General features: G+C 60.5%; 3 protein-coding genes across 4 annotated transcripts; 2 read left to right on the top strand and 1 right to left on the bottom strand.

The window, feature by feature from the left end:
- The first annotated feature begins 3,837 nt into the window (after window positions 1-3,837).
- Window positions 3,838-8,239, top strand: TPRG1L (tumor protein p63 regulated 1 like). 2 transcript variants are annotated; one of them, XM_060013235.1, is made up of 5 exons: window positions 3,838-4,141; window positions 4,243-4,337; window positions 4,414-4,590; window positions 5,418-5,571; window positions 6,922-8,239. In XM_060013235.1, exons 1-5 carry the CDS (start codon window positions 3,929-3,931, stop codon window positions 7,114-7,116), a joined length of 834 nt encoding a protein of 277 aa, XP_059869218.1. In that variant the 5' UTR covers window positions 3,838-3,928; the 3' UTR covers window positions 7,117-8,239. The 2 variants fall into 2 exon arrangements, with proteins under 2 accessions (XP_059869218.1, XP_059869227.1); XM_060013244.1 differs by having other exon boundaries at window positions 4,246-4,337.
- A 607-nt stretch (window positions 8,240-8,846) lies between these two features.
- On the bottom strand, window positions 8,847-25,235 carry WRAP73 (WD repeat containing, antisense to TP73). The gene is made up of 12 exons (XM_060013254.1): window positions 25,100-25,235; window positions 21,662-21,814; window positions 21,047-21,163; window positions 14,606-14,678; window positions 13,262-13,365; window positions 12,452-12,538; window positions 12,043-12,177; window positions 11,881-11,958; window positions 10,751-10,856; window positions 9,997-10,122; window positions 9,436-9,627; window positions 8,847-9,201 (listed from the first exon to the last, which is right to left on the bottom strand). The coding sequence occupies exons 1-12, from the start codon at window positions 25,166-25,168 to the stop codon at window positions 9,059-9,061; spliced, it is 1,383 nt and encodes a 460-aa protein (XP_059869237.1). The 5' UTR covers window positions 25,169-25,235; the 3' UTR covers window positions 8,847-9,058.
- A 2,533-nt stretch (window positions 25,236-27,768) lies between these two features.
- On the top strand, window positions 27,769-97,454 carry TP73 (tumor protein p73). The gene is made up of 14 exons (XM_060013271.1): window positions 27,769-27,852; window positions 50,171-50,259; window positions 50,682-50,802; window positions 76,996-77,244; window positions 89,583-89,769; window positions 90,120-90,235; window positions 91,768-91,877; window positions 92,185-92,327; window positions 92,681-92,769; window positions 93,535-93,656; window positions 94,098-94,246; window positions 94,511-94,649; window positions 95,018-95,111; window positions 96,463-97,454. Exons 2-14 carry the CDS (start codon window positions 50,201-50,203, stop codon window positions 96,799-96,801), a joined length of 1,917 nt encoding a protein of 638 aa, XP_059869254.1. The 5' UTR covers window positions 27,769-27,852; window positions 50,171-50,200; the 3' UTR covers window positions 96,802-97,454.
- Window positions 97,455-106,266: the final 8,812 nt, after the last annotated feature.

A 106,266-nucleotide genomic window follows, 5' to 3' on the forward strand; every position in this document is an offset into this window, starting at 1 on the left:
CCGGGCACGCCAGGAGCAGGCACCAGACCCTGACCGCCTTTCCCGGGGCCGTTGGTCAGAGAGGGACCTGGAGGGGCGAGGACCAAGCTTGTTCACAGGCCCCCGGTTCCCCTCTTGTGATGCGGCCACCGTGGGTAGCATCCTCCAGACACCCGCTGGCACCCTGGACGTTGCTTCCCTGTGAACAGCAGTCCTCTGCCTCTGACCTGGGCTCGCGTGTCTTCTGCAGCATCCCTGAAACCGTGGCGGGCTAGCCCGTTAGTTCCCAAGTGGGGCAACATCTGTGACCCCCATAAATACTCCCTTGTGGGATCTTGGCCTCCCCTTTCCCCCTTGCCTCTGACCACAGCTACCCGGCAAACCCCCAGTCTTGACCAGTCTAGCTACTGGTTTCTCCCACTCCCACCAGCTGCCAGGTGGAAGGCTCCACTGTGAACGTGCCTGAGGTCTCCCTGCAGCCCAGTGGTCCCCACACCGGCCCTCATCAGCTTCTTTGCTCATCACTGCTACTCTGAACCAAGCGTCCTCACCCAAATTCCCGGCTCCATCTTCCCAGCCCCCCTGAAGAGAGCGGATGTCCCAGAACCTCTCAGTACCCCCTCCTCCCCCACTGCATCCGCATCCCACACCGACCTGTCCATAACTGTCCTCAGCTCTCTCCATCTGTCCCTGAGCAGATGGTGTCCTCCTGCCCTAAGCGAGCCCCGACCCCTGGGCTCCAGGTTCCAGCCCCTCATCTTCTGCCAGGAGCCAGGTCCATTCATGGGCCCTCGTCCCATTTCTCACTCCCATCCTTGACTCCACGGACACCCACGGGGCACCTGGAGCCAGGGCTGCACAGGGCACGAGGTAGTCCTCTTGGCACATGTGAGCTGGTCAGAGGCTTGTGACAGCCTGGGAGCCACGTTTCATCATCCCCGCCCTCCAGATGAGGAAAGAGAAGCAGGAAGGTTAAGTACCGGATTCAGGGCCCTCGGGGGCTGGCCATCCCGCCAAAATGACCAGGCCTCTTCCATCCCCACACCGCTGCCACCTGCCAGCATCACTGCTGTCCCCTTTGTACCCTCCCCACTCTCAGCCTTCAGCCTCAACCCCTGTGGCCCCCTTGTGCCAGTGGCCCCTTGTGCCAGTGGCCCCCTTCTCATCTCCGCTGAGATGACCCTGATCAAGGTCGCTGTGAAGTTGTGCCGTCACTGCGTCTGAGCATGAGTGAGCACCACGTGGGCTCCCGGCGAATCCGGTGGAGGACGGCTCTCCTCTGTCTGCCCCCAGGAGCCACTGGCACAAGGGCGAGGGTGGGCGCTGGGGCACAGGCTCTGGAATCCAGGGCCCCTGCTCTCTGTAGCTGTGTGACCTTCGCAAAGTGACAAGCTCTCTAGGACTGTTTTCTCTTCGGTTGAAGGGGGTAATACGGCGCCTCATGCACGAGCACAGGCAGTATTTGCAATATACCTGGCCCTCAGCAGAGCCTCAGTGAACAGCATGACCACAGTTAGCAACCGACACTGAGGTGGCACGGGCTGTGCAGGGCGCTGTGCACAACCCAGGTCTTAACTCACTGACTCCTCCCGACAGCCATGGGGGAGCAGGAACTATTATCATCCCTACTCAGTAAAAAAAGGAAACTGAGGCAGACATAGCATGAGTGTCCAAGTCCAGTGGACAGAAGTAGGGGAGCCAGGATTCAAGCCCCTGCCGTGAGTCCACATGCCCAGCTGCCGTTGCTGAGCCCCTATAATAAGGGGACTCAGGAGAGGGGTCAGTGGGCACCCCAAGCCCAAATGGCTTAGACTGCCTTTCAGGGGCCCGACTCAGGCCCACCCTGTGGGAACCAGCAGAACAGACTCAGCCAGGGGCTGTGGCTACCAGAGAAGGGGGCTCCCTCTCCCCACAGGGCAGGGCCCCAGGTGGGTGTGACCTGGCCCCTGGTCCCCAGGGGGAGGCAGCAGCTGTCCCCACCCCACCTCAGCAGGCCAGGGGGCTAGAAGCAGGCTGCTGCCTCTTTTTGCACACCCAGCCCTCTCTGAGACCTTAGTCTTTCCAGGAAGCAAAGTACCAAAGCTATTTCGGTATCTGTGGTATTTTCGTCCCTCCTGTTTCTATGGCTGCTGACGTCCAGGTAGAGGAGCGAGGGGGAGGCTGAGGACCTGCTGTGTGCAGAGCTCAGCACCCTCCCTCGAGGGACGTCCTGGGAAGGAAGGCCAGCCACCCTGCAATTGTTCACAGACCGGGATGGCATCCAAGTCTGCACAAGCCAGGAGGGCTTTGGCTAATCAGCACGGCCGCACCAGCTGGCGGCCTCGGGCACCTGGGCAGAACTCTCCAGACCTGTTTCTGCAACTGTAGCATGTATACAAGAGAGCATTTACAGCCCTGGGCTCTCGTGAAATTCAAAGAATTAAGAAAGGGGTTATAAACTCCAAAGCGCAGTCATACGCCAGGAGCTGGCTTCTCGAAATTGCCTAACAGGGCACAGAAACACACACAGACACACACACAGACATACACACACACACACAGAGCAGGTTGCCCGGCACGCGTGGAGCCGACGATTATATGAAACAGCAAAGAACTAGCAGTGAGGGTAGTTAATGGCAGTGTCTCCTGGGGACAGGGCTCTAAACTGAGTATTGGAGGATGGATACAGTAGGGGTGAGTCGAGAAGCCTTTCTGGTGGGGGGAGTAATCTGGGGTGTGACTAGAGGCAGCGGAAGGCCAAAGTGACCAACCGGGTGAAGATAACAGGTGCTGACATTTGTAAATTGTCATGGATACAGCCCTTGTGTCTCCAAGACAACGGGTCAAGGTGGATGAAGATGAGGTTGCCCTGGAGTCTGTGGGTGCCAAGACCAGGGAGCTGAGGTCCCTGGCAGGGCCTGCAGCTGCCCAGGGTGCCGCTAGCTGCAGGCAAGATCACTCAGAGCAAGAAAAGATCCAATTCTAGTGCCGGGAGAAGAAGAGCAGAGGCAGCAACAAGGAATCCTGGTTCGGCCCTTGATGGAGTGACGAGGCCCCGTGCCTCGGTGTCCCCTTCCGTGGAGCAGGGTCGGGAGCGCTGCTCCCTAGGCGCGGGGAGCACGTCTGCATTTAGCACAGCCCTGGGCCCATGTCCCCGTCGCTCCATCCATGAACCCGCGGTCAGAAAGGCGGGGGTGCTCAGGAAAGAGCTCTGCTCCGCGGGCCGCCGCTCCTCCAGTCCCCGAAGCCCGCGCTGCCCCTGCTGTGCAATGTTGACACTCTGGGGGGAGTGCTAGTCCGGGTGGTGGTCACACCGGGCAGGAGGTGCGTCCAGGGAAGTGGTCTCCCCCGGCAGGGGTCGGCATCCAGGGGGCGATCACCCTGGGCGGAAAGAGTCCCAGTCCAGGGGGCGGTCACTCTGGGTAGGAGCCGGGGTCCCATCCCGGAGGTCCGCTGCACTTCAGCCGAAGCTGAATATAGGGGCGTGGACGTCGTGCCTCAGGTCTGGGATCCAGAACGTCCCCAGCAGCCCGCCGCACCCTGCGGGGTGGGGGCGCGTGAGCACCCGATTTACTGTGGGAGGAGCGGTCGGCACATGACTCCCGTCTCCCCCGGGCCTTCCGCGTCGCCTTGGCAACCTGCCTGGGCCCCGCCCTTCCCCGACGCGTAAACAGGAAGTGGGCGTGAGCGCGGCGCGCTCTTCCGGCGCAGCGAAGGGCGGGAGCGATTGTGAACGGCGGCGGGCAGGACCAATCGCGGAAGACAGCTGGGGACGATCCAATAGCGAGGGCCGGAGGGGGGAGGGAGGAGGCGGAGCCTGAGGCGGGGCTGGCGAGGCGGAGCCAATCGCGGCGGGCCTCATCGCGGAGCGGGCCCGGGGGCGGGGGCCGAGGGCCCGACTCAGGCGGCAGCGGCGGCGGCGGCGGCCGAGTCGGGTCCGGTCCGGGTTCGCTCGGTGGCGGGCGCGGCGATGCTGCAGCTGCGGGACTCGGTGGACTCGGCGGGCACGAGCCCCACGGCGCTGCTGGCGGCTGACGAGGAAGTCGGGCCGGGCGGCAGCGTCGGTGGTGGCGGCGGCGGGGGGCGGCTGGGGACGGGCACTCCGCTGCGACAGACGCTGTGGCCGCTCAATGTCCACGACCCCACGCGGCGCGCCCGCGTCAAGGAGTATTTCGTGTTCCGGGTGAGGCTGGGAGCGGGGGCGGGACAGGGCGTGGGTGGGCGGAGCGGGCGAGCGGGCGTGACCTGTGACTTCCGCCCCCGGCCCGCCCCGCACGCTCCCAGCAGCCTGGCACCATCGAGCAGGCGGTGGAGGAGATCCGCATGGTGGTCCGGCCCGTGGAGGACGGCGACATCCAGGGGGTGTGGCTGCTGACCGAGTAAGGGGGCGCGCGCTGGGGAGGGGCCCGGGCGCCTGTGCGCCCCGGGCGCCGAAGTAACCGCTGCCGCCCGCAGGGTCGATCACTGGAACAACGAAAAGGAGCGGCTGGTGCTCATCACCGACCAGGCGCTGCTCATCTGTAAATACGACTTCATCAGCCTGCAGTGCCAGCAGGTGGTCAGGGTAGCCTTAAACGCGGTGGACACCATCTCCTACGGAGAATTCCAGTTTCCCCCGAAATCGCTCAATAAGTAAGTGTGTTGAACAGAGAGCCCGCCACCAAGGCCTCCCAGTCAGCGCTTCCGAAACCAGCCTCCAGTGAATGTCTTGCTTCAACAGCAACAGAGTGTAGAGACAGGTGACTTGTGCCCCACAGGGTGCGTTAGAAGGAATTCTGGCACAAGAGACAGTTATTAGGCTTGTAGTAAAATGAACTCAGGGTACGTTAAAATAGGCCCGACGTGGGTATTCTTCAGATAAGAGCCACACTCAGCATTTTACTCCCGCCAAGAAAGGATTACACCTATCACCTCAAGCTCTGTTGTGGTTAATTTTTAAAAGAAAAAGGTAGTGTGTCGCTTTGATTTGCAGATATTACTGAAGATTAAATTTGGAAACGTTTGATGGCCAGTTTTCAAGAGCTGATCTTCATCTGTTAGGGAGGTTTCTGAAACATGAGAAACCTGGCCATCAGTATACTCAGTTGAATTAAACGGTATATTTCAGAGTTTTGATGAAGAGATTTGGGGAGGGAATTCAGGAAGCTAAGATAAGCTCAAAATTTTGGCCAACAATAAGATGCTCAGGGAAAAGGATTTAAACTTGAAAAACATTACTCGTTTAGTTAGCACAACTAAGACAGTGCTTTCAGTTTGTCACACTTTAAAGTGCTGAAAGCTGTCGTTATTAGACACGCCATTCCCGTCAAACCCCACGGGCCCTTCACTGTTGTGAAATGTCATCGGTCTTATCTTTACCGGTGGCACAGCTTTTTAATCTCACACCCACGACTGAGCAGGTGCTCGGGGGCGCCATGGCCTGCTGTGTGAGGTCTGGTCCCTTTCTTCCCACTCGGTAGGCGAGAAGGTTTTGGGATTCGCATCCAGTGGGACAAGCAGAGCCGCCCGTCCTTCATAAGCAGATGGAACCCCTGGTCCACCAATGTGCCGTACACCACGTTCATAGAGCACCCGATGGCTGGCATGGACGAGAAGACGGCCTCTCTGTGCCAAGTAAGAACACACACAGCAACAGCAGCACTGCCCAGTGGGACGGGAACGTTCCAGGCCTGTGCTGCCCAGGACGGTGGCCACACGGGGCTGCTGAGCACTTGAACAGTGGCTAAACAGAGAAAATAAACTTTTTTTTTTCCCATAAATTTATTTATTTAGTTTTTCTTTTTTTGGCTGTATTGCTGTGTGCGGGCTTTCTCTAGTTGCCGTGAGCCGGGGCTACTCTTTTTTTTTAGAAGATGTTGGGGGTAGGAGTTTATTAATTAATTAATTTATTTTTGCTGTTCTGGGTCTTCTTTTCTGTGCGAGGGCTTTCTCTAGTTGTGGCGAGCGGGGGCCACGCTTCATCGCGGTGCGCGGGCCTCTCACTATCGCGGCCTCTCGTTGCGGAGCACAGGCGCCAGACGCACAGGCTCAGTAGTTGTGACTCATGGGCCTAGTTGCTCCGCGGCATGTGGGATCCTCCCAGACCAGGACTCGAACCCATGTCCCCTGCATTAGCAGGCAGATTCTCAACCACTGCGCCCCCAGGGAAGCCCCCGGGGCTACTCTTTACTGTGGTGCATGAGCTTCTCATTGTGGTGGCTTCTCTTGTTGCAGAGCACGGGCTCTTGGCACGCAGGCTTCAGTAGTTGTGGCACGTGGGCTCAGTAGTCGTGGCTTGCAGGCTCTAGAGCACAGGCTCAGTAGTTGTGGTGCATGGGCTTAGTTGCTCCGCGGCATGTGGGATCTTCCCGGACCAGGGCTCGAACCTGTGTCCCCTGCACTGGCAGGCGGATTCTTAACCACTGCGCCATTGGGGAAGCCCCAAATAAACTTTTGGTTTTTAAAAGTTTGTTAACTTACGTCTAAATAGCCCCGTGTAGTTAGCAGCTGCTGGTCAGCGTAGCTCTACGATGGGGTCCTCTGTGGCTGTGGTCGTCTTGGAGAAGGGCCCAGAAGGGCTTCGGGGTGTGGCAGGTGACCCCCGCCCATGGTAGAGCTGGGCAGTGTGCGTGCTCAGCAGGAGAGGAGGCCTTGGGGTGGTGAGAGCCGGGTCCAGGACTGGCGACAGGCCCCCACTTGCCAGCTGTGCACCTTGGCCTGCTCACCGCCTGGTGGGTGGTGGGGAGGAGTAGGTGGGTCACTACGGCAAAGCCACGTCGACCGGCAGAGTGAGGCCCGTGAGGACTGGCTGTAGCCAGTCACAGGTGAGCGCAGAGGTGAGGTGTGACACTTGGAGGGTGACGCGGAGGAGATGAGCCCAAGGGCTGCTGGATGCGTCTGGGCAGGCGTCTCTCCAGGGTGGGGACGGGCTGACACAGACGCGTGGGGGATCATCTGATCAAGCTCCCTGTCTTCTCTTTACAGCTGGATGGCTTCAAAGCTCTGTTAATCCAAGCTGTCAAAAAAGCCCAGAAGGAGAGTCCTCTGCCGGGCCAGGCTGGCGGCGTGCTGGTCTTGGAGTGCCCCCTCCTGATCGAGACCTATGTGGGGCTGATGTCCTTCATCAACAACGAGGCTAAGCTGGGCTATTCCATGACCAGAGGCAAAATCGGCTTCTAGGCACCGCACGCGCACGCGGGTCCCTTCCCTGGGAGAGCCAGGCCGATGGGACCCTGGGGGCGTCAGGCCTCTGGCCAGCCCCACTGCCGCTGGCAGGGTCCGAGCCCCTTACCTGTAGGGGTCTGGGCACGATTAGCATAGTCAGATGGACCACATACTTCAGCTGGATACTGGGCGTCTGGTCACGTGAGCTCCAGACAAAGCAGAATGAATGTTGCTGTCACCGTCCTGGCCGGTATCTGCTTCCTAGAACCTCAGTTTCCGTGCCCCCCACCGCTGGGGTCTCCATCTGGCTTCCCGTGGTCCCTCCCACCCCAGCCCTGGAGCATGTTAATAATAAACGTTGCGTGATTCCAGTGCAATAGCCCTGTCAGCACCGCAGCTACATAGATCGCTACATCCAGGGAGGTACCTGAGACTCAGTGCCTGTGGTGGTTTACAGTTGGTGTCCAAATCTGTATTTGGAGATTGAATCCACTTTCTTAAAGCTAATTTGAAAGAAGCCAGCAGGCACGAGCTCATCAAGAGACGGTCTGCCTTGTCAGCTCCTGAACGGACGGACACTGGCTTTTGTGGAAATACGTGTTCGGCCTAAAGTCACCCTTTTTCTAAAATTAACCTATATTGTGTTAATACTACTAATGGCATCTTTCCCAGGCCCAAAAAGGTTTACAGGAAATCATTTTAAGACAAGTCATTAGTCTGAGAAAGTCACATTGATGAGTTCTTTGCACACAATTTTGTCAACTCGGTTTAGTTTGTATTGTCATATTCGTATTTAAAAAGGGAATTGCTTAGTTTGCTTGTAAAGAATGCACTTCTGAAAAGGAACCACATCAGAGTCTCCTGACGCAGCTCGCCCCTAGACACCAGCCCGGGGGAGTCGTCGTTCCGTCCACGGCTGAGCCGTCTGCCTGGGAGCGCCTGTTGAGGATTTAGCTGCTGGCCCGCCGGTTCCTCCTCATTATTTCTGACTCTGGCGTAGCTGTGGTCAGCATGGCCGTGATTCGGATGCAGGGTCCCGTCCACATCGAAAGGCTGCCTCACAGCTCCGCCTGGGTCCTGAGCCTTTGCTTTCGGTCTTGTAGTAAAGACATTTAAAATCTGAGTTGAAACATGAAAACAGTGGGTGTCATTCCTTTCTTAAAGTTATTAAAATAGGTGCAACCGCCAAGCAAGTGTCCTGTTAAGTGAGAGGATCTTAGAGCATGAGCTGTTCTGTGCGCTGGTCTTGAGCCCTTTGCTGTGTGCACAGTGAGGGTTCTGTGCCACTCGCTCCCCTCATGGCCACCAGGGAGTGGTGTGCACTGCCCAGCCTCTACCTAGGGTGACAAACCCTCCTTCCCCCACCAGCCTTCTCAGCCCTGGCCGCCTTCCTGAAGCACCCGGATTGTTCCAGGTGGACAGCCAGAGCGGACGGTCCCTGCGGGGAGCCGACCTTGACCCAGCCGCCCCAGGGCCTGCAGCTCCAGCCTCCCTTGGAGGTACAACCCCACCCCGGGTGCTCAGGGCTCCCCTCCTCTCCGGAACAGGCCCCATGGGACCCACAGGCCGCTCTCCAAAGCGTTCAGTGACAGAATGGAGGCTCCGAGCAGAACGGGTCTTGTGTGAGGGGGACTGGCCACTTGGGGCACAGTTTCCCTAAGACAGTGAACCCCAAACTTAAAACTGACCTAGAAAACTTTCCCGTGACCTAAACCTTTGAAGAAAGTAAGCACGAGACATTTTATGAATTAGCAAATATTTATTTTAAGTAACAAAAATTAGTTTTATACCATACGTATTAACAAAAATGGCTTGCTATAGAAAAACAGAAGCAAAACGCTTCCTCCGGGCCACCCCAGTGGGAGACGCAGCACCAAGAAGCTCTGCTCCTTTCCCACGGCCAACACAAGCCAAGGTCTCCCACCTTGAGCCACGTGGGCCTGATCGTGCACGGGTCCTACGTGTGGTCACCCCTCTGCCCGAATGCTGTGCCGACCCCCTGCTCCGTCTCCAGGAAGCACAGGCAGAAGTGGTCCTTGCTGAGGAGGGCCAGGGAGTCCCCGCTCAGGTGCCAGCACACGGAGAGCACCTGGAAGTCACCTGGAGGAAGCAAGGAGGTTAGAGCAGGATAGACCAGCGTTCCAGGGTGACCCAGCTGGAGCGCCAGAGTTCAGCGGGTGGGAAGGCTCCCCCTGGCCTGGGACGCTAAACGCCGCGGGCCCCAGTCAAGTGCGCACACCCGGCGGCCCTGAGGTTTATGCGAAGGTGCCTCCTGAGAAGGGCTTTCACCTTCTGCTCGAGGCCGCGTTTGCTCGCGTCCCCGCTTGCGCTCACCTTCCCCGGGTACCTGCACCGACACGCAGCCCGCCGGCGACCACAGGTACACCTTGCCGCCCCCCGTGCAGATGGCCAGCCGGGCCTGCCGCGGGTCCCACTGGAAGCAGCGCACGGCGGACAGCTGCTCCAGCACCGCGAGCAGCCTCAGCTTCTGGATGTCCCAGATCCAGACGGCGGTGGGGACGCTGTCTAAGGAAGGAAGACATGAACAGGCCCGCTTGAGTCCCCGAGCCGCTCACGCCTGAGGACGGATGCTGCCTGGGGTCTCAGTGGCGGGGGGCCCTCCCCGGGGCTGCCTGGCACACACGGGAGTCCTGTCGGCCTGAGCCCTGCTCCTTCCCAAAGAGGGACGTAGAGGGAGCAGAGGCCAGGGCCGGAGGCGCAGCGGCTGAGCGGCTGCTGCTCCGATGGGCCCAGTGACCCGAGACGCTTCTGCAGCAGGACAGGGGGAAGCACGTGCGGGAGACCCGCACCCCGACTCTCCTTTCAAGCCATTCGACTGCCCGGCCCCGAGGGAGCGGTGAGGGGACAGCACACACACGTGGACGGGCCACTGACCACTCCTCGTCGCCAGGAAGCAGTTGTCGGGACTGAAGGCCAGCGCCCCGATGCCGATCCTGGGGTTGGCTCTGTCGGCGGCAGGCTTCAGCGTCTGTAAGGAGACCGGCACCGAGGCAACCTCGTCTGGGCGTCAAAAGAGAGAGCACCCTGAGCCTCCCCGCGGGGCGAGGGCCTGCGGTCCTGCCCACAACCCCCTGCGGGGCGAGAAGCAAACACAGGGCAGGGTCTTACGGAAAACAGGGCTCGGTGGGAAACTGGCCGCGGCGCACAAGGCCTGTCCTCGCGCCCTCCCATGCGAGGCCGTGTTTCTGGAGCTGCGACGGGCCAGGTACCACTGCAGGGCCTGGTGGCCGTCCCAGTGGCTCCTCTGACGCCCTAATTATGCCATTTTACAGACGAGTAACGTCCCAGGTCCCCGACACAGCTGCGGTGTCTCCCTGAGCCCTTTGAGGGCCCTGCTCACCCAAGGAAGTCAGTGTTCATTAAAAAGTCGCCCTCAGAGGACCAGCCGTCAAATGAGGATTCCCAGGGCTTGTATTCAGTCAACAGAGCCAGTGGCCAGGTGGCCTGCTGGCTCACAGCTAAGAGAGACGCTGGGTACCAGGCATCGCAGGAAAGGAGAGGATTCGAAACAACAACAAGGAGCGTCTGGAATCTACCTGGACCCAGAGAACTCTTTTTTCCATAATAAAAGAAAAGGAAAGGAAAGGGGAGGAAGAGAAAGGCCCCCACCCCGGGCCCAGCTGCTCACATTCGCTCTCCGTGGAGGACAGGGGTCCAGCCGCTGCTCTGGGCGGAGGGAAGGCCAGGCGGCCCAGCACCAGTGGCGGGCTCTTCTCGGCCTCCTTGTACACCACCTGGAAGACAGACGGCCCGGGCAGGATGTGCAGCCGCGGCCCCGCTCACCGCGCCCTCCTGGGCACTCTCCACGAGGTCTCACCCCCGGGCCAGCACTTCAGTGGGGACGGGTGACAGACGGGCCAGGAGCGAGGCGGCGTGCGTCACCGGAGGCCTGACGGAAAGGACGAGCGGCCCGACACCTTCAGACCGCACCGGCCGCGGGGTGGAAGGACCTCCGGCGAACCCTGTGAGGCCTGGGGCGGCGCCACCCGACCCGGCCGCCTTCCAGTCCTGTTTCTGCAGCTCCAGCAGGTCCTCCAGTCCCTGCCGGCGTCAGAGCTGCTTCTCTCCTCACCACTCACCCATCTTAGGTCCCTCACCAGCAGACAACTCACTAGGGTGTCTGTCCCCATCCCTGCTGTCCCCCCCGAGGCGGGGTGTCTCTCCGGGTCCCAAGGTCTCCGAGCACCCAGACCGGCGCCTGCTGAATAAACGGATGCTTGTTCCCACCTCAGGGCCTCTGCACTCCTGTGCCTGTTCCTACTGCCGGAATTGCTCCTCCCCAAACCCTGCGTCACCTCCTCCCTGTGTCTGCCCCAGGACCCCTCGGCAGGCAGCCTTCCTACCCACCCGGGGGAGACACCAGCCCTCCCAGCCCTGGCCCAGACTCCATGGGGCAAGGGTCTGCCTGCTCTTCTCCGACTGGCCCAGAGCACAGTGGGTGCAGATGCTTGGCGCCTGCAGGCAGGGGACCCTGTTCACAGCGCAGAGCAGGAGCTGGTCCCAGAGCGAGCCGCAGGGCTGGGGGCTGGGGGCTGGGGAGGGGAAGGACACCACTTTGGACCCCCTGGGAACGTGGCAGGAGAAACAAAGGCCACTGGGCAAGTCTGACGATTGAAATGTTACAGTATCAGAAGGTTATGGGGATGTAAGGACCCATAAGTAACAGACGTAAGCACCATAAGTAACAGAAAGTGAGAGAGCAGTTTTCGACCCCCTTCCCCAAATACTGTTCACACGGAAACGTGCTTCCAGACTTACTATTTTGGGATTATTAATGGTCGCGGGATGCCCGAATTCTGTGATCATTTTCCACGTCACGTGGTTAAGAATCCGCACCTGTGGCGGGGGGCGGGTGGAAACCACGTGGTCAGAGCCGCTGGGGCACTGGCCGTGGGCTTCACCCCGAGGACGCCCTCCCACCTTTCCGTCGTAGCTCCCGACTGCCAGGAACTGACTGCTGGGGCTCCAGGCCACGGACTTGATGCCCAGGGACCACTCGTAAGCACAGAACGCAGACAGCAGCCGGCCGTCCAGGGAGTAGAGCAGGATCTTGTACTGCCGAGACATTGAAATTGTTACTGAACCCAGAGCGGAGGCAGTGAGACTCGGGGCGGGGACACTGCCCTCCCCGACGGCGGTGGGAAACGGGGACGTGGGACCACAACTAGGGGAGCCAAGCGGTAACACGGTGGGAGGGGGAACCGGGTGCTAACAAGCTCCTCGGCTCGACGTCTGAAAGACGCAGTTAATGCGCTCGGCGTTCGGAGGCCGTGAGAGAAATACTGGCGTCGGCGCTTAGAGCAGAAAGGGTCCCGAGTGGGCTGTCTACCTCCAGGCAGGAGTCCCAGGCGGCCAGCACGCAGCCGTTGGGGGCCCACTCGATCCCGGCCAGGTCCTGCGTGTCCGTGTCAAAGTGCTTGCCGAGGCGGGCGGGGGAGAGATGAAATTGAAAATGTTTTCAACAGATACACGAACGTTTATTTTGTAACTGATGTGTTAACACATTCAGTATTTAATATCCTCATCTGGACACGGACAGAAACGTGTACAGCCGTGTCCTTCTGCTGTGCCGTCCGGCCTGAGCGCTGGGGAGGTTGCAGGCCGGGCACACGGGGCTGCGACGTGGCTCAGGCCTCCGTCCGCCCCGCACCTGTACCTGCTTCTTGCCTGGCTGAGTCTTGTGCCTTTAAGACCAGCCCAGGCAAGACCCTCCCAGGACATCCCTGCCCCGTCGAGGAGGCCTCTGTCTGGTGGCATCCGGGGGTCCTGCCCGGCCCTGTGCGTCTGTGTCCATGGCCTCCTGCCCCACGCAGGAACGTGCTCAGTGTTAAACTCCGGCTCACTCTTCCGCCTGATGCAGCCACACGTATGCAAATACCACGGAACCAACAGGAAGGGAGGCGGCACCAACCTGGTGGCCTGTTAACTGTGAACACACCGCAAGCACGCGTCATCTCAACACATCCTACGAACGCCTGCCGGTGTGCGTGCCACGTGGTTACAGGCAGCACCGGCCTTTGGGAATGTGGAATCACATCGCTCCATACCACGGAAGATGCCCTGGAACCTCAGACAATGCACTCCTCCCCTCCCCCCACGCCCCAGGGCCACTCGGCTCCCAGGTGGGGACAAGTCTCACCCGCAGAAGCTGCCAGTCGCTGCAGACCAAGATGCTCACGTAGTCTTTGCAGTCCCGTCTCTCGGCCAGCGCCAGGTAGCGGCCGTCCCTGGTAAAGGTTATTCCTGCCGAGAAGAGTGAAAGGTCCCGGGATCGAGAAGCAGATTGCAGCAGTGGTTTTCAAGTTAGAACGAGAAAGAGAAAGCAGAGGTCTGAAGAGGGGGACGTGGCACACAGAGCCCGGCGTCTGTAGCAGGGAGTGTGTGTCTACAAAGGGCGGGGTCTCCACACCCTTGCTCAGACTTCTGACCTGCAGTGAACCTGCGAGAAATACAGTGACCTGAGCCCCGACGAGCCCCAATCCATTACTGGGAAGTGCGGTGCCCTACGGAGTGTTGTGTTCTTAGGAAATTAACCGCAGGAAACTCAGCTGGTTCGGAGCAGGCTTGTCATGACATTTCCTATTTTTATTTTTGAATTTAAATTTGGAAGAAGTCAATTCAAGGTAAGAATCTGGCTGCAACCAGACTGTACTTTCTCGGTCCGTATTAGTGAACCGAGCCTGTGGCCACATTTCATACCTCATGGGTCAAAAGAACACCTAAATGACAGAGCTGTCATTTCCACCAAGAAGGGTGTGTGTCATCTGGAGAGACACTGATATTCAAACTATAAAAATAAAAAATAAGTGTACAATTGCACACCATTCACATGTGAGGTTCAAACTGCTGACGGCAAGAGAAAAAAATGGAAAAATCATTCAAACTATGTACTGCTTCTTTCTGTTTCTTAACTGAAATACCGCCATGTAACTTCAGGACTCAAGACAGTGGGGCACCCGACTGGCCCAGCTAAACCCGCGGGGGCGGGCTCCCCGCCGGCACAGAGGACACATGCCTCTGGCCCTCGTCGGTGATGTCCAGGTGGGACAGGTCGCCACTTCCCCACTCCAGGCCTCGCAGAGTTAAGTCAATGGAGGATTCGGTTCAGAATCCGGTGTGTGAGGTGGGGGTGCGAGACTGACGTGAACTGGAGGGACCTGAGCGGGTACCCAGTCAGGCAGCAGATGTAAGGGGTTTACGTGTAAGTCCTTCTTCTTTGACGTCCTAAAGGACAATATACCCTCCTTAGTCACTGGCGTCGCGTACAGGAGAAGCCCTAGAGACACAGGTGGGAATGGTCACAGATGAAGTACTCACTAGGAGGTCTGGGGCGGGGGGCGGGTACAGAGGAAAAACACTGGCTATGAGCTGACACACGGCCGAGGCAGCTCTTGCCTGTGTTTGAAATTTTCCAAGGTAAAAAGGTCCCCAAGCCCCAAACTACGACAGAGGAATGGCTTCTGAGTACCTCTGGCCGACTCACCCTGCTGACAAGCCTTAGGGTACTTGATGTAGGACACGGACTTTGTGCACAAGGACCAGACAGTTATCCGCAGCTGCCAGGGGCAAAGGGAGGGAAAAGAGAAAGGAAACAGCATATATTTAGCATCTTTGGAGAGTCCATTCCAAGTCTTACACCAGATCGTCAGCGCCCAAGCGAGAGATTCCCGCAGCAGTTCCCGCGTCAGCGGTCCCGTGGTGTTTTCTGCCTGAAGACGGGTGTCAAACTCACATCTTATGATTGTTACATTTAAATTTTTTTTGGCTGCGCCAGGCGGCTTGTGGGATCTTAGTTCCCTGACCAGGGATGGAACCCGGGCCACGGCAGTGAGAGCGCAGAGTCCTAACCACCACTGGACTGCCAGGGAAGTCCCATGTTTGTTAAATTTAACGCTCCTGGTCCTTGGTTTTCATTTTGTGACAACATTATCTGAGTGACACAAAGTTAAATACAAGTTCATTGTAGTTCAAAGTACTGTCATCCCTCCTTCTCGGCCTCATTTATGTTGTATCACAGGCACGTCTGTACAGGAAACAGCAGCATATAGAGGGTCCAGCACTGCAGGGGTTTCAGGTATCCACGGGGTCCTGGAAGGCATCCCCTGCGGATAAGGGTGGGGGATGCCGTAGTCACAGTTCTCACATAATAATAACCCTAAACACGCTGCTTAGAGAAACACGTCTAGGAGGGAAGCCACACGGGACGCTCCTCAGTCCTCTGAAGCAGATGAAGGGCGAGCAGCTCTGCCTCACCGGGCAGCCCCAGGCTGGCAGGGACGGGAAGTGGCCCGACTCCGCGCATGGAGGCCTCTGCGGGAGATTTCTGGGGGACCCACCGTGGGCACATCGCGCAGGTAGCGACAGCTGCCCGGGCTGTTGCAAACGGCAGGAAGCAGACATGTCAGTGAGGGACCGGCGAGTGCGCCAGGGATGGACGCCTGGGCTCGGGGAGCTGCGCTCGGGGTCGGTGGAGGGGGACGCACTGTCACCCCGGCCCTGTGAGCAGGCAAGGCCCCCGCACCCAGGCATGGGGAGGGCTGCTGGAGCCGCCCCAGACCCCCTCGGAGCCTCAACGTGAACAGTCACCCTGGACCGGAGTTTCCAAATGTCTGTTTCGGAAAAGCATGTCCACACCATTCCCATCGGCCGTCAGGGAAGGTAAGTGGGTGCCCTGCCACCTCCAGCTCCCGCAGCCCCCAGGCCAGTGGACACGGACGAAGCTGTGTTTACCAGGCGTGGTTGTGAGGTAAGGAACACGGGCTGGAAAACTGCTTTCATCAAATAAGCATAGCTTTAAAAACTGTGGGACTTCACATGAAGTAAAACGCAGGGCCCCGCGTTTCTGTACCAGTGTGATTCCTGCAAGCTAGGCCCTTTTTCTTTTTTAGCTTAGGAGGTTTAAAAAATGAATTAACTGCATTTTCTCCACATTGTCTCTTAGGAAAGAAAAGAATCTGATGGAAGAATCTGATGGAAGAATCTGATGTCCTGAACTGCCTCTGTGAAAAGCTCACGCGGCATTTGGGGACACGAGGGATGCAGACAAGCTGCAGGGTTGGCAGCACTTTGGGCTGTACTCAAGGTAAAGCGCTTGTCCATCTAAGGCAAAGGCACCAGGGCGCGCAGACGCGGCACGGCCCAGGAGCGAGGCCCACCCTGACGACAGGCTTGTTCCCTGTAAAACCTGCTCTCGGAGCCCAGGGAGGGTGGAAAGGCACACGCTTCCCAGCCCAGCAGGTCTGGGTGTTAAATCCACCTGGACACGCACAGCCGGCGCCATCTGGCCTGGAACACCTGTCCTCCAGGTGAGCGAGGGAGAGGAGGGAAGGCCCAGGGCGCTCCTGACTGGGAGCCCCCCACCCCCTGCCCCATCCACACTTCTCTGTTAAAGGCAGAAAAGACACAAAGCACCTAAGCCTGATTTTTACCCGCCATCCCCCGTCAAAAGCCATCCCCCATCAAAAGCCGTTAAAAGAAACCCAACTGTGTGTAACCTTAACAAATGCAGTGAGAAAGAGGCAGATAAACACCCGCCTCCCCTCCGTGAGCTCGAGGAGGTGGCAGCACCACAGGAGGGGAGAGCGCAGGAGGACAGGCCAGAGGTGGCCGAAGGGCAGGCTCCCGGAGGGCCGCCGACCAGGCCCGCTTCTGTGCTCACCCGCACACCCTGCGGCGGGAAAGCGGAGGCCAGGGGGCCTTGACCTGGGATTTCAGGTCTGGTCCCACGGCATCACCGTCACCACCAAGGGTCCTTCCAAGGTGTCGGCCCTTCAGCAGGACCCCCCTCTGGGCTGGGCTGTGCTTTCAGGCGTTGCCACATTTAAGGGTGAACTGAAACGCTAATCTCGCCAGAGAACAGTCACTTTTGAGAAAGAGTTCCTTGGCTCATCTCCTTTCCCACAACACTTTCTAGCTGTCTTGACGTAAAAAAGAAGTACATTTTTATTACTTGATCACTGCTGCCGGTGACCTGGAAAATTCCAGTACTTAAGCAAAAATACTTAAAATGACGTTTTCCAACTCAGAGATTGTTTGGAAAATTAACTCAAGAAACACAGCAGGGCTTCCCTGGTGGCACAGTGGTTGAGAGTCGCCTGCCGATGCAGGGGACGCGGGTTCGTGCCCCGGTCCGGGAAGATCCCACATGCCGCAGAGCGGCTGGGCCCGTGAGCCATGTCCGCTGAGCCTGCGCGTCCGGAGCCTGTGCTCTGCAACGGGAGAGGCCACGACAGTGAGAGGCCCGCGTACCACAAAAAAAAAAAAAGGAACACAGCAAACTGAGAGCAGCCCACTGAGTTCTTTATCAGTATGGATGTGCGTGGCTTCCCTCTCTTGTTAGAAGTGGGAATGCATTCAGAGGTCCAGTTCCTCCCGGTTTACACACGTACACCTGCGTGAACACCCTTGGCCCTTCCCCTGGACTGAAGCAGAGTCAAGAGCTGATACAACAAAATGGAAAACTTTGGAATAAATTCTATAAAGTATGTACAAGATCTATCCAATGAAAATACCGCTTAGAAAAATAATTTAAAGACTTAAGAAAACGAAAAGTATCCTATGTTCATGGATCCAAAGACTCAGTACTGTTAAGATGGCCGTTATCCCCAATTGCTCTACAGGTTCAACGCAATCTCAACTTTAAAATTCTGGCACAATTTCTTTTTTTTTTTTAGAAATTGACTAATTTATTCCAAAATGGATACGGAAATACTAAAGACCCAGAATGGCCAAAACGACTTTGAAGAAGGACAAAACTGGAAAACACACTGATTTGGGTTTCCAGACCTACTATTAAGCTTTAGTGATCCGGAGCACGTGGTATTGGCACAAAGACAGACTAAGAGATCGATGTAACAACACAGAGTCCAGAAACAGCCCCACATACCTACGGGCAGCTGATTTCTGACAAAGGTGCAAAGTGGGGAAAGGACAGAAATTCAAGACAAATCCCACATCTGCACTTAGCAGCTGACATCATAGAAACTCTAAAAGAAAACAGAAGAAACTGTGATCTTGGGCTGGGCAGGGATTTCTTTAGACACAAAGTGCACAAATGATAAAAGAAAAAATTGACCCATTAGACCCCGTCAAAATGAAAGACTGCTCTTTAAAAGAAACTGTTAACAAAATGTAAAAACAAGCCAGAGACCAGGAGAGAATATTTACTAAACATGTATCTGACAAAGAACTTGTAACCAGAACCTTACAGCTCAACAAAAGGACAAACGGACAAACGGCCTAATAAAGAAACGGACGGATGATACGAACAGACAAGAGTTATAGGATGATGGGCACACAAAAGACGCTTAGTATTATCAGTCATATGGAAATCACCAAGAAAACCCACAATGAGACACCAGCACACATCAGACTGCCTAACAGAAGGGGCTGTGATGAGCAGCGTTGGTGAGACTATGGAACAAACTCCTGCCCTGTTGGGGGGAAGGCTAAACGGCACAGCTACTGCGGAAAAGAGTCTGCGGTTTCTTAAGCTGTAAACATACACCTCCCGGCACCCCCCACTCCAGGTTTTTACCTGAGAGAAAGAAAAACCCGCGTCCGCAGACAGCCCTGTGAGGATATTCACGACAGCTCCATCGGCCAGTGGGTGATACACACACAGGGTGGGGAATCCACACGGGGACACCACTCAGCTCCGAGAAACCGGAGCTGATGCCCACAGACGCGGACGGATTTCAAGAAGAGCATGAGGCCGAGCGATGGGAGCCAAACACAAAAGTCTGCAAGCCACGTGGCCCCTCCCACATGGGATCTGAACCGCAAACCAAGAGCGCCAGGAAGCAGGCCGGAGGGGGGCAGCAGGATGCCTGGAGGGCGGGAGGTGCCCACTGGGTGGTGTCAGCACGCTCCATGCCCACCGGGGCGGCAGCTACGTGTCCCAGCTCACGGTCCACACGCTTAAAGCGGGTGAATGTTGCTGTTCATAAGTAGCTCCAATTGGCTTTATTGAGATAGAAGAAAAGGTTTTCCGGTCGGGGTTTATTTTTTTTAAGACAACTACAGGCTATTTACAACATACATACTAAAATTTAAGGATACGGAAAGGCTGAAAGTCAAAGGATGAAAATGATATACCCTGAAAGGCCAAACCACGGAAGGATGGCGTTTGACGCCATCATCTGACAAAACACGCTGCAGAACAGAAGAAACTATGAGACGCGAAGAACCGTTTATAATAATAAAAGGCTCAGTTCACCATGAAACCTGGAACAGCTCTAGTAACAGAGCCTCAAAAACACACGAGGAAACCTGGCAGAGCAGAGGCAGCGAGGAGGGCACAGCCCTGTTACACGTTAACATCCTGTAACACAGGAGGGAGACGGGCCGACGACGGCACAGAATGGAAAATCGGGACCGATCGCGTCGGTGTAAAGAAATTCAGTTCTCGAGACAGGTGGTAAAGACGGACTTCTTAACAAATCCTGTTGGGAACAGATAAAAATGGATACACTCCTGACACGACCACTATAAACTCCACGTGAACCTGAAATACATATTTAAATTAAGTGTGTGCGTGGGTGTGTATAAAATAAGATATGGAAACTCGACGTCACCAATACTTAGAGAAATGAAAATGCAAACCACAGTGCAGTACCACTGCAGTTCTACTGGACTGGCATCCATTTCACATCCTGATCAAACCGCATCTCCCACAACCAGGCGACCTCCCCTCCCCAAACGTCCGAGAGAGAACGCCTGGATACGGGCTGGAGCAGACGCCCACAGTCCATTCCCTGCAGCATGGACCGCAACAGCTCCAATGCCCAGCACCAGCAGGGTGGCTGCATAAACCGTGGCATGACTTTCCCTACAAGGACTGAAAGAAGCAGTCAAACCCTCGACGTGGATGAATCTCAAAAACGATATCGAGGGGGAAGAAAGAACCACAACAGAACACAGAGTATGAATTCATTTAAGCAAACTTTAGACAAATGCACACCATAGTGTACGGTGTCTGCACACACACGCGCACACACAGATAAGACCTTGAGGTAAGTAAGGATGTGCTTAATGCAAAATGCAGAGCGAGGAGCCCCGCGGGCTGAGGTGGGGCCCACAGACACCCTGCAGTCCTGAGCGCTCTGTTCTCAGGCCTCACGGCAGCGCGCAGGCTGCCTGTCGGTGAACCTTGTCCAAAGAGCACGGTTTCTCTTTCACACTGACAGGTGCCTGTCTGGGGGCTGGATTTGGGCCTGAAGAATTATAAGCATGAAGCCTTTTAGATGAGGCTATATGAACAGCTCAAGTTCTCTCCAACAGCCCTGTAAAATGTCAACGTGTGTAACGTGGAGAAACCAGGCGCCCTTCACTTGCTGTCTCCCTCCCCAATGGCCTAAACTGGCAGACATCAAACTCAATATAATGACGAGATGTGTTCACACCACCCCAGCCTTCCCTGATCCCCTAATGTGACACGCTGACGAGATGTGTTCACACCACCCCAGCCTTCCCTGATCCCCTAATGTGACACGCTGACGAGATGAGCTCACACCACCCGAGCTATCTCTGATTTACTGTCAGACTTCAAATGTTCTTCGCGCTCAGAGCTCCTGCCCAGGGCCCCATGTCCCAAGTAAGTCCAAGGCTTGAAGAGGAAATGAATGAAGAGGTTAGAAACACACAGATCAGATGTCTTGAGGGAAAGATGTAAATTTGTTCATCCTGAAGTTCATTTTCAATTGTTGAATCAAAGAACCTGTTTAAATCCTTAAAAATATAATTTAAGCTGTTCTTTTAAAAAAATCTTTTCTTTTCATTAAAACTGGGCAAAAAGATTATACAACAACACTCATGGGCTTATAATGCTCTGACCACTTACGACGTATACCCTTCCCCCCAAACCACCCACTCTAACGCTCCCAAGCAATTCAGGAGGAGGGGGCCTTCGGGGCGTCCCACTCACGTGGAATTCCGTCGTGTTGAGGATGTGGCGCCCATCGGGGCTCCAGCAGGAAGCCACCAGCCCTGCCGAACCCTCGTCTATTTTGCAGTGCCACTCTGGCTGCTCCAAAGACCACACCTACAGTCACAAGAGAGGGACGAGTCAGTGCGCTACGCAGGCTTGAAGCCAACCGGCCAAGAGCTGCGTGGCGGCGAACATGGGCGAGCCCTCGGAACCTTCCAGCACAAAGGGCTGGGCCCGGGTTGCACCGCAGAGGTAAGGCGCGCTACTCGGTGACAGCGTGTTGTCGTGCTTCGAAGGGGGCACCCCTCTGCTGTCCCTGAGACCTCACTTAGTTAGGTGCGGGGTCTACAACAAGACACATCTCAGCGCTCCCACACAGGACGAGCGAGTTGCCGGGCTGCCCTCTGAACACTGCCTGTTACTGAGTTAACTTGGTTACAGATCAAGGACACTTAAGTGTCTTCTTATCTTAAACTATCTTAAACTATGAGCGAACTATTAACGGCCTTTGAGCTGTGCTGCCTCTTCTTCCAGACCGGCAGGGCACAGGACAAGGCCCTTCGCGGGGGCTACGCTCCGGGACGGGGGGCGTCCGAGCGTCGGGCCGCAAACCTGCACCAGCCCCCGCTTGTAGAGGGCACACAGGATGAAGAGCGAGTCGGCCGACCACTCGATGTGCTGGATCTGGTCCAGGCACGTGTACAGCTGGCAGATCTGGAGGGTGTTGGCATCCCGGACCACTAACCGGTACTGGACGCAGGAAGCCTGGAGAGGGAGGAGAGAGGCGGGCGGTGTGGGCTCTGCAGGAGGGTGCTCTCGGCGCGGCCCTCCAACCAGGGGCTGCCTCCTTCTCTCCCTGCACACACGCCGCCTGCCTAGATGGCCTCGTGCTCATCACGTGGACAGCCTGTTCTCAACAAAGAGGAGTTAATGGAAGATAAAACTGAAATGTACAAACCAGGTGCCCAAACTGTTGAATCCCCGGAGAAAGTATTATTTGCAAACTCTCTACTGGAGTCAGGTTCTACTTTCTTCACTGTGTGACTAACCCTGAAGCAGGAAACGGCACTGCGGAGAGGCCCATCTGTGAACAACCCAATCCTCTCTGCTTCCATCACCTGCAGACAAGCTGTAAGGAGTGAGCAGGGAGGTGCAGGGCTGCGGGGGAGAACGACCCCAGAGGCGCAGTTCCCTTCTGTTCAATGTCTGACTTGGAGCCTAAGCAACAGAAAGGCAACATACAGGTTTGAAATTCTGCAGGTGTAAGGACGCTTCATAAATGCTCATTGACCTGTGATGAGAGAACAGAAGAGACATGTTGGTCTCTGCCCTCAGGTCCTGACACAGGGCTCCTGAACGAAACCTGTGCAATTTCCTGGGTGACAGGAGCGTCTTTTGTTCTAGAGCGGCAACTCTGGGTGGGCTCCTGGATGGGGCTGTCACCCGGAAGACCAAGCCAAGATTAGAAGCTTGGAAATGTCAGCCCCACCCCCCCTTTCTCTTCGGCAAAAAGGACTAAAAATGGAGTTAATGATGGCTCAGGCCCATGCGATGAAGGCCCCGTAAAATCCCAATAATACGGGGTTCGGAGCTTCCAGGGGGGTGAGCACAACCAGACACGGAGGGTGACGCACCCCAGATTCACAGGGACAGACGCTCCTGCACTCAGGGCCCCCCGGGCCTCACCCTGTGTGCCTCTTCATCTGGCTGCTCATGCGTGTCCTTCACCATATCCTTTAATAAACTGGTAAACATGTTTCTCTGAGTGCTGTGAGTCACTCTAGCAAATGAATGGAACCCAAAGAGGACATCATGGAACCTCTGACCTATAGCCAGTTGGTCAGACGCACAGGTGACAACCTGGACCCACAATTGGCGTCTGAAGGGGGAGGAAGCAGTCTTGTGGGACTGAGCCCTTAACCTGTTGGACCTGGCGCTCTCTCCAGGTAGACAGTGTCGGAATTGAGTCAAACAGCTGGCGTGGTGGACAACTGCTTGGTGTGGGGAAAAAACCCCACACGGTTGGTGACCAGATGTGTCAGAAGTGTTGAGTGTGGCAGTCGTGTGGGACTCATAGGAGGAAGGGCTGGGGGGTTCTTACACACCCACATTAACTTATTCCTAATCCTGACTCTGAAAAGTTTAAGTGTTAATACAGGTTTCTTAAAGATACAGTTACTTTATGTCTATATTTGTTAATAATGTCCAAATCCAAGCAAATAATTTCTATGATTGAGTAAACGTACCTGCTAATAGGACAGTACCTCACAGTTCAAAAATCAAGAACTGACTTTTCAATGTTAATTGTTTCATTTTTGTATTTATCAAGGTCAAACTGGATTATTGGATTTTTGTTTTATAAACTCCCATTAAAAAAAAGCCACAAGAGGGACTTGCCTGGTGGCACAGTGGTTAAGAATCCGCCTGCCAATGCAGGGGACACGGGTTCGAGCCCTGGTCTGGGAAGATCCCACATGCCACAGAGCAACTAAGCCCGTGCGCCACAAATACTGAGCCTGCGCCACAAATACTGAGCCTGTGCTCTAGAGACCGCGAGCCACAACTACTGAAGCCCGTGTGCCACAACTACTGAAGCCTGCACGCCTAGAGCCCGTGCACTGCAACGAAGAGTAGCCCCCGCTCGCTGCAACTAGAGAAAAGCCCGCACGCAGCAACGAAGACCCAACACAGACCAAAAAAAAAAAAAAAAGCCACATGAGTTTTGCATGGGAAAAGGGGAGTAGGGGAGGGATTGCAGATTAGAAATACTATGTGTCCCATGCCTATCTTTTCATATTGTAGCTTTGAAAGCTGTGATCAGTTACAATAAACTCCTTACAAAATGGAATGTTTGTAACAACACTTGGAAAAACCTTATCAAATCTGTTGCAAGATATTAAAAATGGCAACATGGCCCTACTTTCTCCAGCACCTAGGATAGAGCTTTGAAGAACATGGTTCCAGTAACAGTACTGTCTAGCGCTCACGATATTTAAATCAGAAAGATCTGATTATTTTGGTGTAAAACCCAAAAAAGTGCCAAAATTAAATGAGGAAATATAATCTCTCTTCATAATTCACTAGAATTTTCATAAATGACCAAAGGGGGGGGGAACCCCTAACGTATGCGGGAGTATTTTGAATATACCAAGGTTTTTTGGGGTGCCACTTAAGCTAAAGACATTTTGTATTTTGGAGCTGAATGCCATATTATGTGATTTAGAATAAAACCTCCACAAAGAAGGCAAACGTGTACATCCATCCTCAAAGAACTAGATAAGGATGAAAGGAATGTTAACAAAACTCGAACTGAAAAAAGAATCAGGAAGCATCAGTTACTAATTAGTGAAACTGAGTACACTTTCTATAAAGCATAATTTTTCTTCTTCATGTCTTTCCAATGCCAATGATCCCTCACCCACCACATGCCCTCACCCTAAGATTCTGAGGATATACACGGGTCACGCTGGTATATTTCAAAACTTAACTTTCATGTACAAGACAGCTCAGTGATGTCAGAAGCATTCTGCCACCCATGGAATCAGCAGCTCAAATCTCAGGAGTGCGGACAACTCTCTTTATCTGCGCATAGAATGCTGTTATCTAAATTATTCATCTGGCATGTAGTAGAAACGGGTGAAGAGGGCTGGGAAAGGCGACAACAAGCAGCTGCACCACTGCACCAGTTTACAGCCAACTGGTAGACTATATACGTGCCTTTTGTGACAAACTAACAACAATCCGATATCTCCTGTGTCCTCAAATCTGTGAAAGCAGCATTGCTTTTACCTGCCTTTAACAGATGGAAACCCAGGTGCAGGCATCAGGCGGCTTCCTGGGTTCCCAGGCTGCAGCATCTTCCCAGGTCCCCTTCCCAGGGTCACCTGTCTGCAGCACCTGCCCGGGGCCCACACCTGCAGACCCTCGAGCTCCCTCCATCCAGGCCCAGCGGCCGCCCCGCTCTCCGCTCCCTGGATCCCCGCCTCCCGGTGAGGACAGGCGCCTCCCCGCTGAGGGCCCACCCTCGGCCCAGGCCCCGCGGCCGCTCACCAGATACTTGCCGTCCGGGGAGAACTTGCAGAGCAGGCTGGAGAGCTTGAACGCCTCGGAGAAGTTCATGGCGGCCGCTGGACCCCACGACCGCGAAACCCAGCCCGCCGCAACCGCCCCTCCGCGACCGGAAGTGACGGAGGACGAGCGCCGCAGCCAGTCAGGGCTCCGGGCTGACGCGTGCATTGTGGGGCTTGTAGTTCGCCACCCGGCACGCCGCGCGCCGCCGCGCCTTAAAGGAGACGCGGCGTTTTGTCCCACCCGGGATTTCCGCCGGTGCTCGGGTGTGGGGAAGTCCCCTTCAGCTAGGGTTGTCAGATAAAATGCAGAAAGTGCACTTAAACTGAATTTCACGTAAACAACGAATCATTTTCTAGGATAAATATGTTCCCAAATACCACATGGCACGTATTTATGCTGAAAAACTACCCCCTTATCTGAAATTCAAATTTAACTGGCGTCCTGTGTGTCTGTGTATTTATATTCATATATTTATGTTTAATGTAAAGACATATTTACATGTAAATGTATTCAAACATAAACATGTGCTTGCGTATAGAATATATAATATAGCGCATAATACGTATATTATATTTTATACATGGAGTATGAATAAATATTCGTTTTTCTTTGTTTGTCTTTTGGCTAAATCCGGCAACTATGCCTGCAGCAAGGCCCTCACTTCACGCTCAGGAGCTGCTCTGATCCAGGAAGTAACGAATTTGACGCTTGCTCCGCACGGAGAGCGCGTGGATCGCGCGCACCCTCTTGTCCATCTCACGCGTGCACCTGTGCTCGGACCCGCGAGGAGGAGAAGGACACCCGGGTCCGGACCCGGGGCTCCGCCGCACCCGCCCTCCGCACGGACGGGAGCGAGCAGCTGCGTCGGCGCTGGCTCTGCCGACCTTGCCTGCCCCGTGAGGGCCTTGTCCCCTCGCCCACTAGGGACTCCGGGTCCTCTTCACCCAACATCAGCCTCCCCCCACACCCCCGCCAGGCCCTGCCGGCGCCTCTGCCGCCCCAAGATGACACGGACCCTGACACCCAACCCCGCCCCTGAGTTCTGAGAATCGAGACCCGGCCCGGGTCCTCCTCGCACCTCCGCGAGCCGGGCCCGCGTCTTCGCCCTGCGGAAGCCCACCGACTTCCCAGAACGAACGGGTAGGGGATGCGTACAGGCGTCCTGCTCGGCGGTGCCGGCCTTTTTTTTTTCCCTGGCCAGATCAAACCCTGTGTGATTCGTCTTTGGGCTCCCCCCCTTACCCCGCACCTTGCAAACAGTAGGTTAGCCATAAAGGTGTGTGGCAGTCAGCCAGACGGGCCAGGTGAGGTGCGGACGCCGTGCACCAGTCCGGGGCTGCGCACAGTTCCACGGCAACATTGCCGCGTGGGTTCCCCTCGCCTGGGAGCCTCGGTCGGAGGGAGATAACGGGTCCCTTGAGCACCAGAAGGCAGCGTACAGCACGTGCCCGCCTCCTAGAGCCTTCAAAATTCGCCAGCGCGTCGGGTTCTCCAGCCGAGGCCCTAGGACTGGGTGAGAGCCCTGAAGAGCCCGTCTGCCCTGCGGGGGACGCGAACCATGGAGCCACAGGTGTCGGGGCCTGAGGGAAGTCTTCGCCTGAGGCGGTCTCTGCGCGTAGAAAGCAATCCCCAGTGCACGACCCACGTGTCGCCTTGGACACCCGTGCGTACCTGCGCAACGCGAAACGGAATCCGGCCCCGGGGGCCGGGGGCGGGATGGGAGGCGGCGGCGACCCGGGAGTGTTTGCTTATAGAATTATTATTCCCTGGGGGCCGTGGTCACATCCTCCGCCCAGGAAGAAAGCAGGCTGGGGCCGAGAGTCGCGTCCAGAGGGTCCCCGCGGATCCGTAATGCGGGCCGGGGCCGAAGCGAGGCCGTGACCTCCGCTGGGTGAGCGGTGTAGGTGGCGCGCCCTCCGGGGCGAAGGAGCCCGGCTAGTACCACCCGGAAGCAAGCGGCTCCATTTAACCCCGGATCCTGGGGTCGCGACCTTCACCCCTGTCCCTAGCAGGTCACAGCCAATGCGGACACTCCGCAGACCTGGGTGGCGGCGTCCCTACGGTGCGCGGCCCTTCCCCTTCCCCTTGGATCCCCAGCGCCCGGCGCCAGTGGGGGAGGAGGAGGGAGACCCGGAAGATGCGATGTCTCGGGGAAAGGAAGGCGTCGGGACGCGGAGTCTGCATCTCTGCCCCACATCCCGGTTTCCGCGCGCCCTTGCCCTCGCTCCCAAGCCGGTCGAGGGTCGCCGTCCCTTCTCCGCAGCAGCAGGGCCCCGGCGCCCTGCCCGCGATCAGCCCGAGGCAGGCCCCGCCGGGGCCGACAGGCGCGACGCGCGCCAAAAGGCGGCGGGAAGGAGGCGGGGCGGAGCGTGCCCCGGGACCCCGACTCGGACGCGGCCAGCTGGGGGGGCGGAGCGCCGGGCTGCAACCTTGGCCCCAGCCTGGCCCCGCCGCCCAGCGCTCCTCCTGCCAACGGCTGAGCGGCCCGCGCTGCCTTCCCGCCGGCCGGCTACGGAAGGCGCTAACGCCCGCGGCCACCCCTCCCCGCGGCGCCTCCCCTCCCCGCGCCCATATAACCCGCCTCGGCGGCCCGCGCCCGCCCTGCCTCCCCGCCCGCGCCCGCCCAGCTGCACCCGCCTCTCGGCCCGCGCCTGCCTTGCGCCCCCGAAGGGGTTACGCGGCTAAGCCGGGGCGGGCTAGGGCATAGCTTCCTGGGGCTCCGACGGCACCAGGTAGGCAGCGCGGGGACCTGGCGCGAGGGGCTTGGGCGCGGTTGGGCTCCGCCGGCGGGGCCTGAGCTCAGGGCAGCCGGCGCACTGGCTCGCGGCTCTGAAGCTGGGAGGCGGTTAGAGGAGACCGCGTGCACGAACTCGAGAGAGGGTGACATGGAGGCTACCCCGCGTCCGACCAGCTCGTGGGGCGGGGCACGTGGGGCGGCGGGGAGCCCGGGTCGGAGTCCAGCCGGCCAGGAGATGCGGCGTCCTGCCAGCAGTGCGGCGGCCTCTGGGGCCTGGAGCAGCCTCCCTGGGATTCCCAGAGGGCCTGCCTGGGGTTAACTCCTCTCCACCTCCGCTTCAAGGGGACATGGAGAACGCGACCCCGGGGAGAGGCTCATTCGGGGGTGCAGGCTCCTGTTGCTGACGAGCCCCTCCCTGCCGGCCCCCACTGCCTCTGCACCTGCGAGGGCTGTTACCGATCTGGAGGCGTTAGCCGCCCCACTCCTCACAAGGCTGAGTGAAATCCAGGTCTTCCCCTGGACCCGGAAAACTGGGCATGCCCCCTAAGCTGGTCCCAGGGAGCCAGGTTCCAGAGCGGCATCTCTTGGCGGCCCTGAGCTGGCCCGGGTGCCCCACCTGTCTGCCTCCTGAGTCTGTTCCAGCCGGGGAGAGGATGGGTCAGAATGTGGTCCCTGGGCCGCCGGCCTGGCCAGAAGTGACACCTCTTTCCTGGATCCTTTCTCTCCGGATCCTCCTGGCCTCGCACTCACCCTCCTTTTAGGCCCTGGATTGCGGGGTGGGGGGTAGTTGTTATTACCTTCTTACTCAGCTCGTAGTTTTGTCTGGTCCCTAAGTGGATTTGCACAAAGTATGCACGTGTCTACATGAATACCTGGGTGACAGGTAGACCATTGTCAATCAGCAAGGGGCTGGGGGTGGGGGCGGGCGGGGGAGGTGTGCTGTTCATCTCTCACCAGAGGTCATTTGGTCCAAGTACCCTGTGGCCTGTTTATTAAATACTGGACATTTGGGAGCCATCAGCTCAATGGTTTTCTTTTGTTTTGTTTGCTGACGTTGTTGCTGTTTATTTGTATTAACCTTAATAATTAGCTTTGGGGGGAAATGCACTGTATACCAAAAATCCAGCACCCATCTTTCGATTTACTCAGTAAAAGTGTAAAAAGAATTGTCTTGAGAACGAAAAGACAGTATTTAAAAACTTGCCACGTGTGAATGTATGGAGTATGCATGTGATTTTAAAAATAAGACAAAAAGGTGTGCGGGTACCAGAAGCTGTCAGGGTGTCAGCAGGAGGCTACCAGAGGAACGGGCGCAGGAAGCTCAGCCCTGTCTCGAAGTCCTGGTGAAGGTTCTGGAGAACAAATTCCGCAGGGCAGCCCCATGGAAGGGCCAGTATGGTGCAGTGGTTAATCGTGTGGGTGTGGAGGTCAGAATGTTAGGGTTCAAATCCCCTCTTCGCCACTTACAAGTCAGGGACCTTGAGCAAGTTACCTAACCACTCCAAGCCTCAGTTTACCCATTTGTAAAAAAGGGCGGTAATAGCCCCTGCCCCAGAGGATTGAGAGAACAGTAACCAAGATGCCACGTCTAAAGTTCTTAGAATGATGCCTGGCGCCCACACGTGGGCCCCGTAGTGCCGGCTGTTGGTGCTGCGCCAGAGACTGGGGAACCAGAAGTCCTTGGCGAGGTGGAGGGCACAGTTCCCTAGTAGCCAACAGGTCTCCCCTGGGAGCGGGTGGGGGGAACGGAATGGCCGGCAGGGAGGCAGGAATCCGCCTGTGGTTTGGGTGGAGGCTGATGGCCTCTGTCAGGGGTACTGCAGCAAGAATGCCTCTTTTAATAGTTATTTATAGGGTATTACCCACATCCACAAGTGGGATGCAAAGGACACAGCCAAGATGGCGAGGAAAAGGAGAGGCTGAGAATTTGGGGACAGGACCTGGCGGAGGTCCTGCCTGTAGCCAAGGACGGCATTCATCCCAAGATTCTGACCCCAAAAGGGAAATCATTTCGTTGGTGGCTGAAAGGAAGCTGCATGTTCATCTAACTGGGAGACAGTTTCCGGTCACCAAACTCAAGGGGAATTTATCCTCCAGAGACTTGTATAAAAGATATTGCACACAGGTTGAACTTTGGGTTTGCAAAAAAAACTCCAAAAAGCAAAACCCAGAAACATTCTTCAATTGTGCGTTTCTTCTGTCCAGCCCCCATAAAAGGTAAGGGCACATCCTTATTTTCCAATTTGGGCGTTTCTGTGCGAGTGCTGAGTCAGTGTTTTAACACTAGTCATTTTCTGATGATTTAGTTTCGCACAGCAAAAAGGAAAAAAGAAACCGAGAGGTGTGGTCCCTTGTCACCCCGACCATGCTTCTGTCTGGATGGTAAAGGCCTAACTATGATGGGGATTGTGTCCCCAGGACACTGTGTGACAATTTACCCCTGCAAATTGCTGTCAGGTGATCCCATGTCCTGCCCGGATTTCTAGAACATGGAAAACACATCTGGAGCTAGCAGCATCCATTTGTGTGTAACCAGAACATACAATGTCTCTTCTGTTTTTAATTTGCCTTAAGTAGGTTACATAGGACGCCGGGACAATCGTTTCTCTGTGTGTAACGCAGAGGAAAATTGATTCTGTACAAGAAAATCTCCCTCTGCTCGTCGGGCTTCAGGTTAAAGACAGCTTTCACCGAAGCCGGCTCTGAGAGTCTGCACCAGTGGGCGTAAACTTTCCATCTGTCCCCACCCTTCGTGTCCACTCTCTGGCTGGGGTATTCCTTTGCAGACCAGACATTTGCTCCTCAAAAGTGCTTTCTTTTCCTGGAGATGCTCCCCCGAACAGAGACCCAAAGAGAACAAAGCTTCTTCCCAACGGAATCACTGATATTTTCAGTGTGCGTAGCAGCTGCTACGGACATCGCAAAATTTCGTTTGTGCTTGTCACTGAGTTGAAACGAGTCGCCAGACGTGCCGCCTGCGGCCCCACCATCACCATCTCACAAATGTGCTTTTATTCTATTTTTAGTTTGCCTGAGCCACACGGCTTGCGGAATCTTAGTTCCCCGACCAGGGATTGATCCTGCGCCCTCGGCAGTGAAAGCGCGGAGTCCTAACCACTGGACCGCCAGGGAATTCCCCCAAATTTGCTTTAAAATATCATCATAACTGTGTTAGTTTCCTGGGGCTGCCATAGCAGGTGACCACGAACTAGGGGGCTTAAAACAATTTAAAAAAAAACACACATTCTCTCAGGGTCTGGAGTCCAGAAGCCCCAGATCCAGGTGTGGGCAGGGCTGGTTCCCTCTGGAGGCTCTGAGGCGGAATCCGTCTGCGTCTCACTCCAGCTTCCTGGGCTTGTAGACGCAGCACCCCAATCCCTGCCTCCGTGTTCACACGGGCTTCTCTCTGTGTCTGTGTCTCCCCTTTGCTGCCTTTATAAGGACACTTGTCACTGGATTTAGGGCCCACGCTAATCCAGGGTGATCCCATCTTCAGATCTTTATCTTACACATCTGCAAAGGCCCTCATTTCTAAGGCTCTGGGTAGACATATCTTTTGGGGGGGGGTTGCCATTCAACCCACTAGAATAACCATAATTCAGTGTAATTGGTTTCCTTTGTAATTTTTTTTTTTTTTTTTTTTTTTGGCCTGCACCGCGTGGCTTGAGGGATCTCAGTTCCCTGCCCAGGGATCGAACCCGGGCCGCTCACTAGGCCACCAGGGAACTCCCTGAAATATTCTTCTGAGAAGCAGTCCTAAGCCTTCGGGCTGCCCAGGGGCCAGGACACAAAAGGTGAGGAAACGTTCTAAGCCACGTCCCTCTTTGCTCAAAGAGGCACAAGGGACACCCCAGTCTGTTCTAAGCACAGCCAAGGGTGCAGGGGCCGCTCCCCGAGCTTACGGGCTCTTCCTCATGCCACCCCTCCCCACACATCTACAGCCCCTGCACCCTGGAAGGCAGGCTTCAAACCCCAGCACCCCCTCTCCCTGGGGACTGCGTGGGTCACCACAGCCCCCAGAGTAGGGAGGGAGAACAGACACACACACAGCGGCTTTGGGCTGTCGGTGCCAGAGAGGCGCTTAGAGATGGGCAGGCGGGCGGGACGTTCAGCCTGCGGGCGGTGGAGGATTGGGGAGGAGCCTCGGAGGGAACCGGACCCAGGAGAGAGGTCCAGCAGCAGGGAGGGCTCTGCTAGGCTCGGAGAGAGGAGATGGGGGTCCCGAGGCCAGGTCTCAGGGCCGTGGAGTGGACGTTTCGGGCGGCACCAGAGGGTCTGTGGCTGGGACACTCTGTGGACCTTGGACTTGGAATCATGTTCCCCAAAGAGTGAGCCCCGGAACGGACCTGGGAGCTGGGGGGGGCGGGGCCCCCGGAGGGAGAACCGTGCTTCAGCCCCGCCCGCCTCTTCTGTTCTCCCGGTCCGTGTTTTGGGTCCGAGGACGAGTTATAACCATGACAGTAGATATTCATACGTGCCCCCTCTGATACACACGCATCCGGGCGCTCACCCCACTTGCAGATGTGAAGCTGAAAAGCTCGGATCAAGTGACTAAATCGGACGCAGGGGCTGGTCTGGCCGCCCACGCCCGGCACACCGAGGACTGAGGGCGCAGCGGGCAGGGCCCTGGGCTGGTGGTCCAGATAGCTGCTCCGTGCCTCGGTCAGGTCCCCAGGCTCTTCGCCCAGGGGGGTGGGGCACACACCTGCCTCCTCGCTGTAGGAGCCCGAGCCGGGGCTCCTCTGAGTGGCCCGTGGGAACACACCTGACAGCCCCGGAGGGCAGACACAAGGTGCCCCGGGAAGGCTGGTCCAGCCCCTCCGTCCCCAACAGGCAGGCACAGAGCACCTGGGCATCACCCATCCTGCCTCTCACCAGCCTGGGTGCAGGGCTCTGGGCGGCAGGGCTGGGCTGGGTGCCCAGGGGTCCCTCCTTTGTGGTCCTGCTCGGGGTGGCTGCACGTGGGAGGGACCTGTCCGTGGTGTGTCCCCGCCCAGCGCCAGCCAGCAGGTCACTCCCTGAGGCCCTGGGTGCCTGTGGGGAGGGGCCGGGGGCTCTAATTGCTCACCCCCTGCTCCGAGGTGCCAGGCCCTGTGGGGCGGGCATCTGGGGAAGCCCCTGGCTAATTGGGCAGGTGGCTTCTCCTGGGGGCAGGGATGCCTGGCTTGCGAGAGGTCCTTCGGAGCGGGCAGAGGAGATCCCTCTCACCCCTCCTGCCTGGTTTCCTGCGATTTTAGACGTGGTTCCTGGGCTGTTTTCTCCGTCAGGGCTGAGACGCGTGGGAAGAAAGTCCCTGGGGTTTCTCTTTGGCAGCCTCCCGGCCTCCGGGCTCACCTGGGCAGTGCCCATTTGCCAGACGGAGGCCGCTTCCACATGTGTGGGGGACAGGCCAGCATGGGGACCAGGAGGGCAGCCCGGGGCCCCGTGTGTTGATGTAGGAGCGGGTGGCTTGAAGAGTGTCTGTCGGCCACGGAGAGGGGTCTCTGCAGAGCCTTTGGGCCTACAGGAGGGAAAGCTGTGCTCGCCGTTTTAGAAGCCTGTGCTTCCCAAGCAGGACACAAATAAACAAATCCAATCACCCTCTCTGCACCAGGCTGCTCCGCACTTAGGGTCCTCAGTCGTTTGCATTATGCGCAATGCAAATTTAGCACAATTCCCCACCAGACCGAAGAAGGGTAGCTACTCATTAGTATGCAGATCAGAGGAGGAACCCCTAGGTATTTACTGCGCTGTGATTTGCAAGGCACTGTAATTAAAGGCCCCTCTCCTTTTTACTCGCACCTCCTCTGCTTCTCTCGCTCAGTGACAACCAACAAAACCCCCCCCGTAATTAGGAGAGACTCCATCTTCTTTTTTTTCTTTCGGAGTCAGGCAAGCTGCAACTTGCTCCTGGCTTCTTAGTTTCTGATCAGGGATGCTCCTTGCCTAATTACTTGGCAGTAATGAAGGAGGAGAACACGGGCTGTGAAAGTCTCCCCGAGCCTTTAGAATGAAGCTGCAAATTGAAAACGAGGTATTGGTAAACAGGACGCTAACTGGATTAATGTGAAAATAATGCATTCTGATAAAAATAGCCAAAGAGACAATTGGAAGATTGAGGTCAGTGTAATTCCAAGAACACCGCCTAATCGTCATCTGGTCCACGTGATGTTTGAAAAGGATGAGAATAAGAGTAAGAGTCTACTCTTGACAGTGGAACATGCAGGTTAAAGAAAGTGTAAGAAAGACCCCATGTGAGTAGAGTGTGGGTAGCGCCTGCGATCCTGGCAGGCTGTCTTTTCAGAGTTTTGGGGACTCTCTGGCCAGGGTCATTTTGAGTGGCCAACAGAACCTCAGGTTGCCGACTTCCTCTTTCTTTCCTCTGCCGTCATTAAACCTCTTTCCATTCCGTTTCTCTCCTCCTGACGAATCCACTCTCCCTAGAAGTGATGGCAGCTGTGCCTCCAGGGACGGGAGCCGTGTCTGGGAGAGACGGAGTGGGAGAGATCAGATTGGCCCTGCCTGGACCTTTTGAAATTTTTGCTACTCGACAGCATTTCGTTGACAAAAAAATCCACAGAGGTAAAAAGTGACAGAAGTCACGGCGAGCGTGGCCGACTTTGGAATCAGCCAGCGCAGATCTGCCATGCGACCTGTCAAAAGTCGGCTTTGGTCGATGAGTGGAAAATACCTTCCCCGTAAGGAGAGGATGTGACCAGCTCAGCACTCAGTTGTCCCAGGGAGGGACCCTTATCTGGGTGTCTCGGGGTATAGCCGGGCCCTGGGGCTTATGAAGAATTGGTGTGGCCTCCCCACCTTATGGTCCAAGTTAACCCTGAGCCCCTGATATTTCAGAATTCAGATGAATATTTTTCCATTTTAGAAAAGTAACATAGTATCTGAGTTGTTTGTCTTATAACACTACAAAGGGATCTGATAGAAGCGCTCCACAATCGAGCTCACCCATGTTTCTGCAACGACACACACAGATGTTTACCCTAAACGGCAACAAAGACCACGAAGAGCCTTGTGTCCGTCCGCCCAGTGGCGTGGGCCCCAGACCTAAGGAAAGGCTTTGGGTTTTCTGAGCTTTTTGGATTTCAAAGTTCAGAAAAGGGATGTGGGGCTTCCCTGGTGGCGCAGGGGTTGAGAGTCCGCCTGCCGACGCAGGGGACGCGGGTTCGTGCCCCGGTCCGGGAGGATCCCACATGCCCCGGAGCGGCTGGGCCCGTGAGCCATGGCCGCTGCGCGTGCGCGTCCGGAGCCTGTGCTCCGCAACGGGGGAGGCCACGACAGTGAGAGGCCCGCGTACCGCAAAAAAACAAAAAAAAAAAAAGAAAAAGAAAAAGGGATGTGGAGCAGTATTCTACAGGGGCCTTAACTCTTCATCCATCCATCCATCCATCCTTCCATCACTTGTCATTCATTCCTGAGCGCCCACGGTTTACCAGGCTCTGTTCTGGGGGCTAAGAGCCCACAGCCTTGACCCTCAGTGATATCAGCTTAAAACCAAGATGCCTGCTCCTCAGAGGCCAGGCAGCGAAAGGGGAAGCAGGGCGCTTGCTGGAGCCCAAGCCTCCCCCTGCCGAGGGCCCCTGGGAGCAAGCGTGGCCCAGAGCGTCCTTTGTTCACGGCCACAGGCGGGGACGGGTCTTGAGCACCGGGACCAGGATGGGCTGTGCCCGGAGCTGAGATGGCAGGACCTCTGGGCAGCTTTGGGGCAGCAGCTTCTCCAAGCCCGTCCTGCCAGCATTTGGAAACTAACATGGGCGGCGGGGAGAAGGTTGCGGGACACACAGCAGGTGAATCAGAAGTTTGGTCAAACTGCTCCTGGAGTCCCCTGCGCCTGCGATGGTGGTTCAGTCCTGAAAAACAAGCGCATCCCAGGAAACACGGGAAGTGCGTTGCGCGGGACGCATCTGAAATGGGTAGTTTAGTCAGATGTTTATTTCCTAATGGGTTTTAGGCCCAGCTGTGCTGTGTGACGTTGGATAGGTTCCTCAGCCTCTCTGTGCACCAGTGGCCTCATCTGTAAAACGGACATGGCAGTCTTTCTCCTGGGTTGACGTGATGGCTACATGGTTCGTGTTTGTCAAGTGCCACGTCCAGGGCTCCGTGCGTGCGCGGGGAGTCACGTGTCAGGTGGAGCAGCGAGGGTTCAGGGAGATCCGGCTACTGTCGACTTTCAGACACATTTTTGGGAACTTATCCTTGTACGGGGAGGGGCTGCTGGGAAAGGTTAAGAGCTGGAGGGAGGTGGGAGGGGTGTGGGGCGGGCCTCGAACGCCCCTCTGCTGCCCCCGCCCCCGCAACCACACAGCCGCCACCCTGCAGGGAGCGGGGGTTTCTGCTTAAAGGCGCAGAGCAGTTTTAGCTAACCCCGCACAGCGGTCCCCCAGGATGTGTCTTGGAATGAAGGACATTTATGGAAGGCAGAAGAATGGCCCCCCAAAGGTCCTGATCCCCAGAACCTGTGACTTACTTCACAGGGAAACGGACGGGATTAAATCCAGGACTGGAGATGGGGGATGACGACCCTGGGGAATCTGGGTGGCCCAGTGTCATCACAAAGTCCCTCTGAGAGGGAGGCCGGAGGGCTGGAGCCAGAGAGAAGATGGGATGGAGGCAGAGGGTGGAGAGCGGCAGTTCAAGATGGGGGGAGGGGCCCGGAGCCGAGGAATGCAGGCGGCTTCTAGAAGCTGAAGAAGCAAGGACACAGATGTTGTCCTGGAGTCTCCAGAAGGGACAACCCCGCCAGCACCTTGACTTCAGTCTCATAAGACTCTCTCTTTTTGGACTCCGACTCCTGAGCCACAGAACTGTGCGAGAATGAACAGATGCCGCGCGGCCATCTGTTCTGGCTGCAGAAGGGAAGTGAAACGAGCTGGTAGCTGCAAGGCTCCCGCCCTCCTCTCCGTGGTGATGAGCAGAGGCCTTGCCCTGGTGCTCACACCTGGGCTGACCCTGGGTTCCGGCCTCGGCAAGGAGGAGCTTTCTAGTCGTGCCTCATGTTGGGAGAAGGGGTACGAAATACTGGTTGAACTCCTTGTTGAATGCCCTACCCAGAACTGATGGCCAGAGGTCCAGCTGTGACCGTCACTCAAGGGTCACCCACCCATCTTTGGTCTCTGACATCCTTGTTTCTGCTGAGGAAGAGCAGAGTTTGTCACCCGTCCCAGTCCTGAGGGTGGGGCCCCAGCCTCCCGGAACTCAGGACTTTCCTGTCTCCATGGGGGAGGGGGAGGGGTGGGGGAAGGGTGGGCCAGGAGGTCACCCCACCAGAGCTCAGGATGGTGAGATGCATCCGTCTCGGCTTGAGAATGGGCAGTAGGGGCTTGGCTTCAACGAAGACCTGCCCACTGTGGCCATCAGCTGGCTGGGGGTGGCTGGCAGAGCCTGGGGTGGGGGCAGGGGGAGCCTTGGCATCCCTCTGGCTTCTCCGCCTCTTTTGCCAGGACCAGGAAACACCTGCCTCCCCCCAGTACTCACTCTCGCTGTGTGGTCATAACGCCTCACGGCTGCACGGGTGTGTGTGACGTCCCGGAAGGGCGAGGGCTTTGGCTCCCGTGCTGGCCGTGTCTTCAGTCACCGCCTTTCTGTCCAGCCCAGGGCTGCTATTCTGCAAAAGCGTCTTACACCCCAGGGGTTTCTCCTCGGACTTAATGCGGCACTAATGCCCGTTCCAGGGGCCCCGGGAAATGGGAAGATCCCTGCAAATGATGCTTCCCAAATTTGTGTTACGTGAGACTGTATCCGTTTCCTACGGCTGCTGTAACAAATTACCACAAACTCAGTGGCTTACAGCACCACGGACTTGTTTTCCTCTGTTCTGGGGGCCAGATGGCTGAGATCAGTCTCACTGGACTGAAGTCCGGGTGCTGGCGGGGCTGCCTCCTTCCGGAGGCTCCAGGGCAGAATCTGTTTCTTGCCTTTTCTGGCTTCTAGAGGCGCCCGCGTTCCTTGGCTCGCGGCCCCGTTCTCCCTCTGCAGAGCCACAGCTCAGCACCTTCTCTCCTCCCCAGCGTCCTGCCTGCCTCTGTGAGGACCCTTGCTGGTGACCCTGGGCCCACCCAGATAACCTAGGGGCTGCCATCTCCAGGTCCTTAATCCCACCTGCAATGTCCCCCTTACCGTGTCCGCCCAGAGCTGGGCTAAGCCTTCTGCGCTGCTGCCCGCCGTGGGGGAGGGAAGGGACAGTGTGTATGACATGGATTAGTCTGCCAAACCTGTGTCCTCCAAGTTCTTCTGGCCAGCAGTTAAAAACAGGTCCTGGAAATTCAGAATGTGGTATTGTGGCTGTGTATTCTGTTGAATTATCTGAATTTACTCTGTGTGTGTGTGTGTGTGTGTGTGTGTGTGTGTGTGTGTGTGTGTGTGTGTGTGTGTGTGTGTGTGTGTTGGTAGGAGAGAAGGAGCTGAATAATTTCATGGTTGGACCTGATGTCGACATAGATGGGTCCTTGTCCGTTTGAAGCATCTACTGATGTACCACAGGTGAAATGATAGAATTTGTAGAATTGGCTTTGGCTGGTGGACAGACTGATGTTGGGGCCAGGGGACAGATCAGTGGATTCATTGCACCAGTCTCTCTGCTTCTGAGTGTGTTTCTGAGTTTCGACAAAGAGGAGGAGAAGAAAAGGACACAGACACAGTGGAGTCGGCGGCTCCCCTCCGGCTTCCATGCCTCCAGCTCTACTCCCCGCGGGCGGGGCTGCCTCTGGGTCACTGTGCAGAGGGCGTGGCATCCATCTGGAGCAGGGGACACAGGCTGGCCGCTGGCCCCAGGGCTCCTGGCCACGCTCCGCCCCGTCTGCCCCGAGGCTCCAGGCCCGCCACGCTGCTTCCAGGGCTCCAAAGTCATCGCCTAGGCGACCGGGACGCTGCCGCCACCGCCTGCCTAGCCGAGGGCCTCCCAGCTGTCCCCCTCCTCACAGACCCTCCAGGGCCCAGGCTCCGCCAAGGTAGGCTTGGCTCGGGCTGGCCCTCCTCTTTCAGGTGCCAGTTGGGGCTCCCTGGGGCCACCCAGGGGTGCAGAGGCCCCTCCCTACTGGCTCCCACCCGGCGCTTGGAAACAGGGTGTCCTGGGGGCAGCGGTGGCAGATGGGCCATAGCGGGGAGGCCATGCCTGTGGGTCCCCTGATGGGACTCGGGCAAGCTGGAGAAGCCACTGCTGTGTGGCACTGCCATCTGCCCCCAGGGGGGTGCGGGGCAATTTGCATGGCCCGGGGGCGGGGGGGGGGGGTGGAACAGAAGTCACTCTGGTGCTGCCGCCCCGTGGACCCACCGGAACTCTCTCCACTTCCTGCCAAAGAGGCCCTGCCCTGGCCACATGGCCAGGCTTGTCCCGGCTGGGGGCCACCATTCCTCAGCCCCGCGGGGCCAGCCCAGAACGGCTTTCCCCGGCTCGCTCACCCACCGGGGGCCCCGGAGCCCGCCCTGGCCACGCTGGCCCTCACCCGGCTGCCTCCCAGGCATCACTGAGACCTGGGCAGCAGGAGACGGCTCCCTGTGCTGCCCGCCGGCCACTGCAGTCCCACCTATGCGGCGGGGCGCCCAGGGAGCCTCTGGGGCCACATACTTTTTTTTTTTTTTTTTGCGGTATGCGGGCCTCTCACTGCTGTGGCCTCTCCCGTTGCGGAGCACAGGCTCCGGACGCGCAGGCCCAGCGGCCATGGCTCACGGGCCCAGCCGCTCCGCGGCATGTGGGATCTTCCCGGACCGGGGCACGAACCCGTGTCACCTGCATCGGCAGGCGGACTCTCAACCACTGCGCCACCAGGGAAGCCCTGGGGCCACATACTTGAGCGGAGGGGCTGGGGTGGGGGATTCACCGTGATGAAGGCAGAGTGTGTGCGTGTGCAGGTGTGTGTACACGTGTGTGCCTGCACGTGTGCGTGTGCAGGTGTGTGTACATGTGTGTGCCTGTGTGCGTGCAGGTGTGTGCACACGTGTGTGCCTGCACGTGTGCGCGTGCAGGTGTGTACATACGTGTGTGCCCGCACGTGTGCGTGTGTGTCGATGGTGCTGGCAGGGGCTGGACACCAGTGGCTGGTTCAGGAAGTAGCCTCTGGAGCTTGAGTGGAAAGGGGGATGAGGGTTTGACTGACACAACTGATAGCAGATTTCCAAACGGCTCCAGAGGTCAGACAGGAGCCGTGTTTGCACCCCAAGACACCCCGGGAGTCCTGCTAGAGGCTTCTGTGTAGGTCAGCCCTGCATGGTGGGTGTGACTTCCCTCTTCTCCGGATGAGAAGACAGAGGCCTGACCGTGCACGCAGCTGGAGGGTGGCTGAAGGCACCTGAGTCTACAGCCGGTTGAGGGCTGAGCTCAGAAGTGCATTAACCCGACGCGGATCGGCTTGGCAGGGGGGGTCCTCATCCCTTCCTGCCCCCTCTTGCGTCCCTGCGGCCCATACCCCCACCGCCTCACCAGGACCCAGCCGAGGCCTGCCTTGCTGACCACCAGCCTCTGGGTTCGCCAAGCCCACGATGTGCCCCGCGGGTGACCTTCCTCACCCAAATCCCACTGCATCCCTCTGGGAGCCGAGCCCCCCTCTTCGCTCCCCGAGGCCCACGGCTGCAGGTCCAGCGCCCTTCCTGTGGCCAAGGCCTCTGGGCATCCTGTCCCCTCTCCAGCCCACCTGGCTATTCCTGCCGCCCCCTGACCTGAAGGGCCGTCAGGGCCTGTCCTGGGCTGAGCTCTGCCGCATCGGTGCCCCTTCTCCCAGCTTGTGAAACCGAAAATGACAATCATGTGGACCTTCATTTACCCTTGGGCTGACCCTGGGCCTGTCCACACCGCTCAGGGTGCCCTTCACACTGGGGGGGGAAAGGCTGGTTCTCTTCTCTGCCTCCCAAGAGAGGCCCCCGGAGGGTGGGGCTGCCTGGTGGGAAGGGGTTAAGTGGATCCTCACCAGAGTTGGGCTCAAATCCAGCCTTGGCACTTCTGAGCTGAGTGGCCCTGGGCAAGCGGTCCCCTCGCTCTGCGCTTCTGTAAGAACATCTGGAACGTGGGACGCAGCAGTGCCTTTGTCTCGGGGTTACTGTGAAGACTGAAATCAAGGAATACAGAGGACTCCAGGCTGGGGTTGGCACTGCGTGAGCACGCGATAGATGCTGGGTGTCGTTATCGGAAAGAGCCCCAGGCCCAGGGGATGGGATGGGGGCACGTGGGAGATACGGAGGCGGGCGGCACAGAGGTGGCTCTCTGGGACAGATGTTCCTGGAGTGAGTGAGCGATGGATGGACCAATGCCATGGCAACTTGGCTGAAGTCACGTCAGAGGTCAGCAGACTTCAGAACCAGAGAGGAGTGGAACTCATGAGTCAGATGGAGCTCGAAAAAAAAATCACGGCCCCGATGGACGGGGCGGGGGCGGGGAGCTGAGTGGGGATGGGTAGAGAGTTCAGGAAATTAGTGCGTCCTGGGCCCATAGTGAGGACCCCAGGGTAGGAGGCAAGGAGTCTACACAGGGCGGGGACACAGCTGAGTGGGTTCCCTTCAAGGAATGTGGAGGAGTCTGGAGAAGGGTGGCCAGGCGGGGCCAATGGTTTGGGAATGACCGTGCAGAGCATGGTTGAAGGAGCACAGATGCTTGTCCGGGGAAGAGAAGATTCTGGAGGACAGAGCATGGCACACTGGCATGTAGAGGTGGGACCCTCAAGAGGGGAGGAGGGGAGCCTTGGAGGAGACGGACGGAAACGGCAGGGGTGCCTGGCAGCCGGGTGGGTGAGAGTGTTACCGAAAGCGGGGTCTGGCTGCTCGCCGCTCAAAAGCCAAAAAAGGGCCAGGCCGGTGGAAAGGAGAGGTTGCTTTATTTCGGAGCAAGGGCTCCATGTCCTCCGAATCCCCCAAGGGCTGACTCCCACCCACCGCCCCCAACTGACAACCGGGGCTGAGAGCTTTTGTAGATGGAGGGAGGGGCTCCCTGCAGAAACAGCACAGTCAGCTCTGACGGCCACCTTGCAATTGGTCATGTGGTGGTCTGACCAGCGTCATCCTGATTGATTTAAGCACAGCTAGTCTTCAGTTCCGGGGTCAGTTCGTTCCCATTTCTTTGAGGCCAGTTCTGTCTGTTTGTGTTTTTGTCTTGGCTGCACTGCACGGCATGCGGGATCTTAGCTCCCCAAACAGGGATCGAACCTGTGCCCCCTGTAGTGGCATCGCGGAGGCTTAACCACTGGACCGCCAGGGAGTTCCCTGAGGCCGGTTCTCAGAGTTATGACACCTTATGTCATAGCTACAGTCTGTCATCGTGTAGTTGACTTCTTCCACCGGGTGGGGGGGTACAGGGGTGGGGCGTATGACCTCACCTACATCTGGCCACTGTTGGTCCATCCGCTGAGGCAGAAGCGGGGAGCCTGGCTGAGAGGCTGCTGCCCTTACGGGGGCGGGGGTGGGGGGCTGAGGGGATCTGGGACTAGGGTGGCCTTGTGGGTGGGAGTGCCGGATTCTAGATCCCTGTGGAGGCGGGGTTGGAGGTGGGCAGTGAGACGGAGAAGTCCAGGATGTGCCCAGCCACTCCTCTGTCCAATCCTGGCCACCCTTGGCGCTCACTTGGAACGCGCCATGGCTGAAAGCTCAGACACCTGCTCTACCGTCAAGCGTCTCTTCCTCTCCAGCCTCATGAGGCTCCCAGCCCTGCAGCTGCCCGCCTCCTGGGTCCCCTTCCTGTGCCCCATGCTGGTCTGAACCTCCCTCACCGACACCCTCACTTCTGCTCTCACTCCTCCAGTCAGGCCCCCCCAACAGGTGGCTGGGTGCTGCCGTGGAAGCCTCCCCACATGGTGACGCAGGTGGGATCGCGGCATCTCCAAGCTCAGGGGCACTGTGCCAGCTTCCGGCCCCAGTAGGAATCCATTATTTTGCCTCTAGCGGGTGGGTTGTCTCTTACCCCTGGGTTTCTGCTGCCATGGAGTGCTGGGTCCCACTCATCCTTCTGCAGGTGCCTCGGTCTTAGAGAGACCACTGATGGGGAGGTCCCTGCAGCTGAACCAGGGACAGACCTGGCCTCTGCCCTCTGCTGCCCCTGGGACCAGGGCAGGTTTATTCTTCTTCCTCCGCTGCTACCCTGATCCTCAGTAACCACTGGTCAATTGCAACTCACTCCCGTCTCTCGAGCTCCAATCTGTGCCTGTGTCAGCGCCCTGCTGAGTGCTTTGGCTTTTTCCACACATCACAGGAAACAGGCTCAGAATGGGCAAGACACCGGTCCAGGGGCCACACAGCTACAGAGCAGAGTGGCAGAGGTGCAGAGGTGGGCTGTGTGGATGGAGGGGGGGGGGGTGGCCGGGAGTGTGGCAGGCAGGGCGGAGCTGCAGAGCAGAAAACCAAGGGACAGGAAGCCTGGGTCCAGGTCTGACCTGCATTTGTTGGGGGTGGAGGCCGGGATGGGGGGCGGGGGGGCGGGGACCGGATGTGGGTAGGGCCTCATTGTGTGGGTGAAGAAGTAGGGGTGGGCCAGGGACTTCCCAGCGGCGTGTGGTGAGAAGGCAGGCCGGAGAGGGGCTGGACCTCCTTTGCTCACCTCCTAGAGAGGCCAGGTAGAGGGCAAGGTCAAGAACAAGGACGTTAGAGCTAGCTGCGGGGTTGGACTCCCTGCTCTGACCAGCTGTGTGCCCTTGGGTGGGTGACCTAACCTCTCTGTGCACGGCTCCACGTCGGTCAGTGAAATGAGCTGCGTGGTGCACTGCCCTGCGGGGACATGGCGCGGCTCAGCCGTGCTCCAGCGTTTTTTTGTTTGGTTTGGCCGCGTGAGTTCCTCCACCAGGAAGCTGGGCGTGGCAGTGGTAGGGTGAGGGGGCGTGGGGGCATGCGCCACTGGGTTCCCAACCCTTAGCTCGGCCGAGAGCCCCTCCCAGCAAAGGTCTGGAGCCTGGCAGCCCTGGGGGATTGGTCAGCCATTTCCTTCCAGAAGTACGTGAGGCCCACGTGGTTAGAGGGCCGCCACCCAGCTCCCTGCCCCACGTGGGTTCTAGACCAACCGTCAGATTCAAACAGAAACTGCTGGGCAACCCCACGGTGCTCCAGGCCGGGCCCAGGTGCCGGAGGGAGGCCGTCCCTGCCCCTGGCCTGGCTGCGGGACCGGGACCGAGGTAAGAGGCAGCAGGGCTGGGGGATTCCTGGGGCCGCTCCCAGGCTCTGCGTCCCCCGCCTCCCCACGGGCCCCAGCCCAGGAGGGAGAGAGGGCGGCTTAATCGGGCACCTCCAGCTGTTTTCGTATTTCACAAGCGCACCCTGCCCCAGGGTGGGGAGGCTAAATTTGTCTCTCACCATCAGTGCGGGGCTTCCCCTGAGCAGGCAGAGGGGGAGCAGAGAGCCCCCCCCACCAAGGGTGACGTTAGCCTCGGCCGTGCCCTCCTCCCAGGCCCCGCAGGCCCAGTCTCTCCGCAGGAGACCCAGGTGCCGCCCTGGCCGAGGGTCCTGTCCTAACCCCACCCCAGCCCCTGCAGGGCCAGCGAGGACAGAGGCTGCGCAGGCTTCCGTGGCCACGTGGCCGGGCGCGGGCGGGAGGGGCAGGTGAAGATGCCACTGTCCTTTGCTCTCTGAGGGTGACACGCTCCTGGCCACCATTCCAGGGGGGACTCCTGCCCTAGCCCCACCGGGCGAGGGCCTCCCGTTCCCGGGGTTGGCTGAGGTCACAGAGGCCCCTCAGCTCCAAGGGCCCAGGAGGCTGGGCGCCGGGTGTCCTGCTGGAATTCGGCTGGGCCGCCGCCCGGGGACAGCGCCATGTCACAGCAGGGCCTCCTGCCTCCTGTGACCCTGTGTGATGGCCGCCTGACCCCTCTGCCCAGGTAGGGGGACTTCTGGACGCTGGGACGTTCTGCTGTCCCCTCAAGACAAGGCCACAGGGGATGGGAAGGGTCCCTCCTGAGATGGTGTAGGTTTATCTGCCCCTTGGATTTCAATCCGCCATTGTTTACTGAAATAACCGGGGACGGACCCACCGGAATAACCAGTATGTGACTGAGGACCATCAAGATGGATTGTTTCGGGGTGGTTGGCAGGGTGGAGTTCTTCGGGTCTTTCCCCACTAAACTGAATGGGGCCGCACGCCCTCCCCCAAAGCTGGCATCCAGGTGGCCGTGGAGGAGGGGCGTGTGCCCCAAGCCGTCCTTCTCTGCACGCGGCCAGGCGTCCACTCTGGACCAGGGCTCTTGCAGGTGGGTGGGGGCCTCCCTCTGTGGATGGGGTGTCCCTTCTGGGAGGATCACAAGGACCCCAGTTTACGGAAGCTGGTTTCGGGGCCCTGGGCAGGGGTGGGCCCAGGGGACAGGGAAACCAGAGGCCTCAAAGTCCTGCCCAACCAATGGGGCTGCCCGTGGGGGCCACGTAGCTGAAGGGCTGTCTGTGCTCTGCCACCTGCCAGGTGATGGGGGGGCAAGATAAGGGGCGTCCTGACCTGGAGTCGGGGAGGACAGTGGCTTCCTGGAGGAAGCCTGGCCTGGCAGGGCAAGGATGGGGTGGGGAGTGGACGGTGGACCAAAGCTGAGCGTGGAGGCCGCCCTGGCTGGGGTGTGTGGGGACAGGGCCGGGGGCAGAAGGGGACCTGTGGGAACAGGGCCAGGAGCCCACGGCAGGCTGTAGCTCTCGCCGGGATTTGTGGAGGACGAGGTCAGAGGGTCGAGCAGAGCCGGCCAAGGAACAGCTGCTGCCCCCCGGGGCCTCCAGCTCCCACCAGCCTGGGGCAGAAGGTCTGCACTCGCTTGTGGGGCAAGGTCTCCAGCTGTCTGGGCTGCGGCTCGAGTCCCAGCCGGGACCCTTGGTACCTTGGGCCTCTGAGCGCCTGCCCCGGGGTGGCGGTTCCTGCCCGACAGGGCAGTGTGGGGGCCTGGGGCCCCGGCAGCAGCTGGCCCGCTTCTCCCCTGCGGCACCAGACCTCTGGGCTGGAACCTCTGCCGTGGTGTGCTGCAGGATGTGGGACTGCATCCCCTCCCTGGGGGGCTCTCAGAGACCTCGGGGCATCCCCGAGCCACCCAAAGTCAGTGGGGTGTGGGGCTGTGTCTCCACTCCAGCTTGAGTTGAGTGTGTGGGCCACACAGCCCCTGCCCCGCCTCTCCAGGGTCAAAAATTTTTGCTGGAAATTCCTTGAGGTGAACTGGTGTTGGTGGCCCCAGCCCACGGGGAGCTGGGGCAGGTCGGAGGTGCCTGAGCCCCGGCCCAGCTGCTGTGAGAAGGGGCCACACGTTGCCCTTCTCGGGCTGCCTCTGACTCGGCAGTTCCCTGTGGGCTGGGGCTCAGGGATTCCTTGAGTCCAGCCCCCACCAGCACCGTACCCCACCTTCTCACACCCACGTCTCCCTTGGAGACCGGCCCTGACCAGGACTGGACCCCTCCTGGTGCAACAGGCTGCATTTTTTTTCCCAGAGCAACTTCATGGAAAAGCAAAGCTGTGCACCGTGCATGTGCACTTCGTGGCATCATTAATGCCACCTGAAGAGGTGTCATCGAAAGTCAGTCTCCCCTCACACACGCGATTTTTTAAATGATTCGCGTCGTTTGCAAAAGCAGTTTCCACCGTGAGCACATTTCCAAATTTGAAGTGCATGTCGGGGAAACTGGATTTAATTTGCAGGAAGTGATTTTAGAATTGCTTTCTTTTTCTCACCTCTGCAAACCTTGGCCACCTTGGCCGAAATGCTGCTAGTGAGTAAAGGGAATATACTGTCCCTGCCCTAGGGGAGAGAGGGCTGGGCCCATGGAGCTCTGGGGGAGGTTCCAGTTGCGGGGGGCAGCCTGAGGCCGGACATCAGTTGTGCTGCTTCCTCACGCCCAGCTCCGGCCCAGGCGGGTGCTCCCTGGCGCCTGCAGGAACCAGGTCTGCGGCTCTGTCACTCATAGCCCAGTGCAGCCTGCTCTGCAGAGTTTTCCAGGGAAGTTGGAGGTATGGGCGCTGCATGGCTTCCTGGGTCAAGTCCTCCAGGCCCTCTGGGCAGGGCAGGTTTCTGGACCCGTTTTGCCGATGGAGAACCTGTGTGGGAGTCACCGTCAGAGGCTGGTGCCGTCCTCGGGTGGACACAGCCAAAGGGGCCCCTCAGTGGGTGAGGTGAACCTGTGTGTTGCTCTCCCCGCCCCGCGGCGGGCGGGGAGGTCTGTCCTAGAGTCACTGTGAGTCCTGGGGTGTTGGCTAAAAGCAGACACAGAGTCCTGGGTCTGAGGGTGTACTGGGGGCAGAGGCAGCAGGATCTGCTGAAGGCAGTGGAGTTTGGTGACCCGGGACCACCCCTTGCATCAGTAAGGCTGAGCAGTCTCCGTCTTCAGTCCTGGTGGTGAGGGCTGGTGGGGTGGGTGTAGGACAGCCCCCCCTCCACCGCTTCCCCAGAGGGCCGGGCACCTGCAGGTCTGTCACCGAGCCAGAGCCGGCCTGTGTGGTGCAGGCGCCTCTGACCCCGGCAGCTTGGGGTGAAGCAGGGGGTGGGGTGAAAATGCTGGTTGTGTCCCCCAGAGTGCGGGCCTCTGTCCCCCCTCCCGGCTGTTCTGTGGGGAGGGAGGTGTGGGAGCCAGGGGAGGGAGGGGGCCTCGGGGAGATTCCCAGTGCTGACTTGCCTCCCCAGATGCTGGGCGGCAGGGGCTGCTGAGAACTGGGGCTGGGCTTTCGGAGAAACTGTCTTTAACTTCCATGCAGCTTTATTGAGGTGAAATTCACGTAACATAAAGCTAACCCCTTTACAGCAAACCCTCCAGTGGTGTTTAGCTCATTCACAGTGTCGGGCAACCATCGCCCCTGTCTTACTCCAGCAGTCTCCCCCCATGCCGTGCCCCCAGCCCCTGCAACCGCCAGTCTGCCTTTCGCCTCTGTGGACTCACCTGTTCCGGACGTCTCATAAATGGACTCGTATAGCACGTGGCTCTTTCACTCAGCATGATGTTCCGAGGTTCATAGTGACATGGCCGGTGTGCGCGATCATTGCTTTTCATGATGGAGTAATATTCCAGCGTGTGGACCGACCAGGCTTTATTTATTTGTTCATCCGTTGATGCACCTTCGGGCCGTTTCCACCTTTCCACTGTTGCGAATGGTGCTGCCGTGACCAGGGACAGGATCTTGCCGTCCACTTGCTGTGTGATGTTAGTCAAGGCGTTGTCTGTCTCTGGGCTTAGATGGTCCATTAGCAAAATGAAGGGGGTGGGACCAAATGGCCTGGGCCAGTTGAGCCTCGTGTTGGTACACCCTGCCCACACCAAGAGGCCCCTCTGACTAATCTCTGCTCATCCAAAAAGGACCAGCCTTGGAGAGTGGGTGAGGGTGCGTTTCCGCCCAGCTTCGGCACAGTGACCTGCTCCGGCCGGCATGTTCTGCTTCCTACCAAGTCCACCCTGTTCTGTGTTACCACATGGCCAGCTCCACGCCTTACTCAGCTCTGCTGGGTTTTGGATAGCTCAGCCCAGGATAGGAGTGATCTCCCCAGCACAGGAGGCATGCAAGTGAGCGCTGACCCGCCCCTTGTTAAAATCCTGTGGATTGTGTGCTGAGGGTTTGAGGTGAAGGGGGGAGGAGGCATGACTACGTTAATTTCCAATTCTGAGAAAACCACTTGGTTGTCCCTGCACTTACAGCTATGCTGTGTGACCTCGGCATGTCACATAACCTCTCTGAGACCTGGTCTCCTGAGAGTGGGTGGAGTGGCCTCCGAGCCTGCTGGAGAGTTGGTCTGTGGCCAGCACTTTCCAAGCTCTTTGTCCTGGCCATCCTCGCTCGGCCCCGCCCGGCCCCTCCCAGCTCGTGCCGCTGCTCCAGGGACGGTGGCCTGGCACGTGGCAGCCCCGGGAACAGGCCACCGGCCTCTCTCGGGGCCCACCGCCTGGGAACAGACGAAGTCTGTCCAAAAGGTTGCAGGCCGCACCCTCCCTCCCCCGACGGCCGTGGGCAGGTCTGGGCCTGCCCGCTTGGGCCCGGGCCTGCCCTCTTGGGCCCTGCCAGGCGGTGGCCAAGCTGATTCCCGTGGCCCCTTGCCAAGAGCCTGGAGGCTGGCCCAGGGGAGACATCACCTTGGCCTGGGTGGGGGCAGTGGGCAGGGTGGGCTCTGGTTTCCCTGCCCCTCCCCCCTACCGTAGGATAAGGGTTCAAGATGTGCCCGGTGTGGTCACCGCCACCTCCTCCTGGGTGGCTGTTTCGGGTGGGCATGGAGGCCCTCAGGAGGGGTGACAGTGGGGACAAAGGCCAGCGGGCACTGAGTCAGGATGCCCCAAGCCCTGGGCATCTCCTTGAAGGGGGGCCACTCGTGCAGTGACCCCTCCAGTGACAGAAGCTTCTCGGCCTCGGCCTTGGCGGCTGCCTCGTGGGGTTGACGCTGCTTTTGTGTCCAGGCCGTACGCAAGGATCCCACATCAGAGGTGAAAGGCCGCCCAGCCTGCAGCAATCGGGCACAGCCAGGCTCGTACCAGGGCCTCAGCTCCAGCCTCCGGTGCGCCCTGCACACGCCCTTCCCGGGGGCACCTGGGATCTAAGCTGTCGCCAGCTGCTGGGGCCTCAGGAGCCCCCAAACCTGGCTTGAGCCACCCCCCAGGCCAAACCTAGAGATACAGTTCGTAATAATAATGACCACGCGTGTTCCAGTGTAATTATGACCCGGGCACAGCAGAGACTTTATTTTTTTCTTTTGTTTTATTTTTTAATTTATTTTTTATTGATGTGTAGTTGAACTGCAAAGTAGTGTTAATTTCTGCTGTACAGCAAAGTGACTCAGTTACGCACATGTATGCATTCTTTTTCATATTCTTTTCCATCACAGTTTATCACAGGATATTGAGTATAATTCCCTGTGCTGTACAGTAGGACCTTGTTGTTCCCCTGTTTATACATACTAGTTTGTAGCTGCTCACTCTAAACTCCCACTCCATCCCTCCCCCAGCCCCCTCCCCCTGGGCAACCACAAGTCTGTTCTCTATGTGAGTTTGTTTTGGTTTCGTATATAAGTTCATTTGTGTCATTTTTTTTTTAGAGTCCACATGTAAGTGATTTCATATGGTATTTGTCTTTCTCTTTCTGACTTATCTAGTAGAGACTTGAAATTCGTGCTCCCAAGGGGCCCTGCAGCAGCCCCATGAGGGGATGCTGCTGTCACCCCCATTTCACGGGTGGCGGCTTTGAGAAGCTCCTGCTGCCCAGGCCCCCAGCCGGGTCTGAAGCCAGGCTGCCCACCCCCAGGCCTCAGTTCCCACCCCCAGAGAGGGCAGGATGAAGGGAGGGGCTGGGTGAAGGGCGTGTGCCTGGTTAGCCAGGGTGTCCTCAGGTGGTCCTTGTCGGCCCCGCCTACCACCTGTGCCCGAGGATGCTGGTTGAGGAGCGCAGAGGATGCCCTCCCAACCCGCACTCTTGTCCTTTCCTCCTGCAGAGCGAGCTGCCCTCGGCCGGGAGTGGGAAGATGTCGCAGTCCACCGCCACCGACGAGGGGGCCACGTTCCAGCACCTCTGGAGCTCTCTGTGAGTACCTCGTCTGAGCCCGCTGGACTCGGGGGCTGCGATGGACTCGGGGGCTGGACAGGGAGCTGCTGCCTTGGGCTTTCTCCTGGGGACGCAGGGTCCAATGTCTGGGCTTCTTCCTCTGACCAGCCCTCCAGAGGGGTTGGGTCCAGGGGACAAAGCCTGTGTGTGGCCACACCAGCCTGGCACTCACGCTAGCCTGGCACCACACCAGCCCTGGAGAGGTTGGTAGGGCAAGGGGGCCGGAGGCCGCAGGGGCTGAGGGTCAGGGAAGGAGTGGAGGAGACAAGGGGCTGAAGGAATCCGTGGAGGTGGGAGAGGGAGGCCCCCCCGCCGGGAGCTGCGGGCTGGCCTTGAGCTCCAGGCCTGGGCCATCTGGGCTGATGGCTGTGCTCTCTGTTCTGTTTCCCTCTTCTGTCTAGGGAGCCGGACAGCACCTACTTCGACCTTCCCCAGCCGGGCCAGGGGAATGATGAGGTGGTGGGCGGTGCAGAGGCCAGCATGGATGTCTTCCACCTGCAGGGCATGACCACTTCTGTCATGGTGAGTGGGCTGCCCTCTGCGGAGGACTCAGGGTAGGGGCAGTAAATGTGGACTGTCCTGTCCTGGGAGCCTGCAGAACCAGGAAACAGGCTCTCAGGTGTACGGCTTCCTCTCTGGGTTTGTCAGCACATTTCAGATGGCAAAGTGCAAGATGTATCAGCTCATGTAACTGTCAGTCCAGGTGTAGGAAGGCCTTCAGGCATGGCTGGATCCAGGTGTAGGAAGCCTTTCAGGCATGGCTGGTTCTAGGTGTATGAATGAATTCAGGCATGGCTGGATCCAGGTGTTCCAACAGCTGCCTCTCTGTCTCTTGCTCTGCTTCCCCCGTGGTGGCTTTGTTCTTACGCAGCGTCTCCTCTCATGGTAGGCTCCATCATCATCCCCCTCCCTGTGGGGAAGGACCCCTCTTTGCCCAGAGTCCAGCATGCCTACCTCTGAATGCCTATCGCTGAGCCATCCCTGTGCCTCTGATGGCCTGGGTCCCCTGAGACAGGGTCAGGATGGAGTGGAGTGGTGTGGGCTCTGCCCACCAACCGCACTGACTTATGGGGAAGAGCGCCCCGAAGGAAGCTTGCGCTGCTGTTTCCAGAGGAGGGAGGCTGGGTGGGGGATGCAGGGGCACCTGAGGCCCTGACAGCCGCCAGCCCTGCGGCGTCTCAGGCCTTGCCACGCTGGAGGAGGGTTGTGATAACCGGGTGGTGGCCACACTCCTGTCTCTCTCCCTGGCCGCCCACTGCCAGGCACTGGTGGGCCAGGAGGTGGGGGGCAGGAGAGACACAAGAGGGTGTATGAGGACCCCTGGCCCCGGGGAGGCCCAGCGACGCCTGCCGTCCCCAGCGCCCCCTGTGGTCACCTCCTTGGGACAGCCTCTGCGGGACCCGGGGCTGCTCCGTCCTGCCCACAGGCTTGCTGTGCAGCTCCTTCAGACGGGGACTTGTTGTGGGACCTTGGCTAAGTGCGTGAGGGAAGCACCTGGATCTGCCGCTTGCAGCTCCCCAGATGGGGGCCCCCTGGATGGCGGCTCACTGGATGGCCGCTGGCCCCCACAGCCCAGCACAGTGGCCTTGGGGCACCACACCAGGCCAGGGCCAGGGTGCAGGAGGGAGACGGAGCTGGGAACTCTGGAGGCGGGGGGGCGCTCAGAGTCTGGGCCCCTCTCCCTAAAGCCCCCTTCCAGATCGGAGCCCTCACCCCAACACACACCCGTCCAAGGCATCTGGTGAACAGTGGAGAAGATGGGGGCTCCGGTCGTGGGAACGAGTCAGGGTATAGGGGGTGGGGGATGAGGAAGGGTCCCTACGTCCTACGTCAGTGTCCGTCTCGGATGCTGGGCTGGCCCAGGGCCCGCTGGCCCGCATGGGGCAAGGAGAAGGCACCTGCTCGGGCAGTCGCAACTGGGGCAGGTGGGGGTCTGGGGGGCAGTGAGCTCCCTGTGACATCCTTGCTTCTGAGGATCCTCTCAGAGTGGCCCTGAGGAATCTGCCTGCCCAGCCCAGGCCTCCTGCCTCTGCTCAGGACACCATCAGAGCAGAAACATCTGCCTGTTATAGTCCCATTTTACAGGTGAGGAAGCCGAGGCAGACGCTGGGCCTGGGCGGGGCCAGGTAGTGCTGCCCTGTCCCTTTGGACCATTTCCTGTCTGCCAACATTTCGCCAGGGCCCAAGGGTCCTGACCTTTCACGGTCCCAGTCGCCCCTCCTGGACATCAGCGTCCTGGTGCCACTGTCGTGGGTGGGTCTCAACCTGTCAATAGTGATGCTCTGGGCTAGGATGCCTGGGGTGTTCACCTGAGCCCTGCTACCTGCACTGCGGGGTGGGATGGCGGGGGAGAGAAAGAGAGAGAGAGAGAGGAGACCCAGGGCTCTGCCTTTATTGGGGCTGAGGATGGGGTGCCTAGGGTTTGGGGGGTTGATTCGTTATTGGTGAATTTAAAACATAACAGTGGAATTAAACTGTGAAAGGGAGAAGTGGGGTCACTCCAAGGTCCATTATCTGGTCACCCAGGGCTTTCTGAACGGGAGCCTTCGGGGATGAGGCAGCTGGGCTCTTGACCTATAGTTGTATAGCTGTCGAGGTGCATGTCTTTGAAGTGGGCGCCTCACCCATCCACAGCCTAATGTCAGGCACTTACTTTACAATCAAAAAGCAAATTGTCAGGCAGGGCTTCCCTGGTGGCGCAGTGGTTGAGAGCCCGCCTGCCGATGCAGGGGACGCGGGTTCGTGCCCCGGTCCGGGAGGATCCCACATGCCGCGGGGCGGCTGGGCCCGTGAGCCATGGCCGCTGAGCCTGCGCGTCTGGAGCCTGGGAGAGGCCACAACAGTGAGAGGCCCGCGTACCGCAAAAAAAAAAAAAAAAAAAAGCAAATTGTCAGACACTCACCCTACATCCACTCTGGGGAGGGACAGGAGCTGCCCCCAGGCTCCAGGGAGGGAGGGCCTCTGAATGCGGTCTCCTAAGAGACCTGTCTCTGTAGTTGCAGAAGCCTCCACCTCCCCTCCTCCCAGCTGCCCAGCTCACCCCCTGGAGGGCAGTAGGCCCAGGAGACCCCAACGACCCAGTGTCAGGAGCGGACCAGCTCTGGGCTCCTGTGGGGTGGGACGCCCCCCCTCCAGGGAGGATGTCTGATGCTGAGAAGGTCTGGGCCAGGGAGGGCAGGACACCCCTCTCACCAGCTGTGGGGTAACCAGGATGGGGCCTCTCACCTCTGCCAACAAGAGGGCCGAGTCTCTCAGCTAGTGCCACGCCTCTTAGTAAAAGTCCTGCAGGTTCCCAGAGGTGGGGGTGCCCAGAACCACGCTGGCCCTGGCTGGGGGCAGGGGTAGGTGTGGGGAGCCAGGCCCCCTCCGAACGCCGCATCCTGACCCCTGCCTGACATCGTGTAGCCCAACCCTCACCCTCATGTAGCCCAGCGCAGCCCAGAGGGAAAGGCGAGGCTCAGAGACACAGCTGGACAGCTGGGCAGCTGGCTGCAGAGCCCACTGCCTAGCTGCCTTGCAGAAGGGCCTCTGCCTGATGCGTCCAGAGGCCTGGAGCAGGGGCCCACGGAGTCCAGGGTGCAGGCAGGAAGCCCCGCAGAGTTGAACTGGGTGCTGTTGTCTTAAAGTCCAGACTGGAGGCTGAGAAGACCTGACCTTCTGGCCAGAAAACAGCCCTGGCAGACGCTGTGCTGCTGAGGGTGACCTGGTGATGCTGGGGTGCGGGTGGGGACTCCTGAGTGCCTCAGCCCCACCCCCGTGGCTCCATTCCCACCCACCAGCAGGTCCCTCATCAGGGAAAGCCTGGGGCTCAGCAGGGAGGGGGGTAGCCCCTCCTCCAGGCTGGTAACAGGTCAGGTGCTCCCCAGGCCAGGCTCCAGGTCAAGAAAGCAGCAGCTGTAGAGTCAAAAGTTCGCACTTGCCACCCGCCCTGTAGTCACGATTCAGGCCCATGTGAACGCGTGCGTGCACTCGTGCACACACACACGGGCCCCCATGCCGCTCCCTCTGGCCGCTGTCCTCTGAGATGAAGGGTGCCCGTACCCCAGCCCCGGGCTCTGGGGCCACCCCCCCAGCCGGGTCGTGGGGCTCATCCAGGAAAAGGCTGAGGCCGAGGCAGGCACAGCCGTCGCATCGGGGGACACTGGTCCTTGCGGGTGGCACACACTGTGGTCTGGGGGCCTTGGGTCTCCACCCTGCTCGGTTGCCTTGGTGACCAAGCAGATTACTTCCTGCCGGACCTGCAGGTTCCTGAGCAGCACCCCGGCCCTGTCAGGAAACAGGCCGTTGCGGACCCCCGGGACGCCCTTAACCGCTGCTTCAGTGGCCGGTGGGAACAGGCGGAGTGGGAGGGGCCTCGCCCGAGGAGCCAGTCTGTCCCGGGTTCGAGTCCCCATGTCTCTGAGCCTCGGTGCCCTCACTTGGGGACCTGGGGTGACAGGCCGTATGGGGTCCCAGCAGAGGCTCCGCCAGCCCTGTGGGGCCTCGGGCCACCCTCCTCCCATGCTGGGCAGCTGAGGAAGCCGAGTCGGGCAGTTAAAGGAGAAGGAGAAGGGCCCCTATGGGAGCACTTGGCCCCTCGGCCTTGGAGGAGTCCCAGAGCACAGGTTCTTGGTGGGGACGCTGAGCTCCCTGAGGTCGTTGCAGCCAGGGTCCACCGCACCACAGGGCCGAGATGGTGCAAAGGGCATCGGGGGCTCGGAGGTCAGATCCCACCCCTGCCTCTTCTTTGCTTGGAGAGTTATTTGACCCTCTGGGCCTCAGTTTTCTTGTCTGTAGAATGGGCCAGTGAGGATCTAAGCCAAGGTTGCGAGGAAGATTGATGGTGCCTGACCTGTAGGAACGCATGACAAACACTAGACGTGATGCTGAGACCAGGGACAAGGGCTGAGTTTAAGAGAGCTGTTCCCCCTGGAACCCAGAACAGTGGAGCCAGGGAGGGCCCGGGAGCAGCTGCTTCCAGCCCCAGAGCCCGCTGTGCCCGGGAAGGACCCGGCGCCCCAGGTCCACCTTGGGGCCCTTCGGTGGAGCTCCTGCCCTGTGTGGTGGCCTCCAGTTCTAGCTGTTCCTGTAGACCCCCGGCGGCTCACCCATGACAGGCACCTATAAAATAGGCCCCCACCTCCTTCAAGGGGAGAGAGGGGAACACCCGGCCTCCTGTGGGCTCGAAATGAGGGCTGCCCAGAGGACACGAGGTGGGAGGTGACTCCTGGGCCCCCGGCGGGTGTGGTGACAAGGGGAACCTTGTAGGGTCTCCCCTGGCCCTGGAGGCCCTCACAGTCTGAGAGGAGCATGGACAGGATGAAGCCCCCCATGGTGAGTGCTCATGGGGTCCCGAGCAGGCAGCGGCCGTATGCACCCCGTGCTGGGTCTGGGCCTGGGCTTTGGGCCATCCAGGCTTTCTGATTCTCAGTGTCCCTCAGGACAAAACGGGGGCAGGGGGACTTCCTTGCCGGTCCAGTGGTTAGGACTTGGTGCTTTCACCGCTGAGGGGCCTGGGTTCGATCCCTGATGGGGGCACTGGGATCCCGAAAGCCTCCAAAAAAATGGAAGGGGGCAGGTTTCTGGCCAGCTGTGACGGTGCACGAACGGTTGAGATGGAGGAAAGGGGAGCTCGGTTGAGGATGGGGCTGGTTGAGGTTGAGGCTGGCGGGCTCTCCTCCCTGACCATCCCTTCCCTGTTTCTCCCGCCCATCCTCCTGGAGTCTGAGCACCTCCTGCCACCCTGGCTGCCCATGCCTGCCCCCTCCCTGCATCCCTTCCCGCCTCTCTCGGCGCCTTTCTCCGGTGACAGCTGTTGTGGGCGCCTGGGCCGTAGAGGGGGCTGTGTCTGGGGGCTGATCCACCCTGGAGCCCTGCCGGCCCCTCCCCAGGTGCCCAGTGAGCTACGCAGGGGACAGACACCAGGGTTAGAACCTGCAGCCACTCGGGACCTTGAGACCCCAGCGGTCACGCAGGACAGGCCTTCCTGGCCTGGGGAGGGGGCATTTCTCCCCAGGCCTGGGAGCAAGGAGGGCGCAGTCCGGTAGTACACTCCCTGGAGCAGGCATTGTCAGAGAACAGAGCCAGCCCCCAGAGGGATCCGGTGCGCTGAGGGAGGGCCTGCCGCCCCGAGGACGTAGGGCCGGAGCTCAGGGACGGTGAGCCCCGCCAGCTACCGGATCACAGAGCCACCTGCCTGTGGGTGTCTGCAGGTGGTGTGAGGAGTTTGACCTGGAGTTGACACATCACTGGTGCCCTTCTGGTGACTCACCCCTTCCTGCGCAGGTGGGCCGTGCAAGAAAATATCCCCCCTGCCCTGCTGCCGCGAGTCCTGCGGAAGTAGTCAGTGAGGTGGGGTCCCGGTAGGTTAAACTCAGAAGAGCAGGTGCCGCGGGCCCGGCGGGGTGACTTGGGAGGGCAGCGCTGGCAGCTGAGGACTAAGCCAGGAAGAGTTCCTGGGGACAGGGGCCCCGGCTCCCCCTTCCCTGTCCCAGGATGGCCAGGATTTTGGATAAATGCGCAGGAAGTGGGTGATGCTCTGGGGCAGGTGCCGGAGCTCCGGCACTTTGAGAGCTGGAAACGTGCTCTCGTCCACGCTGGGAATCCCAGTCTGGCCCAGGCTCACGCTGTGGGGACCGTGCTGGTTCTCAGGCCGCAGGTGCCCCCGCAGTGTGGGTGGGGCGTGGCACCTGGGCCTTCAGTGCTTCCAGCAGGGCTCAAGAGAGGAGGTCTTCCTGACCTGACCCTGCCTCCCTGTGGGCAGCCTCCAGTCTGGGCACACGTGTGGCCAGCCCCTCCTGGGCCCTGCCTTGTGCCCTGCAGGCCTGAGCCCGAGTGCAGACCGAGGCCAAGGCTGCCCTTCGGCCGCGCCAGCCGTCCAGGGTCCCGCGGAGCCCTGGCCGTCTTCTGCCCAAGGTCTTTGCCTGCCTGCTCGCTCCCCTGCTGCATTACTCAGCTGTGCTGCGTGACACGTCACCGCCAACGGAGGGGCTTAAAGCAGCACCTGTTTATTGTCTCACGGCTTCTGTGGGTCGGGAGTCCTGCGTGTCCCCACTGGGCCCCCTGCTCAGGGTCTCACCAGGCTGTACTCAAAGTATCAGTGAGGACTCTGCCATCTTGTCTGAGGCCGGGACCTCTTCCAGGCCCTGGCTGTTGGCAGAGCTCAGTTTCAGGTTCTCACTGGCCATTGGCCCAGGGCCACTGTTCTCGGCTTCTAGAGGCCGCCCGCCGCACCCTGCCACGCGGGCCCTCCACAGCCTGGCGGTTTGCTCCTGAGGCCATCAGGAGGAGGCTGCCCTGATTAGTCAGGCCCACCCAGACAGCGTCGCTTCTGATCAACTCGAATTTTACCCCATGTTGCGCAACGCCCTGTGCTTGAGCCCAGGCCCTCCCCCTCCTCTCCTACCTGCCTGTGTGTCCCTCCATCCAGCCACCTGCCAAGCCCCCCGGCCCTCTTGGGAGAAGCCCTGGCAACACCCACGGGAATCTCACTGACCGACAGTCTCCCCCCCTCCCCCCCTCCCCCACCCCACCCCGGCCTTCCCGCCTGCGGGCATCCTGTTAGGAAGGCTCTCGGCCGCTGCCTCTGGCCAGAACTTGCAGCCGGGGCCCCGCTGCAGACCCCCTTCCTGAACATCGGTCTGCCCCCCAAACCTTGATGTCTCATTGTGAGTGGGGGACACCTGTGCATTGGGAGTAACAGCGATGGCCACACGCAGTCACGGGGGCTCAGGCCGCATGTGCTGAGCTGTGTTTCTGGCTGCAGCCGCCGAGGCGCCCAGAGCCTGAGCCGGGGGCTCCCGGCCCAGCCCCTTGGGGGCAGCGCCTGGCTGCACGTCCCCTGCCTGGGATCCCCCTTTCCCTCAGCCAGAGGAGCTGGGGGGCTGGACACGTCACGGGCTCCTCGGGCTGGCCTCCCTCTGTGCAACCCCGCTGCTCCCAGCTCCCCGGGATGTGCTGAGGACAGGCCGGGAGAGAGACGGGGTCTACATGCCGTCTTCTCGGCACCTTGCGAGTTTTTAAGCTCTCCTTGGGGGATGGAAGCAGCTGGGCTCTGGGGGCTTGGAAACTTCACATCCACTTTCACGTGATCTGGGCCTGGTTGATCTCCCAGGGATGATCCCAGCCCCTGTGCCAACTTGGTGTCAAAGACGGTTAAGTTACAGTGGTTGGTCCTCCAGAAAGGGAGTGGCTGTGAGCACCGCGAAGCCGCCGGGGAGGCAGGCCCCCATCTCTGAGCCCCTGGCAGTGCTGAGGGCAGTGCCGTCCATGCACTGCGATGGGCGGGGCTCCAGCGGTCCTCCTTCTGGACCACCTCCCTCTCACTCCGGGGGCTCGGCAGCAGTGGGGACACGGCCAGCGGCAGGCCGGGCAGTGTCTGGGGTGCGGGCTCTGGGCTGCGTTGGGCCACACCCAGATGCTCACTCCGTTGCCAGGCTCCCTGTGGGGTTCCGCAGGCAGCAAACCTCCCTGAGTGCGTCTCGTCTCTGCTCAGCCCTTTGGAGCAGCCCTGGAGGGCCACCACATTCCCTAGGCAGGAGTGAGATTCGCTCCACCCTGGGCACAGGGCCGGAAGCGCCATCTGTTCCCTGCCCGGTGGCCTGGCTCTGCCTCCCGAGCTCTTGAGGGCCCGGGCTGGCCCCCTGATGCTCTGGGGTGGAGGCCTGTGGCCCCCAGGGCCTCCCGTAGGCAGCATCTCAGAAGGAGCCAGGCGCAGCCTCACTGCAGAGGTGGCCCATGGCCCCGCGGCCGCCCCCTCCCTGCGCAGCCGCCTTGGTGCGGTCCGACCCAGCAGTGGGCAAGCTGAGGCCTGCCCTGGACTTTGATGAATAGTCATGAGGAATAAAGGGGTGGGCCGCCCGTTCTGTTGTTAGATGCAGCTAGTTGACAGGACCAAGGCAGATGGAGAGGGCCAAAGTGCCCACGGCCAGCCCACATGTTCTGCAGCGTCCTGTGCTTCTGCCCGCCTAGCCACGGAGCCTCTCTGCCTGGGTCCACCCTGCCGGGCAGCCGCACCCCTGCCCCCGGCTCCCCGGCCGCCCATCCCCATGCCTCGCCCCGCAGCACGCCAGCTCCCCGGCGTGTGCAGACCCCCGTGCGCCCACCATGCTGTACGTCAGTGACCCCGTGCAGCACTTCGCCTCGGTAGGTGCGCGTCGTGCATCCTTTTCAGGGGGCCTTGGCGGGGCTTTTGCCGTGGTGGAGGATGCACGGGGCATTCTCTTGTCTGTCGCCCTGCTCGGCACCTGGGGCCGGAGGGGATGCCGCCATCCAGGGTGAGCAGAGGCAGGCAGGAGGCGCCGACGGGCTGGGGCTGGCCCCAGGCGCGGAGGCAGGTGCCTGCCCATCCTCAGAAGCTCTGGGGACCAGTGCCCACTGGCTGGGCAGGACCGACAGCCAGGGGGAGGAGGGTGGGTGAGAGTCTGGTCAGCTGGTGGCCTTCCCCAGAGACGTGCAGGTTTCCCTCACTCCCCGGCTTTGGGCTGTCTGAGGCTCAGGGCGGGCTGCCCCACCTGCCCGGCCCTGCCCCCGGCTGCAGGAGCTCAGTGTGCCCTGGAGGCTGTCTTTGCTCCCTGGGCTCTGGCTGGCTGTCGGGCTGCCACCACCTGCTCCCAGGACAAGAGCATCCTCACCTGGGAAGCTGCTCATTTGGCTGTGGGGGCAGGAGTGTTTCCTGCCGGCCAAGCTGCGGGTCAGGGGCTCACAGAAAGCTGGCTTCGAGGTGTCCTGTTGCCCCTCACGATGGCGGTGGGCCGGGCAGAGGGAAGGAAGGGACCGCAGCTTGTGCCTGGCCCCTGTGGCCTGAGCCCCGGGAACCTGGTCTCATTTCCAGGTGTGCCCAGTCCCTGGGGCCAGCGGTCACCAGGCTGCTAGTTGAGCAGGTTGAGCTGGGGCTCAGCTGCTCCCCATCGGGCCTTTTTCCTGCCGGGGAGGTGGATGGCGTGGGGGCCACGGGTACCACCTGCCCTGTGGGAGACCCAGCAGCGGGCAGAGGGTTGGGATGGACAGCTGGACAGAGTCCAGGTGTCGCCAAGCTCTGCGGGTGGAGGACAGGAGCCATGAGCGCAGAGCCACAAAGAGCTGCGGTCCCTTGGCCCTGTGCGCGCCCAAAGGTGTGTTTGTGTGTGCGTGTCTGAGCGTGTGAGTGACAGTGGGTGTGTGTGCTCTTGTTCGCATTGTGTGTTGGAACAGGTATGTGTCTTTGTGCCTGCAGGTGGGTGTCCCCAGGCAAGGCCATGGGAAGAGTAATGCCGTGTGTGGGGGACCCAGGAGGGGTGAGGGGTGTACGGCCCATCTACACGGGCTGACCCAGGCACTGGCTCCGTTCACTCACATCTGGAAGCTTCATGGCCTCTCCCACCCACGGCATGAGCTTTTCATCTGAAACCCAGCCCTGGAAAAGGGTGCAGCCCCGGGCGGGCCACAGCTAGAGTCCTCATGGCTCCCTTCTGTCACTTATTCCGTTACTGACTCATTTACCCACTAGCACCTGTCACTGGGCTCATACAGTGGCCAGGGGCTCCCCGGGGAGCAGCCTTGTACCCCCAGCCTCTCCATGAAGATGGTGCGTGAGCCGGGAGGGACTGTCTCCCTGCCGCCTGGGGGTCTGTAGTCATACACGGAACCCAAGGCAGAGCCAGAGGCCCAGGGACCTGGAGACCAGTGTCCCTGCCCGGCCAGCTGAGAAGCCCCGCGGACACGCAGGACTCTGGTATAATCTTTTCTCTCGAACAAAATGGGTGTCTCGGTGTAAGTCAGCCGAGGCTGCAGCTCATCGCCTTTCAGGGAGTGGGAGGGGTCCGTGATGGGAGGCACGGGCCCCCCCCACCCCGGCTCCGGGCCTTGGAGCGTCGCCTTCCTGCAGGAGCTGTCGGCAGCAGGGGGCCGCTGGCGTCCACCCTGCTGCCGCCGCCGCCCCACCCTGGGGACCAGCAATGGCCAATCTCATCATCACCCGGCTTCCTGTAGACCCAGGATGACCGTGGCCTGTTCATTCGTTCGGTCAGCAAGTGCCTAGAGCAGCTCTGATGGCAGGTAGAGGCTGCTGGAGCCCCTTCCGGGCCAGCTGGGCTGGGCTGGGTCGCACGGATCTGTGAAAGTGTCTCCGTTTCCGTCCCGGAGGGAGAGTATCTGTGATCTTACCACTGCATGCAGAGGGGAAGTGGTATGAACAAAAAGGGTTGAACTTGAGGTCGTGCGGTCGCCTTTGTGGTTATCGCGAGCCCACTGGGCAGGGAAGGGGGCGTGGAGCTGCAGGATGCTGTCGGGGCCCCTGCCTGGGTCTCCTGTGGGACCCACCTTTCTTTTTTTTCTTTACCTCTTTTTTTTTTTTTTTTTTTTTTTTGCGGTATGCGGGCCTCTCACTGTTGTGGCCTCTCCCACTGCGGAGCACAGGCTCCGGACACGCAGGCTCAGCGGCCATGGCTCACGGGAACAGCCGCTCCATGGCACGTGGGATCTTCCCGGACCGGGGCACGAACCCGTGTCCCCTGCATCGGCAGGCGGACTCTCAACCCCTGCGCCACCAGGGAAGTCCCACCTCTTTTTTAAAAAAAATATTTATTTATTTATTTGGCTGCACCGGGACCTTTAGTTGCGGCATGTAGGATCTAGTTCCCTGACCAGGGATCGACCAGGGATCGAACCCAGGCGCCCTGCATGGGGAGCACAGAGTCTTAACCGCTGGACCACCAGGGAAGCTCCCCGGGACCCACCATTCTGAGCCCCGGTTCTGATGCTGCTGCCCGTAGCCCACGCTGTGCCAACGGCCCACAGCTTCCCGGTCAGGGCTGGACAGCCCCCTGCCGTGGCCCACTTACTGGGGTCCTTCAGCTGGTGCCGGGGTGGGCTTACTGCTGGTCCAAGCATCTTCTCCCACCTACACAGACCAGCAGCTCACGGGGCAGAAGGGAGTCAGGGGCACGCCCCATGGGCCCCTTCTCAGATGGGATGAGCGCGGAGAGTACCCAGACTCTCCAACTTTCCCCGTCCACTCCTCTTTTGGGTGGGCATCCAGGGACCCCACCAGCCGCCTCCCAGGCTCCTGTTTCACTGTGTATCAGTTTAGACTTGCAAGAGATGAGAAGGGCTGTGCTGGACAGCACTGGCTCCCCCATGCCTGCCTCTGTTGACGGGCCCAGGTCCATCTGGGCCGCAGGGTCATCGAAGGCTTGGTCTCGGGTGACTGGGCCTGGCCCCATGCCACAGTCCCATGGGCCAGGCCCATGGTGGGCGTCGTAGGTGTGTGCCCTGAGCTGGGGTAGCACGGGAGGGCACAGCGCTTGGGTCTCCCCTGCAACCTGGAGCAGGGTCCCACCTGTCGCTATGGACGGGACAGCTCCTATAGGAGGGGCAGCCTTGGACAGGAGGACCCCAGGAGGGAAAAGTCAATCAGTGCTTTAAGAAATATTTGCTGAGTGCCTGCTACTGCCTATGAGGGCACACAGGAGGAGGGCGTGATCCCTCGTGAGTTCTAGAGGCTGCCTGGGCTGCAGTGCTGAGAGCAGACCACAGGAGGGCAGGGCAAGGCTGGGAGCCGGCTGGAGGCCCGGGATGGAGAGGGATGTAGGCACCTTGGACCGGGTGGGAGCAGGGGAGGGGCTGAGAGCCCTGGGGTTCCAGACGGACGGGATCTGCTGATGGGCTGGGGGTTTGGACCCAGGTGACTGGGTGAAGGGAATGATCACTTATTCAGCTGGGAAACTGAAGAAGTGGGATTTGGGGTGAAAAGTAAGCGTTCTGCGTTGACTGTGCCGTGTGTGAGACGCAAGCAGCAGACGGAGGACCGTGGGAGGTGGGATGGAAGTAAGCGTGGAGTTTCTGAAGCCGCGGGAGGGAGGGAGGGAGGGAGGGGATGTGCGGTGCGGGCAAAGCAGGTCGAGCCCAACAAGGGCCGCCCAGTGGAATGGAGGCATCACGGGAGGTGGTGGGAAGTGATCGGTGAGAGGGAGGCTGTTTGATCTCTGGAATAAGGGCAGGAGAGGACCGAGGCCAACGCCCAGGCTTCTGGAGCCTCGCGGATGGGAGGGCGGTGCGGAGCCGGGGCGCATTGGCTGGGGCAGCGCTTGGACACTTCGGGGCAGGAGTCCTGCGTGCTGGAGGGTGTGGGTGGAGGTGACCACTGGGGAGTCTGGCACAGGTGGGGTTCACAGTCAGGGCGGGGTGGGGCCCCACGCAGGGAGAGGGTCGGAGCCGAGCACAGGGAGAGACGCCACCAAGCAGACGAGAGGGGCGGCCTGGGAAGCGGGGGGAAGGGCGGCACGATGCTGGGAGGTGGGAGGCGACGAGGACAGAAAAAGGACGGGCCTCTGGGGACCTGGCAGGAGGCAGTCCCGTTCCGTGACTGGGAGAGGACAGAGCTGAACTGGGAGCAGGTAGGCCCTGGGCTGGGGACAGAGCAGCAGCCTCTCCCTACCGCGCGCTGAGAGGGTACAAGGCTCTCGGGGCTCGGGGAGGGACTGACCTTTCCGGAAGGAGATGCCGGAGCCTGATTCAGGGGGACAGAGGGGTCGCCCCATCAGCCGGGCTCGCTGGCCCGGCCTCCTGCCCCTTCGCCAGGTTCTAGTTCTATCCCCGCAGTGCCAGCCCTCTGGCATCCCCACTTCCACGTAATACATCCCCCTCTGCCCCCCATGGGTGACTGTCCCTTCTCAGCTGGCGGAAAATCCACCTTCCTTCCTTCTTTCACTTGGCCAGCACCTGGGAGCTGTTCCTGGGCCCCTCCTGCGGCGCCCAGCATCCCTCTCTTTAGGGCCTGTCAGCCTGACCGGCATCGTGCTGGCCCCGTGCTGCTCCCACTCGACTCGGAGCTAGAGGGTCCCTCCTGCGTTCAGTCCCCCGTGGGCTCCCGAAGGGAGGGTTCTGCTCCTCTGAGCAATGTCCCGCCCTCGGCCCCGCGGCTCTCTGGCCCTCTCAGACATCTGGGTCTAGACCTCCCCAGTGCCTGGGCAGGTGGTGGCATCTTCCTGGAGGAGCACCCCTGGCCCGGCCGCCCCCCGCTGGGTTGCTTTTGTCTTCTTCCTTTGCCGTCAGCCTGTTCTGAAGCCTGGTTCGCTGCTTCTCTGCTGTCCCCTCATGGGAGTTAAGCTCTGGAGGCTGGAGGGTGCAGGGTACGGGCTGCGTCTCTGTGCCCACCGCTGTCTCCCAGGGCCTGGGCGGTGCCCGGGAGATGTGTGTTGAAGGGCTGAGCTGCACCCCCTGCCGGGAAGCTGGTCCTGGCTTCAGAGCTGGAGGGAGGGGCCGGGGTCGGCCCTCAGGACTCACTGAGTAAGTCCAGGCCGTCCCCAGTTCTGTGGGCTGCCCCCTCCTCCCCTCTGTGCCATCCCGCAGCACCCTCCCTGCCCCTTCGTTGCACTTGTCACAACTGTCCCCACTGAGGAGGGCCGCCTCCCCGTGATGGCCCCCTTGGTGTCCTCAGTGTCTGGTGCAGGCGGGGCATGCTTAGCGTCTACAGGATGGACAGACAGACGGACAGAGTGGTGGATGGATTAAAGGATGTCAGGGGACACGTGGCTCAGGCTCTGGGGGCGCAGGCAGGGGGTGAGGGCAGACCGCCCCCCAGTGGTGCTCAGGGAGGAGAGAGGAGCCCATACCCCTGCCATACCCCTCGAGCTGGGCCTGTGACAGATCACCAAGCTCCCCACTTTCCTTCCAGGCTCTCAGCATGCTGGGAGGTGGGGCGTGGACTGGGCTCGTTTCCTGATGGTTAAAAAAAAAATCTCTGCATCCCATGGGTCACCTGCCTGTTTCCTGGCAGCTCCGCAGAGCCTGGCAAGGGCGCAGCCTGAGACTCCAGACCCCCCGGGGGACCCTGTGGAGGCTCTCGGGTCCAGGCTGCGCCCTCACTGTCTCCGCAGCGCCGTCTGCAGGCGGAGGCTCCGGCTGCAGGTCCTGCAGGCACACGCCTCCCTGGCAGCCCAGAGCAAGGTGTGGAAAGTTCCACATGGCCCTGACTAGGATTGGGCAAGGCCCCGTGAGAGGAGAGAGCGTATGTGCATATTTTCAGGAGGAGAGGGAGCCTTCCCCCCAAGCACAAGTCGAATCTTGTTGGCATTTCCATCCGTTTAATCACAGACTCCTGGAGATGCTGTGGGAAATACCAGCGGGATGGAGGTCCTGCTCCGAGTGGGACGGGTTATCTCCCAGCCAGAGCCTAGACGGCCTGTCAGTCACTTACCTCTGGGCGAGGCTGCACCCAAGCCCAGACATGCCTGCCAGCGAAGATCACGGAGTTGGAAGTTTCATTCTCTATTTTTTGAAAGTCTGGTTTTGGTATCCTCCGGGGAGCACGGGGACACTGGGGGTCAGAGCAGACAGAGAACGCCAGAGGAGGGGCACCTGGCCGACCCTCCCCAGGTAGAGCCTCTGAGATCAGACCCCAGGGCCTCAAACCTGGGGTGACAGTGGTGACAAACAGACGCATGTCTGCCCCACTCTAACCCTAACCCTAACCTTTCCCCAGCACAGGAACAGGATGAACTGGGTCACGCAGGGTAGAAGCTTGGGTCAGGAGGTGCTGTACCTGAAGTGGGAGTGATGGGCTGGGGGCCTCACTGCAGGAGGTGACAGTTGAGCAGGAGGGGAATGGGGAGGGGCCACAGGGCAGGGGGCCCGGCAGAGCGCGGGGGGCAGGGGGCTCCACCTGGTGACCTTTGCACCCAGCCCCCCTCCTATTTGGATGCACACTCTGGTCCCATGACGAAGACGCAGATAACACTACAGTAAGTCCCCTTACATACGAACCTTCGAGCTGCGAACTTCCAAAGACACGAACGTGCGTTCTTGTGTCCAATCACGTGAGTTAGTTCACGTGTCTGGCGTACATTGTACGTCCATTGTACGTTGTAGAGGACGCGTGCGTTCTCTACAAGCGGTTGTGCTTCTGTGTACTTTACTGTACAGGACTGAATCGAGTACAGTAGTACAGTACCTTTATTTCAAGCCCAGCGTGTCCGGAAGCAAGCGTAAAGCAGCGGTGATGTAGCTGGTCCTGTTGAGAAGCTCCAGGAGAGACAAGAGGAAGAAGTAACTGAAGAACCGAAGAGAGTCACGATGCAGGAAATGGCAGGGGATTTTCTATATTTGAGGAGGCGCTGTTAGGATTTGAGGCACAGGACGCAAATGTAGAACAGTACGTGAAGGTTGCAGCAGCCGTTCAGAATGCAATCCAGTGCTACCGTGTCATCTAGGACGAGAAAAAAAGAGCTACTACCCAGACATCGCTGGATCGTTTTTTCAGGAGGGTAGATGGAATTGAATCCAGCAAGGAACCAAAACCTGTGCCATCAGCATCAGGCGTGAGTGACATTGCAGCTCGCCCTCCGTCTCCTACAGCTGACGATCCTTCAGCTCTACCCTCTCCCACCTCCTCTCCCTCCTCCAGTCAGTAACTCTTCTTGCCTGTTCACTCGACGCCAGCCCCTGTATTTCAGCTGTTGTACTGTACTACTGTACTTTTCAAGGGACTGTACTGTAAGATTAAAAATGTTTTTTTGGTTTTTTTTTTTTTGCGGTACGCGGGCCTCTCACTGTTGTGGCCTCTCCCGTTGCGGAGCACAGGCTCCGGACGCGCAGGCTCAGCGGGCATGGCTCACGGGCCCAGCTGCTCCGCGGCATGTGGGATCCTCCCGGACCGGGGCACGAACCCGTGTCCCCTGCATCGGCGGGCGGACTCTCAACCACTGCGCCCCCGGGAAGCCCTAAAAATGTTTTCTTTATTTTTTGTGTTTGTTTTTTTTTAACTTTTTATTTTTTTTAATTAATTTATTTATTTGGTTGCACCGGGTCTTAGTTGTGGCACGCAGGCTCCTTAGTTGCGGCTCACCAGCTTCTTAGTTGTGGCATGTGAACTCGTAGTTGCGGCATGCATGTGGGATCTAGTTCCCTGACCAGGGATCGAGCGTGGAGTTTTATGCACTGCGCCACCAGGGAAGTCCCTTGTGTTTGTTTTTTATGTATTAGTTGTGTGAAAAGTATTATAAACCTATTACAGGACAGTGCTGTACAGCCGATTGTGTTAGTTGGGTACCTAGGCTAACTTTGTTGGACTTAACGAACAAATTGGACTTATGAACGCGCCCTTGGAATGGAACTCGTTTGTTATGTAGGGGACTTACTGTATTTACCATATTTCCAATTTTTGCAAAGAGGTCCCCTGCTGGACCACACAGCCAGGCCTTGCAATGGGACTTGGGCAACTTGAATACCGGTGCACAGAGGCTGACCTTGGGGGGCAGCCTGGAGCCTGTTCCCTCAGGGCTGTGAGGGCACTCTGCAGGCCCTGGGGCAGCGCTAGATGCATGGTGGGTGCTGAAAGCCGCAGGGGAAGTGGGGTGCAACAGACAGCGCAGGGGTAGGCAGCATGGGCATGTCCGCTGGGACCCAGCGAGCTCTGGAGGGACGGCGGGAGGGAGGGAGTTGGGAGGAGCTGTGAAACTTCAGGCTGGTGGGTCGCCACCTTGCACATCTGGGAAGGTCACGGGTAGATTTTGCTTGGAGCTGCATTGGGGCTTCTTGGGGTTTTTTTGGGAAACATCCTCACTCCCCGTTGTCAGGGGTCTCAGGGAAAGCGTGGAGGACAGCGATAGGGCCTCCCCGGCAGCCGGGCCTCCCCTTCTGGGGTCTCGAGTGTCCGCTGCCTGATCCTTGTAAGCCTGGCTGAGGTCCCAGAGTGAGAGGACCCTCAGCAGGAAGCCCAGGCCAGCTGCCGCCAACTTGCTGGCTCTGCACAGAGCAGCCGGGGAGACCTGCTTCAGCTTCTAGAAAGAGCTGAGGGTCACGGGTGTGAGATACTGCACGCGCTTAGCCAGGGTGCCGTGGAGCATTTGCTGTGGCTTCACAAAGGCGTGGACAGTTATTTTGGAGGCTTATGGCCAGAGGAAAAGGGATGCTCCCCTCCCCCAATTAAAAAAGACAAACCTTGATCCTTTAGTTCCTTTCAGTCTGGTGGGACCTTAAATACTGCTGCTCGCAGGACCCTCCTCTGTTAAAAACGCACAGGCTGGGACTTCCCTGGTGGCGCAGGGGTTAAGAATCCGCCTGCCAATGCAGGGGACACGGGTTCGAGCCCTGGTCTGGGAAGATCCCACATGCCGCGGAGCGACTAAGCCCGTGCGCCACAACTACTGAGGCCGTGAGCCACAACTACTGAGCCCATGTGCCACAACTACTGAACCCCGTGCACCTGGAGCCCGTGCTCTGCAACAAGAGAAGCCACCGCAATGAGAAGCCCGTGCACCGCAACGAAGAGCATCCCCCGCTTGCTGCAACTAGAGAAAAGCCCACGTGCAGCAACAAGGACCCAACGCAGCCAAAAAAACCCAAAACCCAAACCAAAAAAATAACTTCTCCAACCCTTTCATAAGAAAGGGATAAAAAGACCCAACCCTTTATGGAATAAAAAAGGTCCAAATTTCATCTATTAAAAAAAAAAATACATGACCCTCCTGGAAGGAGCAGGGACACAGGTGCAGTCCCGGAAAGTGCCCCCCAGGGACACTCCTGGCTTCTCTAGAATCCGGCAGTTCAGCCCCAACCCAGCCCCACGGGCAAACCAGCGGCAGCATGGGCGCCCTGGGACCCAGGGGGCAAGCGTTCTGCTGCTCGGCCACTGTCTCCAGGTCTCGCGGCCTCCTCTCGAGAACAGAGTAGGCAGTGGCCAAGCCATGCAGCTGGGCCACTTGGAAAAGCCAGGGCTGGAACAGGCCAATGGTGGCTGGGTGCCCTGGGATGGGCGGGGACCCCAGCACTCCCTGGAGGCAGGACCAGAGCTCTGTCTCACAGGGCGAAACTTCATCCCTGCCTGACAGGGAGGGGTCAGCTCTTTGTCAGACTGTCCCCCTCCACCCTGCCCTCTGCCAGAAGGGGGCCCATTTTAAAGAGCCAGAGGCAGGTCCTCTCCCCTCACCGCCCACTGCCAGCTAGCTTGGCTCCTGTGGGGACAGGAGCTCCTGGTTAGCAAGCGTTCCGTGCCACTTCCCTCTCCAAGATTCACCTCACACGCTGGCTGTCCTCAAGGCTCCGATTAGGTCTGCAGTCGTGCCGTGGCGCACACTTTGGGCACCACGGACTGAACGGCTGGACAGCTGCCCGTGTGAGCTGCAGGTGTCCTGGACACTCAGCAGGTTCTCAATGCAGAAATAGGAGCTGGAATAGGAGGAAGGTGTCGGGATGGGTTGTACACTCTGGTGGAGAGATATTAGCTTAGCAGAAGCCTCTCACCTCTGAGCTCGGGGCTTCCGTGCTGAGGAGAGGTTTCTCTCTCCCGACCCTGCTCCCTGGACGGTGGGGATTCTGTAATTACGTGTCCCATCTTGGGTCCCTGTTCACGCTGGCTGCCAGTCTGCCCTTGCCGCCGGGCAGCCTCCTTTGCGCTTTCGAGTTGTCCTGTCGTTTCTGTCCCTTGCTGAGTCCCTCCTGATCCTTTCTGGGCGTGGAGGGAAGGGTACACTATGACCTACTGGATCATTCTCTGCTGAACTGAAGTAGCACTGGGGGGGGGGCATGAGCCCAAGCTGCCGGAAAAGGTCAAACCTCCCAGGGGGCCCCCCCACCCCGAGATGGGCCCTCAGATCCCTGGGCGGGCGCCCCGAGTCATGGTCTTCTGACCACACCTTGAAAGAACATTAAAAGCGTGAAACCTCCGTTTCTGCCGGAAATGCAGAAGAATGCAAGATGAGTGAGCTGGCCGTCCCATGGCTTAGGAAAGAAGGAGCCAGAACCAGTGTTTCTGCGACAGCCATGCATGTGGCAGCTCCCAGGACCGTGGCCATCCATGCCCACCTGGGGGCAGGTAGGGGGAGAGGGAGCCGGTAGGAACGACAGCAGACACGTCTACGCATTCCGGGTGTCGGGCGCCATTCTCGGCTTCTCAGTGTATTAACTGCTGGGCCCTCACAGACGCCGTTGGTAAGAGGTGGGCACGGATGCAAACCCACAGGGGTGTGCATCATCATGTTACTGAACCCAGAGAAGCAGCAGAGGAAGTCCTTGAACACCAGAACAGGTGGAGAGAGCCTGGGTGGCTTCAGGGAGGAGGTGATCCTTGAGAGGTGGTATCGGGAGTAGGTGACTAGCACGAGAAAAGGCCCTGTGTGTGGACCTGCAGTGTCGAAAGGAGGCCAGAAACTGGGGCTTCCTGGGAGCTGTTATCACTGCCCAAAGGCGAGCGAGTCCTGTCTTTCGAATCTTTGTGTCCTTGCGGCCGGGACGGACAGATGCTTCCTGAGCCAGTGTTTGAGCTCCGCATTCCCCAGTTGCCCCCGCTTGGCCTGGCTTCGAGTCCCCTCCACTGGGTGAGGCAGCCTGAAACCGTAAGCCCCTGGGGACATAACCAGAGTCGTTTTAAACTTTACTGACAAGTTTTTCTGTTGCCACGTTCACCAAAAAGATAAGTTTTACTCCAGAGAGCACGTGTGGCGCCTCAGTGTAAATCTGTGCTGGGTCCCCTGACTGCGCGTCGCAGCCCGTCTGCACGGTCCTCGTCTAATCTTAGCGTCCTGGAGCCTTGCTGAAGGTGGTCGTGGATGCAGGGAGGCTAGAGATCAGGAGGGAATGGGGACACAGACTGTCAAAGACAGTTTATTTCCCAGGTACATCCCCCCAAATCATTTGAGATGGTTTACAAATTCTACATAGATAATCATAAAATGGGATACTTCTAAACCCACAAAATCCAGCTCACAACGAAAGGGTCGACCTGGTGAAGCGGGAAGAGCCCAGGCCCTGGAGAAGGCTGGCTGGGACGGCCATCTGTGGGGGTCAGAGGAGGGTGCCGGGGAGCCGCCTCCCTGCCCTCACGGGGAGCTGGCCAGCCCCCGTGCACTGGCAGGGGTGCCGGTTGGCGCAGTGTGGTCACTGCCACGGGGTCTCCTGGAAGGGCTGCCATGGGCTGGAGCTGCCTTGGGCCGCAGAGTGCGCCCAGCACAGGAGTGGGTACAGTGGGCCTGTGTGATTCGGGGGGCCTACTTGGGAGTTCCAGGGTCTGGTTCATTCAGCCCGGAGTTTCTGAGCGTCCAGTCTGGGGCTAACCTGTGTGCGGGAAGGCCCGCAGCAGATCTGCAGGGACTGGGCAAGAGGCCCCTGAGGCTGGGGGCTGGGGACATGGTGGCGGGGCTGGGGTTGGGCGGGACCTGGGCCCCGGGGCAGCCCCCTTTGGACCTCTCTCCGCAGCTCCTCGGGAAGCCTCCTCCTTTCCCTGGGACTCCGGAGGCTTTGGCAGCGGCCGAGCGGGATGTCCGTTCAGGGGCGGGGACCCCCTCAGCCCCGCCCCATTCAGCCTCCTCCCTCTGCAGATGGGTGGCCACACTTGAGGTCTAAGCCCGGCGCCCCATCTCTGCGCGTGTTCTGGGCCCTGCGTGAGAGCACACGTGTGCACATGGCCCCCCAGAGGGGCCCAAGGTGCGCCCTCGCCTGACATGGAGCAAAAATAGGCCATGCTGGATTCCTGCCTGAGAGACGCTGACCCCAGGAGCAAGCCTGGCTGCCCTGCGGAGGCTGGGACGTAAACCCAGGCACACGGTGTGGGTTTGCAGACGGCCCGGCCCGTACCGGGAGGGCAGTCTGACCCCCCTCCCCCGGCCCAGCATCTGGCTCTAAGTTGACAGAGAGCCTCAGAACAGTTTGTGGAGCAAATGGATGGACCGCCTTGGAGGGGCTGGAGAGAGGGGCCCCCAGGGCACCGTCCTGCTCCGCCGGAGGCACTGAGATCTGAGAGGGAAGCCCGAGACCCCCTCCCAGAACTCCAGCCCAGCGTACTGGGCGTAGGGGCCTCCGAGGCTCAGAGGCAGGCCTGGCGCTTCCGGGGATGCTGGGGAGAGGCCACCCGCTGGCTCCCGACTCCCGCTCGCTCGCGGCCCTCCTTGGGTCGGGCCCAGGAGCCCTGCGCGCGCATGTAGGCACATGTGGGCCGCCGCGGGCCAGGCGTGCCCCAATCAGCCCACTCTCTTGGGAGTTCTTATTGAAAGCCAAACAAACCAAAAACGCCCTGGTCTTGCCTGAGTTCCTCCCTGTTGCCAAGCGGGTCTCGTCTCAGCTTCCGGGGGCCTCTGGTTCTGGAGAACCCCTACCCCTGCCGGCTTGGGTGCAGCCGCCTTGGGCACGACACTGGCCTCCCCTGGGGTCCAGACTCCCCTGTTTAGCAGCTGGGTCTGTGTGGGGGTGGCCCCAGCAAAGCTCCCTGCCTGGCGGGGGAGGAAACGCAAAGTTCCCTGTGGGTAGGGAAGGAAGGGCCTTTCGAGGTGAGGATGCAACACTTCCTAATCTGCGCTCAAAGCCTCAGGGAAACCAGGGGGACCGACGTCTCTGCTGTCTCGCTGTCTCTCCGTCTCTCCGGGTGTGGGCAGGGGTGTCCCTGGGGAAGCAGGACGGAGGGAAGGAGCGGCACTGGCGGTCTGCCCCGACAGCATCCGCCCAGCACAAGGCTAGTGTCATCAGGCTCCCGCAGAGAAGGGGGGCTCCCCAGGCCCCCAGACCACAGGAGGCCCCTGAGCCTGACACCTTGGAGAGCTGGAGCGAGAGGAGAGGAGATGAGACCCTCGCTGGACGAGGGATGCAGCGGTCCCACATCCCATTAGGACTCCTTGTGGCGGCCGGCGGCCCGCTGGAAGCCTCCAGGCTCCCTCTTGCTTTGTGGCTGCTGGGCGTGGAGATCCTATCAGCCCTGCTCCTTTTGGTTCAATGACTAATTCCCTGGCACTCGCCTCAGATCTGTAAAGAATGTGGACAAGTTAAAATCTGAACACGGTTGTCGTCGTGGGGCTGCCTCCCCCTTCCCCTGAACACGGTTGTCGTCGTGGGGTTGCCTCCCCCTTCCCCTGAACTGGGAGGCAGGGGCAGTTTGCTCTGCTGCCCTGGACCGTGCTCCTGTTGGGGATGGAGCCGGGGGAACAGACATGAAACCCCAGGCTGGGCTGTCCTTGCTAGGGATGTGGAAGGCTCCCTGCAGCCCTTGGTGGAGCGAAAGGGAAGACCCTCCAGAGGGGTCGTGCTCATCACCTAGAAGAGAAAGGAGATCTCTGGGGGTTGGGTTGGCAGGCTGGGACCCCTCCCCCCAGGACCCACCAGGTTCTCAGCCTCCTGCAAGTGGGAGAAGCAGGCTCACATCCCGTCCTCATTCCTGGGCATTTGTATGGTGGGGTGGGGGGCATCCTGCTGCCCCACGCATCTATCTATCCATCCATACCTCCCTCCCTCCATCCAGCCATTCATCCCTCCCTCCCCCTCCCTCTCTCTCTCCCCGCTCCCTCCCTCCCTCCATCCAGCCATTCATCCCTCCCTCCCCCTCCCTCTCTCTCTCCCCGCTCCCTCCCTCCCTCCCTCCATCCATTCATCCACCCATCCATCCATCATCCACCCGTCTATCCATCCATTCGTCCATCCCTCCATCCCCCCTCCATCCCTCCATCCCTCCATCCCTGTGCCCACTTGCTCTCTCATTCAGCAACCCTCCTGCGTAACCACTCTGTAATGAGAAGTGCGCTAAAACCCCGAAGGACGTGCTAATAATTAATAATAATAAAAGCAATAACAATAGTTACAGTTGCGAGTCCCTCACTGGCCACTGATGGAGGACCCTGTCCAGTGCCGGCCATCCAGTAGAAGTGGGACGCAAGCCACACGTGTAACGTTGCATTTTCTTGTAGCCACATTAAAAATGGTGAAAAGAAACACTGAAAATAATTCAAGAATTTATTTTGCTTTTCCCAAACTATGCTCATTTCAGCAAGTGATCAATATGAAATTGTGAATGAGATATTTTATTCTATTCTTTCCACTGGCACTAAGTCCTTGGAGTCTGTGCCCTTATGTCCACAGCACAGCTCAGTTCACACTGGCCACGTTTTCTGTGCCCGTGCAGGGGTACGTTGATGACCCGTGGGACAAGGTCTGTCCTTGTCGGGTCTGAAGTCCAGTGGGGAGGCGTAAGTGGGGGGGACGCAGAGCAGTGCCGTCCTGGAGCAAGGGGGTGTGAAAGCACGTGGGGCCCCCACCCGGGCCCTCTGGAGGCGTTGGCTGTCACTCCCCTCACGCCCACAATGGCCCGGGCCAGGAGAGGTGAGGCTTGGCCGGGTCCCTCAGTTGTTTTTATTGAGTTATAATTTGCATACCACACAATTCACCGACTTAAAGTATACAATTCAGTATTTTTAAAATATATTCACAAAACAGACTCACAGACTTCGAGAACAGACTTAGAGTTGCCAAGGTGGGGAGTGCAGGGTAGGGAAGGGTTGGGAGTTTGGGATTAGCAGATGCAAACTATTATTTACAGGGTGGACAAAAAACAAAGTCCTCCTGTAGAGCGCAGGGAACTATATTCAATATCCTGTGATAAACCATCATGGAAAAGAACATGAAAAAGACCGTGCATGTGTGTGTATAACTGAATCGCTTTGCTGTACAGCGGATGCTACCACAGCATTAACTCAACTCTACTCCAGTTAAAACAATTCACAGGTATATGGACCCATCACCACAGTCCATTTGAGAGCGTTTTCATGGCCTCAGAAGGGACCCCTGCACCTTAGCTGTCACCCCGAAGCCCCACCCCAGCCCTGGCCGCCCCCATCTGCGTCTGTCCCTGTGGGTTTGCCATCCCTGGACTTTCATGTAAAGGGAACCGTATGGCGTGTGAGTTTTCGTGTGGGCGCCTTCGTGTGGCGTGTTTTTGCATCTCCTCCGGGCTGTAGCATCAGTAGCTTGTTTCTTCCTGATGCTGGAGGAATAACATTCCGTGGCACGGACTCGGCATCTGTTTCTCCACCTGCAAGGCAGGCGAGGCAGTGGGCACTGAGCCTCCTTCGTCTTCCAGGCGAAGCCTCAGGAAGTTAGGAAGGCCTTTGAGGGGACCGCCGACCAGGGAAGGTGGCCTTAGTGGGGCGGGGAAGTGGGGTCTGCCCGGCAGGGGGCGCCCATCCCACTGGTGTTGGGGCCCTAGGTTTACAGGGTGGGGGGAATGGCCCTGGAGGTTCAAATAGAAAAGCCTGAGAGCCACCCAAGGGATCTGTCAGGTGGCAGTTTCGGCCGGGGCCTTGTGCCAACCCCCTGACGGCGTTGCCCAGTCTGGCTGTCCCCAGCGGGGAGGGCATGGGGTCGGGCCTGACGGCTGGTCCGCACTGGGTGGCAGCGGGCCGTCAGGGCTGGAGCATCTGAGGGAGGCACGGTGGGGGCAGGAGGAACGGGGCTGGGCGGGCGGGAAGCGGCTTTGGTAAGACTCAGCCGCCTGTCGTCCATCACCCGTCACCTCCCTCCCCCTCGGTCGTCCCCTGTGCTGAGCTTCCTCCAGGCTGGGCAGACCTCAGGAGAGGGTTTCCCTCCCCAGGTCGGGAGGGGGCCCGGGGGGCTCTGCGATGTGGACACGGGTGTGCCTCCGGGGTGCCGAGCTGCAGGGGCCTCTGGGTTATGGAGCCCAGCCCTCCTGACGTGCAAGAGGGAGCTGAGCACTGGGGTCGCCCCACGGCCGGGGTTCTCCCCACCATCCAAGGAACTTGAGGGGACAGAGTGCTTGCCTCGCAGAAGTGGGTGCAGAGCAAAGGGGCCCCTCGCCCGCTGTCCGGTCTGCCTCTCCCCTCCACCCCTCTAGGGGGACTCCAGGCCCTCTGCCCGCCAGATGCAAGTCCCCCCAGTTCACGGACCCCCGGCGTTGCCATCCCCACACCAAGCCTCAGTGTCCGCATCTGCACATCGGGGGCAGTAGCGCCCGCCCTCCCTCCGAGCCTGGCTGGCACAGAGAGGAGCTGTTTAAACATTTGCGGTTAGAGCAGGTCTGGCCCGTGTCAGCTACTGTGTCGCCCTCCTGTTGGAAGCCTCCTGATTGCCAAGGTGGGTCTTCCCTGCCAGCCCTCCAGGGGAGACCTGCTCTGCCCCGGATTCAAGACGCGGAAGCGTGGGCCGGCGCCCGCCCCCTCCCTTCCTCGCCGGGGCCTCCCTTAAGCTCCTGACAAGGGCTGCTGGTCCGGACCCCACAGGGGGTGACCAGGGGACACGCCCACACCACGAGGCTAGGAGCTCCTGTTCCTTCTGTGTGTGGCCCCGGAGGGGGCTAGGCTGCCAGTGCCCTGGGGTGGGCAGAGGGTGTGGACCAGGCAGAGCTGCTAGCGGGGGGAACTGGGGGTCGTTCAGGTGCGGGGGATGAAGGTAGCCTGTCGTCGTACAGAGGCCCTTCGCAGGTGGCCTCAGCCACCGTCCTTCAGCCCCCAGCTCTGCCCCACCACCTACGGGGCTGGACCGAGGGGCCACATCTGGCCTCCCAAAGCCTCTTGGGCAGACAGCCCCTGCACCGGAGCCTGGGGTGTGCCCACACTGCGCGCGGGGGCCGCCCTCTGCCCTGCTCCCAGGGGTGGGGTCTCCCCAGCTTGAGCTGTAACGGTGACAGTAGGAGGCGTGGCTCCCTGGGCCGGGTGCTGCCCCTGGGGAGTGCAGCCGGGCACCCAGGGTGTCAGTCGGGGCTGGGAGCCGCCCCCCCGCAGGCCGGTCCCCTCCAGGTGTGCTCGGCGGAGCCCCAGGAGCCCAGGCACTGGGAGGCTGATGGAGAGGGGAGGGCGAGGTGAATATGTCAGTTTATCCCAACACAAGTAGTGACCTGTCAGGTGGGCCCCCCCCACCCCCCGAGGAAATATTTGGGATGACTGAGCTGCTGGCCCTTTAAGGCTCCTGTAACAGGACACCTCCCGGACGGGATGGCTTCCACTCTCCAGCCTGACTGTGTGTCTCCCCCTTCCCTCCTCCCCTTCCTGCCAGTCCCAGTTCCATTTGCTGAGCAGCACCATGGACCAGATGAGCAGCCGCGCGGCCCCGGGCAGCCCCTACGCCCCGGAGCACGCCGCTAGCGCTAACGTGCCCACCCACTCGCCCTACGCGCAGCCTAGCTCCACCTTCGACACCATGTCGCCCGCGCCTGTCATCCCCTCCAACACCGACTACCCCGGCCCGCACCACTTCGAGGTGACCTTCCAGCAGTCGAGCACAGCCAAGTCGGCCACCTGGACGGTGAGTGGCGCCCGGCTCCGGCGGTCCCCTGAGGGGCGCACGGTGGGGAGGGTTGCCCGCGACCTTGGCACCCAGGGATGGCACCGTGCACATCCGTGTCCGCTCAGGGCTCCCACCCGGCCGGGAGGCGGGTCTCGGGGCCGGACAGTCTGGGCGTGCCCGCCCCTCGGACGGCCGCGTGGCCAGAGTGGGCCAGCCTCCCACAGGGCCCCAGAGGAGATGGACATGCCCCTCCCCCTGGCGAAGACAGAGGCAGACTCTTCTCACGAGGACTGTCTGGCCGGCATCCCTGAGCTCAGTGGGGGCTCTGGCTTGAATCCTGTCCTGGGTGGGCAGCAGGCTCACAGCTCTGACACCTGGAGCTGTCTGAGGCTGGCGCCGGGGCCCACGGAGGCCACCTCCTCCAGGCAGTGCAGGGCTGGCCAGAAGTGTCTGTTGTAGGCGGGTTTCGGCTTTGCCCACTCCCTCTCTGGGCTGTCATCTCCAAGCATGGGTGTCAGGGATGGAGCCGCAGTGCCGCGGACCCCAGGTCCTGCCACCGTGCCCTTGGGAACAATCTGACCCCCCTGTCGAGATGGTCGAGATTTTGCCAAGCTTGTAACATCCCCCACACCCACGGCTGCTCCCCGAGAGCTGTGATCTGCTGTTGCCCTCTCTGAGGTTGTGTAAACCCTTGAAACTGCCTGCAGCCACGAGGTAGAATCTACTATTGTCCCATGTCAGAGTCCAGGACGCCGAGGCACAGGGAGGGGACGTGGCCCGCTCAGGGTTATGCAGGTGGTAAGTGGGGGCACTGGCATGGGAACCTGGTGGCTGGCTCCTGCGGCTGTGCTCCCAACCACCGAACTGCACTGTCCATACTGCGGCTGGGAGAGGAAGGTGCTGCCTGATGTCCCCGCTAGGGCAGAGTAAAGGGTTAGGGACACCAAGACCCCCGGATACACTGCCGGCTTGCCTCGGAGCCTAAGGCATTGGGCAGGAAAGGGTGCGCCAAGGACCCTCCAGGTCTGCCCGCCCCCAGGAGGGGAGAGTGAGCCTGGCTCTGGCAGTCCTGGCCGTGGGGCCACATCCCCTCCTCTGGGAACAGCAGCTCCGTGCTCACACCGGGCCCCTGGGAAAGGACCCTGGAGCAAAGGAGTCCATTGCAGGGTGGATGCACTCCCTCCTGCCCCCGAGGGAGTGCTGAGCTGGTGACACCGAGGTCCTGCCGCTTTGAGAACCGGTTCCCACTGCCCCCACTGCCTGCTGGCCAGGCTGTGGCTCTCCCGCACTCCTGGGGTGGCCAGAGGTGGGGCGGGGAGGCAGGCAGCCTGGACGGCCCCCTGCAGCTACCTCTGGTTCTTGCCTGAGCCATGGGCTCCCGCAGCTGCCGACCCATTGCTGAGTCAAGGCTCAGACTGACTCCAGGGCTTCCAGTGGCCGAGAGGGGCATCTGCTCCCGTCAGTGCCCAGATGTCCTCATCTGGGAATCTTCACTCCATCTCCATTGGTGGAGGTGATAAGGCTTAACCGGGATGGGCTTAGCGCAGTCGGCGCCGGCATCTTCATTATTTCCTTGGATGATGGGGGTGGGGGTGGGCTGCCATGGAGCCTGGTCCTCCTGGACAAGGTTGTTTAGCCAAAGCTGCACCTGCAGGAGCTTCTTTATTGCCTGTGGGGTCCTGCTCCCCACACCCCTGCTTTGAGGTCTGGCCCTCGAGGCATCCCTACACTTGCACGTCTCTAGTGACAGGAGGCTCACTACTGCCCCTATTCCACATTCTGACTTTTGCTCCCTAAGCCCTTTCTCTCCGTTCTAAGGGGGAGGGTCCCGGTCCCTCCTTCACTGACGTTCTGTCATCAGGGCCTGAGTTGCTGGCCCCGTAGGAGTCCTGGTAGGCAGCTTGGGCGGGGGGGGGGGGGTCCTGGCTCCCTTCCTGTCCATTGTTTGAGGATGCTGATGGGGTCTGTAGCATCTGGGGGGCTTTGAGCACCTGGGATGGTCTGAGCTGGTCCTCAGGGAGGGACGGGAGCCGCCCCCTCCTGGTTGCCTCCACCACCCCCTGCCAGGTGTGTGGCCTCAGGGCTGGAGGGGCTCATGGCTTGGTCACAGTTGTGCTGGCCGTAAGTGGCCCCGTGGGGTGGCCTGTTGTCCAGGACAGAGGCAGCCCAGCGGCTGCACCAGAGGGCAGGGGAAGGCTCATTTGTCTGAGCAGCTGTGTCTCCAACCCCAGCCTTGCTTCCCCCGGTGCCCGAGCAGTGGACACCTCCCTCCCAGCCTGGGCACCTCCACCTGCACCCCCGCTGAGGGCTCGCGGAGCGGAGCTGAGGAGGAGGGTGCAGCTGCTTGTGCCCAGACGCCCTCCCCAGCCCTTCTCCATGCGGGGGTGGAGGTGGGACAAACATCCGTAATGAGATTCATGGCGCCTCGGCTCTGGGGGCAGACCCCACCCCTGCAGGCTCCCTGCCTTGCCCGGGCGGGGTGGGGGACAGGCGGCCGGCTCACGGGGACCCCTGGGCATCCCGCCTGCTTGCAGCTCTGGGGGCCTGGCTGTGCGGGCGCTGCCCAGACTTGCCGCCCGGCTTGCCCTCCGGGCCTCCGCGCCGTGCCGTGCGCGGCCCCGCTACGCCAGCCGGCTGGTAACTGATAGATAATTCGTATTTTTCTCAAGTGCAGTTCCAAACTGACTGCTGCCTTCTCTCCTCTTCCTGCTCAGGAAACACACTCTCAGCGGCCCCCACGTGGCCACAGCTGTTTATGGGTCTTTGGCTTCTGCTCGGCCAAGGCCTCCTGGGAGTCCCCCCAGCGCCGGGCGCTTCATCTGCTTTGACCTGTGTCCCTTGACTTCAGCTCTCACGCCTGCATTCTTTGGGGGCAGAGGGGCCCGGAGCCCTCAGCTCACAGGCGTGTGTGCACGTATGCGTGCACGCAACACTCGTACATGCATGCACAAACACGAACACGTGTGCAGACATGCACACACAGGCAGACGTGCAGACACATGTGCAGACATGCACACACGCAGACACTGTACACGTGTACTTGCGCACACAGGCCCGCAGGCCCCTCCTGGTCGCTGCCCAGGGTTCTGACAGCCCCTCCCCTCCCACAGGAGTCAGGAGGAGGCGGGTAGCAGGTAACTGAGCCGCCGGAGGGACCTGTAGCCAGGAGCGGGGGCAGGATGAGACGGCACTGTGGCCGGCGGGGTCGCGGTGTCACAGGGGTTCGGTAACGCCCCGCCAGCGGTCGCTGTTTCCGAGCGTCCTGGCCGAGGCTTGTTCTTTCGGGGCCGTCTGGGCTTTGGAGAGAGACAGACGCCGTGAGAGATCACAGCTGTGAGCAAGGGCCCGGGACCCCGGGCACTGATGTTCTTTGGGCCAGTGGACGGGTGGAGCCCGGACAGGGATGGCAGTGCCGGGTGCCTGGGTCCTGTTGCACACCCTCCCCGGGACATGGCGGGTTGGCCTCTGGGCCCTGATGGCCACTCCCATCCCCGGGGCCCCCGTGGGTTGGCAGTGTGGGGCCTGCTCCCAGCCTGAGCCTCTCCAGGGAAGGGGCTGTCCTTGATGTTCTGGAGGTTTGGGGAGGGGCTCCAAGGTCAGCAGGCAGGCGCGGTGTGGTTGGAGCCCTGGCCCAGCTGGGCATCTGTGGGCACTGCTGATGGCCCTCAGGGAAGGCTGCCATGAGGCGAGATTGCGCGGGTACGCACGGGTGCGCACGGGTGCGAGGGCACACAGCTTGTCCCTGGGGGCCTCCAGCCAGCCCCCAAGCCTGAACACAGCCCTCTGAGTGACCTCCAGCTGCCCCCGCATCCGACGGGGTGTGTGTCCATCCGTCTGTCCTGGGGGCGAGCTGGCCCATGTGATGTGAATGCCCTCCCGTCCCACCCCTGCCCCAGAAACACGTGGGAGGGGGCCTGGGAAACGCAAAGGCTCTACGAGGGCTTCCTGGGTAGAATGTGGCTGAGTCAATGCTAATGGATTCGGGAGAAAACTTTCCAGCCCCTCGGAGGTTTGCAAGTAGGAGAATAATAGTGGAGGTGTCCCAACATGATCGTGGTATCAATTGCGTTATCCTAAAAGTTTATGGAATGCATGAGTGGAATTAATACCTTTTACTGGCACCAGAAGCAATTATATGTATTTGAAGCTGAGGGAAGAGTCCTAACAGTGTTCATTGTAGAGGTGAACCACCGAGTATTCAGGCGAAACTGGGGAGAATCTTCAGCAAACGCTTGCCCTGTGCGGAGCTCCGCGGGGGGTGCGCTCCCTGCGGCTGGTCCTGGGGGGTCAATGCCCCGGCTCACGGCCCAAGGTGGGGGTCCCCTCAAGCAGCGGGGGAGCCCTGCGCCTGGAGGTCACAGAACTCAGCCCGGAGGGCCCTGAAAGGGGCCCCGAGTCCCTGCCGCCAAGGGGTCCCAGGGCAGCCCCCCCCCAGCTCTGAGGTTCTTGCAGGGGAGGCGCGGGGAGGCCCAGGGACAGGGCTCCAGCTCCCAGGTGCGGGGCTGTGGGCAGGGCATGACGCAATAGACGTTTTACCAAGAGTCCTCTCTTGTCTGGGGCTTGTTTCCAAATTGGACGCAGCTCTGTGGATTCTAGGGTGTCTGGCTGGTGCGCAGACAGAGCCCTTGCAGGGCCCCTGCGTGGGTAGCCCGCCCGAGCCCCCGGTACATGTTGTAGGCTCTCATGTCCTCCTCACTTTACGGATAAGGAAACTGAGGCTCGGGAGGGCAGGTCCCTGCTCAAGGTCGCCCGTCAGCAAAGGGTGGAGCGGGGGTCTGAGCCCCGGCAGCCTGACCCCTGGCTTTCATCACGCAGCTTGTGGGGGGCGCAGCCTGTGCCCCTCTGTGGAGCGCGTCAAAGGAGCAGCCTCCTCTCGGCTCCGAGGGGTGGGTCCAGGGACCCCCCCAGGACCCAGTGGTGAGGGGGGCTGACCCCTAAGAGGTCCAGGGCCTGCCCTGGTGGGGATCAGCTGGCCCAGCAAGCCTGCGACTACTGTGTGTCAGTGAGTGAGTGACAGCTGCCACTGGGCGGGGAGAGTCTGCCCAGTTTGCCTTCGCAGCCTTATTTTAACTGACTGATGAAAATTCCTTTATACGTATTCCTCTATTATACAGAACACTTTATCATTACAACGCTCCAGGGCTGACCAGGCTCAGAGGTAAACGTAGCAACAGGCCGGGAGGACCTGGGACCCCCCCCACCTTCCTCTTCTCGCACCTGAACCTGGCCCCTGTTCCCGCCCCACCTTTCCCTATCTAGCTGGGAAAGTGAGGCCCGAAGGGGAGCTCTCGCCCCAGCTTCTCCTAGAGCCGCTGCTGCAGCCAGGGGGTCCTGAGTGCCCTGGACCTTGGCCCTGGGGGAGCGGGTTGGAGCTTGGCTTCCGAGCTGGGTGCGTCCCTGTGGTTGGTTGCCAGGGAAATCTGCTTTGGGGTTTTCTCAGATCCCAACCTTGGAAGCCAAGCTCAAGCTCATGGATCCCAGGCCCTGAAATCCCACCCGCCACGATCGGGACTGTGAGTGTGCTGCAGCTCATTCTAGGGCAGGAAGGTCCCCGTGAGAGGTGCCCAGGGTTCGGTGAAGTGAGCAGTCAGAGGCTGTTGGGGGAAACACGCAGTGGCCTGGAGGCAGGCTCCCCCAGGATCGCAGACCTGCCCAGGGCGAGGCGCCCCCTTCCTCCGTGGGTCCCCGTGTCGTGAGGGGGCAGCCAGTGCCTCCAGGGCCTCGGAGAGGATGCACCAGGGTGGTGCTGATGTGATGGGAGCCGCCATGTGCTGTGGGGCCAGATGTGTAGAAGCCACAGCGCTCCCTGCCCCAGATGCTTCGCCGGATACTTACAGGTTCCAGTGAAAACCTCGATGGCAGCCAACGGTACTGAACGCTGAAAAGTGACCACCCCGCGTGTCCAGGGCATGCAGGTCCCCGGGGGCTCCTCTCCTGCTGGCCGGGAGTGGAGCTGATTTAGTGAAGAGAGGCACTCACTGCTTCCTGGCTGGAGGGCGTGGCTTTGCCTGTGGTCCTGAACTGGGGACTTACCTGCAGCTGCCGTGGCAGGAAGGTCAGAGACAGGAGGGCCCATCCTCAGGGCTCCCGTCGGGGCTGACACGATGGCCCTCCGGAGAGGCCACCTTGAGTATCTGCTACAGCTGCGGCCACAGCCTGACCTCCCCTCCCGCCATCCCCCCTGCCTCCTGCTGCTGGTCCAGCCCCAGGCCATCTGGAAGCTGCAGGGTGCTGGGGGGAAGGAATTGCCCACACTGGACAGTGGTCATGTCCAGCATGGTGGGCCCAAAGGCAGAGGCTCCTGGACTGTCCCGTGAGCGGAAGGTGCCCACTGACCCTTGCAGTCACCGTGCTCACAAGGCCAGGCCGGCTCAAACGGCTGCAAGTGGGATGGGGTGAGCATAGTGGGGACCTCCTTCCCCTGGCCGTCAAGGGGGCCCTCCCGGGGCTGGGCAGAGCTGGGCTGGTGGGCAGCCTCCCCACGCCACCCCGTGCCGGGCAGTTCTGAGGCCCGGCCCACAGCCCTGCTGGCTGGGCTCTTGCCAGAGTGCTCTCTCTGTGAGGCCAGCGGGAGGATGCCGCCTGCCGCAGGGACACCGGGCACAGGGGCCAGCGGGGGGATGCCGCCTGCAGCAGGGACGCCGGGCACAGGGGCCACGTCTGGACCTGGCTGAGGCTCTCTCTGTGAGGCAAGCGGGGGGACGCCCCCTGCAGCAGGGACGCTGGGCACAGGGGCCAGCGGGGGGATGCCGCCTGCAGCAGGGACGCCGGGCACAGGGGCCAGCTGGGGGACGCCCCCTGCCGCAGGGACGCCGGGCACAGGGGCCAGCTGGGGGACGCCCCGTGCCGCAGGGACGCCGGGCACAGGGGCCAGCTGGGGGACGCCCCCTGCCGCAGGGACGCCGGGCACAGGGGCCATGTCTGGACCTGGCTGAGGCTCTCTCTGTGAGGCCAGTGGGGGGATGCCGCCTGCAGCAGGGACGCCGGGCACAGGGGCCAGCTGGGGGACGCCCCCTGCCGCAGGGACGCCGGGCACAGGGGCCAGCTGGGGGACGCCCCCTGCCGCAGGGACGCCGGGCACAGGGGCCACGTCTGGACCTGGCTGAGGCTCTCTCTGTGAGGCCAGTGGGGGGACGCCGCCTGCCGCAGGGACGCCGGGCACAGGGGCCAGCGGGGGGATGCCGCCTGCCGCAGGGACGCCGGGCACAGGGGCCAGCTGGGGGACGCCCCCTGCCGCAGGGACGCCGGGCACAGGGGCCAGCTGGGGGACGCCCCCTGCCGCAGGGACGCCGGGCACAGGGGCCACGTCTGGACCTGGCTGAGGCTCTCTCTGTGAGGCCAGTGGGGGGACGCCGCCTGCCGCAGGGACGCCGGGCACAGGGGCCAGCGGGGGGATGCCGCCTGCCGCAGGGACGCCGGGCACAGGGGCCAGCGGGGGGACGCCCCCTGCAGCAGGGACGCCGGGCACAGGGGCCACGTCTGGACCTGGCTGAGGCTCTCTCTGTGAGGCCAGTGGGGGGACGCCGCCTGCCGCAGGGACGCCGGGCACAGGGGCCAGCGGGGGGATGCCGCCTGCCGCAGGGACGCCGGGCACAGGGGCCACGTGTGGACCTGGCTGGCTGAGTGTGCTGCTTGGGCCGTCGACGCTCTTTGTGCCCTGGGGGTGGGAGGGGTGGCCGCTGGCAGGAGTTCTGGGGCTCCCTGCAAGCCCGGCCTGTCCCGAGGGCTCAGAACATGTACTGCTCACCCCCTCCTCAGGGTCTGGGGGTGGCTAGATGTTGGGCCTGGGTTACGGAACAAGGACCAGAGGGAGGCCCAGGCTCACCTCACCCTGCCCGTGAGGGTGTCGCTGAAGCGAAAGGAAGGGCCGGGCCCTGGGAAGGAGCTTCCGGCTGGGGCCAGAGTGTGAGTGATAACAATGGGACCCCCTGTGTGCAAGACCCCCTCCCCCACTGCTCATGGGGGGCCAGTGGATCGACAAGGCCCTTTGGAGTCGGGACTGAGACTCATCCCACGGCATCTTGACAGAAAAGGGGGGGGCCGGAGCAGCCTCCTTTATCTGCTGGCCAGGCACCGGCTGTGGCCCCCCTCTGGAGCCAGGGGGCCCCCGGAGCCTCCAACCACCAGGCCCGCAGCCAGGTGGACCCTCACTGCCTTCTGAGTGTGGGTGCTCTGAAGTAGGCTTGGGGTGATGGTCACGCCCCAGGCCGGTCACCTCCCTGACACCTGTCAGAGCCCCCCATGCTTCTGGCCACTCTCTGCTGAGTGAAGACACAAGGGCTTTTCTACGGTGAGTGAGGGTCTGTGGCCTTGGGGAGGTCCTCAAAGGGTCTGTAACCCAAGAGAGGAGAGAAATGTGGGTGTGAGCGCCCGCACACGCACACACACACGCACGCACACACGCACGCGCGGATAGCAGATAAAAGTGGTCCATGAAAAAATCAGTAAAATAAAGCCCCACCGCAGGCCCCGTCTTCCAGAATCTGTCGTAACAGATTCACCCGAGCTGGTTAACGGTATTTGCGGTTTGCAAGATGCTACACGTCCCTGGAAAATGACAGACAAGTTATTATCACCTCTCCACTCTCCTTCTGCCCAGACCTGCCCGTGCCGGGCACCCAGCTGCAGGGGAGCAGGCGCGAGGAAATTAACAGCCACCACGCCGCGCCCGCCACCCTCTGCCCACCACCCCCTGCACCAGCCCTGCCAGGCCCGAGGCTCCCAGCCAGGCTGGGCCGGGCCTATTGTGGACTGGGGGGGTGGGGTGGATCGGAGGAGAGGAACCGGGTGGAGGCAGGATGGGCACACACCAGCGTCTGGGCAAACCATTTCCTGCAAACACGAAGGAACTCACGCATCCCCGAACAGGCAAGTCCTGACGGCTCTGTGTCAACCGCCGAAGATAAATAAGATTTTATCAGCTCGGAATCTGTTGAAACACATCCATCTAGCGGTTCTAGGGAAGGAGAGGCAGGAGGGAGGGAAGGAGAGGCAGGAGGGAGGGAGGGCGAGAAGAAGCATCGCCCGTGACCTTTTTTACAAAACAGATGAGGACCCAGGCGCCCTCCTCCTCCCTGCCCCGTGCCCGGGGCGGCCTGAGGCCCCGGAGCTCTGGGAGGAGAAGAAGGGTCTAGGGGAGGGGGTGGGGGGCTCCTTCATTCCCTCCAGGTCCCACCGTGCCCCCAACCCCAGGTTTGGCTATCCAGGCCTACCCCCTCCCCCTCCCAGGCTTCCTTCCTGCCCTGCAGCCCAGTGGCCGCAGGTGTCACCACCTGATGCTACCAGGGTGGGGAGGCCTCAGGCACCCCTCCCTGACGCTGCGCGACTTGGGCCAGGCTGGGCGTCCGTGGGTCCAGCCCCTGCTGGGGGGCTGGGGCCTGACCGCGTGTGTGCCCAAGGGCAGCGTGAACAGCCAGCTGAGGGCAGTACTGGGCTGGGGACACTACTAGGGGAGCGGGCCACCCAAGGCCGTCGGGGGCCTTGCCGGGGCGCAGAGGGAGGGGGCTCCTCTGTCCACGCTCATCGCCAGCCAGCCGGGGTGAGGCACCCCAGGCAGCTCTGCGCTCCCAGCCGAGCCGGCTTTCGGCTTTCGGCTTTCGGCTTTCGGCGGGGCGGTCAGGCGGCCGCTGCCCTCGGTACCAGGGACAGCTCCCAGCAGCTCCTCCCAGGGGCGGGGCGTGCACAGCTCCGGAGGAGGTGGCCAGTGGGTCTGGGGCAGGCAGGCCAGAGGGAAAGGCTGCGCTGGTGGGGGCGGGGGCTCTGAAGCCACGTGGCGGCGATCAGGGAGCCTGGGGAGGGGGCTGCAGCTTTGCGCCTCCCAAGGCTGCGCCTGGAGCCTGGCTCCATCCATTCCCTCCTTGGGGCTGCCTGCGGTGGTTGGTCGACGTTGGAGAGGGGACTGCGGGGCCAGCATGCCCTTGGGGGCCCGTTCGGCTCCATCCGTCCCTAACCACAGCCTTGGACTTGAACCCACTGCCCCTGCTCACACCGGAGGCCAGGAGCCACCTCACCTGGAGATGAGGAAGCACAGGAACACGTGCGGGCGCTTCCACAGTGGGCAAGGTTCAGGGGTGTTACATGTAGCGGCACATCACAGGCCAGCGATCAAGACGCGGGGAGGTGTCCAGTGGTTTCAGGCATCCCAGCTATCAAACCCAGAGCCAAAACTGCAACACAGTGGCCAGGCCTCCGACGCCTCTCCCCTTGCTGACCACCCCCCAGCCCAGGCAGCTCTCTGTGGGTCCTCAACACGCCCCCCCCCAGCCCTGGTCACCTCATTCGCTGGACCCTCTGCAGGCAGGTGGGACACCTGCAGGGGAAGAAGCACCCTTTGGAATCCACCAACGCTGCAGGAGGCCCCGGTGAGGCCGCGTGGCATTCAGGCGTGAGCCTCCTATGAGTCTAGTTTCTTCTGGGGGCTGGGGGGCTCTGTCCACTTTCCTTGGTGAGCTGAGGGGCTGGCAAACACGAGGCGCTCAACAAAGGCTTGCCGAGTGGACGGCTCTCGGGATCCCAGCCTCTCCCTCCACGCTGCTTGTGTTCAGGTCCCTGGAGTCCAGCTGAGGCCCGCCATTCCCTGGGGGGCCGTCCGCTTCCAGGAAGTCCCCCAAGTAGGCCCCTGGAGCTCCTCCATGCCACTCACCAGGCAGTTTCCTCTGGAAACTAACTGCACACTTGTCTCAGGTCAGGGACGGGTCCCGAAGCCTCACACGTGGTGGACGAGAGAGCTGGGCACTAAACTGGCAACTGGTGTTTGCTCTGGGCTGGGCTGCTGCTGCCCTGGGCACGGCCCTCAGGACAGGACTCAGCTCAGGACAAGCTCAGCTTATCTCCCAGACTGGTGCTTCGGGGAGTGAAGGGGCAGCATCTATACTGGTGGGGACCCAGGAGGTCAGCGGTCACCTCCCTGGGAAGCAGGACTGCCCCCCCGTGTGGCCCCAATCCCACTGAGGGCCCACCTACACCCATGGGGGGTGTCCCTTCCTGCCGAAGCAGGGTCGCAGGCACAGGTGGATGGGGTACCCGGGAGGTGACAAGCCCTGTGGGCATCCAATTCCCTTCCATGATAGGGGCCTAAGGGGGCTCGCCCTGAAGTCACCGCTGAGGGAGTTGGACAGGGTCCCAATCCCCCAGGACACCACTAGGGAGACCCCAGCTTGGGCTTGTCCCGGAGCCCCCTCAGACCCCATCCCAGGTCAGCATTTCCAGCTGGGTTGCAGCTCATCAGAGGAAGGACATCTTGCACTGCTCAGGGCCAAGGGCTCTGAGGGTCCAGTGTGTCCCTTGGTGGCCAGAGGGTCAGGGTGTCAGGCCCCAGCTTCCTCAGCAAAGGTGGGATCAGACCTGCTCGTCCTCTGGTCTGCAGCAACCCTGTCTCCAGCCTCAATTTCCCTGACAACCATGGTGGGATGCGATGGGGGGCTCTCCAGGACCCTGTGGCTGGAGTAACTCTGAGTCCCCGGGGGCTTGTGGGGGGCCCAGGGCTGTGGCATGACAGGAAGCATCCTGGGACTCTGAGACCCTGATGTTCCCCACTGTCCCTGGGGGATGGGGCCATGAGGAGCCCTGATGGATCCCCCCAGCCAGCTTGGAAACGAGTGGGCACCCCTGTTTCCAAGGGACCCTTCCATCAAGGGGCACTTTGAACTCGTGAGAGCCGGCCTGGGTCCTCGGGTGGGCCACCTGGACCTCTGGGCGCTCGCCCTGGAGGCCCCTTCAGGTGGCCCGGGAGTCATCTGATCCTCCCCGGGTCAAGGTCTTGGGCTGGGGGTCCTGGGGCTTCAAGGTCAAAGACCGCCACCCGCAGTGGCCAGAAGTAAGCCAAAGGGCTGGCCCCTCAGAGGATGGTCCAGGGAGTCCCTGTGCACGTTTCCTCTGTACAGAGGGCAGAAAACCTAACTCGAGGCTTTTAAAACCCCAGGCATGAGGCTGTACCCTCCCCCCTTCAAACTACTGCAGTCCAGGGGCTTAAGGTTCGCAGGCTTGATGCACTGGACCTGGCTCCCTGCCCCCGTCCCAGCCCTGCTCTCCAGCAGCTCCTTCTCACCATCCTGGCCTTTACTGTCCTCATCCATAGAATGGACCTAATGGTACCTACCTCTCCAACCCATGAGATCCAGGTGGATAAGCGTCTCAGCCTGGCTGCACGGGGCACTCAGAGCAGCTGCTCTCACTGAGCCCACACCAGCCAGACACTGATGGGTGGGTGCCGGGGAGAGGCTCTTTGAGGGAAGGAAGCCCAGAGGTGTTCAGCTGAGGGTCAGGCATGCGGTGGCCGGGACTCCTGGTGGGGGACACAGCAGGCGAGGGTGTGGAGTTGGGACGGCCAGCCTCACCCCGGTCCCCACCCCCTGCAGTATTCTCCTCTGCTAAAGAAGCTTTACTGCCAAATCGCCAAGACGTGCCCCATCCAGATCAAGGTGTCCACCCCGCCGCCTCCGGGCACTGTCATCCGCGCCATGCCCATCTACAAGAAGGCGGAGCACGTGACCGAGGTCGTGAAGCGCTGCCCCAACCACGAGCTCGGGCGGGACTTCAACGAAGGTGAGTGTCCCTGCCCCACCCACTCCTGCACTCAGCAGCCGGCGCCCCAGCCAGGAAGGAGAGGGCTGGCCGGGGCCTCCTTCCTGGCGGCGGCAGGTCCGATGCGAGGGGCTGACAGGTGGGCTCAGCATCCCCTCCCCAGTTCCGTGTCCTGCCAGCTCTGCTTGGGGCCTTGGGTGCCGGTGCCCGCAGGTGAGCGGGGAGCAGGGCTGCTGGGCCAAGTGCCCCGGGTGCATGAGGGCTGCCGGCGGGTCTGAGTCCCACTGGGAGGCCCGAGTCCCCTGCGATGCGCCCGGCACAGGGGCGCAGACCCCGGCTGGCACCTCTGAAGCGGCGTCCCCTCTCGGCAGGACAGTCTGCCCCCGCCAGCCACCTCATCCGCGTGGAGGGCAACAACCTTTCGCAGTACGTGGACGACCCCGTCACCGGCAGGCAGAGCGTCATGGTGCCCTACGAGCCCCCGCAGGTAGGGGGCAGGACTTCGGGGCAGAGACCCCTCGGGTCACTTCCCAAGTGTCCCCGAGCTGTGCAGATCCTCCCCCGACCTCATGTCCATCCCTCCCTTGCCTGTGGGTGGGGCTCTGACCACCTACTCTGCCTAGCTGTGGGCGGGGCTGGGGGGGTCCCCTCCGGCCCTCTCTAGGCATCCACATCCCTTGCTTTACAGTAGGGGGTGGGCCTGCTGACCCTTGGGCCTCAGCCCGGCCCTGCGTCCCCTCTTCCTGCCTGTCTGTTTCCTACGGCCCGGCCTGGGCTCTGGGGGATGGAGGGGCTGAGGTCAGGAGGAGTTAGCCCGGGTAGAGCTGGGGGGCCGCGGGGAGAGGAGAGACCTGCGGTCGGGGGCACAGCACTGCAGGGCCCGGAGGTGTGGGGGAGGCTGTGGGGGATTGTTGCAAGAGGTGGGAGGGGGCGGAGAGACCCTGGGGGTCTGACTTTGACCTGAAGGCAGCAGAAGGTTCTGGGGCTCATGTGCGAGCCGGACTGGGGTAAAAAGCTGGGGTGGAGAGAAGTCGGGGTGGCACCAACCAGTGACGGTGGGGTGGGGCTGCCAGGATGGCAGGTGGAGACCGAGTCCCAGCAGTGCGCCTTGTGGGCCATGCTTCCCAGGGTGGGCGGGTGACGGCGAGCCCTCACCTTTCCTCTGTCTGGGTCTGAGACGCCCTTGCCCCCTGCCCAGAATTGTACCCCGTCCTCCAGGCACCCCCCTTCCAGACCCCATCGCTGTACCTGGTCCCTCAGGACCCCCTGTGGTTCCCTAGGAACAGCCCTTACATTGGCGGGGCCCGGGGAGGGCTTACCACCCTGCCTTCCCTCCCCGGAGCCTCACTGGCACCTCCAGGACCAGGAAAGCAGGTCTCTCCCGCCCCCTGGTGGCTGCCACGTGCCAGCAGTTTTGTGAAAGGCCAGGTTTCCTAAGCCATCATCCTGACCCAGAGAGACCGTGAGAACTGCCCATTTTGTGGTACTGGGATGCCCACTGGTCAAGGGTCCCGGGTTCACATCTCACTGTCTCCACAAACTCCCCGGAACAAGTGTGTGTGCTGGGAGCCCACTCGGACGGCTCTGGTCCCCCCTCTGCCAGAGCTGTGCCATGCACCCCACTGCCCAGAAGAGCCCACAGTTTGCAAAGCACACAGCTGTGCCCACAGAGGCCTGTGCATGTGCCTGCCCACACTCAGCCTCCGGCGCCAACCCCCAGCCTGTGCCGGGGAGGTGGTTGGAGCAGCCAGACCAAGGCTCTCGGTTCCAGAGCCAGCACAGCACATGGTACTCAGTGTACTTACTGTGTGGCTGGCTGGCTAGGTAGGTGGATGGGTGGGTGGGGGATGGATGGTGGAAGGGTGGATAGACAGCAGAGGACCACAGGACAGGGCCCAGCTCCCCCTTGCCTACCCAGAGACGCGAGGGGCAGGTGCCTGGAAGCCCAAGAGCCCCCAGCCCTGTGGACTGGGGTCCACGTGCTCACAGCACAGCTTCTCCCTGACCCTCCTGCGGCAGGTGGGGACAGAGTTCACCACCATCCTGTACAACTTCATGTGCAACAGCAGCTGTGTCGGGGGCATGAACCGGCGGCCCATCCTCATCATCATTACCCTGGAGACGCGGGAGTGAGTCTGCCGGACGCGGGGGTTGGGGGGGGCATCGGGGCAGGGACTTGGGCCCGTGCTTCTGGGGCGCTTGCTGGAGAGACAGGGAGGCCATGAGTAAGGGGAGGTGCAGGCCCTGCAGGCCACGTGCTGGGAAGGGCTGCTGGGGCAGGAGCTGCCTCGGGAGGGACGCAGGGCACCTGGCGTCCCAGAGCAGCTGGGCACTCAGCCCTGAGCCCTCGGCCCATCAAGGCCGGTCCTGTGGGGTCCGAGGTGGGTGGGGACGGTGGGCCCCAAGGCTCACGGTCCCGGCTGTGCCCCTGGACAGCGGACAGGTGCTGGGCCGCCGGTCCTTCGAGGGCCGCATCTGTGCCTGTCCTGGCCGAGACCGCAAGGCGGATGAAGACCACTTCCGCGAACAGCAGGCCCTGAACGAGAGCGCTGCCAGGAGCGGGGCTGCCAGCAAGCGCGGTGAGCAGGGCCGGGCCGGGGGTGCGGGGCTGGAGGGCCACCCTGGAACGTCAGAGCCAGGCCACCCTAGGACGCAGCTGGACCTGTCTCGGGGCTCGGGGGAAACGCACGAGCCTGTGTCCGGGGGACAGAGCCAGCCCCGCCTGCGTGGCCGCCCCCGGTGCCCTCCGTCCAGTGTGGGTGGCCGCCCGGGTTTGCTCATCCGAGTGGGTGACCGGTCTCCGGGCCTGTCCACAAGGGGCACCTTGGGAAGGTCGGCTCACGCCGGGGGGCGGGGTCGGCTTGGCTAACCTGCGCGTGGCCCCTCCTCCCTGCCTGCTCACGAAGCTGCCCCACCCCGCCCCCCCTGCCAGCCTTCAAGCAGAGCCCCCCTGCTCTCCCTGCCCTGAGCACCAACGGGAAGAAGAAGCGGCACGGGGACGAGGAAACCTACTACATCCACGTGAGCGCGCCGCGTCTGCGGCCCCCAGGCTGGGGCAGCGGGGAGTGGGGGGGGTCCTGGGGCCCCCAGGGTGGCAGGTGCAGCCTGGCACATCCGAGACCTGAGACCCCGAGCTCTGCAGGCTGCAGGGCCTAGAAGGGAGAACCAGCTCTCAGAGAGGGAGAGCTGGCCTGACGCAGCTCCCAGCGCAGGAGTGTCGCTGTAGATACAGTGGTACAGCGTGTGGGGCAGTGCAGGTCTCCCCACCGCCGGGTAGGGCACGTGCCAGGAATCCCACGCTCCCACAGCCCGGCAGGCCCCAGCCACATCACCAAAGTGAGTTTACAGCCTGTGGCGTGATGCGGCCATTCCAGCTCGGATAAAACCCCACCTGCTCTGCTAGGACTGGTATCCGTGACGTGAGCTTATCATTTTTTGAGTCTTTCAAGAATGAGTTCCAAAAAAAAGAAGGAATGAGTTCCTTGTTCTAAAAGCCCCTTATTTGTCCAGCACCCCAAGTGTGCTGAGCTGTGGAAAGGGGGAGGTGGGCAGCGAGGCAAAGTCCCAAGGGTAGGAAGGGGTGGGCGTGGTTTGTGCAGACAGGAGACCCACCCACCAGACTCCCCCAGACCTGCTTCCTGGGAGAGGAGAGTAGGGTTGGGGGACTCCCGGCCCGTGGGGGACTGGGGAGCCCCGAGAAAGGAGAGACGCTTCGCCGCGCGGGGGGGCTGGGGCTGGGCGGTGCCCACACGCACCTGGGCAGAGGGTCCACCTCTCCGTGCTCAGGTGCGGGGCCGGGAGAACTTTGAAATCCTGATGAAGGTCAAGGAGAGCCTGGAGTTGATGGAGCTGGTGCCCCAGCAGCTGGTCGAGTCCTACCGGCAGCAGCAGCAGCTCCTGCAGAGGCCGTGAGTGCAGCCCCTCCCGCCCCCAGGCTGCCCGTCCTGCCCAGCTGCCCTGGGGAGAAGGATGGGGCAGGGCGACCCAGCAGGGACGGTGCCAGCAGCACCAGGCCGCGCTTGGCGTCTCATCCCCCGGGAGGCCTTCCCTGAGCTGCGGCGTCTCAGCCCAAACGTCTCCCGAGTGAAGGCGAGGGGCGGTGGTGGGAGGGACGCCGACCCACCAAGAGCGGGGCCGGTTCCAGGGGCCCCACCCCCTCCCACCCATCGCCCGGGTCCTGCCTGCCAGCGGGCCCGTGGCCAAGTGTGGCCACCGTCCGGCAGGGAGGCTGGGCGCGGAGGCGGGCGCTCTGACACCTCAGCACAGGGCGGGGGCTCCAGGCCCCCGCAGCAGGGGGGCTTTACATGTGGAGGTGCTTCTTACAGACCCCAGCTGTCCCTTCCAAGCAGGGGCCACCTGCAGCCTCCGTCCTACGGGCCCGTCCTCTCGCCCGTGAGCAAAGCGCACGGGGCTGTCAACAAGCTGCCCTCCGTCAACCAGCTGGTGGGCCAGCCTCCCCTGCACGGCTCGGCGGCCGCGCCCAGCCTGGGGCCCATGGGTGAGTGGCGCGGGCAGCGTGGCCGGGATGGGCGGGGAGGCCCAGCGGGCGGCCGGGGTCCAGACTCCCCAGCTCAGGGCCACGCGGGGCTCTCGACGGCTGCTCCCTCCAGCAGCTCCCGCCCAGGAACAGGAGGCCCGGCCACGGACGGTCTCGTCTGTCCACTCCCGGTCTTGGGGAGGGCCGAGCGTTACGAGCCTGCCCCGCACAGCCTGGGACGCCCAGCCCGGCCCCCTCTGACCGTCCCACCTGCCTCCCACCCAGGCCCCGGGATACTCAACAACCACGGCCACGCCCTGCCAGCCAACGGTGAGATAAACGGCGGCCCCAGCTCCCAGTCCATGGTCTCGGGGTCCCACTGTACCCCGCCACCCCCCTACCACGCCGACCCCAGCCTGGTCAGGTACGTGGGCCGCTGCCGGCCACTGCCACTCACCCACTAACCTCAGCCCTGGTGGCTCCTGGTCGCCTGGCCCCCAGCCGGGGGGTGGTCTCTGCCTGCTGCCCCTCGCAGCCTGTGCTCTAACGCTCTGCCGTCTTGAGAACAGACAGGGGCAGAGGGATGTCGGGAGTGAGCATCCAGCAGGTGCTCGGAGGGAGAGCAAAACAGCCAGGGGTTCCTGGAGGCTGTGCCCCGGTGAGCGCGTTCCCGGCACCGCGGCCACCGCTGGCCAGGGGCGACCTGTGGGGTGGCCAGTTCCCACCCAGACGGGCCGCACAGCCAGGTTCTTAGAAGTTAATGCTGCTTTATTTCCCCAATTCTCTCTGCAGTTTTTTAACAGGCTTGGGGTGTCCAAACTGCATCGAGTATTTCACCTCCCAGGGGTTACAGAACATTTACCACCTGCAGAACCTAACGATAGAGGTAACGGCCCCGGCAGGGCAGGTGCAGGGAGCCCACCCCCAGACCAGCGCAGGGCCCTGTCCGCGGGGCAGGGAGCTTTCTCCCCTTGCTGGGGCAGTCCCTCCGTGTCCTGTCCTCCCCGTGTAAGGGAGGGCTGGAGAATTTAGAAAACCTTCCCACCGGCAGCCCGATCTATGTGCTGACATCCGGCTCCATGCGGCTGGATGGGACTCGCCGGGGCCCCTCATTTGGACTTGAGTCCTGTCTCCTGTGACCCGGCTGCCTTTGATTTGGGGGACTGGCTGTCTCCAAGGCACGAAGAAGTGCAGAAGGCGAAGGCCGGAAGGGTCCTGGGGCTGGTCTAGCTCAGTGCCATTGACACAGGGGGAAGCTGAGGCCCAAACTGCCTGCCGTGCACGCACGGCAACTGAACGTCTGGTCCAGGATGTGCGGGGTACAAGTGCCCCGCCCTTGGCATCCTGACTCCTGACCTCACAGCCAGGGCTTGTCTTTAGGTTAAACAAGAGTCCCAGCAACGAGCACTCGTAGCCTGGTGTTGCCTTGAGTGTAATGACTATTAGCCAGAGCCCGGGAGACACAGCTGTCGGCCGGATCCTGGGGGGCTCCAGCTCAGCGGGCTGGAGTCTCCGCAGCCCCTGCTCTGCAGCCGGCTCCGGGTCAGAGGCCCGTCCAGGCTCGTGCCCAGCCAAGGCCACAGGGCAGAGATGCGGGTTTGCCAGAGGGAGCTGGGGCCAGTGGCTTAGAGGGCTGCCTTGTTGTGTGTCCACTAATGCCCTCCCTAGGGAACAACCCCTCTTGTTCCAGGCAGCTAACCCCTACTGGGCTAGCTCAGTGCATGTTAACCCTGCCTCACCAGCAGATGCTGTGCCTGGCCGGCGGGGTGGGGAGGGAGCGGGCGACAGGAGCCTGAGAATCTGCTCTGCCCTTGCTGCGGTGGGGGGGGGGGGGCGCCCGCCCTCTAGGTTCCGGCGTGCGGGGAGAGGGGAGCTCCATCTGTCACTCTGACTGTGCTCAGGGCCCAGGAGTGGCCTCAGCACCCCACCCCCCACCCCCCGTCCCCACAGGTCACTTCTTAGCTCTCCTGCCACCTGTCTGGGGCAGAATTCAGTGCGGCCAGACCACCAGGCACAGGGCAGGCCCAGCACTGCCCCTCCTCCGACCGCACTATCTGCTTCCCCCGCACCGTCCAGTGCCCGGACAGGTGGCCCTTGGGGTGTGGGTTCCTCGCCTCCCTCCTGGTGGTCCCACGATGGCTGTGCGGGGGCAGGCGGAGCCCCTGGCGGGAGGGGGAGAGGGCAGAGCCTGCCGCTGAGCCCTCTGACAGGGGCGGCCGTGTGCGCTACGCTTGCAGGACCTGGGGGCCCTGAAGATCCCGGACCAGCACCGAATGACCATCTGGAGGGGCCTCCAGGACCTGAAGCAGAGCCACGACTATGGCGCGCAGCAGCTGATCCGCTCCAGCAGCAACGCGGCCACCATCGCAATCGGGGGCTCGGGGGAGCTGCAGCGGCAGCGGGTCATGGAGGCCGTGCACTTCCGCGTGCGCCACACCATCACCATCCCCAACCGCGGGGGCCCGGCTGGGGGTGCGGGGCCCGACGAGTGGGCCGACTTCGGCTTCGACCTCCCGGACTGCAAGTCCCGCAAACAGTCCATCAAAGAGGAGTTCACGGAGAGCGAGGCCAACTGAGGTGGGGCCGGCACATCCAGGGCCCCCCTGACCCGGTGCTACCGACCCAGAGAGCAGAGAGCCCCGGGAGCCGCGCTGGATGTCTGCTTCCTTTTTGTCACCAACTGCCTTGGGAGGCAGGACCTCTGGGCTGTGCCGGGAAAGGGACTTGGGCAGGGGGATGCCCCTGAGGAGGAGCTCCCGGAGCTGCACGCCCAGGACCCATCCTCCAGGGGTCCGGGGGGCCTCCCCCTCCCTGCCTTGCCTTCCTGGGGCTCTGCTGACCGACTGCCAAAAAGTATTTTCCGATGTCTCTGGCTCTGGGTAGCAACCCGGCTCGGTGCTTGTACCTAGACACTCCTGTTCTCGGGTCAAGGTTCCAGACCACATCTCTGCCTGAGGCTGTCCCTCTGCTGGTCTTGAGGGTCAGTCTGCCCTTGCACCCCTGACCGCTGGTGCAAAGCCTACTGCAGCCACCTCCCACTTCCTGCCCCAAACAAAAACCAGAGTTTCACTGGAATCGGGGAGGCAAGGAAACTCCTGGTCGGCGGCCTCCAGCCAGCACCCGTGCCAACGCCGCTGGCTGCAGCCCGTCTCTCCAGTGGCCCTCTTAGCATAGACACGGACGGCAGGCTCCCCAGACCACTGGAAAGTGTCAATATTTGATAAAATGATGCCCTTTTCTACATGGTGGGTGGGCCTTTTTTTAAATTAACTTTCGTTCTTAACATTCACGTTGGGTCAGCCTAGCGGGATGCCCGTCTTCCCAGGCCTGTGTAAACAAGATGGGCTAAGAAAGCCGAGGGGCAAACCAGGCGGGGTCCATACCAGGCAGGGGTAGGTCACTTGCTTCCGCGTGCGGGACGGGAGGCAGGCATAGGAGGGCAGAGCCCACCACCTGCAGCCGTGGCCCCACTCTGCTCCCTGGGAGGCCGGCTCTGTGCGGGAGAGGCCCTCCTGTCCTCGTGGGGACAGCACTGAGGCAGGTGGAGGGGGTCCAGGCCTTTACGGGACACCCCAAGGAGTCAGCGGGCTGGGGGGGGACAGCATCAGCACCCTAGCTGGTGGGGACATTTCCATCTGCAAGAAGCCTTCTGAGCTGCTGTAGCCAGAGAACTTCAGGGCCGGAAACAAGACCACAGAGGGTGGTGGAAGAGGGGATGAAGCAACGCCCCTTGCTCCAGACAGGCGGGATGAAGGGACTCCTGACTAATGCGTGCACTGAGACGCTGCCTACTGCTTTCGTAGCATCTCTCTGTCCCTCACTCTGCCTGGGTCGCTGTGGTTAGTCCTGCGGTCTGGGCCCTCCTGTCCAAGGCCCCCAGGCCAGGGGGCGGTGCAGATGGAGCCCTAGTCGCCCTTTGGGGGTTTTCCTGTTGCTATAACCACCCCCCAAGCCCCCGGCCCGGGGAAGTTAGGAAGCAGCGGACCTCACACAGGTCCACTCAGAAGCCGAGCTCTCAAGACTGGGTGTTCAAGTTCCAGTTCCCTTGTTAGGTTCCCAGGCTCTTCAGAGGCGGGCACTGGGCAGAGAGAGGGGTGTCAGCTGTACTAAGTGGCTCAGGGACCAGCCAGCAGGGGACGGAGCCCCAGGGCCGGCTCTGCCCCTGGCCCCCTGGCAGGAGGCCTCCAGACCAGGGCTTCATCCTGGACATCGAGCGTAAACACTGAGCAGCAGCTCTCCTTATTTGAAAAAGCGTTTGTGCGAAGGCAGGTGCCTGTGTCCAGGGTAGCACCCCCTCCCCCCACCATGCGCTCCCTGGGGACCCCCTTGGGGGCGGAAGGGGGTGTCCTCAGCACCCAGGAGGCCCCGCCTGCAGCCAGGCCTGAGAGCCACAGGGAACAGACCAACCGCCCCCCGGGGACGGGGGGCGGGCTCAGCTCCCGGGGGCCTGCGGTCGCCCGGCAACCCGGACACACGCCCTGGCGGCGCCTGACCGGCCGTTGCGCCGTCCCGTTTCCTCTTGACACCCTCACAAGGCCGCCCGACAAGGAAGGTGAAGCACAGAGCGCTGGCTCTGAGCCCTGGGTCACAGCCGCTGCCGTGGTGTCCGGCTCTTGCTCCAGTGGCACACGCTGGGCCCCCGAGTCGTGCCCCGTTGGGAGCTGCAGGCCCTTCCCCCAGCTCCCCTGGGGCCCACGAACCTGACGGAGGAGCAGCTGAGTGCCCGGGGCTCCCGGGACTGTCCCTCAGGCTCATCCTGTCGGCTGGTGGGGAGGCCACGGGGGCCCCAGGGTGCTCCCAAAGTCCGGGGGCTGCGACGTGCAGGCACGGGCCGGGCGTACCCCCAACCCGGAGGGAGGGGAGACGCATCCTCCCAGAGGGCCCAGCACAGGCTCCCCGCCCCTTCGGCCCACGTGATGAGCCCCCGCGGCTCCTGGGCCTTTGCTCCCGGAGCTGACGGTGGAGCGGCCGTGAGAACTGAGCCGGTGGGGACTTCCTCGTGGTTGGAACACGCACAGCGACAGGAGCAAAGACGGGCTGCACGAAACTCAAAGATCACGAGAAGATAAACCTGTGAAGAGGCAGGAGGGAAGCGGCCGGGAGAGGGCTGGGCTGGGCCTCATGGACGCCGGCCGGGCTGAGCACAGCTGCCTGGTCCCAACCGGCTCCTCCCGGCTGCTGGGGGCGGTCACCCCGCCCAGGTTTGGGTGGCTTCTTCAGTGGCCCTGGTCCCCAACATGCAGGGACCAAGAATGCGGTGTCGCTGTCCCCTCGGACATGCCAGCCTTGCAGACACAAACACCTGCTTCTGTTTCACCGGTTAAAGTGCTTTAACGGTTTAAGGTTTAAAAAAACACCCACCCTGTCGTTAACGTCGGGCGATGCTTCTTCAGGCGGTATTGACGGATCTATCCCAACAATATTATTACCTTCTCTTGGGAATGTAACCTTGGGAAAATGTGGTATATTTTTAGCTGTGTTTTGGTGGGAATTTTTGGTTTTGTAACATAATAAAGCACATGTTCCGACGACTGACACTTATGACTGAATCAGATACAAAGACGAGAGCACACATGACACAAACACACACACCCAGCGGCGCCCCATCTGGGTTTGTCCCGTGTTTTCGGTGAGTGTGATGCACCCCCAGGCACCATCCTCCCCTGCGCCTCAGAGCCGTGTGCCTCGCGGGGACTCGAGTCCAAGGACAGACTGAGGACCGACACCCGGTTCTGTCCGAGCGCCGCCAGCTAAGCTCACGGGACTGGCTGCGGCCCAGCCACCTCAGGCCTCCTAAGAGCAGGGGCCGGGTCCGACTTTAGGAAGTCTTCGGGGCGTCCCTGTAGACAGTCCTCCAGCTGTTTCGAGTTGAAGTTCATGTTCCTCTGCAAAACTCAGGAGCTCGGTTCAGCCCAGCGCAGGCTCCAGGGCACCGGGCGTCATTCCGTCCCTCCAGGCTTCAGGTTTCTGGATGTCAGACCTGTGAATAAGGGACTGGGGACTTGGTACAGCAAAAGGAGGGCTCTCAAAACCCGTTCAACCTCGAGGTAGGCCAGGGTCTTTCTAGACGTGAGGCTGAAACCTAGCAGGACAAGGCGAGATGGAGCCCCGCCCACCTCCCTGGCCCCAGTTTCCTGGGTGGGGCTCTGGGTGCCCCCTTCTCCCCGCACCTCTCAGTCCCTTCCCCAGAGCCGACAACCTCATGTGACAGTGAGCTGTCCCCGCCCCACTGCGGTGACAGGAATCCGCATCACTGACGCCAGCACCTCAGGACTGGACGGAACAAGGACTCGGGAAGCTTAATTAGAAAGAGACTGCCACCGCCATCACAACAGGGCCCTGAAACCAGCCCTTTGAGGGGTGAGCACGGTAATGCTAGTGTGTTCAGCACAAGGCGATTTTAATATCTTTGTTGAAAAAAAACCTTTTTTTAAAAACTAGGGTACTTTAAAAATACACACTTACGTTCAAATATATGAAAACATCTCCCATAGGCTGACGTGTAATTTTTGAAAGATAACCTGGGTTCAGAGCAGACCTGGCACTTTGCAAGGCACTGGGCTCTGGGGACACTGCCCCGAGTAGCCACCAGGGGGCGGAGGAGGCCACGGCCCCTCGGGAGGAAACAGCATCCCCTCCTCTCCCCATGGGCACCCAAAGAGAAAGGCTATATATTCAGGCAAGAATTTAAAAAAATGATTCTTTAGTATCACATTTCCTAAGAATAGTGCTGCATTATATATTGTGCCCAAACTCACAGATGCTTCAAGAAAGTGGTTTGGTTTTTAAAGACGGCTACAACTGCCCCGAGGGCCCAGGGGAACCTGCAGCCCCGAGTGCATGGCACACGGTCTCAGATGCTGAACCAGCCTTCGCTTTGCTCACCACACAGAAGAGGAGCTGCTCAGGGCGGGAGCTGCAGCTTCCGGCCAGTTCACGAGGCCCAATTCCTGCCCTGCGTTCTTCCCAGGACCCCTGCGGAGGAGACCCTGCCGGAAGGGCGTCCCTCACTCACCAGGCCCAGGCTCCAAACAGAGCAGCAATGCCAACCTCTGCCTCCTGGCTCTGACATCATGTCCTAAGCAATCCCGTTACCCCAGTAACGAAACACACTCGGTCTCCAAAGGATAAGGTCACCAAAGGTCCCATCTCTCCCAGCATCGGGTACGTGGGGACGGGCTGTCAGATCTCAGGCAGGGCCCCGGTGTTCGAGCCGCGCCGTGGCTCATGGTGCTTCTGTCTTGACTGCACGGGCCTCGATCGCTTCGTGCTGAAGGTCCATGGCTGACCGGCTCCACCAGGACTGCTGTGAGGCTGCGGCCACCTGGAGTGTCCCGACGAGCAGCTCTCCGGTGACTGCAGGAGCTTCTTCCCTTGGACAGAGTGTGTTTAAGCAGAGTTAGGGTGAAAACCTAGACCCCAAGCAGGGACAGGACATTCCTTCTTTGTCTGGGGCCACGGGGCCATGGAGAGGTCACGGGCCTCCTGGGCTGGTGCGCCGGGGAGGCCCACAGACTCTTCTTGACACATCCCTCCCCCGGGGTCATCCGGTCTCCCTCCCCAGCCACTTTCTTCAAGGACACCTGAAATTCACCCGACCCCAGGAATGTGGAGTAACTATCGTGTCACAGGCTTCAGAGCTAAAACATTTCTGATGACGCTTCAGGCAACGGGGTGTATTCACACAACCCTAAAGGGACACCTACAGGACGGCACCTAAAATACATGCAGTGCCAATGATTATTTCAAACAAACAACTTTGGGGACTTCCCTGTGGTCCAGCAGTAAAGAATCCGCCTTCCAGTGCAGGGGATGTGGGTTTGATCCCTGGATGGGGAACTGAGATCTCACGTGCCGCGGGGCAACTAGGCGGCATGAGGATGGAGGGGGGATGAGGGCCAAGAGCACAGACGACTCATGGGCTTCACTCCAACAGGACGAGAGACGGGCCATCGAGCTCAGGGCCAAGCAGAGCAGGACTCCTTGAGAGCCAGCAGTGCGACACAGCACGACAAGTCCGCCATGCCGGAGCCCCAGACGTGCTGTCCCAGGCGGGCTCTGGTCTCCCACACGCGCGGCTCCCGCACACCTGCTCAGCCAGCCGGCTGGGGAGCAGACGTCACCTTCAGTCCTGGCCCAAACACGCACACGGGTGAGCCTCGTGGGTGTCACCTACCACGTACGTTCCCAGGCAGCCTGGAGAGACCAGGACCCCGACCACAGCCATGGGCTGACCCTCGGGCCCCCCTCCCTGCCCCATCTCCTGCGGTTCAGGGTGACACAGCTGAGCCTGGGCCCCCCAGGGTGCCTCAGTCCCTGACCGGGCCCTTCTTCCCGCCCTCCCTCCGACGTCTGACCAGCTCTTACTGTGCGCGTCTGCTGCACTGGTGGCCCCGATGTCCCCACCTCCCTCGGGACTGCCCGAGGGTACTCACACCCTCAGGCAGTCCCCGGCCCTGGGACCTGCCACAACCCACAGAACGCCGCGGAAATGGTGCCGTGCCAGCTCAGGGCCCGAGCCTTGAGAGGCCCAGCTGCTTCCACTCTTGTGCCCTTGGGGGCCCTGAGATGCCGTCAGAAGTGGGGTCACCCTGCCGGGGAGACCCAAGGAGGGGCTGCCCTGAGACCACACAGAAGAGAACCCACGTGGGGCTTCCCTGGTGGGGCAGTGGTTGAGAGTCCGCCTGCCGATGCAGGGGACACGGGTTCGTGCCCTGGTCCGGGAGGATCCCACATGCCGCGGAGCAGCTGGGCCCGTGAGCCATGGCCGCTGAGCCTGCGCGTCCGGAGCCTGTGCTCCGCAACGGGAGAGGCCACAGCAGTGAGAGGCCTGCGTACCGCAAAAAAAACAGAGAACCCACGTGATTGCAAGACAGTTGCCGGCAGGCCACCAGCCAGCTGACTGCATTCGCTGGGAGCCCACGGGGAAGACCAGCAGAAGGGGCCCCGCTCAGGGGTGAGCGGCGCGTATCGCGGCTTCAGAGCATCCTCGGCCCCCGCCCCCGCCCCCGCCTGCCCGGGATGCCGCCCACAGCGCCTCTGCGCGCCCCGCCGGCCGCCCTTTCCCTCGGACACGGGCCTCTGCCCCCTCAGAGGCTGCACACGGCCTGTCTCACGGCGGGGGCTGGAGGAACGTTTACTGAAAGAACGAATCTCTCAGTTCACAGATGTGAACTGCTTCTGGCTCGACACCTCTTTTAACAGAGCCTCTGGGGAGCAGCTGACGAGTTCAGTGAGGTCACCCGGCTCAGCCGCGACCCCTCGAAACCGTTTTATGCATCATGTCCCGCATCACTTTACTCGCTCCTCAAATGGGGGGCTGGGGGCTGTGGCGTCCTGTACAGGGTCACCAACTGGGGCTACAGCCCAGATGCTGGGGGGAGGACCTTGCGAGGAAAGCCGCACTCTCACCCGGGCAGGGGGTGCTCCCCAGGGCAAACATGGATTCTCCAGGCAACGCGTTGACAATGTCCACGTCAATGTCCACGTCAATGTCCACGTCAATGTGCACGTCAATGTCCACGTCAATGTCCACGTCATGCACGGCAACGCTGTAGAAAATCCTACCTGGACACAAGGGGGAGCCCCCCTGGCGTCCGGAGCGTGGCTACGGGCGCTCCCCACCGTGCGTCCCCGACCTGACGTCCTCAGGAAACCCGGAGAGGCTCCTGGGTACAGACTGCTGACGGCAGTGACCTGAGGGACCCTCCCCGGGGCATGGCCATCTCGGACCTTCTTGTGCAGGAACTGGAGAGCCGGGTCAGAGGACCTGGAAGGCAAGGATGGACACCAGGCAGCCCCGTCCCCACTGCCCATCTACCGGAGAAGTGCATCTGGCCAGCTGGGCTCTGGGCCACAGCCCTCAAAACCTTCCCAAACACGTACATTCTGATGGGCTACTAACAGCCCTGTCCATGGGGTGCAGCAAGGCGGCAGGCAGCACGCCAGCCACTTTACTTAAATCCCAACCCCATCCTTTCTGCATCCCGATGTTCCAAACCCTGTGTGGTCTCTGGGATGAGATACAGGCTGCTGACTTCGGTAGCTGCCCCCATTTCAGATCGTGAGCTCCTGGGAGCAAAGGCCTTTCTGCTTCTCCCCCAGTTACACCAGCATGGCTTCTGGCAATGAGGAAACACTTGCTACACTCTGGTCCAGCAGCAATCAGGTGACCTGAAGTATGTGCATCTCGAGGAAGACAGAATCGGCCCCAGAGGGCAGCCCACAGTCGCAACACAGGCTTGGACTGTGGCTGGACTCCCCCCACCCACCCCCCAGAAGTCTGCTTTTCTCCCGTGTGACACCCTCCTACTACCGGGTCTCTTCCTTCCTTTCTTTTCTTTCTTTGCTTTCTTCCTTCCTTCCTTCCTTTCTTTCTTTTTCTTTCTTTCTTTCTTTCTTTCTTTCTTTCTTTCTTTCCTTTTCTTTCTTTCTTTCTTTCTTGCTTTCTTTCTTTCCTTTTCTTCCTTCCTCCCTCCCTCCCTCCCTCCCTCCTTCCTTCCTTCCTTCCTTTCTTTCTTTCTTTCTTTCTTTCTTTCTTCCTTCCTTCCTTCCTTCCTTCCTTCCTTCCTTCCTTCCTTCCTTCCTTCCTTCTCCTTCCTCCCTTTCGACTGTGCCATGCAGCATGTGGAATCTTAGTTCCCCAACCAGGGATTGAACCCACAGCCCTTGCAGTGGAAGCATGGAACCTTAACCACTGGACTGCCAGGGAAGTCCCTACCAGGTCTCTTTAGAACAAGTAATAGCCAAACAAAAAAGTCAATAATTATATCTATCCCTCACTCCTGGAAATGAGACTCTCATTTAGAAATTGCAGGTTAGTATTTTTTAAAAAGTACTATGAGTATTTCACATAATTTTATTTTAAACATTTAAAAATCGCTAGGAGGATGCTCTTATTTGTAAAATACACAGACCAGAGGCCTGCTGCACCTGTCAGCCTCCTCGAAGCTGGACCCTGCCATCTGCCCGTCCAAGCAGGGCAGGCTCTCGCAGAGCACACCCTTCCCTGGAGATCGCAAGCAGGGAAGCAAGGGTCACAGCACGGAGAGTGGAAGGCCACGGACTGGAACCCCAGCCTGCTTTTCTCTACAGCCACAGACCACCCTGGGCTGGGCAGCTGTCATCCAGAGCCTTATTCCTGGTGAGCGAAGTCGGGCACACTGCTTTAACGGGACAGGACAAGGCAGGGGAAAAATTACATCCACCTCAAAATTTGTAAATGCAGATGTAATTTCTATCAGTATTTCTCAAACTTGAATAAGATACAGACAACTTGAAAAAGAAATTCTCACGAATTCCCAACATTGACAAATTATTTTAAATATAACCTACATAACATAAAACCAGGCACTAATTCCTCTTTTTTCAAAAAATATTTTTAAAATTTATTTATTTTATTTATTCTTTTTTTGTGTGTGTGGCGGCGTTGGCTCTTCGTTGCTGCGCACGGGCTTTCTCTAGTTGAGGCAAGCGGGGGCTACTCTTCGTTGCAGCGCGCAGGCTTCTCATTGCGGTGGCTTCTCTTGTTGTGGAGCACGGGCTCTAGGTGCACGGGCTTCAGTAGTTGTGGTACGTGGGCTTCAGTAGTTGTGGCTTGCGGGCTCTAGAGTGCAGGCTCAGTAGTTGTGGCGCACGGGCTTAGTTGCTCCACGGCATGTGGGATCTTTCTGGACAAGGGCTCAAACCCATGTCCCCTGAGTTGACAGGCGGATTCTCAACCATTGCACCACCAAGGAAACCCCACTAATTCCTCTTATATAATTAAATTAAAACTATTCTATAAACTAAACATAATATTACAAAACCAACTAAATCCAAATAAACATCTCTCTGATGTGCAGATGCTCTGCCCCTGCAGAGTGGCTGTCATTCTGCCAGCGTCCACAGGGGATTTCAATGGACGAACTCCTGACTGAGGCCTCCGACTCCCTGCTGCTTTTCTCCATTCAAACTGCTGCAGGTGCTTCCCTGGGGCCGAGGGCACCACTTACAACAGAATCCCAAGACAATGAAAGTCTATGTCCTTTTTTTTTTTTTTT

Source organism: Delphinus delphis, chromosome 1 (genome assembly GCF_949987515.2).
Source record: "Delphinus delphis chromosome 1, mDelDel1.2, whole genome shotgun sequence".
Lineage (NCBI taxonomy): Eukaryota > Metazoa > Chordata > Mammalia > Artiodactyla > Delphinidae > Delphinus > Delphinus delphis.

Excerpts from the sequence above, each read along its gene's own strand:
- TPRG1L (XM_060013235.1), top strand. The coding sequence starts at position 3,929 with ATGCTGCAGCTGCGGGACTCGGTGGACTCGGCGGGCACGAGCCCCACG. Across the intron at positions 4,338-4,413 it reads GGGGTGTGGCTGCTGACCGA|GGTCGATCACTGGAACAACG; the intron begins GTAAGGGGGCGC and ends TGCCGCCCGCAG. Across the intron at positions 5,572-6,921 it reads AGACGGCCTCTCTGTGCCAA|CTGGATGGCTTCAAAGCTCT; the intron begins GTAAGAACACAC and ends TTCTCTTTACAG.
- WRAP73 (XM_060013254.1), bottom strand. The coding sequence starts at position 25,168 with ATGAACTTCTCCGAGGCGTTCAAGCTCTCCAGCCTGCTCTGCAAGTTC. Across the intron at positions 21,164-21,661 it reads ACAAGCGGGGGCTGGTGCAG|GTGTGGTCTTTGGAGCAGCC; the intron begins GTTTGCGGCCCG and ends TTGTGACTGTAG. Across the intron at positions 13,366-14,605 it reads CCCTAAGGCTTGTCAGCAGG|GAATAACCTTTACCAGGGAC; the intron begins GTGAGTCGGCCA and ends TCTTCTCGGCAG.
- TP73 (XM_060013271.1), top strand. The coding sequence starts at position 50,201 with ATGTCGCAGTCCACCGCCACCGACGAGGGGGCCACGTTCCAGCACCTC. Across the intron at positions 77,245-89,582 it reads CCAAGTCGGCCACCTGGACG|TATTCTCCTCTGCTAAAGAA; the intron begins GTGAGTGGCGCC and ends CACCCCCTGCAG. Across the intron at positions 94,650-95,017 it reads GCCGACCCCAGCCTGGTCAG|TTTTTTAACAGGCTTGGGGT; the intron begins GTACGTGGGCCG and ends TTCTCTCTGCAG.